The sequence below is a fragment of the Lithobates pipiens genome, unplaced genomic scaffold (genome assembly GCF_037356315.1).
Source record: "Lithobates pipiens isolate NorthernLeopardFrog02 unplaced genomic scaffold, aLitPip1_a1.2 Scaffold_22, whole genome shotgun sequence".
NCBI lineage: Eukaryota > Metazoa > Chordata > Amphibia > Anura > Ranidae > Lithobates > Lithobates pipiens.
The window spans coordinates 52,161,573-52,283,468 of record NW_027507784.1 but is presented as its reverse complement, the minus strand read 5'-3'; the positions used below and the strand labels follow the sequence as shown (position 1 = coordinate 52,283,468).

Genomic DNA, 121,896 nt, shown 5'->3' with positions numbered 1-121,896 from the left:
TTTACACGGCCGAAGGTTGCATTGCAGTGTATAGGACGTAGTTTTTCTAGTCCCGTCGTACGTGCTGTAGACGTCATTGCGCACGCTTTCAGCGGACTGTCTGCTCATCATGTGTGGTCAAGTCCGTTCATGCAAATTTTGAACGGACTGTCTGTCGGATTGTCTGACGAACTTAGTTGGCCAGACAATCCGCCCGTGTGTACGCGAGTTTTCATTCACTTTCTGTTCTGACTGTGGGACAGGAAGTGAAGAGAAATCTCCTCAACAGGATGAGATGGGGAAAAAAAACTTGACAAGAGTTATAAAGTGCCCTTACTCTATTCAAAATGAAAAAAAAAGTTTTGCCTTTCTACTTCTAATACAGAAATAAAGCTGTCACAGCAATATCTCGCAAGAGGCTCCCATTGCTCAGCTCCAGAAAGCCGCACTACTACTGCACAGCACACCCATGCATCATAGTTCACTGGCTTGCCCTGGACTTTATACTGCTTCCTATCACAGGATGGAATTCTTATCTCAAGCCAGAATGACAGGTTTTCTTTAGATATATATCTCTGTAGTAGAAGGCTGTATGGAACTGGTAGCTAACAACCCTGTTCTGTGTGATTAAAATTTACTGACCCGACACCCAAAATTTATTGGCACAGCCAAGTTTTTACTGGCATTTCTAAAAGTTACAAAATTAGTTTTAAGTGCAAATTTCCGGCTACAAACAAGTACAACAAGCAATTAGCAATGTGATTTATCATAGATATTAAGGGAAAAAAAAACATATTTCTTATTTTATTTTTTATATTTTTAGTAAGTAAGTAGCTCAGGGACAGGAGTCAGAAGGTCAAAAAAATTAGAATGGGCGGCACGCACATATATGAAATTGAATCTCAGTGACATTGACAGTGTTGTGCAGCAGCACAGATAATGACACCTCCCCAACACGACACATCCCTTCCTGAGTCACAGTGACCTTCTTTCGTCACGCCAGGTGGTCTCCTCAGGCCACTTCAGTCCAAACAGCACTGACAGTCCCGTTCCCGGCTTGCCGTGCTCCCATCCCACAGACCCGCACTCAGGGCTCCGGCCACTCCGCTCGGCTCTCTTGCACCATAACATCTGCTAGACCCGTCCCCGCTGGTGCTGCCGAACACGTTCTAGCAGAAACTCGAAGGGTCTCGGCCAGCTCCAGACCGGAACTGCCAGCATCACAGCCATATTTTTACTAGCAACCTTTTCCTGTCACTGGAATTTTACTGGTAGGAGAAAGTGGCCATTTTTTACTGGCTGCCTGTAAAAATACCTACGGTTGGCAACACTGGTCTGGAGCCTGCAGCTAATTAATCAAACAGCTGTGACAGAGCAAATTTTGTATTATGTTGTATTTCATAACATTAGTCCAGACATTGGCAGACTCGGGAAGAAACATCCTGCTTCATTTACTTAATGAGGTGCCGTGTGTCCAAGTGCACTTTTCATGGTGACCACATACTCCATTTAACCTTTTACATTTCTGAGCTCTGTCTGTTCACATGTCACAAGATTAATAAGAATACATGCCATGTCCATTTAGATAAGTACCGTATATACTCGAGTATAAGCCGAGATTTTCGGCCCCTTTTTTTAGGCTGAAAGTGCCCCCCTCGGCTTATACTCGAGTCACGGAGATCAGGTAGACAGACGGCGGCCATTCCACTTTTCAAAAGCCGCGCCTCCCTGTCTGTGATAGGCGGAACACTCAATTTCCCAGCAGTCAGTGTTCCGCCTATCACGGACATCCGCTCATTCTCATACTACGGACGAGGATGAGAGGATGCCCGTGATAGGCGGAACACTGACTGCTGGGAAATTGAGTGTTCCGCCTATCACAGACAGAGAGGCGCGGCTTTTGAACAGTGGAATGGCCGCCGTCTGTCAGACGAGGAGGAGAGGTGCGGCATGGCACACAGAGGCTGCAGATTGGCACAGGTAGGCAGGGATGGACGGGACACAGGGATGGACGGGACACAGGGATGGACGGGACACAGCGATGGACGGGACACAGCGATGGACGGGACATAGCGATGGACGGGACATAGCGATGGACGGGACACAGCGATGGACGGGACACAGCGATGGACGGGACACAGCAATGGACGGGACACAGGGATGTCTCACCCTCGGCTTATACACGAGTCAATAAGTTTTCCCAGTTTTTTTTGTGGTAAATTAGGGGCCTCGGCTTATATTCGGATCGACCTATACTCGAGTATATACGGTAGTTAAGGTTATCGAAAAAAAAAAAAATTATTATCAGTTTTGGAGCTCATAACCTATTTATTTTTCATAAGAAATTTCTTTGAAGTGAAAGCAATGTCTATCTTGTTTCAATATTCTTTACAACACTGAAAATTTGTGTCAAGTGTTACTGCTATAGATGCTTCCACCAAAATGACCTCAGAGGTTGAGTATGAGCTTCAGAATCCAACATTCCCAAACAGTTTTCTTAGCTGTTGGGTGGATAGAAATTACTGGTATAACGTCATTGTATTAGAGTGCCTTGAAAAAGTATTCATACCTTTTGAAATTTTCCACATTTTGTCATGTTACAACCAAAAATCATAAATGTATTTTATTGGGATTTCATGTGATAGACCAACACAATGTGGCACATAATTGTGAAGTGGAAGGAAAATGATAAATGGTTTTCAATCTTTTTTACAAATAAATATCTGAAAAATGTGGCGTGCATTTGTATTCAGCTCTCTTTACTTGGATACCCCTAACTAAAATCTAGTGGAACCAATTGCCTTCAGAAGTCACCTAATTAGTAACTAAAGTCTACCTGTGTGTAGTTTAATCTCAGTATAAATACAGCTGTTCTGTGATGCCCTTAGAGGTTTGTTAGAGAACATCAGTGAAAAAACAGCACCACGAAGGCCAAGGAACACACCAGACAGTTTAGGGATAAAGTTGTGGAGCAGTTTAAAGCAGGGTTAGGTTATAAAAAAATATTACAAGCTTTGAACATCTCACGGAGCACTGTTCAATCCATCATCCAAAAATGGAAAGAGTATGGCACAACTGCAAACCTAGCAAGACATGGCCATCCACCTAAAAAGACAGACTGGGCAAGAAGAGCATTCAACAGAGAAGCAGTCAAGAAGTCCATGGTAACTCTGGAGGAGATGCAGAGATCCACAGCTCAGGTGGGAGAATCGGTCCACAGGACAACTATTATTTGTGCACTCCTCAAATCTGGTCTTTATGGAACAGTGGCAAGAAGAAAGCTATTGTTGAAAGAAAGCCATAAGAAGTCCCGTTTGCAGTTTGTGAGAAGCCACTTGAATTCCTTGTTAGGATTTTAATTTTGCATAAAACAGTTGAACAAATTCAGTCTCTAAGTTGGGAATAGAGGGTATCAGGGTAAAGTTTAGCTCAGGTGCTTGGAACTGACTTCCATAAAAGTCTCTCTCTCTGTACACAATCCAGGGAATAGCCACTCGCAACTGGATTCTTTAACTGTTGGATAAATCCTTAAGTTTGGGTTTAGCAGCCAACAGGTAATTCTAGCTTTTCAAAGTCTCTCACATAGACTTGGTTGGAAACTTAGTTATAACTGGAAGGATAGAGGTAGGAACCTTTCTTATTGTACCAGAATCCTTCAGTCGGTCCGGCGATAGTGTAAGAAATGTGGATTCAATCAATGTCCATGGCAGCTCAGCTTCCAGGCTTTTACCGAGCAGCCAGCCTTGTGCGTGGCTCTCTTACTCCTCTTAATCCTCTTAATCCTCCCCTGGTCGCGTGTAGAGTTGCTGGGCCTCTCCAAACCTGAGACGGCACCGGAACACTTTAGAATCCTCCTTCCAGTTACTGCGCTTCAAACTAGCCAGTTCTGAGGCTCGGAAATGGATGGATCCACACCCCAGGCCATGAGGGCCACTGAGAGCTGGTCAGGAGGACCAGGACCATGGAGTCAGCAACAACTTCTGGACCGGAACCTAGAACCACGTGAGTTTGGCACCTTAAGTACCCTTTTCCGCATTACGCAGTGAGACAAACGCGCCCACTGATTGGCTCCGAGATAAAGATTGGTACCCAATGCGTCCAACCAGACTGCGTTCTAAAGCCTCCCACAGGTGTACAACCCCACCTATGACCAGGCAGAACTTCTATACAGCCCAGCCAAACTGATGCCAAAGTACAATTTAGCACAATTAACCACAAAACTTACTATAGTTTTAAACAAAAACTAAATTTAAATACATTCTCGTTAAATACATACTCGTTAGGAGTACCGACGCTACATTTATTTGTAAAACAATTTGAAAACCATTTATCATTTTTCTTCCACTTCACAAGTATGTGCCACTTTGTTTTGGTCTATCACAAGAAATTCCAATAAATACATTTATATTTTTGGTTGTAACATGACAAAATGTGGAAAATTTCAAGGAGTGTGAATACTTTTTCAAGGCACTGTAGTTCTGTCTGGGGATATTATAACGTGTGCTTAAATTATTCTTATTTTAGCTTAGAAATTTTAGGTGAAAATGTATGCATTGTTGTAGCTCTCACCCCCCGAAGGGGCTGCTGGAAACACAGGTTCTCCCTAATAGTACAGAGGACACCAATCACACCAGCACATCAGCAAATAAATCTTAGTCTGGGGTGTCTTTTAAGGATTTATTGCAGCTGAACGTTATCAGGAGGAGGAGATTTGGGGTTTACCGGATACTCCTAAACGTTCAGCACCAGAGGACAAACTTCTCCATAGTCTCTCGATAACTGCTTTCTGGAGGTAGCAGGGGATGGTAGTTATGTCTAGGGTCCCACAGCTGCAGGCCAAATGTAAGCAGATGCAGTTAGCTAATCTGCCCCTAGGCAGCTCTGTTCCAGAATAGTGTTTGGTTGCAGAGAATAGTGCCACCAGGGGCTGGGTCCTGTCTAGCTAGAGCCCTCCTGTAGCAATGTAATGGGTGAGTCAGAGTCCACATATAAGCCAGGTTGGGAGGAGCCTGCAATTTGTGCATGGGAGTCAGAGACCCCTCTATCAGGCAGATGTAGTCAGCTAGTGGAGGCCCTGGACAGGGCAGGAGGACAGGGAGAGGTAGGCCTGCATCCAGAATAGCCGGCTGTAGTTATCATGACTTCAATAGTGAAGGAGGCTAGAGCAGGCGGCAAAGGCAAACTGTTCCCTGGAGTCAGGCTATCCCCTGGAGGACCTGGGAAAAGTGTACCTGAGCCAGAGGTGAATGCAGTGATCCTGCCTCAGGAAGGCTGTTTGTAAAGCCGCGTACACACGATAGGACTATCCGCTGGAATGTCGCCGCCTCCATTGGCGAGATTGGCACCTCGCTAGCCCTGTTGCCTGGTAGGGATTTAAAGGGGAACCCCTACACTGAAAAAAACGGCAAAGTCCATAGCAGACCCTTATCCGAGCATGCAGCCCAGCCGGTCAGGAAAGGGGGTGGGGACGAGCGAGCGCCCCCCCCCCCCCTCCTGAGCCGTACCAGACGGCGTGCCCTCAACATGGGTGCTTTGGGGAAGGGGGGCCCTGCGGCCCCCCCACCCCAAAGCACCTTGTCCCCATGTTGATGAGAACAAGGGCCTCTTCCCAACAACCCTGGCCGTTGGTTGTTGAAGACCGGGCCAACGCTAGTAAAACAGCTATAAGAAGATAGCGGAGGCCCGGCAAGAAGAACCGAAGAGCGGGACAAGACCCCGAAGTTGGAAGAAGACCCCCAGATGGCGGCGGCGATGAAGAAAAAGAAAGCCGTGCTCCTCCGCTATCTTCTGCTAGCTCTTTTACTAGCGGAGGAGTCCGGCGAGAAGACCACTGGAGCTGTCTAATAAATTATTTTAAAAACTTGTGTTGTGTTTTTTTATTTACACTTTTTTCAACAGGTGAATGGGTAGGGGTTCAATGTACCCCATACTCATTCACATAGGGTGGGGGGCCGGTATCTGGGGGCCCCCTTATTAAAGGGGCTCCCGGTTTCCGATAAGCCCACTGCCTGCAGACCCCGACAACCAATGGCCAGGGTTGTCGGGAAGAGGCCCTTGTCCTCATCAACATGGGGACAATGTGCTTTGGGGAGGGGGGCCACAGGGCCCCCCTTCCCAAAAGCACCCCCCCATGTTGAGGGCACATGGCCTGGTACGGCTCAGGAGGGGGCGCTCGCTTGTTCCCACCCCCTTTCCTGGCCGGCCGGGCTGCGTGCTCGGATAAGGGTCTGCTATGGACTTTGGGAGGACCCCGTGCCGTTTTTTCAGTGTAGGGGTTCCCCTTTAAATCCATACCAGGCAACGGGGCTAGCGAGGTGTCAATCTCGCCGATGGAGGCAGCGACATTCACTTCCTTCGCTAGTCCCAGCTACCTGGAGCCATGTTCAAAATGAACAGACTTTTCTCCGTGTGTGGGCAAGTCCGTTCATTTCAAAAGTCCGGCGGATTCCCTAGCCTGCCGGAAAAGTCCGGTCATGTGTGGGCAGGTCCGCTCGTTTCAGAAAGTCCGGCGGACCTCAGCTGCAAAGTCCGGCGGTTTGTCCGCCAGATTAAGTCCGCCGGATAGTCCGATCGTGTGTACGCGGCATAAGGAGCAGTGAATACAGACAGCCTAACAGGAGCCATGCAAATCAGGAACCTCTGAATGAATAATGATGACCCAGGGAAGAGAAAGACAGAGGAGGGAAGATGGCTTACTAAAATGTACTGGGTGCTGCTTTCACATGTGATTACGGCAGCTTGTCTACTATATGTGATTGACAAATTTTGTCAAGTGACCATGGATAGTCTATGTGATGTGACTGTAATGCCATCTTGGTCCACCAATGGTCTACCAGCCCAATGGTACAAACTGTACATGGAAGAAGTTTCCCCGCTTCTTCATAGTCTATATTCATTATACCATGAGAAGGGGTCTCTTCCGGACTCCATGTACAGAGCCCATGTGGCTTTTATTTCCTGGGCGCTTAAAAGGCTTGGCAACGCCTTCTACTGAGGTTCCAGGGCTCCTTATCCTCTCACTCATCTCATGTTTGGGCTCCATTGTGGAATAATCTGACTTTTCCTGAGCTATTCAGGGTTCCAGAGCCGGTCATCTAGGCATGCAGGAGATCAAGTCCCCCCCCCCCCCCCCCCCCCCCCCCAAAAAAAAAAAAATTTAAAGTCAGCAGCTACAAATACTGTAGCTGTTGACTTTTAATATAAGGACACTAACCTATCCAGGGATCCAGTGATGTCATTCTTCAATCAGCTTTGGGTGCAGGCGCTGACATCTTAGGCAAAGGGAAACCTGTGAAGCCAGAATCCACATGCATTTTGTGAATTGTCCCACAGTCTTCTGGGACCTGTGCTGTGTCCCAGAAGGCTGTGAAAAGGAAGGAGGTATCCAGGTACCTACTCCCCCCTCCCCCCAAAAAGTGCCAAATGTGACGGTGAAGGGGGAAGGATGCAAACAAACAGAATTTCCCCTTTTGGGGGAAGTTCTGCTTTATGTAGCTAGGGGTTTGAGTTGTTAATGGTTCTCTCCCCTCATTCTCAGTCCTACAAGATAAATACTCATTACCCACCTGGTATTTTTTTTTGCTACTTATTATTACATCAAGCTTACACTACCCAGTTTGGGTTGTTAGTCATTACAAAACGGAACTGAAGTCACTGCTCTTCACGTATTCCATTCCTAAGACCCACTCAGTATTGTACCATGCCATAAATCAACTCTTCCTGCAACCCTGACTAAATGCAGGGAACAATGGACGTTGGATGTTCCTAACCAAGACAATGATGATTGGGAGGATGTCTGGGAGTATAACTTTCAAACCTTTATCTCCATAAGGGTTAGAGTGATTCCACATTTATTTGGTGCAGAAATTTGGGCCTACTGGTTCCTCAGGTTGCTGGAGCTGTTCCAGCCCACAAGCAGATATTATTTACATCTTTTGGAGTTGTCCCGCAATTACTGGCTTCTGGACGTGAGTCCTCTGATTTATCTCTATGGTGGTAATTTCAGGTCCTCACAAGTTGAGGGTCTGCTTCATAGGTCTGGCGGAGCCCTTGGCCCCCCACAAGGTCACAAGAGTGCTTTGGAATGTTTTGTTATATTATGCTCCAAAATGTACAGTTTTGCACTGGAAATCGTCTAATTCCCCTTCCCTGTTGCAGTGGAAATTTCTGGTTAACTTAGTGCTCCCCCTGTACATGGGTTGTCCCACTAAGTTTGACAAAATCTGGAACCCCCAGACACTATTACGGAACCATTTGTGTCCCCCCAAGGTCCTTTTAATTGTATCTTGAGCCCCTTTTATTATATCCTTCGGGGGTGTTAACTCATAACCGTGTCTCTCTTTGAGAGACAAAACAGATTACAGCGCACACATACAAAAATTACGTTTATCCTGCAAGGCTAGTTAAAAACACCTGAACATATTCAAAAATATGGGGGTTTGGTCACACTATATGGTCATATAGTGCTAAGCCCACTTACTGCAGCAGTGTCTCTTTGTGAGACAGCGTTCCTCATTTATTTTACCAAATTTCACCTATGATTGTGGAAGCTTGGAGATTTGTCTTTATCCACCCTATCATATGGTATTTAATGCATTCATACTTTCTAATTATATCCTAACCCATGTCATTACTAGGGTTGGCGTCAAATGGTGTGGTAAAACATGTTGTCACCCCAACCTCCCCCTCCCCGTTAGCTTTCAAAACATGGTGTCATACACCCCCAAAGCAATGCCACTGATCTGTCATGTGTCTTTTACTGAGGAGTGGCTTCCATCTGGCCACTCTACCATACAGGCCTGATTGGTGTAGTGCTGCAGAGATGGTTGTTCTTCTGGAAGGTTTTCCTCTCTACACAGAGAAATGCTGGAGCTTTGTCAGAGTGACCATCGGGTTCATGGTCACCTCCCCGACTAAGGCCCTTCTTCCCTGATTTCTCAGTTTGGCTGGGCGGCCCGCTCTAGGAAGAGTCCTGGTGGTTCCAAACTTCTTCCATTTACGGATGATGGAGACCACTTTGCTCTTTGGGGCCTTCAATGCTGCATTTTTCTGTACCCTTCCCCAGAGTTGTGCCTCGATGCAATCCTATCTCAGAGGTCTACAGACAATTCCTTGGACTTCATGGCTTGGTTTATGCACTGACAAACACTGATAACTGTGGGACCTTATATAGACAGGTGTGTGCCTTTCCAAATCATATCCAATCAACTGAATTTACCACATGTGGACTCCAATCAAGTTGTAGAAACATCTCAAGGATGATCAGTGGAAACAGGATACACCTTTGTCGTGGCAAAGGCTGTGAATACTTATGTACATGTCATTTTTTCATTTTTTATTTTTAGAAAATTTGAAAAGATTTCAAACAAACTAATTTCATGTTCTCATTATGGGGTATTGTTTGTTTGTATAATTTTTAGGAAAATAATGAAATAAATCCATTTTGGAATAAGGCTGTAACATAACAAAATGTGGAAAAGGTGAAGTACTGTGAATAATGTCTGGATAAACTGTATATACACACGCACACACACACACACTATATTACCAAAAGATTTTGGACACCTTCCTTTACATGCACATGAACTTTAATAGCATCCCAGTCTTAGCCCGTAGGGTTCAATATTGAGTTGGCACACCCTTTGCAGCTATAACAGCTTCAACTCTTCTGGGAAGCCTGTCCACAAGGTTTAGGAGTGTGTCTATGGAAATGTTTGACCATTTTTCCAGAAGCACATTTGTGAGGTCAGGCATTGATGTGGACAAGAAGGCCTGGCTTGCAGTCTCCACTCTAATTGATCACAAAGGTGTTCTGTCGGGTTGAGGTTAGTCAATTTCCTCCACCCCAAAATCACTCATCCATGTCTTTATGGACCTTACTTTGTGCACTGGTGTGCAGTCATGTTGGAACAGGAAGGGGCCATCCCCACCTGTTCCCACAAAGTTGGGAGCATGAAATTGTCCAATATGTCTTGGTATGCGGACACCTCATGAGTTCCCTTTACCGGAACCAAGGGACCAAGCCCAACCCCTGAAAAGCAAGCCCACACCATAATCCCCCTCTACCAAATGATTTGGACCAGTGCACAAAGCAAGGTCCATAAAGACACGGATGAGCAAGTTTGGGGTGCAAGAACTTGACTGAACTGCACAGAGTTATGACCTAAACCCGATAGAACACCTTTGGGATGAATTAGAATGGAGAATGTGAACCAGGGGTTCTTGTCTAACATCAGCGCTTGATCTCACAAACACGCTTCTGGAAGAATGGTCAAACATTTCCATAGACACACTCCTAAACCTTGTGGACAGCCTTCCCAGACGTTATAATTTACTGTTCCTACCTATTCCCTTGTCTATTAGAGAACACTGGGTTTGTTTATAGTGCATTAACAAATTGTTAATTTAACAGCTAAGCTATATTCAATTACTAGCCAGCCCAGCCCATGGCTGGCAGGTTTCGGATTGCGTTTGGCTTTCGGGGTTGGGATGTGCAACAGTTCTCTTCCACTCCTCATCCCTTTAGCTGTGGTGGGGCAGGGATTAACCTCCTGCGCATTGGCTCATGTCTACACGCCCCACTCACAACATCATCTGACTGAATCGGTCTTGTTCCATCTCACGCTGCAGACGGTTAGGCATGGATTCACTGCTGGCGGACTGAATGCAGTAGAATATGTTTTCCTCGCCTCCCCCTTGCTGCTTTGGCCTGCTAGCATGACATTGGGGTAGGGGGATTTGCCCTGGACCAGCAGATCACTTCACTTGTCCTTATCACCCAGAAGGGACTCCACTCACAATTCCTTCCATGCACCATACACCTCAGGTAATAGGGGGATCATTACATAACTCCATTTATATAAACATTGGTTGTGGTTCAGGGTTTTTTTGAGCACACATCAAGGAATGCATTTTAACATTGCTTGATTAGCACCAATTTTGGATTGTGGGTACATTCATACACACCACTTTCACACTCACGGTAGTCCCCTTGAGGGAACACACAGATATTCAATTCATTACACTCACATACATATATGTGTCTTTTATTCATTCATTCACCTAATATTCTTTCCACATTTTTGCAGCACGCCATGTACGTTTAGTGTGCACACTACACACAAGGACTGTGTTGTGGCAACCTGGTCTGTTCTCTGGCTGTTCCCTGTGGTCTGGAGGGGGTTTCCCATCTCAATCCCAGGGCAAACGTTTTATCTGAGACCCCCATCATTTACCATGTAGAAGCTGGGCCAAGTCTGGGAGCTGGTTTGTAAGTAACTAATATGTTGCCATACCTTGACTTCCTTCCCCTAGAGGGCATTATATACTAATTGATATTTATCTACCCATTTCTCTAGTACAATCTTGCATCACACTCCTGATGAGTGGCTGAAATGCCATGAAATGGATAGAGTTTCAAATACAAGGTGCTAAGACAGGCCTGGCTCTAAATATGCATTTCCTTATGTATTTTCTGTACTATTTTATGTATGAGTGATTTATGCCTATATCTCATTAATTATGTTTATATGATGATCTGTATTACTTGTTTTACATTCTACATACCAATCATGTGTATGGATTATTTGTATTCTATGCTATAAGCATTATATGTTATATGTTAAGCCGCGTACACATGGGCGGACTGTCTTGCCAACTAAGTCCGTCAGACAATCCGACGGACAGTCCGTCCTACTTTTGAATGAACGGACTTGACCACACACGATGAACAGACAGTCCGTTGAAAGCTTGCGCGATGACGTGTACGGCACGTACGGCGGGACTAGAAATACGACGTCCAATACACTGCAATGCAACCTTCGGCCGTGTAAATCCTTTCTGAGCATGCGCCATACTTAGTCCGTCCAACTTGCCTACTCACGAGCGGACTGTCCACTGAAACCAAAGTTGGACGGACAATATTACGGAAATTCCGAAAGACTTAGTCCGCCAGACTGTCCGCTGAAAAAGTCCGCTGAAGCCCACACACGAGCGGACTGTCCGCTGAAATGTGTTTCAGCGGACTAAGTTGGACAGACAGTCCGCCCGTGTGTTCGCGGCTTAAGTCTTATTTACTACAAATTGATATAATATGTTATTTAAGATTTTGGTATCCCATAAAAGATTGTGACAATACATTTTTACATTTTTCATATATATATATATATACAGTGCCTTGCGAAAGTATTCGGCCCCCTTGAACTTTTCAACCTTTTGCCACATTTCAGGCTTCAGACATAAAGACATAAAATTGTTATTTTTTGTGAAGAATCACCAACAAGTGGGACACAATTGTGAAGTGGAACGAAATCTATTGGATTTTTGAAACTTTTTTAACTAATAAAAAAATGAAAAGTGGGGCGTGCAAAATTATTCGGCCCCCTTGCGTTAATACTTTGTAGAGCCACCTTTTGCTGCGATTACAGCTGCAATTCGCTTGGGGTATGTCTCTATCAGTTTTGCACATCGAGAGACTGAAATTCTTGCCCATTCTTCCTTGCAAAACAGCTCGAGCTCAGTGAGGTTGGATGGAGAGCGTTTGTGAACAGCAGTTTTCAGCTCTTTCCACAGATTCTCGATTGGATTCAGGTCTGGACTTTGACTTGGCCATTCTAACACCTGGATACGTTTATTTGTGAACCATTCCTTTGTAGATTTTGCTGTATGTTTGGGATCATTGTCTTGTTGGAAGATAAATCTCCGTCCCAGTTTCAGGTCTTTTGCAGACTCCAACAGGTTTTCATCCAGAATGGTCCTGTATTTGGCTGCATCCATCTTCCCCTCAATTTTAACCATCTTCCCGGTCCCTGCTGAAGAAAAGCAGGCCCAAACCATGATGCTGCCACCACCATGTTTGACAGTGGGGATGGTGTGTTGAGGGTGATGAGCTGTGTTGCTTTTACGCCAAACATATCGTTTTGCATTGTGGGCAAAAAGTTTGATTTTGGTTTCATCTGACCAGAGCACCTTCTTCCACATGTTTGGTGTGTCTCCCAGGTGGCTTGTGGCAAACTTTAGACGAGACTTTTTATGGATATCTTTGAGAAATGGCTTTCTTCTTGCCACTCTTCCATAAAGGCCAGATTTGTGCAGTGTACTACTGATTGTTGTCCTATGGACAGACTCTCCCACCTCAGCTGTAGTTCTCTGCAGTTCATCCAGAGTGATCATGGGCCTCTTGGCTGCATCTCTGATCAGTCTTCTCCTTGTCTGATCTGAAAGTTTAGAGGGACGGCCAGGTCTTGGTAGATTTGCAGTGGTCTGATACTCCTTCCATTTCAAAATGATCGCTTGCACAGTGCTCCTTGGGATGTTTAAAGCTTGGGAAATCTTTTTGTATCCAAATCCGGCTTTAAACTTCTTCACAACAGTATTACGGACCTGCCTGGTGTGTTCCTTGGTCTTCATGATGCTCTCTGCGCTTTCAACAGAACCCTGAGGCCGCGTACACACGCGCGGACTGTTCGCCCAACTTTGTCCGTCCAACAGTTTCGGCAAACAGTCCGCTCAAAATTAGCATGGACGGACATGCCCACACACGACGAACGAACAGTTTGCTGAAACCGTGCGCGATGACGTGAACGGCACGTACGACGGGACGAAAAATACGACGTCCTATACACTGCATTATAGCTTTCGGCGTGAAAATCCTTTCTGAGCATGCGCGCAACTTTGTTTGACGAACAAGCCTACACACGGGCGGACTGTTCGCTCAAACAAGGTTTCAGCGGACAGTTTTTCGGAATTTCCGAAAAACCTTGTCCGTCCAACTGTCCGCTGAAACTGTCCGCTGAAAGCCCACACACGAGCGGACTGTCCGCCCAAACACTGTTCAGCGGACAAAGTTGGGCGAACAGTCCGCGCGTGTGTACGCGGCCAGAGACTATCACAGAGCAGGTTCATTTATACAGAGACTTGATTACACACAGGTGGATTCTATTTATCACCATCAGTCATTTAGGACAACATTGGATCATTCAGAGATCCTCACTGAACTTCTGGAGTGAGTTTGCTGCACTGAAAGTAAAGGGGCCGAATAATTTTGCACGCACCACTTTTCAGTTTTTTTTTTTGCTAAAAAAGTTTAAAATATCCAATAGATTTCGTTCCACTTCACAATTGTGTCCCACTTGTTGGTGATTCTTCACAAAAAATTAAAATTTTATATCTTTATGTTTGAAACCTGAAATGTGGCAAAAGGTTGAAAAGTTCAAGGGGGCCGAATACTTTCGCAAGGCACTGTATATATATATATTTATATTGTGTGTGTGTGTGTGTGTGTGTGTGTGTGTGTGTGTGTGTGTGTGTGTGTGTGTGTGTGTGTGTGTGTGTGTATGTATATATATATATATATATATATATATATATATATATATATATTCTCAGGTATCGTATTGTAATGACAAGCCTCATCTAAAGTCCAATTTTACCTTCCTTTTTTCTGTATCATACAATAGTGATGGAGGTCTTCCGTTAGTGGTTGTGTCAGGTCACATTCATTTTTTCTTCCTTTCCAGAAGAGTTGAAGCTGTTATAGCTGCAACGGGTGGGCCATCTCAATATTATACACTATGGACTAAGACTGGGATGCCATTAAAGTTCATGTGCGTGTAAAGGCAGGCGCCCCAATAATTTTGGTAATACACACAAGGACCAGAAAAGAACAAAATAGCTCAATGTGTAAAACTGTCACTCATTTATTTGCATATTTCAGATACATACAATATATATCATCAGCATTTTACATTTCTGTCAAATTCATCAATTTTTTTCAGCCAAAGAAATTTGCGTTCACATGTTTATTAGAATATTTAGAAATCTTTTTCAGCTCTCCCTTTCTTCTTAGCATTCTATTTGTACTTTAGTCTAAGGGCTCCTTGACATGGTTTGGTGCAGTGATGAGAAGTGGATAATTTTGTGGAGTTTCTCTCAAAGTTATGCAGTTATATGTGGTGCTCCTGGACAAAGCTCTTAAACCCCTGCATACACCGGTTGGGGGGTGCTTTACTGTACGATTCTTTCAATACACATTAACTGCCCTTTGAAAACTGTGAGTCCATTTTCTACAATGTTTCACCACTGAAGGGGTCGTACGTGTTTCTTTATTCTCACTTTTATGTTTTTATTGTAAAAATAAGTATATATTGATATAAAAAAAAAAACAGACAACATGCAAAATGACATAATAATACATTTTAAAGATGATAGAAAAACACATTTAAATATATGCATTGTAAGGGGGAAAAAAAAAATTACCCGTATGATAAACATGATATATTCGACAGAATAAGTAAAGAAAGTGTAAAAATTTGCTTTTTTGTTAGCCTGTTTATGTAGTCAAACGGAATGGGCTTTTTTTACAATTCTCACCGCTGAGTCCTATACCATCTCCATAGTGTGCTATACTGTATAAATAACCTTACTTATGTGAGCACTTTACCCATATTGAATGTACTAGTATTGTACCCTTAAAAAAAGCACATTATCCCTATCATCAGTGGACAATCTCAGGTATAAATCTGTTTAAGGCTGGATTCACACCTATGCAGTTTTAGAGCTTTTTGCATTTTGTAGATTTGCACTACAGTCCATTTAACATGGTTTTCTATGGAACACGTTCTGTAGTGCAAATCTGCAAAATGCAAAAAGCACTAAAACTGCATAGGGGATATTTCTATGAGCTCACATGTTTGCAGAAGCTCAGTTACCAACAATGACCAACCTTTCCTCTTACCTGCATATCAGTCCATCAAAGTGTCTTGTGCAGCAGTGATAAAACAAATGAGTCTGAATATTTCTTCAGTCCACCAAACAGCTCCCTCCACTTCAGGGACAATATTAGCATATAGCCATACAGTTAAAAAGATAATAATCCTAATACAATGTGTTCAGGCTTCACAAGAATAGACTGTATTGGAACATGGTGGGGGCCTGCCCAGCCACCAAAATTTTGCTGATATTGGCTGAGGTCTTCACGACTGTTAAACACATTCAGACCTAGACCATCAAGCAGTGCTAGTTACAGATGAAGAAATATATATATATATATATATATATATATATATATATATATATATTACACTATGCAGACTCCTTTCCTTGTGTCACCAGCCGTATGATATGATTATGAGTTGTTGAGTTGTTGGAGGCAGATTACTGTCATAAAGTGCTGCCTTGGACTTTATAGCCTACCTATCAAAAGCAAGTGTTGTTTGCATGTTACATAAGCAGCAGAGAGTCTTGAGACTCGTCTCAGAAGCCTCTGTACTAACTCCCTCCCTCATTCCCACTGGTACCCACAAGGGTCCAAAAGATATCCTGACAATTAAAAGAAAACCACAATTTAAATATTGTTCTTTACTTTAAACTTTAACCCCTACCCTTTCACCTTTAGCATTAGGCTTATGGCAAACATGTCCCTGCAGTTATCCCTTCCCTTTATCAGAGCTGCTGAAAAGGCAGCCCTCCATAAACAGGATCTGATTCAATCGGGTGACCACCTCCCAAATAATCAAGACTGAGCAGTAAAGAAAGCAAGTCCAATATCTGTGTATGTACTCCACTTAGTAATCGTCATCGCTATCTTCAGGCTCCGTGTATTTAAATGCCGGAAACTTAATGGGCAGCTCGCTCCAGATTTCCAAAGTGTCCTTGGTCATTTTCTCATCCTTGTACTTAATGACAAAATTGCATATTTTAAGACAAGGTAGATCCAATCCTTTATGCACCATCATGGTTCCCCACGTCTAAAAAAAAAGTATACACATTTTAATGATTGGAACAATTAAAGAAATTCAACCAACAAATAAAAATGCAGGACGCACACACTCTCTAAAATCTGTAAAATTAAATCTTCTGAAAGGACATACTTATGTAAAACTACAGTTAAAAAATGTGGGGTTGCACACACTGTAATGCCCCCACTTGGATAATCAAAGTGGGCACCCAAGATGCATCAAAGAAATGTAAATTAATGTGTTGAAAAGCATTACTGTTTAAAGTAGAACTAAAGGCAAACTTTTTTTTTCATTATAGAAGAGTGTAAAGCAGACCCCTGTCAGATTCCCATTGGGGAGAGTTTCCTTCGCCTCCTTATTTCATTCTCACCTAGGCAAGAATGGAGGAAGAGAGTGGGTACAAAAAAAAAAGAAGAAAGAATGGTAAATGGGGCAATTTGGGGGAATTCAATTTTTTACCTACAGGTAAGCCTATAATAAGGCTTACCTGTAGGTAATAAGAATATATCCTAAACCTATACGGTTTAGGAGATATTCACTTTGCATGCAGCCACTGATGTCGCATGCACTGTGAAGGTCCGGCTGAAGGTCCGAAAGGACGCTGCTGGATTTTGCCGGAAAGAAGACTCCTGCGCGCATGTGCGGGAGTAACGTCATTGCAGTTCCGGTCACTCACAGCAATAGAGCTGCGAACCCGGAAGACACGCTGAGGGGAAAATGTCAGCTCCCTTGGAGGTGACCGGGATCAGATGCCAACTCCTCGTTCTAAGGTAATTATTTCATAATGAGCTAGTATGCGGTGCATACTAGCTCATTATGCCTTTGCTTTACAGGTTTTTTTGTTGTTGTTTTTTTAGTGCGAGTATACAACCGCTTTTACAAAGAGTTGTGCAAGTACAGGCTTGTACGACTTTTAAAATTAGGGCATGGAGCAGATGCTGCTCCCAATGAACAATTAGGTCCTTTGTTAATTAGGAGCTATCCATTTTATGTTCTGTGGCTGTTATAGACACAGCACAGAGGACAGAGAGCAGCAGTTGCAAGCCTCAATATCTCTGCTCCTCCCTGCACCCCTGATCAGTTCAGAGCAGAGAAAGGAGGGTGTTAACCCTGTCCAGTCTCTGCTTGTGTAGTGTGATCACTACAGGGGCAGAGAGGAGGATGTGAGATGTCTGCTGACAGCTCACATTCCATATGCCAAGGTTGCACCTGGTGGGAACCTGAAACAGTTTTCTATATGGAAAAATGCATAATTACCTCTGTTAAAAGAGAAGTATGTGAATTAAGGGGAAAGGAGGTAGATTGAAAATTGTGAAGGTAGGGGAGATGTGATAAAGAGCTCCCTATACCAATTCCAAATTCAATCATACCAAAAGCATGTTGGACTATACCGGTACTTGATTCAATACATAAAGCTCAGAAAATATATAATAAAATAGTACAAATTTTAATACAAGGAAAGAATTTTTTCACAAGCAAAAAATATATTGATACAGCGAAACATATTATATTTAAAAAGCTAGTGTATCCCAGATTTCTTGTGTACGGTTACTCATAATCGAGTTCCGTTCTAGGAGTACATTTTGGAGATTCCTCCAAAATGTACTCCTAGAACGGAACTCGATTATGAGTAACCGTACACAAGAAATCTGGGATACACTAGCTTTTTAAATATAATATGTTTCGCTGTATCAATATATTTTTTGCTTGTGAAAAAATTCTTTCCTTGTATTAAAATTTGTACTATTTTATTATATATTTTCTGAGTTTTATGTATTGAATCAAGTACCGGTATAGTCCAACATGCTTTTGGTATGATTGAATTTGGAATTGGTATAGGGAGCTCTTTATCACATCTCCCCTACCTTCACAATTTTCAATCTACCTCCTTTCCCCTTGAATTATTACTGGATGATGGTACTTTCTATATGAATAGTTATTATATGGGAGGCTATACTTCATTATTTTTTGGCTAAGTATGTGAATTAACTTTCTTTTAGAATCATACTCACCTAGATGAATGAAGCATTGGTCCAATGCTGCATCTGTTTCCCTTGGCTCTAAGACTGAGAACCAAGCGATAAAACACCACCGATCACACGGTTACCAATAGTGATGGACGAACTTCCGACGGGACGTTTCGCGAACGCGAAATGCGAACGGACCCAAACGTTCGCGAAACCGAACGTTCGCCGCGGGCCCCATTGACTTCAATGGGAGGCGAACTTTGCAAACCTTCATGTCGAATTTGCGGCCACGTGGTAATTATTAGGGGGTAAAACGTAGTCCCACCATCTGGACAATGACATAATACATGTATGAGGTGAATTTGGGATCGATAACTACAAGCATTTTTATTTTATTTGGGAAATTGTTCTAACAATTCAGGACTATGGAGCTAATGAAGGCAATGGAGGAGAGGGAAGGTCAGGGACCAGGGTAGGCAAAGAAGAGGGTGCAGGAGATGATCACCAGCAGCGTGACATACCGGAATGACACATGCACCGTGATAGAGGCATCTGACAGCAGCACCGTAATACAGAGCACTGACAGCAGCACCGTGACATACAGCGCTGACAGCAGCACCGTGACATACAGCGCTGACAGCAGCACCGTGACATACAGCGCTGACAGCAGCACCGTGACATACAGCGCTGACAGCAGCACCGTGACATACAGCGCTGACAGCAGCACCGTGACATACAGCGCTGACAGCAGCACCGTGACATACAGCGCTGACAGCAGCACCGTGACATACAGCGCTGACAGCAGCACCGTAAGCAGCCCCAGGAGGAAGTCAGCACAGCACAGGGATGGTGTGATCCCCTCATAATAAGAACCCCCAGGAGGAAGTCAGCACAGCACAGGGATAGTGTGATCCCTTCATAATAAGAACCCCCAGGAGGAAGTCAGCACAGCACAGGGATATCATAAGCAGCCCCAGTAGAAATATGACACCGCTCAACCTCTTCAAAGAGGAGGGTAGGGGCATATAGTACGGTGTGCTTTTTTGGGTCAAGGAAGTGAGCCAAATGAATTAAGAAGGTCTGTGTGCTTGATTAAAAAAATAGTTTATAGACATATACATGGTCTACTGGTCACATGTGTTGAATTCCTCCGAGATCCATGCCTCATTCATTTTTAGAAATGTGAGGTAGTTAACACTGTCGTGAGCTAGGCGAGTACGCTTATCGGTCACAATCCCCCCTGCTGCGCTGAACGTCCTTTCGGACAGGACACTGGATGAGGGGCAAGCCAACAGTTCGATTGCAAATTGGGCAAGCTCTGGCCAGAGGTCAAGCCTGCCCACCCAGTAGTCTAGGGGTTCATCACTCCTCAGAGCGTCCACATCGGCCGTTAACCCAATGTAGTCGGACACCTGACGGTCTAGGCGTTCCCTGATGCTGGATCCGGATGACACCTGTCGATGGGTCGGCTGAAAGAATGACCTCATATCCGAAGTCACCAACACATCTTCAAACCGGCCTCTTCTTGCAGGCGCTGTTGGATTGGTACCCGCAAATCCTTCTCTGGGAGTGGGAATTGCTCCTCTGCCAGCGCACGCAAAAGCAGAATGCAGCATTTCTCGAAGCAAGGCCTGGAAGTGCTGCATTCTGACAGCCCTCTGCGACGGCGGTAACATTTCCGCCATTTTGTGTTTGTACCGGGGGGTCTAAGTACGTTGCCACCCAGTACTGGTCCTTGACCCTCATGCTTTTTATACGGGGGTCCCTATTAAAACACTGGAGCATGAAGGCCCCCATTTGCACTAAAGTGGAAGCGGTGTGGTGGCCTGGCTCCTGCTCATCATCCAGGATAATGTCGTCCTCTTCATTCTCCTCTCCCCATCCTCGCACAACAGGGATCCCAGAAAGGTTTAAAGCATGCTCTTCTTGCTCCTGCTCATCCGCCCCGGCACCATCCTCCTCTGACTCCTCATCAGACTCCTGTTGTTGACTTGTCTCAGATAGAGTAGCCCCCCCTGGGAATTCATCCAGCATTGCGACTTCCTCATCTTCCCGCTCCTGCTCCTCCACAGCCTGATCAATGACACGACGCAATGCACGCTCCAGAAAGAAGGCATAAGGTACCATGTCACTGATGGCGCCATGGCTGCGACTGACCAGTTTGGTGATCTCCTCAAATGGCCGCAGAAGTCTGCATGTGTCGCGCATGAGCAGCCACTGGCGCGGTGAAAAAAAACCCAGCTCCCCAGAACCGTTTCTTTCGCAGAGTTCATACAGGTAGACGTTAACTGCACGTTTCTGCTGGAGCAGCCTATCAAGCATATAGAAGGTTGAGTTCCATCGCGTCGGGCAATCGCAAATAAGACGTCTGACCGGCAGATGGTGTCGCCGCTGAATGTCAGCAAGGCGAGCCATGGCCGTGTAAGATCTTCTGAAATGGGCCGAGATTTTCCTTGCCTGCCGCAAGATGTCCTGGACCCCAGGGTATTTGACAAGGAATCGCTGCACGACCAAGTTTAAGACGTGTGCCATGCACGGCACGTGCGTGATTTTGCCCTGTTTCAATGCGCTAAGCAGATTGGCACCGTTGTCACACACCACTTTACCAACTGTCAAATTGAGCGGTGTTAGCCACTCATCTGCCTGTGAACGCAAAGCTGAAAGGAGTGCCGGGCCAGTGTGGCTCTTTGCTTCCAGGCACAACAGACGCAGCACGGCATGGCAACGTCTCACCTGGCATGTGGAATAGGTTCTGGGGAGCTTGGGCGGTGCAGTGGAAGAGACGCTAGCAGCGGAAAAGGAGGAGGCAGCTGAGGAGGAGAGGGAGGAGGATGGAGTAGGAGGAGGAGAAGAAGAGTCAGGCCTGCATGCAATCCGTGGCGGTAAAACCAAATCTACACGGGTGCCACGGGTTACATGCTTGACGGCCGTCAGAAGGTTCACCCAGTGGGCAGTAAAACTGATATACCTTCCCTGCCCGTGTTTGCTAGACCACGTGTCTGTGGTCAGATGTATCTTGGCACCGACACTGTGTGCCAGAGATACATTCACTTGCCGCTGAACATGGCCATATAGCTCTGGGATGCCCTTCTCTGAGAAATACTTCCTTCCTGGGACCTTCCATTGTGGTGTTCCAATGGCCACAAATTTGCGAAAGGCCTCCGAGTCCACCAGTTTATATGGCAGTAGTTGGCGGGCTATGAGTTCTGACAAGCCAGCCGCCAACCGTTGGGCAAGAGGGTTATCCGGCGTCATCATTTTTTTACGCTCAAACATTAGGCCCACGGAAGCCTGCCTTTTTGCAGAAAAATGTGAGCTTGGCGTGATGGAAGGTGGAGTGGAGGACAATTGTGAGGAGAGAGGAGAAGGAGAAGTAGAAGACGAGGCTGGACGGTGAGAGCCTGCAGTGTGGCTTTGTGTGTTCCGTTGCTCCCACTGGGCTCGGTGATGGCTGCTCATGTGCCTTCTTAAGGCGGTCGTCCCTAGGTGAGTATTGGGCTTACCGCGACTAACGCGTTGACTGCAAAGATTGCAGATGGCAACGCTATTGTCAGCAGCGGACACGTTAAAAAAAGCCCACACTGCGGAGCCATGTGCCGGTGTCCTGGGAGCGCCAGATGTGACCGTACATGGTCGATGACTCGCTCCTGATACATTTGCAGTCTGCTTTGTCCCTGCTGTGCAATGTAAGTCATTGCTGCTTCTCCTCCCTATCTGCTGGTCCATATCTCCCTCTGAACTCCCCTCCTCTTCCTCTCTTGTGGGCACCCACGTGACATCACTAGACACGTCATCATCAACGTCACCTTCCCCACCGCTATAAGTAGAGATCTCGGAGTAGGCAGCAACACCGGGGACCAACCTCCTCCTTGGGCTGATCTGGGTACTGGCGTCAGACTGCTGAGTAGCGCTTGTTGCTACCTCCTCTTCCTGATCCAATACCAAGAGTGGCTGCGCATCAGAAATGTCCTCTTGATATGGATCGGAAAATAATTCCAGTGACTCAAGCGGAAGGTATGTGGTGGTGGTGGTGGTGGTCGTGTTGTTGGTGGTAGTGTCTTTGGGGGTGCACATAGCAGAGAGTGAAGAAGAGGGTGCAGATCGAGAGGATGAGGAGGGTGCAGAAGAGTAAGGCTGAGCGAGCCACTCAACCAAGTCTGGTGCATCCTTTAAAGTAATTGAACGCACCTTCTGCAACTTCCCACTTTGGCTCAAGCCTGTTGCTCCTGCCCTACCCCTACCACCCCTGCGGAAGGGCCTGCCTCTTCCTCTGCCTGTCATTTTTTAAATGACCCTGTGACAAAACTCTTAGTCCCTATACCGATGAAGGACTGCTGCAGTATAGGGCAGCGGTCAGCAGTGGTGCACGTCAACCCTATCTATTGTGGACCGATAGCGGTCCTTACAGAACAGCAGACTGTACCGCACTCAAGCCTATGTACCGTAGCACCCTATACCAAGTTACCAGTCCTTATAAGAACTTTTGTGGACCAAGCAGGTTGTGTATTAGTGTTTAGCAGACTGTACGTCAGTCCCTATACCGCTGAAGGACTGCTGCAGTATAGGGCAGCGGTCAGCAGTGGTGCACGTCAACCCTATCTATTGTGGACCGATAGCGGTCCTTACAGAACAGCAGACTGTACCGCACTCAAGCCTATGTACCGTAGCACCCTATACCAAGTTACCAGTCCTTATAAGAACTTTTGTGGACCAAGCAGGTTGTGTGTTAGTGTTTAGCAGACTGTACGTCAGTCCCTATACCGCTGAAGGACTGCTGCAGTATAGGGCAGCGGTCAGCAGTGGTGCACGTCAACCCTATCTATTGTGGACCGATAGCGGTCCTTACAGAACAGCAGACTGTACCGCACTCAAGCCTATGTACCGTAGCACCCTATACCAAGTTACCAGTCCTTATAAGAACTTTTGTGGACCAAGCAGGTTGTGTATTAGTGTTTAGCAGACTGTACGTCAGTCCCTATACCGCTGAAGGACTGCTGCAGTATAGGGCAGCGGTCAGCAGTGGTGCACGTCAACCCTATCTATTGTGGACCGATAGCGGTCCTTACAGAACAGCAGACTGTACCGCACTCAAGCCTATGTACCGTAGCACCCTATACCAAGTTACCAGTCCTTATAAGAACTTTTGTGGACCAAGCAGGTTGTGTATTAGTGTTTAGCAGACTGTACGTCAGTCCCTATACCGCTGAAGGACTGCTGCAGTATAGGGCAGCGGTCAGCAGTGGTGCACGTCAACCCTATCTATTGTGGACCGATAGCGGTCCTTACAGAACAGCAGACTGTACCGCACTCAAGCCTATGTACCGTAGCACCCTATACCAAGTTACCAGTCCTTATAAGAACTTTTGTGGACCAAGCAGGTTGTGTATTAGTGTTTAGCAGACTGTACGTCAGTCCCTATACCGCTGAAGGACTGCTGCAGTATAGGGCAGCGGTCAGCAGTGGTGCACGTCAACCCTATCTATTGTGGACCGATAGCGGTCCTTACAGAACAGCAGACTGTACCGCACTCAAGCCTATGTACCGTAGCACCCTATACCAAGTTACCAGTCCTTATAAGAACTTTTGTGGAACAAGCAGGTTGTGTGTTAGTGATTAGCAGACTGTACGTCAGTCCCTATACCGCTGAAGGACTGCTGCAGTATAGGTGAGCGGTCAGCAGTGGTGCACGTCAACCCTATCTATTGTGGACCGATAGCGGTCCTTACAGAACAGCAGACTGTACCGCACTCAAGCCTATGTACCGTAGCACCCTATACCAAGTTACCAGTCCTTATAAGAACTTTTGTGGACCAAGCAGGTTGTGTATTAGTGTTTAGCAGACTGTACGTCAGTCCCTATACCGCTGAAGGACTGCTGCAGTATAGGGCAGCGGTCAGCAGTGGTGCACGTCAACCCTATCTATTGTGGACCGATAGCGGTCCTTACAGAACAGCAGACTGTACCGCACTCAAGCCTATGTACCGTAGCACCCTATACCAAGTTACCAGTCCTTATAAGAACTTTTGTGGAACAAGCAGGTTGTGTGTTAGTGATTAGCAGACTGTACGTCAGTCCCTATACCGCTGAAGGACTGCTGCAGTATAGGTGAGCGGTCAGCAGTGGTGCACGTCAACCCTATCTATTGTGGACCTATAGCGGTCCTTACAGAACAGCAGACTGTACCGCACTCAAGCCTATGTACCGTAGCACCCTATACCAAGTTACCAGTCCTTATAAGAACTTTTGTGGACCAAGCAGGTTGTGTATTAGTGTTTAGCAGACTGTACGTCAGTCCCTATACCGCTGAAGGACTGCTGCAGTATAGGTGAGCGGTCAGCAGTGGTGCACGTCAACCCTATCTATTGTGGACCGATAGCGGTCCTTACAGAACAGCAGACTGTACCGCACTCAAGCCTATGTACCGTAGCACCCTATACCAAGTTACCAGTCCTTATAAGAACTTTTGTGGACCAAGCAGGTTGTGTATTAGTGTTTAGCAGACTGTACGTCAGTCCCTATACCGCTGAAGGACTGCTGCAGTATAGGGCAGCGGTCAGCAGTGGTGCACGTCAACCCTATCTATTGTGGACCGATAGCGGTCCTTACAGAACAGCAGACTGTACCGCACTCAAGCCTATGTACCGTAGCACCCTATACCAAGTTACCAGTCCTTATAAGAACTTTTGTGGACCAAGCAGGTTGTGTATTAGTGTTTAGCAGACTGTACGTCAGTCCCTATACCGCTGAAGGACTGCTGCAGTATAGGGCAGCGGTCAGCAGTGGTGCACGTCAACCCTATCTATTGTGGACCGATAGCGGTCCTTACAGAACAGCAGACTGTACCGCACTCAAGCCTATGTACCGTAGCACCCTATACCAAGTTACCAGTCCTTATAAGAACTTTTGTGGAACAAGCAGGTTGTGTGTTAGTGATTAGCAGACTGTACGTCAGTCCCTATACCGCTGAAGGACTGCTGCAGTATAGGTGAGCGGTCAGCAGTGGTGCACGTCAACCCTATCTATTGTGGACCTATAGCGGTCCTTACAGAACAGCAGACTGTACCGCACTCAAGCCTATGTACCGTAGCACCCTATACCAAGTTACCAGTCCTTATAAGAACTTTTGTGGACCAAGCAGGTTGTGTATTAGTGTTTAGCAGACTGTACGTCAGTCCCTATACCGCTGAAGGACTGCTGCAGTATAGGGCAGCGGTCAGCAGTGGTGCACGTCAACCCTATCTATTGTGGACCGATAGCGGTCCTTACAGAACAGCAGACTGTACCGCACTCAAGCCTATGTACCGTAGCACCCTATACCAAGTTACCAGTCCTTATAAGAACTTTTGTGGAACAAGCAGGTTGTGTGTTAGTGATTAGCAGACTGTACGTCAGTCCCTATACCGCTGAAGGACTGCTGCAGTATAGGTGAGCGGTCAGCAGTGGTGCACGTCAACCCTATCTATTGTGGACCTATAGCGGTCCTTACAGAACAGCAGACTGTACCGCACTCAAGCCTATGTACCGTAGCACCCTATACCAAGTTACCAGTCCTTATAAGAACTTTTGTGGACCAAGCAGGTTGTGTATTAGTGTTTAGCAGACTGTACGTCAGTCCCTATACCGCTGAAGGACTGCTGCAGTATAGGGCAGCGGTCAGCAGTGGTGCACGTCAACCCTATCTATTGTGGACCGATAGCGGTCCTTACAGAACAGCAGACTGTACCGCACTCAAGCCTATGTACCGTAGCACCCTATACCAAGTTACCAGTCCTTATAAGAACTTTTGTGGAACAAGCAGGTTGTGTGTTAGTGATTAGCAGACTGTACGTCAGTCCCTATACCGCTGAAGGACTGCTGCAGTATAGGGCAGCGGTCAGCAGTGGTGCACGTCAACCCTATCTATTGTGGACCGATAGCGGTCCTTACAGAACAGCAGACTGTACCGCACTCAAGCCTATGTACCGTAGCACCCTATACCAAGTTACCAGTCCTTATAAGAACTTTTGTGGAACAAGTGAGTTGTGAATGTTTAGCAGACTGCAGCAGAAGGGCAGCAGTCAAGTATAATATCCTTTCTATATTTGGAAGAAAGAATATTATACATGTACAAGCCTATTACTGTACCACTGATACCAGTCCTGAAAAGAACCTTTGTGGAACTAATAATAACAGCAAGTCTTTAAAATTACCCTCACTGCCTGACAACACTGCTTCCTTCCTGTCCCTATACAAATTGGCAAAAAAAGAGAACGATTAGTGGTTACTGGAACAGCTCTTTTGTGGACCTTGATAGTAACAGCTAATGATGATGATGATGATGATGATGATGAAAGACTAATCTGGCTGTCCCTGTAGCATACACCGTCCTTTCCCTTTCTCTAAACTAACAAAAGACACTCAGGCTGCTGCAAGAATCAGCAGCACAGCAAACCTATCAACACCTAACACCTATACCAGTCCTGAAAAGAACTTTTGTGTACCAAATAGCTAGTGGTTTATCTCTCCCTACTCCACACAGGAACCTGTCCCTATCGTAACAGAAGAAAGAATGTAAAATGGCCACCGGATCGGGTGTATTTATAGGTTAGGGGGAATGTACAAGTGTCCATGTGCTGTCATGTCTCAATTGGCTGTCCTGTATCACATGATAAACGTGTCACCAAAGGTTAAAGTTCTTGTATACATTAAACACGTAAGTCCGCCGCGGCGAACGACGGAAAAAGGCGTTCGAACGTGCGGACCGCGAATGTCGGAAATTCGCCGCGAAACGACCGCCGGGCGAAACGTTCGTCCATCACTAGTTACCAATGCTCTCTAAGCAGAGAGCTGGTGAGTGTCAGTCACTGGCTCTCTGCTCTGCCCTCGCCCCACGCTCATGGGTAAATCAGCACAATGTGTTTTTAGGGTGAAGGCCTGCTTTAAGACACAACTCCTTTCACAAGAACTTACCCGTCCACAGTCTTTGCAGATTATTTCACCATTTGCTTGGTAATCAGCAAATTTTTCTTGAAGTGTTTTATTCTCCCCTTTTTTGAACAGTTTCCTGAAAGACACACATAATTCCAGTTATTAAGTATTAAGGTTTAAAGCCGGAAATAGATGGCTCTTATCTCGGTCGGTTCAGCCAGGGCCATCTTTAAGGCAGGGCAAAAGGGGCAGCTGCCCTGGTCCCCGTCATTGTTGTGGGGACCAAAGCAGCTGCCTCATACTTGCCAACAATCCCGTAGTCCCAGTCTGTGCTGACAATTATTACTTCCAGTTAGCTCTGGGGACTAAAAACAAAACACGCCCCTCTACATTATGGACAATGGAAGGGTGAGTTTTTTGGTCCTGTCTTGTTTCTGTTGTCCTAATACAGAAGGGTAAGTGAGCCATCCTAGGACTGGGAATTTTTACTGACAAAATCACCAGATAAAAATAAAAGAGCTTAATAAAAGAGAATGTATCCATCCATTTCCTCTAAGGTAAGCTTATGTTTGATAGCTCAGAGACTTTATTACATTTCCCCCTACATTGGCATATATCAAGAATATGCCTTATCTATATTAACCACTTTCCGCCTGCCATATAGCAATATGACATCGGCAAAGTGTTTGCGATATCCTGACCAGACGTCACATGACGTTGCAAGGATATCAAGCTGCTGCATGCCCCTGGGGGCACGCATTGCGGCGATCGTTGTTGCGTAGGTAAAGAATCTATGACAGAGACTCTTTACCACGTGATCAGCCATGTCCAATCATGGTCAGATTGGATCTTGCCTGACCGTCCTGTGTGCCCCGCTGGGGGGTCTGTTCTGGTTCAGGCATTTGTCTTAGAGCTTTTGAGAGTTTGATGTGGGTAAGTGGTGGTGCGGCCAACAATGGCGAGCAATGTTTTGATCTTCTTAAGATATGATCATGAATTGGAAATATTATGTTCTAAATATATTTTATTTTATATTTAGTGATCTGCATTGTGTCACTTAATATTATTATCATTATTATACACAATTTCTATATAGCGCCAACAGTTTACGCAACACTTTACAATGTATAGGGAAGACAACACAATTACAGTAAAGCTCAATACAAAAGGTACAGGAGGGCCCCGCTCGTAGAGCTTACATTCTAAAGGGAGGGAGTGGTACAAAAGGTAATAGCTGCAGAGAATGATTTGATGGGGGTGGCTCGGGGACAGTTACGTGGGTGTGGGATAGGCTTCCTTGAATAAATGAGTTTTCAGGAATCTCCTCAAGGTGGGCAGGGTAGGGGCTGATCGGATATACTGGGGCAAGGTGTTCCAGAGGATTGGAGAGAGGAAGCCCATGGTGGCGAAACATGTTGGGATAATTTCATAATTGTCACCATCTACATGATATGAAACTTCCATACAAAGGGCATATTTCCATTTAAGCTGTATTGTTGTCCATTTGTCTAATAACAACTATTTGTGATGTTACTCTGTATGTCTTAATAAAAATATTTTATTTTTAAATTCCATTGTTTTCACTATATCAGAACCCAAAAAATCCAGCCAAAAAATATCTCTTTGTCCATACTGAAATATAGTATATAAAATTTTTGGTTTTGGTCTTAGACAAAATTTAACCGGATTTGCCTTTATACATACTGCACTATGGCCACTACATGACACTATCTTAGGAAATGCGTATGCTCCTCAGCCCCATCTAATGGCCATTATGTGGCATTTCCCATATTAATATATTCAAATTGTATTTGATTTTGCCTCATTGGCATGGAGCAAATTTACATGCACTTTTAAAAGACAAAAGCATTTTTTTTATAGATACATCCCTAAAGTTTTCAAGCATTCTGCTCTTACAATTGAATTCCTTGTATTTTAGTATGGTGGGTCATTAATCAAAGGGTCATGTAGGTGTTGTCTGGAACTAAGCTAAGGTAACACATAAAATGTGTCAAATATTATACTCTTGTAATGCGTGTCTAGGATTTTAAAGTGTTACTAAACCCACAACAGTAAAATCAGTCTGTATATGCAGTAAAGCTTGCTTGTTATACTCACTGTGGAACTTGAGGGTTTAATCATCATCATTGTTCAAAAAAGATGTTTAATCCTGTCTTTTCTTATCCTCTCCTTCTTCCACTGTCCCCAATCAATCTCCTGATAGTACAGAGCCTTTGGAGTCACTCTGCACATGCTCAGTTTGGTGTGTGCTACAGAGTTTTTGTTTTTTTCTTGGGAGGGTGCATGTAATCAGCACAAGACCAATTATCACTGTCTAGACAGAGGGTCAGGGGTCCTGCAGCTTTTTTGGACAGCTGGTGAAAACACCTCCTACAAGATTTAACCAGACAATGATAGAAGTCACAAGACTGCTATATACTGCCAATGAGAAAATATTTATATTTACTAAAACAATTGCATTTCCGCATTCTGTGTACCGTTGGAGACCAGTTATAGTGAATGCAGAGTCCTGGGTTTAGTAACACTTCAAGTTCTCTAAATAATGAACATGGAGTTGTCAAATAAAACTAAATTCCAACTGTCTGCAACAATAAAAGGAAACCTCTGACACTTACCTAAATTTTGGGTCGGGAATGACATGGTGCATGTTTTCTATGACTTGAATCTCATCTCCAGAAAAGACGAACTTCTGGCATTTTCTGCACAGGAAGGTCACCTTGTGGGGGTTCTGCTGGTACACCTTACGCATGTTTTTCTTTTTCTTCACTTTCTTTTCAACAATATTTTGACACTGGAGTTCCTGAATCTGTGGAAAAAATGGCATTTCAGTCAAATGGCCCATTTTATATAAATTTATGGCTCATCAGTTATAAAACACTGTAACCCATGAGGATGGAAATAAGGGAGCCACCAATACATTTGAAGATTTTGGATCTGCTATCATCCTGGTCCTGGCTTCAGTATCTAGTCACTGACCTGATATAGATATGGAGGACAGGAATGCAGCTTATATAGACAGGTCCCAGGCAGGGCTGGTGCTACCACTAGGCACACTAGGAAGCCGTCCGGCCACTGGTGTTTCTACTCTCTTCTCTCTGCAGCAAGCAGCAAAGTCCCAGCATCAGAAGGCAGCCGCCGCTCTGTTCGCACATTGTGTCAGAGGTGTAGTGGTGGCAGTGGGGGCTGGTGAGGCTGAATTGATGGGGGCTGGTGAGGTTGCATTTGATGGGCGCTGGTGAGGCTGCATTGATGGGCTGCATTTGATGGGTGCTTCATTAAAAAGGTGGAGTATACATGGGCAGGGCAAAAGGGGGTGGAGTCAGGGGTGGAGCCAATGGGGGCGCCAAAATTAGGTTTTGCCTAGGGGGTCCCAGGTGTAATGTAGACAGAATCAGGATAATAACCCTGAAAAGTGGCATGAAAACCAGTCAAGTAGTTTTTCAGGAGGCCAGTAATGGAAACCTTATTTCTCTCAGCTCTGTTTTTCAATAAATCAGCCTATATGTGTACAGTAGTAAAGAATAAGAGAAAAGTGAGTAAATTACTTTTTCCGCAAACACTTCAGGGGACATCTCCTGTACTTTCTGGATGGCTTTATACATCATGTCTTCCCTGTGTTCATTGACGGTGTCATGTTCAGCAGCTCCTGACGAACTAGAAGCAACCAGTACAAGCTTGCTGGACTCTGCTCTGGCTCGTCCACGGGCCTAATGGTGACAAAGGAAAGAAAAAGCCACAGCATGATACAACTGTTAAAAAAAAAAAAAAAAAAACACTTCAACGTCTCTTTAAATAGAATAAAGCTAACCAAACTAGTAGAGGATAAGCATCCATACAAACATTCCTACGAAAATTCTGATTAGTACATTGGATGTTGTAACAAATGTTGTCATAAAGTCCTTCAAATTTTTGTTTGCTTTTAACATCAAATTTAGGAATGAATGGGCTTTCCCAAATCAAAAACCGCTGTTAATTTCACTGTTGTGTCGCATACACACGATCTCAGTTTTCATCGGAAAAATCTTGGATGGTTTTTCCGAAGGGAATTCTGCTCAAGCTTGGCTTGCATACACATGGTCACACAAAAGTTCTTTGAACTTCCGATCCTCAAGAACACGGTGAGGTACAACACTACGACGAGCTGAGAAAATTAAGTTCAATGCTTCTGAGCATGCGTCGAATTGTTTCCGAGTATGCGTAGGAATTTTGCGCGTTGGAATTGCTAGAGATGATCAGAACTTTTTCCGTTGGAAAAATAGAGAACCTGCCCTTAATCTTTTTCTGGCGGGAATTCCACCAGCAAAAGTCCGATGGAGCATACATACGGTTGGAAATTCCGACCTAAAGCTCACATTGGACTTTTGCTGGTGGAAATATCCGATCGTGTGTACGGGGCTTTAGAAATGTGTTCTCTTGATTAAAATTCTCCATCCTGCTCCTTCAAATGTACCCATCACTACAGTTGAAAATGCACAACAGCTTGATCCCGCTAATGATTAGAACATTTTATAATGAAATTCTACTAGTGTATGGCCAGCTTAAAGTAGAACTATAGGGATAACTTTTTTTTTGATTTTGGATAGAGTAAGATAGATAGAGTAAGATATAACCCCTGTCATCTTATTTTTTGCCACCTGTGTCCCATTGCAGAGATTTCACTTCCTATAGCCAAAGCAGGAAGTGAGAGGTAATCCCTGCACATTAACCACTTCCCAACCAGCGCACGCCGATGTACGTCGGCAGAATGGCACGGGCAGGCATATTGGCGTACAGGTACGTCCAATCTTAAATGCCGCCCTGCCATCGCGAATGTGCCACCTGCGGCGCACTCGTGTGCTGGTCGGGACCCCCGTGAGTCTGGTCGCGGGTCCCGTGGACTCGATCGCTGCGGGCATACCCGTGATCGTCTCGCGGGGCGGCTGAACTGGGAGATGCCGTTGTAAACAGCATCTACACGTTCTGCCTAGCAACAAGTGACGCTGATCTCTTCTCCATGTGATTGGAGCAGAGATCAGTGTTCACTAAAAGAAAGCCCAGCCCCCAACAGTTAGTAACACACCCCTAGGAACAGTAGGGGGAGTGGGAACTGCACAGGTTAATTAGGGTGTGTGCAGGCACACCTGACATACCCCCTACGCATGCCTATGATTGTAGACAGGCATACCCCACTTTTAAGTACGCAATGGGGTTTATTTACTAAAGCGAAATCAGGCTGACTTCTGCACAGAAACCAATCAGCTTTTGGGTTTAATTGAACCCCATTATGTTCAAACCTGCGTTACATCAGAGGGGGCGGGGTCACCCGTACGTCACTGGGGAAGCCCAGCTTTCCCCTTGCGTCAGAGGTGGGCGGGGTCAGGTGACGGGTGACCCCGCCCTCCTCAGATAAGATGTGTCAGGTTGCTGGGATTCCCGCAGTGTCTCCGGTGGAGACAGAGGATGGATGCGCTGCGCTGGAGGGAGAGATCACCCATCGCTGGATCAGATCAACCATCGCTGGACCCCGGAGAGATGATCATCCGTCGCTGGATAACAAGAGTGGATTACCACCGCTGGAATTTTTATTTTTTTACACTTTCTTTGTGAAATGGTAGGGGTACTTTTGTACCCCCTTACCATTTCAAACAGGTTGGGCCGGGATCTGGGGGTCCCCTTGTTAAAGGGGGCTTCCAGATTCTGATAAGCCCCCCGCCCGCAGACCCCCACAACCACCGGCCAATGTTGAGGGCATGTGGCCTGGTACGGTTCAGGAGGGGGCGCTCTCTCGTCCCCCCCTCTTTTCCTGCAGCCTGCCAGGTTGCGTGCTCGGATAAAGGGTCTGGTATGGATATTTGGGGGAAACCCCATGTCTTTTTTTTTTACCCTTGGCGTGGAGTTCCCCTTAATATCCATACCAGACCTGAAGGGCTTGGTAATTGAATTGAATTTGGGGGAACCCCACGCTTTTTTTTTTTTTTATCAATGACTTTCAATGACTGTTCTATGTATTACGGGAAGCCGATAATTCATTATAGCCGCGAGGGAAAGTTCTAAGCACGGGAAACATGCTCCCCTTCACAGGCATACTATAGACACCCCAGGCATGATATTTAAAGGAATATTACACTTTTATTGTTTCACTTTAAGCATTATTAAAATCACTGCTCCCGAAAAAACGGACGTTTTTAAAACTTTTTTTTGCATAGATACCGGACCTGGGGCAGGACCCGGGTCCCCAGACACTTTTTATGACAATAACTTGCATATTAGCCTTTCAAATTAGCACTTTTAAATTTGAACGAGTCCTATAGACTTTAATAGGGTTCTAAAGTTCCCACAAAATTTATGTTCTGGTGCGAACCGAGCCGGGGGGTGTTTGGCTCATCCTTAGTCACCATATGATATATGAATTTAGAAAAGTATGAATATATTATAAATTGCTAGACCACTAGCCAGATTTAAAGCACCAGTCACTTTATATATTTAAATAAACAAGAAGGTGAATGTAGCTAAACCCATCCAAATAACCATAAAATATCACCTTGTAGCGCTAAATTAGTGTAAAAGTAATCAAATTGAAGTTACCCCTCAAACAACAAATTGTGTGAATCACAACAAAATATCTCTAAAGAAATGGAAAATATATATATATTTGTGAAAAGACTCAATGTGATAGTCTTAAAATAATAATACATAGATGAAATCAATAGTCCATAAAAAAAGTTTAAATCCTTTTCATGTGCAAATCTTATCAGTGTCCATATAATACTGGTATAGCCGTCACCATACACCCTCAGTGACCGTGCCCCCCTCGTTGGAGAACTCACCAGCTGTGGCTCCATTAAAAGCCTTAAAGGAGAATATACATTGATTGCTGGATACCTGCTGTCATCGTTTGAGTGATCTAAACGCACATCTAGCCTGGCACGAGAGTGCTGGGTGCCACAGCTGGTGAGTTCTCCAACGAGGGGGGCACGGTCACTGAGGGTGTATGGTGAAGGCTATACCAGTATTATATGGACATTGATAAGATTTGCACATGAAAAGGATTTAAACTTTTTTTATGGACTATTGATTTCATCTATGTATTATTATTTTAAGACTATCATATTTAGTCTTTTCACAAATATATATATTTTCCATTTCTTTAGAGATATTTTGTTGTGATTCACACAATTTGTTGTTTGAGGGGTAACTTCAATTTGATTACTTTTACACTAATTTAGCGCTACAAGGTGATATTTTATGGTTATTTGGATGGGTTTAGCTACATTCACCTTCTTGTTTATTTATTCATACATTTAAGTAGCAGCTGGGAGAGGGGTTGTTGGCACGGTGGTGATACACTTAGGTGGCAATTTGAGGTGTGTATCAAGTTTTTTACTTTATATAGTTACCAAGGAAGGTTTATTCATTTATTTTACCAGGTTCATAACACTTGGGTTTAAGTCACTGGTTAGAGTGTGATATTGGAGCACTCAGATTCCTGTTTAAGGCTGGATTCACATATGAATCGCATGCGGCTCACAGCAGGGGTCCGGTGCATCCTGGTTCACTTGGTCCGATTTCAGCCCAAATTTTGGGATGAAGTCGGACCTGAAACGGACCAAAAGATGCACCAGACCTGCTGCGGAGATATGCGAAACCGGCTCCATAGAGAGCCGGTCAAAATCTCCTGCTATTGGGAATTGGGTGTGGAGAACCCTCATCCAATTCACAGTGGTGTGAACCCAGCCTAAAGTAGGGGCAGCAGTTCCATTTATAAACCACAGCCATCTGCGCAGGACCACCCATAACATATTTTTCACTGAGGGACTTTTCTCACCTCTGAAACTACTGTGTGCTATTGCTAAGGAGAAGTCTGATAACTGCAAGTACTTCATCAGAGCTTAACCAACAGATCGCTTAGATGTCCTCAACTGTGAATAGTTATATTTCTTGGGGTATCCCAATAAATTTCCTTCCCTATCCAAGTTTTCAAAAAATAAAACCCCTGGACATTGAAGACAGCGAGTGGAAGTGTGTGTGCACCTGGCTGTGTGAGTCTACCTTGTGCCTGGCTGCGGTGCAAAAGTGGGGAAGATCTGGGCAACATACCAGCAGCTCCTGTGGGGGGCAGCGCTACGCATGTACTAATGCCAAAACGCATTGCTTTGCCCTTTTTCAAGTCCAAAAAAAACCCCAAAATTCATGAGTTTGCAGCCTCTCTTTGGTGGGTGCGAGGTTCTGGTCTGATGCAATAAAAGCCAACATGATACCAGCCTGCCAACTTGTCAACCAATCAAGCAGAGTTAATTAATAAACAGCACATACCATATATGGGCACAGTGTAAATAAACATACCTGCATCATAGCAATTTCATTGGTTATCCGACCGTACATGATCACAATGTTGCACTCTGGGATATCGAGACCTTCTTCAGCCACACTGGTCGCGATAAGTAGGTTAAGTTCTCCAGTGCTAAATTTATGGATCACTTTCTTTTGTTCATTCTAAAATGAGGTAATTGTAACAATTTTATTAAAACTGCAGTCTGTCATCCTATTTTTTCAGCCATTTTTAACCACTTGACCTCCGGAAGATTTACCCCCTTTATGACCAGCTCATTTTTTTGCCATACGGCACTGCGTTCCTTTTTTTTTAAACAAACGTTTTTCTTGATAAAATAAAGCATCATTACAACTTATGCATAGTTCCATATACGCAGTTAGCTACACAGATCAACACCATCAATCCTGCCTGTCAAAATGTCACCGAGCATGGGGGGGACAGGGCCATGGGAGTCGGGCAAGTGAAACAGGTAAAGGGCACAGCCTACCAGTTCATAGGATAATGGCACTGCGTTACTTTAACTGACAATTGCGCTGTCATGCGACACTGTACCAAAATAAAATGTATGATCTTTTTTTCCCCCCATAAATAGATTTTTAATTTAGTGGTATTTGATCACCTCTGCGTTGTTTTTTTTCTTCATTTTTTGTGCTATAAACAAAAGAAAATTTACTTTCTGCCCTAAAATGTATCCATTAAATAAAATTGAAAAAAAATCGAATTTCTTTATCAATTTAGGCCAATTTGTATAATGCTGATTATTTTTGGTAAAAAAAAATTCAAATAAGCATATATTGATTGTATTGCGCAAAAGTTAGAGCGTCTGCAAACTTTTGACAGGGAAGCCATTCAGTATGGGACCTGGGAGAAAGTGCAGAGTGATTTCCAGCTTCCAGGAGCATCGGCCAGGTATGATGTACTACATACATAGTTATATTTGACCAAGGTGGACCAATGTAACTATGTAAAAATATACTATGCCTGAAATTATACTTTAAAGCAGAAGTTTAGACATGTGCACTGCTAAAAATGTTTTTGTTTTAGTTTCATTCTTTTTTTTTTTTCTCATTTTTCGGGTCAATCGTTATGATCGCAATTCGTAAATTCGAAAATTTTACTAATTCGTAAATTTGAAAATTCGTAATTTCATAAATTCGAAAATTAGAAATTTCATAAATTCTAAAATTTGTAAATTAGAATATCCAAAAAGAAAGAAAATCTGAAAATTCACAAGAACAAAATCCAAAAATTTGAAATAATAACTAACTAACAATAAATAACTATTAAATTACAGGTATTGGAATTTCCTTTCAAATTTGCCTGTTAGTGAACGTGACGAATATGAATTTATCTGAAATTACAAATTTTATGAAATAACGAATGCTACATCTAAAAAAATGTAAAGAAACAAATTAATAATCAATATTAATAATAAAAAGTTTTTATTATTATTTATGTAGCGCTGGCTCCTGAAGAGTTGTTTTGCAATTGTTTTGCAATTTAATGTTACCCTCAAAACCGCAGTTTGGTTTGGGTCTAATTGTTCTAAATTTTGACCTCAGCATTAGTCTGACTGGACTGCAGGGTGTTCTGCCTGGCCATGGGGGGTGCTGTCACTTTTGGCAGGCATGAAACACAGTCTAGTTGGGTGCATTAAGGTTCCTCTCTTTCGGAACCATCCCAGTGGGAGTGTCCCTCTTGCTGTGCTTTCTGGGAGGGGGTACTTAAGGTGCGGATGCCACGTGTTTCGGGGTTCCGGTCCAGAAGCATGTTCTGACTGCATGGTCCTGGTCCTCCTGACCAGCCCCCAGGACTTTCATAGCCTGGGGTGTGGATCCACCCGACTTTATGTCTCGGGGCTGGCTAGCCTAAGGCAAGGAAACTGAGGGAAGGATTCAGAGGTGGTCCGGTGCTGTCTCGGTTAGTGGAGAGGACCAGCAACTGTGAATTTATCCAGGGGAGGACTCTTCGGGAGAAGGCCACGCAAGGGTTGGCTTCTCAACAAGAGCCTAAAAAAGCTGAAGGACCTAAGCGAATCCAATCTCGTGCGGTATCACCGGACCGGCTGCAATATACTGGTACCACACGAGTGTACTACAAGCTTTCAAGTTTCCCTCACGTGTTTTATAGCAAAGTCTGTGGCAGAGACTTATTCCTGACTCAAACACCCTGTTGGCTGCTAGGCCTGGTGAGAGAAGGACTATCCAATTAGAGTGAGGATCCAGTTGTGAATGATTATTCTCTGGATTTATTCAAAGTGAGAGACTGTTTCCTACTGAATTTAACTTTAAGAGTACCTGGACTTTCCACCCAAACACTCTGATCCTATGTTGAGAGACTGTGTTTTTAACTACTTTTTGCAAATAAAAATCCACTTGTCGTCAGTCTCTGCAGTTCTTGGGCCATCTACCTCGGGAAACCGCTAGACGCATACGAGGTGAAGGAGGTAACGGTAAGCCCAATAAAATCAGCCGCTCCTTCGGGTGTCAGTGCTACATTGTATTGTATTGTAGTATTATTAATGTGTTACATTCCATTAGTTTAGATAGGGCATTGTTATTTCATAATTCATAACTTTGGATAAATTTGTGTTTTATTCATTACGTTCACTAACAGCCAAATTTGAAAGGAAATTCCAATACCTATAATTTAATAGTTATTATTTCTGATTTTAGAATTTTTCGGATTTCCGAATTATCTAATTTAGGAATGTACGAATTTTTCAAATTTAGGAATGTATGAATTTTGGAATTTAGGAATATTCGGAAACATTTTTTAAACGGGTTTTCATTCATTTGGATGTTTCCAAATGAACAAATTTGTTGAAATTCATTAAAAAACGAATTTGGGCCAAAAGTAATTGCACATATCTACTGAAGTTTAGTATACTTTTTTTGGGATACAGCAACATACAAACCTGCAGGTTTCTGCTTCTGCTTATAGTCTTCCCATATGTGCCCCCTCACTGCTCTCGGATACTGTTCTCAGTGGCTATCTTGTAGCACTGTAAAAGTGAACTGCAGCCAGAAAAGTTTCTCTGCCCACCGCCCCCTCTTTTCCTCTCCGCCAATCAGAGAACTCATCTTTCTACAATCCCAAAATGCACCGCGTTCTGTAAGTGGGCAGTCTTTCTGCCCATTTGTGGAACGTTACACAACTTTTTTGTGTAGTCAAGGCTGCAATTAACATTTTTAAAGCACACTGGACAGCCGTTGTGGACAGTATCTGCCAGCTGTAGGGAGGCAAAGATCTGTAGCAGAATCAGACAGTTGGGATACACACATTAGATAACTAATCAGTATGGTGCTGTATCCCCCCAAAAATGATACTAAACTTTAACTTCAACAGACCACAAAGGGAGCAAACAAGAGAAGTTTGTTGCTAGAGTTTACATTCTCATCTTGCCCAACCCCTGTTTTTATATTTCAATATGGCCCGTGAGCGCCTTAATATTAATTACCGTATTTGTGCATCTGTACGACTTAAGCCGCGTACACACGTAGCCGTCTGTCCAACGTACTTAGTCTGGCGCTGTTGCCGCCGCCGCATTCCGTTCTTCTCTTCTTCTTCTTCTTCAGATGTTGCCTCGCCGAGTCCTCCGCTCACAATGACGGGGAGCGGGCACGCGGCGACTTATATAGGGACAAGGGCAGGGTCTTCGGTGGATGTCACATGGGTTCATGTCACATGGTGACCCCGCCCCCTTACGATGTCACAGTCCCGGAGGATGCTGGGACTGTCGCTATTGTGACATGTGACATCCACCGAAGACCCCGCCCCTTGTCCCTATATAAGTCGCCGCGTGCCCGCTCCCCATCATTGTGAGCGGAGGACTCGGTGAGGCAACATCTGAAGAAGAAGAAAAAGAAGAGAAGAGAAGAACAGAAGGCGGCGGCGGCGACAGTGACAGAAGACCGGGCCACCGCCTGTAAAAGAGCTAGAAGAAGGCGCGGTGGCCCGGCAGAAAAACCGAAGAGGGGGACAAGACCCCCGAAGTCGGAAGAAGAGGCCGGCAAAAGAGCTACAAGAAGATAGCGGAGGAGTCCGGCGAGAAGACCCCCGAAGACGGAAGACCCCCGGAGCTGTGCAATAAAATATTTTATCTCGTGTGTTGTGTTTTTTTTGTACTTTTATTTTACAGGTGAATGGGTAGGGGTACATTGTACCCCATACTCATTCACATAGGGCGGAGCCCGCAGACCCCGACAACCAACGGCCAGGGTTGTCAGGAAGAGGCCCTTGTCCTCATCAACATGGGGACAAGGTGCTTTGGGGTGGGGGGGGGCCTGCGGCCCCCCTTCCCCAAGGCACCCCCCATGTTGAGGGCATGCGGCCTGGTACGGCTCAGGAGGGGGGCCGCTCGCTCGTCCCCCCCTTTCCTGGCCGGCCGGGTAGCGTGCTCGGACAAGGGTCTGATGTGAACCTGGGGGGAACCCCACACCGATTTTTTTCGGCGTTGGGCTTCCCCTTTAAGTCCATACCAGGCGGCGGGGCCAGCGACGTCTCCTTCGTGGGCCCCGCCTACCTGGAGACGCGCTCGAAATGAGCGGACTTTTCTCCGGGCGGGAAAAGTCCGCTCATTTCAAAAGTACGGTGGACTGGCATACACACGGCCGGATTGTCCGCCGAAATGCGAGTCCGGTGGGAAGATTGGAGTGTAAAACTACATTCTAAGTCCGCCGTACTTTCGGGTCAAAAAAGTATGCCGGAGGCTACACACGGGGGGATTGTTTTGCGGACTTGAGTTTGCTGGACTTTTCCACCCGCTTGTTTGATCGTGTGTACGCGGCATTAGCATACCATACCTGTGTCATAGATGTGAAATCGCTGTTGCTCCCTGCTCCAATCAGGAAATATGCGCGGATACCCACTTCCTTGAATTTCTCATTTTCAGTAATCCATTGACACAGGGCGGTAGCGCTTTGACGTGTCTTTGTGAAGACGATCCCTCTAGCTTTGTCATTCTTGGTGAATTCCTCCATTATTGCTCTTCTGAGCTTAACAAGTTTCTCATTTTCATATTCTTCAATTTCAGCTAGACTGCTCAGTTTTTTCTTTTCAGCTAAAGATATAACAAGCAAAATAATTATATCAGTTAAAATAATATTAAAATTCATTTATATTGCATTACTCTATAGAATTCTAATGCCACGTACACACAGTCAGATTTTCCGACGAGAAATGTTGGATGTGAGCTTGTTGTCGGAAAGTCCGACCGTGTGTATGCTCCATCAAACATTTGCTGTCGGACTTTCCTCCAATAAATGTTTGATAGCAGGTTCTCAAATTTTCCGCCAACAAAACGTTATTGTCGGAAAGTCTGAGCGTGTGTACACAAGTCTGTCGCACAAAAGTTCACGCATGCTCGGAATCAAGCAGAAGGAGTTGCACTGGCTATTGAACTTCTGTGGAACTCCTTGCTGTAAGAGTTCTCTCACCCCTTTGTACTGGTACATCTGTAATTTTATTATATTTTTGGCAAAAAGCTTCTTTGATATTCACAAGGGGGGGTCTCCGTCAGGTAGGCTGTATGGGGCGTCGTGATTTCTAGCAGCAGTATGTAAAAGAGAATAATATATATGCTTACTGTAAAATAAATCAAGGAGATATTCATCGGTCTTGTCAATCTGCTTAGAAATTTCTTCACCATCGTTCTCCTGCAGGCGCAAGATCTTTTTCTTTTCTTCATCGTAGAATTTCTCCAGATGACTCAGTGCGTCATTCATGCGGATGGTGTCACTGATCTGCAGAGCATCGTTATATTTCTTCAAATGCTCGGCACACACATGTTGGGTGCGATTGCCTTCTTTGGCAGCTATAGATAACATTAACAGGAAAAAACAAATTATGTTTGTATATTTGTTGGTTTATTTAACAAGGGCAATAATGATGAATGACAAGTTTAGAAGCGCAGGCCATTAAGCCAGAAATTAACTCCCAACTGACCTGAGCAGGGTAGAATGAAAGCTGATATTTGGTTGCTTTCAAGCAAAACTTGTTCAGTAATAAATAGTGTAGCAATACATGTCTAGCGGCGACTCCTGAAGAGCATGCGCTATGCATTTTTTCAAGATTAAGGTTATACCTAAACTGCAGTTTGGTTTGGGTACAATTGTCTAAATTTGGACTTCAGCATCAGTCTGACTGGACTATGAGATGTTCCGCCTAGCCACAGGGGGCACTGTCTCTGCTGGCAGGTATGGAACTATGGTCTGGTTGAGTGCTTAAGTTACTCTCTCTGGGAGCCCGCCCAGTGGGAGTGGCGCTCTTGCTGTGCTTTCTGGGAGAGGTTATTTAAGATGTGGACGTCACGTGGTTTGGGGGTTCCGGTCTAAAAGGATGTACTGACTTCATGGCCCTGGTCCTCCTGACCAGCCCCCAGGAAAGCTATGGCCTGGGGTGCGGATCCATCCGATCTTGATGTCTCTGGGCTGGCTAGCCCGAGGCAAATAAACTAAAGGAGGATTCTGAGGTTGTTGGGTGCCGTCTCTAGTTTAGGAGAGGCCCATTAACTTCAGGGGAGGGCTCTTCAGAAGAAGACCACTTATGGGTAGGTTTCTTAGTAAGAGCCTGGAAGGGCTGTAGTACCCAAGAGAATCCAGTCTCGTGGATATCGCCAAGCTGGCTGAAAGATCCAGGTATCCCACGAGTGTTCTTCAAGTTTAGTTTTCCTACGTGTTCTATAACAACGTCTGTGGCAGAGACATATCTTGTATGTTCTACAACAACTACTGTGGCAGAGACCTTGTTGGCTGCTAGGCCTTGTGAGCAGGGCCGCTGATAGGGCAGTACAACCAGCCCCATTGTACGGGGCCCGCCCCCATCAGCTACACAGTGGGGCCCGGGCATCTTACAGTTTGTTACTGCATTTAAAAAAAAAAAAAAGTTTCCTAAATTCCTCTCCCGCTCCTACTTGCTTACAGAGGGGGGGTTATATAATTTTCCAGGAGGGGAGTGCAGGCGCAGCAGAGGGACTATTTCTTTATTTTCGGGCACATGTACATCATGCCGCCCCACTATTTTATTAGTCCCGGCTGGCGGAGTGATACAGTGATACTCCGTTCGTCTCCCGGCTGCATTCCTCATGAGTTATATAGAAGTTGATCGGCTGACAGGGGAGAGGAGGAGGACAGCGTGGCTGCACTGGACACAGTGAGTGGAGAATAGAGGTTAGAATACTCACTGTGTCCTATCATGTATCTCACAGCTCAGCAGGTTATCAGCATTACAATTATCACAGGTAGCACAATAAGCAGGTGCTCTGTCATGGCTCTATCATTGCTCTAGGTCACATTGCTTTTGGGTGCTCACTGTATTATGGCTGTGCTTTGTTACAGTCTGTTACATACAGTACAGCCATAAGTTAACTCAGTGAGCACCCAAAAGCAATGTGACCTAGAGCAATGATAGAGCCATGACAGAGCACCTGCTTATTGTGCTACCTGTGATAATTGTAATGCTGATGATCATAAGAAACAACGAGATGCTACTTGAGGGTCGGTTCACACTGAGGCAGCGCGACTTACAGCGCTACTGCCTCAGGCGACCCAGACGCGACCGCTGCAGCGACTTGCAAAACGACTTCTGTATAGAAGTCAATGCAAGTCGCCCCCAAAGTCGTTCAGGAACCTTTTTCTAAGTTGGAGCGACTTGTGTCACTCCGATTAGAACGGTTTCATTGCAACAGAACGGGACGCTACAAGTCGTCCTAGTGTGAACCGACCCTTAGACTTCATTTGGGGGAGCAGTAAACATGCAGCAGAGCTACATTTTTACGGCTCCCCAAACCAATCCCCTTTAACTGCTTCCCATCCAGCAATGTACCAGTAAATCGCTGGGATAGACGGATGATATCTTGATCATCACTACAGCAATGATCAAGATATCATTTTTTTAGTCCCAGCAATTCTGCACAAAGTAAAGTAATCCTAACGGCTAAGAAGCCACTGGATTACTTTTACAGGCAGTGGAAGGGGGTCCCATCACCACCTTTACTGCTTTTAAGATGTGACCAGTAGCATCCGGTTCCAGGGACACAGTGAGAGGGATGGATATTGTTCTTCCCACTGTGTGATGTCAGAAACCGGAAGTGACAAGGATGTTGTCACTGCCAGTTATGTAAAGAAGCCATCACTGGCTTGAACAAGCATCTAATCAAACTGATCTAAACAAGTCAGATGCTTTGGAGGCCAGAGGAGAGATATGGGGTCTAAAAGACCTCATATCTCTCCATAAAGAGGACCTGTCATGGCCCATGCTATCACAAGTAATGTAAAGATGCAGTGTAAGATTTTTTTTTTTTATTTGTACTAAAATACAATTTTAAATAATTTTAAACTGCCCCCCCTTCGTGCTTATTAATTGCAAAAGTATGCATTGGCTCCACACGCACATGTAAATGGCAACAAACCTGCATTTTGTTTCAAGCCGGGATCAGGGGTGGGGTCGAGGGTGGTTGAAGGGGGCCCCGTCAGGTAGGCTGTACAGGGCCCCATGATTTCTAACAGCTGCCCTGCTTGTGAGAGAAGGACTGTCCAACTTGAACATCATCTTGTGAATGGCTATTCTCTGGATGCAGTCAAAGTAAGCAAGTCCTTCAATATTTGACTTTGACACTAATGCCGCGCACACACGATCAAACTATCCGGCGGAAAAGTCCAGCGGACTCGAGTCGAACCGAAGAGGGGGACAACCCCCCGAAGTCGGAAGAAGACCCCCGGGCGGCAGCGGCGACGGAGAAGAAAGCCGGGCTCCTCTGCTAGTAAAAGAGCTAGCAAAAGAGCAGAAAATAGCGGAGGAGTCCGGCGAGAAGACCCCCCCAAGACGGAAGAAGACCCCCGGAGCTGTGCAATAAATTATTTTTAATCCTTGTGTGTTGTGTTTTATTTAAATTTTTTTCACAGGTGAATGGGTAGGGGTACATTGTACCCCATACTCATTCACATAGGGTGGGGGGGTCGGCATCCAGGGGCCCCCTTATTAAAGGGGGCTCCCGGATTCCAATAAGCCCCCCGCCCGCAAACCCAGACAACCAACAGCCAGGGTTGTCGGGAAGAGGCCCTTGCCCCCATCAACATGGGGACAAGGTGCTTTGGGGTGGGGGGGCCGCGCGGCCCCCCCTTCCCCAAAGCCCCCCCATGTTGAGGGCACGTGGCCTGGTATGGCTCAGGAGGGGGGGGCGCTCTCTCGTCCCCACCCCCTTTTCTGACCGTCCGGGTAGCGTGCTCGGATAAGGGTCTGATATGGACCTAGGGGGGGACCCCCACGTAATTTTTTCGGCGTAGGGCTTCCCCTTTAAGGCCATACCAGGTGACGGGGCCAGCGACGTGTCAATCTCGCCGCCGAACGCGGTGACATTGACTTCCTCCGCTAGTCCCGGCTACCTGGAGCCGCGCTCAAAATGAACAGACTTTCCTCCGTGTGTGGGAAAGTCCGTTCATTTCAAAAGTACGGCGGATAGTCCAGCGGACTATGTCCGCCGGACCTAGTCTGCCAGAAAAGTCCCGTGTGTGGGCAGGTCCGCTCTTCGGACAGTCCGGCGGACTTTACGGCGGTTTATCCGCCAGACTAAGTCCACCGGATAGTCTGATCGTGTGTACGCGGCATTAGAGTACCTGAACTTCCTTTCCAACCCTCTGATCCAAATTTAAGAGACTGTTCATTGTCTACGTTTTGCAAATAAAATCCATTCAAGTGGATCTGTTGTCAGTCTCACGAGTTACTGGGCCATCTACCATGGGACACCCCTAGACGTGAAGTGAGGAGCAAAGAAGGTAACGGTAAGCCCAAATGTATCCAGCAGCTCCTTCGGGGGTTAGTGCTACATATGGTATCCAATGCTTAAGTCATGAAGTTTCAGACTGCCTTAAAGTGAAACAAAACAAATTCAGATAGCAGTATCCAGTAAGAGAACAGCTGTTATACTCACCTCTTTTGTGATACGTGAGTTTTTCCTTTCTCCTCTTCCAGTACTGTAGCCTATGTTGGTGTCTTTGGCATTTGACACTTCAGAGAGTATTGAATGTCTTTGTTCCCCACTGTGCACTATGGCTTCATGGCTTCATCCTCCGACCCCTACAGAACTCAGCAGGCATGTAAGGATGGAACCACAGTACATGGCATCTGACATTCCCAGAAATGTTGAAAGCCAAAGACAAAGACAGAGACTACAGCACTGAAATGGGTGGTGGGGAAAGATGGGATACATGGGCTGCAAGAGAGGTGAGCATAATAGCTCTTCTCTTGCAGGGTACTTCTATTTGGATTCATTTCGGGGCTTGACAGAGTCCATTTATTTAAAGCAGAACTTCAGGCATACCTCCCCAACATTATGAAACTGGAATGATGGACACCTATTAGAAAAAGTATATAGGCATAGAACATACCCCCTTCCATGCCCTCTTGGGTGAAAAGTTTAGCACTGAGAAACACTTTTTCAAAGATAAAAAGTGCATTTTATATACACCTATATAAATCAGACCAAAATGAGGGACAAATGAGGAGGAAAATTGGACAGATGGACTTTAACTTTCCCTGGAGTTAGGCTTTAAGGTTTTATGTCATACTAACACGTTTTCTCTGCAACTCTTATGCCGCATACACATGATCGGTGTTTCCAATGGGGAATGTTGCATGTGAGCTTGTTGGCAGTAAATCCGACCATGTGTATGCTCCACCGGACATTTGTTGTCTGAATTTCCATCAACAAAGCTAGCATGCTCTCAAATTTTCCACCAACAAATGTCTGTTGTCTGACTTTCCGATCGTGTGTACACAAGTCTGTCAGACAAAAGTCCAAAGTACAAACACGCATTCTCGGAATCAAGAATGAGCAGTAAGCGCTAGGTCTAGTAAAACTAGCGTTCGTAATGGAGATATCGCATGATTATTGAACCTCCTTTTTATAGGCTCGCCGTACGTCTTGTACATCACTACATTCATAATTGTTGCCCAACATTTGTGTGACCGTGTGTATTCAAGACAAGTTGGAGCTAACAACCTTCGAACAAAAATCCACAGTTTTGTTGGCGGAGAGTCCGATCGTGTGTACATAGACATAAGACTACAAGTATAGCCTTTCATGTTCTTTTAGACGTGTAAATAAATATTTTTAAGTAAATCATCTTTTCAGTAAAGAGTTCATTATTTGAAACTCTTGTCTACATGTATAATATATTATTAAAAATGTACATGGGGTGACCATACATGTTTATTACTTAAACCAGTTCTGCTCCCTACTTTGCAATGCTCCAGAATGGATGTGCTTTACTGATCCATTTCACAGTGTGCCACTATTCTGAATCAGCCTACTCATCTAAATGAATGCACAGTCTATATGGCTAATATCTATACTGTTGTGTGTATGCAAGACAAGTTGGAGCCAACAACCTTCAAACAAAATTCCAAGGTTTTGTTGTCGGAAAGTCAGATCATGTGTACGGGGCATTAGCTATGCTGATGGGCAAATCTTTGGTTATTTATGTCATATGGCAACGTCCTTGGTGTTCCCTCCATAGGAGACAGTAAGGAGCTCCCAGTGTGTATGTGTGTTAGTGAGAATAATCTAGCACACATATTTATAAAGTTTAGCAACTTGTTCCTAGAATACCACCATACAGGCAACATTAAAGAGCTAGGAAACTCAGAATTTGTGACAGGTACACCAACACAGGATGGTGCTGTGGGTGTACATTAACAAAATACACAATGCCACATCCTAATAATGGCATTATACCTGTATTCTGCGACTACAGACCAGTAACAAAGAATTATTTAGATGTGGTCACTGTGCTTTTTTATGTCCCTGGTGTCCGAATGGGGAAGTGTTTTATCCTCGATTTTGGGCAGATTGTGGTACCCAGGGTGTAGTCTATTTGATGACCTGCCAGTGTGGAGCATTTTATGTTGGCTAAATCATCTGCCAAGTTAGACAGAGACTGAATGACCACATATATCCTACAAATGGCAAAATGCTCACATCTGTGAGCTGACATTTAGATCTGTACCATAGATTTAACTAATCTCTGGTCATCTTTCTGGTCCTGGAGGTGGTCCCACAGGGCCCCAGAGGAGGGCACTGGGATAAAAGGATTTTGCAACAAGATACCAAGTGGATAGAGCATCTTAACACTACCTAACTATCCACCAGGAATCATCGAAATGCAGTCATACAGGTCATTTCCTTGAACTTAAAATGGAGTTCCAGGCTTATTAAAAGTCAACAGCTACAAAAAGTGTAGTTACTGACTTTTAATAAACAGACACTTACCTGTTCCACGATCCAGCAATGCGGCCGAACGGGGTGTCGCTCCTCTCCCCCTCCTCTCCACCGGGGCCACCTTTGCCACTCTGGGCACCCAGCCGTGACAGCTTTCGGCTTCATGGCCGGGTACACACGGCGCATGTGCGAGTCGCGCTGCGCTCCCGGAGTGGACAGGTCATCTCCTGGGACCTGTCACGTGTCCCAGGAAATCGCCTAGAGGTAGGGGCCGCCTAAAGCGAAAGGAGGAGTCGGCTTAGCGGTTCCTGGGCAGAAGGAGGAAGTGGGACAGGAAGCCTCCCTCCTAATGAAGCCCCCACTCCCCCCCCCCAAAAAAATTACATGCCATATGTGGCATGTAAGGGGGCGAGGAGTGCATAAAGCGGAAGTTCCATTTTTGGGTGGAACTCCGCTTTAAGGCTAATACATATTCTGTACCCATAAACATTAGCCAATGTAGGAATGCACATCTAAATATCAACTTATATGATGAACTGGACCACATGGACATTATTCACGTGGCCTAGGGTATAATATCTGCCAGTATTTTAGCAAGATGTTTATTCAGTAGGTTTTTTGTACAGATTGTTGAGCATTTTTGAATAATGTTTTATGTATAATTATATATCATTACATGCTGGTTATCTATACCTATAAAGTTTTATTTTCAGGCATATTATATGTGATTGTGGCAGCTGTTTATCCAACATCCGAATTGCCTGCTGAGCTTTGTGGTCAGATGTGCAGCCAGGTAGCTGCGGTCCTATTTCTTGCATCCAGACCTGGATGCAGGTCAGGCTGCGACATCTGGGGGCCATTGTGTGGGGGTGACTCATTCCTGGCTGTGCCTCTCATTGGAGCAATTCTGGCCATTCTCGCTCCATGGGCTGGTTGCCGTATCCCGGGGTTGCCCTCACCATGGACCTTGTGGAGGCTACGCCAGGGGGAACTCATCCTTGCATCTGTCCCCCATAGGGTGCTAAGCAGGGGCGGCCCATCCATTAAGGGCACACAGGCACCACCCCCTCTATCCAAGCCATCCCCCTATATGGTAAATGGCTAGATTCATGCATAGCATGAATCTATCCACAGCCACCCCCTGTGCATGTTTCCGTGTTTTTTTGAAGCACCTGATCGGAGCAATAGGCTCTAATAGGCTTCAAATTAGGGTGGACTCGGAGCGCAAAGCATTGCTCTCTGAGCCCACCCAAGTCTATTAGAAAAGCAAATTAATATTCGCTTTCTAACACTGAATCGTCTCTCCGCCAATAAGGAAGCATGGGTCTGAGGAGAGAAGAGGACACAAGAGATGCTGCCAGATGCCCACTGCAGCTTGATCCCCTGCCCGATGTGCCCGCCGATCCCCGCCCCTGTGTGCCTGCCGATCCTCAATGTTCCTGCCAATCCCCACTGTATTCACTCCCTACTCCTAAATCGCCTCAAAGATGCTGCTTGCAGGACTTTTTTGATGCCCTGCCACCGCGCCGCCGCTCCAGTTTGAAAGCCCTCAGGCTTTCACATTGGAGTGACAGGAGAGGCGCTTTACAAGCGATTTGCAGGCATTATTTTTAGCGCTATAGCACCTGTAAAGCTCCTTAGTGTGAAAGGGGTCTAAGTAATGGGGTATCATAACATCTGAATGTTACAGATATAAATTATTCCATATGTCACAGTTATTAATATATTAGGGTTACCTGATTTTTCTTGCTGAATTACCCATTGTTCATAAGACTGTGTTCCATGTTCGGATGTTGAAGATAAATCTCCAAAATGTTCAATCTTCGTCATCATCTTTTTAAGTTTATCTCCAAAAGGATTCTGTAAAACAAGGGTCAATGTAAATAATTCTGGAGGCACCAACAGTAACTGCACTCCTACCGCAGCTATACTCTCATTAAACTGTTGAGTGCCCTGGATTTTTTTGGGCTCTTCCTCCTAAGCCCTGAAGAAAGGGGACCTGGCTCACCCAAAAGCTGTGAAAATCAATCACGGCAACATGTGCAGGAAAGAGAAGGGAGGGCTCCAAAATGAGATTTTTCCTATGGGCTCAAGCTAGCCATACTGCATACCTCTCTAGAACCCTGGTTATGGGAACACAATCCAAACACTGAAGATCCTTTTATTCAAGTGTCTATGTCCCCTGAGCACGCATGTTTATTCACTGGGTCTGAGCAAGTAGACATTCCTGCTGCTTGCTGTATTTCTAAGGAAATACTAATCAGTAAAGAAAATTAGATCTGGCCAGTTGACAATCTTCCCATGAAGCACCAGCTCCCTCCCCTCACTGCTTCTACACATCCTGCCCAACCTAGATGAAAAAAGATCTTTATACTTACCTGTTTTCAATCCGCTCCTTTGTGGTCACATGATCCTGCAACTCCGACTCATGGAGCGCTCGCTAACAGCTGTGATGTCACTCATAGGCTCCCAAGGCCCAGCCATTGTTGGCGCTCACTCTTCTCCCCTGCAGCAGCCATTCACTGACACGGAGTATCCAGAGCTGCAGGATCACTTGACCAGAATGGAGTGGATTAAAAATTGGTCATCTTTTACGTTTTTTTCCACAATTTAATAGACAGATATACACCCGTACATAGTTGTATCAAACATTGTTTTGTGCCTACCATGAACTTTTCATTGCAGCATATTAGCTCTGATAGAAATTCTAAGTTCGGTCTCAGTAAGAAAAAAAACATTACTACCTTCTTTTTATCTTCGGCAATATCAACTTTTTTATATGGAAGTTTCACTTGTCTCTGGAGCTGCTGTATGTTTTCTTTAACAGTCATAATCCTGGAATCAAGATTGGCACAAATCTAAAAAAAGAAAGACAATCATTTTGCTTTATTTATCAGGTTTAGAGGAGTAGAATACAAAACAGGTAGAACTTATGTTGCTGTCTATTATCTATAGCAGGATGTTAGGTATGTACTTTTTCACCACGCAATGCTAGGGTCGCCACCTTTTCTTCAAGTCAAACCCAATCTCCACAAAATTCCCCTTTTACATCTGAACTCGCAGAGTTCCCATTCCCTGTAAGGGAGAACTCTGCAGACTTTGATATAAAGGAGAACTCTGCAGACTCTTATATAAGGGATGCTCTGGGAACCCTAATTTAAGGGGGGACACTGAGAACTCTGATGTACGGAGAGGAATCTGATGTAAAGGGGAACACTGTGGCCTCTGCTATGTTAAAAGAAATTTAAACCGGATGGCCACACTCCAACGATAATTTCTTTATTGGTTGAAAACCATACAGCAAGAGATGAAATCAACAGCTAACATGTTTCACCGTTACTACTACTACTATTATTACTACTGGTGCTTACTCATAGCTGTGGCCTCTGGTGTAAAGGGGAACTCTGATGTAAGGGGTGCTCTGAGAACTTTGATTTACCTTAGTGTACTCACTCAGAGGCAGGAGAGAGAAGAGGGGGACTTCAGTCACAGACAGGGATGGATGGTGAGCTCACTCACCTCTGTGCAGTCAGCACCTCTCATCCAGATGTATCTGAGGCTGCTGGACTTCAAATTTCCAGCCCACACTTTCCTTTTCTGAGTCCCAGCCCTGGGGATTGGAGTGTGGGCAGAAACAGAGGGGTAGGGGTGGGAGGAAGAAGTGCAGATCGAGCCCTCTCTCCTCTCAGATTCTGTGTGTGTGTTTGGGGGGGGGGGGGTGTTAGTGTTGGCTTTGGGCAGCATAAAAGAGAGTGTAACAGACACTCTCAGCTTAGACAACTGTAGCCAGCAACTCTGCTGGGAAGCCATAGTCCAGTCTAAATAATGTGCCCGGGTTTCAGGCAGTCTGAAACCCAGGACGCATGATTCCAAACCCAAACTGTCCGGGTGAATCCCGGACAGGTGGCAACCCTACGTTATGCCCCCATTTGTCGTTAGTTTCTTAAAGTGGTATTAAAACCAAAACCAAAAATGCTATATATTGCAGCACATCAATTCTTAGAAGTAGTGGATGTTGATCCTACCAGAAATGCAATGATTTTGTAACTTCCTGTGCACTCTGCTGTGTTACCTAAAGCAGTGTTTTCAGGCCTGCCTGCCCAGGTCACCTCTGTGAACTACAGAATACCCCCCCCAATACACACACTATGTTATAAAGATACTGGGGAGAGGTGTTCTGTAGTACTGACACACTTTCTATTCTAGGTTGACAATGCTGCTCCACCTAAGAAACAGTGCACTAAATTAATAGTTTCCCCTAAGGACTGGAAGTATGATACTGGCACAATCAGAAGATGAAAATAAAGAGTAAACTGCCTAAAAAAAAATTGCAATATATTATTGTTTCCTCATTAGTGCCCTGCAGCTGATTGATAATTATAAAACCACTCCCATTAGACTCACTTCCCACAGGGGCACAGAGAAACACACAGGGATTTTGTCGGACTAACAAAAGGTAGGAATCTGCAACAAAGTTTGTTAAAATGTTTTTTTCTCAACAAAGGTGGAGTTATTTTTTAACCACTTGCCGCCCGCCATATAGCAAAATGACGGTGGCAAAGTGGTTTTAATATCCTGACTGGACGTCATATGATGTGATCAGGATATTAAGCCGCTGCACGCCCCCGGGGGCGCGCATCGCGGCGATCGTTGTTGCGGTGTGTCAGTCTGACACCCCGTAACTACGATCTCGGTAAAGAGTCTCTGACGGAGACTCTTTACCATGTGATCAGCCGTGTCCAATCATGGCTGATCACAGTGGAAATAGGAAGAGCCAGTGATCGGCTTTTCCTCACTCGCGTCTGTCAGAGGTGAGTAGAGCCGAGCCGATCGGCTGCTCCTCTGACAGGGGGGGTCTGTGCTGATCGATTATCAGCACAGCCCCCCCGAGGATGCCCTCACTGGACTGCCAGGGATGCCAGCAGACCACCAGGGATGCCCAGCACCAGGTATGCCCCCCTAGACCACCAGGGATGCCAGTCAGTGCCCACAATGAATGCCAATCAATGCCCATAATGGATCAGTGCCCACAATGGGCATCACTGATTGCCATGCGTTATTGTTTGGCACTGATTGGTATCCATCCCTATACAATACTGTACACTACAATGCCCATCCGTGCTGCCTATCAGTGCCCATCCGTGCTGCCTATCAGTGCCCATCCATGCCACCTATCAGTGCCCATCTATGCCGCCTATCAGTGCCCACCCATGCTGCCTATCAGTGCCCGTCCATGCCCATCCATGCCGCCTATCCATGCCCATCCATCTATGCCAATCCGTGCCACCTATCCATGACAATCCGTGCCACCTATCAGTGTCTATCTGTGTCGCATATCAGTGCCGCCTATCAGTGCCACTTCATTGATGCCACATCATTGGTGCCCATCAGTGCCGCCTTATCAGTGCCAGTCACTGCGGCCCTGTCAGTGCCCATCAGTGAAGGAGAAAACTTACTTATTTACAAAGTTTTGTAACTAAAAAATATGTTTTTTTCAAAATTTTCAGCCTTTTTTTTATTTGTTTAGCAGAAAATAAAAATCCCAGAGATGATCAAATACCACCAAAAGAAAGCTCTATTTGTGGGAACAAAATTATAAAAATTTAGCTTGGCTATGGTGTAGCGTGAGTGTATAATTGTCATTCAAAGTGTGACAGCGCTGAAAGCTCAAAATTCATCTGGGCAGGAAGGTGTATAAGTGCCCGGTATTGAAGTGGTTAAATAAACTTAAAAAAATGTATTTATTTGCTATCTATCCATAAAAAAAATGAAAAGCAAAATGACCGGAGTTAAGGTTTTGAAGTGTTTTTAGTTTTATAACTGGTTGACTGTAATTCGTTTCTGTCATTAGCACTTTGGCCGTTGTTTTTGTTTCCTTATTTAAGCATATTAGTCCTCAGGAGTCAGCTACCTCAATACTAATATTTCAGTTATTGATTGACAATTTGACACCGGTAGGTTCTTAACATTATCTAAGCCAGCCTTTCTCAACCAAGGTTCCTCCAGAAGGGATTATGGGTTCCCTTAGCAAATGGGAAACTTTTGCCTCTCAGATGAGTAACCAGTGACAACAAATTTCTGTAAGAGGGTATTATACCAAGGAACATTTTTTCCCATTGGCCATCACACTAATGTACCGTGAGCTGTAGATACAGTAATCATTAGCAAAGGTTCCTTGACCCCAGGAAGTTTCAGGGCTTTCTCCATGAAAGTTGTGCAAGCTTCTCGTGCCTGTGTTCTTCAAACAGTTTTCTGTATCTGTGAGGCCCATTAGAAGGCAGGGCCAGACTTTATGCTGGTCCTTATAGCGGTTGTTTTTTTTCTTTTTAAATGATAAACATGTCATACTTACCTCCACTGTGCAGTTTGTTTTGCACAGCGTGGCCCCCGATCATCGTCTTCTGGGGTCCCCCCGGTGGCGCTCACAGCTCCTCTCCGGTAAACCCCCTGGGAACAGCGCTCTCCCGGGGGGGGGTAACCTTTCGGGCATGGTCCCGAGTCCAGAATTTGCGTGCATAGACACAGAATGCCAGACTCAGCCCCGCCCCCCAGTGCCCGCATCACTGGATTTGATTGACAGCAGTGGAAGCCAATGAATCCTATGCTATCATTCTATCTAATCAAGAGCCGGAAACCCTCAGGCAGAGAGGTCCAGCGTGTCTCTGCCAAGGGAACAAAGGGCTCAGGTGAGTAAAACGGGGGGGGGGGGGGGGGGTTCAATGAATGACTTGTGATAAAAAGCTGCACTACAAAAAAAGGTTTATGATTAAGCCCCCGGGGGCGGGGTGAAACATGTTGGAGTTGTGGTCTGGATGAATTGAGCTGAGGCTGCTTTTACTTGCTAACTACTCAGGCCAGATGGGATGTGCAGCGGTTGGGCTACCTTTTTCTGTTTTGTCTGGATGGACCTTTCCTCAGCCTTCACCCTCACTGGTCAGCGGCATCCAACTAACCAGACTTTGACAGCCTGAGCGGGGACCCTCAAACGTTTATCATAGGTTTTTTTTATTTATTTTTTATTACTGTTATTTCTGTTAAAGGAGGGGGGGATCATTAAAATAGATCCGATTTGTAAAAGAGACTGAAGGTCTGCTTTAATGTGTTATTGATTATACATTTGCACTTATGTTTCTGTTTGTATTTGTTATATATTAATGCACTTTGTTGATTTCACTTTATATGATTGTTTTAGGAATTTAGCACTGCTTCTGTATATATTCATATAAAAAGACATATTAATAGCAAGTCTCCGTTAAATGACAGAAAAAAAACATACCTTTAAAATATGCTCTTCAGCTTTTTTACTGTCTTTAGCTCCTCCAACTCCTGGTGAAGCTGTAAGCCCTAAAACCTGAGGAAGAGGAACCATTTTTGCGGAGCCTTCAGTCTTGCGAATTTTCTGATTCCTCTTCTTCTGATTTATATAGCGTAGCATAATGTTGTTGTAGACAGCATCCTTGATAGTGTGGTGGCATTCATCAATGATAAGCAGGGAGAAATCTGGAAACGCAAACCACATGGAATGACTATAACTATAGATTTCAGTTTCATTAATATCATTAATTTGTCAAAGGAATGGAAAAGGTACCAATAGGTATTGGCCAACCACCTATTTACGGTTATATCAGGCATTTCACATACAGGCAGTCCATAGGTTTGAGTTACAAACGACTCATACTTACGAATGGAGGCACAGTGACATCACTTCCAGTACCTTGTGCTCCATGTTGGACCCTGGAAACCAGCCATTTTTCTGGCTACAGTAGTGGAATCCCACATCACTGCATAGTCAGATGCACCCAAAACTTGTGGAGCTGGTGAGATTTATTCTAACAATCCCAGCTAGGGAACTTGTGCATTGTGGGCACTGTCTGAGGCCATTACAGTACGTTACTGTACCTTGTGTCCGCTACTGTTGGGAGTATGCCCTGTACTTGTACCTGTAACTTCTATGATAGCAGGACTGTGTTACTGTGTAGTATAACTACCTGTGTTCCAGCACAAGCTCATACCAGCTGCCTATGCAGAGCTCCCATTTAATCATCCATCTGACAGCCACAACTTATCTTGTACTCGTACTTGTTTTTGTAGTTCAGAAAAAGAAGCACAAAGTGGTAAGCAGTAAGTTTGAACAATTTATTAGGCAAAGGATGCATATATACTCTCAAGAGTATGTTAAAAATAGGCATGTCAAGGCCCATACACACAATCAGACTTTTTGACAACAAACATACAAATTAGCTGTTTTGGAGCAACATCCGACCGTGTGTACGCTCCATCCGACAAACTTTTTTGGTTTTCATCGGACTTTTGTTGGCTTTGCGAATGGACAAACTTTCTGGCAACAAAAGTCCGATGGAGCAAAGTCTGATCATGTGTACAGAAAACCATAGGACTTTTGTACAAAGTACAAACACACATGCTCAGAACCAATGCAAAAGATCAGACAACAATACAGAAGTTGACCAAAGGTGGCGGTAAAGAGCAGAAAAACCACGTGATTTGGTGAAAGTTGGCTGAAAAAGTCCTGCTTTGTGTATGCAATACAAGTTCAGGGCCGACACCCTTTGTACAAAAACCCAAGGGAAAGTTTGTACAAAGTCCTATCATGTGTATGAGGCTTCAGTGAGTCTTAAGCCTTATACACGTGATCGGACCTGGTAAAAACTTTCCTGTGGATTTTTGTACAAAGGGTGTCAGCCGAGAACTTGTATTGCATACACATGGCAGGACTTTTTCAGCCAACTTTCACCAAATCATGTGGTTTTTCTGCTCTTTACCGCCACCTTTGGTCAACTTCTGTATTGTTGTCTGATCTTTTGCATTGGTTCTGAGCATGCCTGTTTGTACTTTGTACAAAAGTCCTATGGTTTTCTGTACACTTTGCTCCATCGGACTTTTGTTGCCAGAAAGTTTGTACAGACAACAAAAGTCTGATGAAAACCGAAAAAGTTTGTCCGATGGAGCGTACACACGGTCGGATGTTGCTCCAAAACAGCTAATTTGCATGTTTGTTGTCAAAAAGTCTGATCATGTGTATGGGCCTTTAGGCTGGCCACAATAAAAAGCCACATCCAGCATCTTCACCTCCAAGATTGTCTGAGACCAGTAACACGGACAGCTGCTGCAACAATCGGTTTGCATAACCAAAGAATTTCTGCACAAACTGTCAGAAACCATCTCATGGAAGCTCATCTGCTTGCTTGTCGTCCTCATTGGGGTTTCGACCTGACTGCAGTTCATCGTAACCGACTTGATTGGGCAAATGCTCACATTTGATGGCGTTTGGCACTTTGAAGAGGTGTTCTCTTTACAGATGAATCCCGGTTTTCACTGTACAGGGCAGATGGCAGACAGCGTGTATGGCGTTGTGTGGGTGAACAGTTTGCTGATGTGAGCATGGTGGATCAAGTGCCACATGGTGGTGGTGGGGTTATGGTATGGGCAGGCTTATGCTAAAATCTTTTTTCCTCTAGGTGTAAAGAGTGCCCCCTTGCCCTCTTTGATGACTTTAAAGTGAATAACTCAACACGAAGTTCACTGTATGGACCACTTATGTATTTGTACATGTTGATTATATCCCCCCTTAATCTCCTCTTCTCAAAAGTGAATTAATTCAGTTCCTCTAATCTTTCCTCATAGCTGAGCTCCTCCATGCCTCTTATTAGTTTGGTTGCCCTCCTCTGCACTTTCTCCAGTTCTCGGATATATATATATATTGTTCAATTAAGCTTTGACCAAAAATGGCCCCAATGATTATGTGTTTATTATATTTGAATTGTAGTTGATCACAAAGCTAATAGTGAAGTAGAGAAAACATCACAAATCATTACAGACTTTTATTTAATTATTTTAATTATACATCAATATAATTGTGATATGGTTATTATTTAACATATTTGCTTTTGGAGGTAACAATTTTGGCTTGACATAGACTTTAACAACAAGATGTATGGGTGGCCAAGAACTGCTCTTGAGAGGCCTGCTACCCTTGCCCATGGTCTATTTACGCCAGTGACGGGACAAGGTCATTTAGAGCCCAGGGCGAAGATGCCAAACTGAAATAACCCCCCTCCACAAAAAAATGTGAGCACTAATCTGCATTGCTACCCCCTAAGCATCAATTCCTCCTCTTCCTAGTACAAAGCCCCCCGCTGCTTAAATCCCACCTCTCAAGCAAACATTTTTGCCCCCCTTCACAGAACATATCCTCTCTTTCCCAAAAATCCCCCCCAGCACAAATCTCCTCTCCCCCAAATAAAAATCACTTCTAGCACAAATCCTCTACTCCTCAAATATCCCCTCTGAATACACATACCCCCCCCCACTCCAACCCCCCCCATCCAGCACAAATCCTCTACTCCTCAAATATCCCTTCTGAATACACATACTCCCCCCCACTTCAAATCCCCCCTTCCAGCACAAATCCCTCCCCAATCCCCCTCCTAGCACAAACACCTGTTACTCATCCCTACTAGCACAACTCCCCCCCCCCCCCCCCCCAAAAAAAAATTCTCCTTGCACAGATTCCCTTCCCCTCTACCATATTACCTCTTCCTCCATCCTCTCTCTCGACACAAATACCCCCAAATCACCTTTCCTATCACCCCCCCCCAAATATCCCCACCTAGAAAAATACTTACCACCTGTTGCCCCCCAAATTCCCCCACCTAACACAAATGCCCTGCCCCAATCTCCTCTTGGCCCCCCGCACCTCACATGATACCGCAGTGCCCAGCAGCTGCCCCTTCCTCCCACCCCTTGTCCCAGCCCTGATTTTAGCTATGCAGAAATTTGGCCCTCAAATGAGAAGGCACGTACAATACATCCAAGCAAGGTTCTCATCCTCCAAAATATGTCTTATAGCATTTTCCTTTTTAATATGGGGCAGGATTGGATGAACTGGAGAGGGATTGGGTTTTCATTCAGGTACAAGGCTAACCAGCAACTAAAGCTGGCTTTGGTGGCATACGCATGTGGAACCCTCCCAGTGGAGGTGACACACAATTGATTTTCAGTATAAAATTTTTTACGTACCTGACAAACGGACACCTTCTTCTTTATTTTCAGCTGCCTGGATCAATGAGTTTTCCAGTATCTGAGCCGTGCATATGATGACAGCACTCTCTTTCACCACTTTAGGAAAGGAAATCTTTAGCTGGCAATCTCCACTAATTTTGGTGATTTTATAGGAATCTTTTAGGTATGGTTGAAATTCGCTTTTGAAATGCTGCTCAACCAATGGAACCTGAATAACAGAAAACAGTAAAGATCCTCCTTGTAAGTGGGTTGTGCATTTCATTTTATATTTATGTTGAAATGAATCGTGTTGCACAATTTTTAACACAATTATTTTTTTACCTCCTATTTTTTTCAAAAGATCAGTAGCCACTGTAGGACACACTAATCATGTCAGGCAGTACAATATATAGACTTTCCAAACAGCTCTAAGCACTGTCCTGTTTTTTGCAATACAAAAAGACAGTCAATGTAATTAAATTAAAGATAATTTTTCTTTTCTATACCTTTAATAGCAACAACAATACTGTCGCATTACCCCCCATAGGGGCTGCAAGTGAAAGGATTCCCCACTGCTGCACAGCCAGTCACTCAGCATTTCTTTCTTTCATCCAGACACAGAAATCCGTTTTTGGCTTGTTTTTGTAGTTTTGTTAGGGGATGATAACTGGATGTGGTAAGGAATTATGGGATGCTCTGTATGACCACATCAACTACAGGGATACTTCCTTCCTATTTACAGACTCCTCTTCTTCCTTCTACCTGCACAAACTTTGTTCCTCTTTGCACAGCTTCTGATGGTTCACTCCTGAGGAAACTGACAGTTCAGCAACAGCCCATTACAGGCAGGAACTCTCAGTCCCTTGAAAAGTAGAACATATGGAGTGAAACAGCACTTCACATCATCTTCTGCTTCCCTGTGGACACTGATCCCAGTTCCGCTGCTTTCAGAAAATGCTAGCTCGTCTGGCTGACACCAGCCGCACCTGGCTGCTTCTCTCTTCCCAGTCCTCCTGACTAACAAACACATGGGGATTCCCCAGGGCAAAGCTATATGAAGATGGCACACTGTGGTCTTCAAGAGAACACTGCTACAGCTGACAGCCTCTCCCCCTCTCTGTCCCTGCACCATGCTGAACTACAGTACTCACTGTCTTTTCTTGCTCTCTCAGCTGCCTCTCAGGCTTGAATCCCTCCAACTGCCTCCTGTGGTGGGATTCTTCCAGGCCAGCTTCCCGAGCTCCAGCCCAAGGTAAACCCCCCCACCCCCCGTAAGGGGTCCCTCAAGGGCCACCGACAGCCTCTCTCAGCATTGCTTCTCCATCTTCCACTTCAACCTCCTTTTCTGACATGGCTCATGTCTATTTAAGGTCTTCTTTGGTTCTCTCATAGGACTGGCTTAGGGCCCATAAATATTCAAGGCAGCCCCTCCTAGCGTTTGCCCACTATTTTCTAGGATGTTCTCCAACATTCTAGAAACAGGGGGGCACCAGAGAGCTGCCAGGATGAGTCATCCAGCCCTTGCCTATAATAACCCCGACCCAGTTTCAATGACTCAGGTTTATCCCTGAGCCACACTATGTTTTACCTGTACTACACTTCTAGTAGCACAACCTAGAGGGTGCTACAATACCTTCTTATAAAACATTTGCCTTTGTTGGGTAGTTCAATGTTTCTGTAAGGACCCCATTTTAAAATACCAGTTTTTGACTTGATTCACTCTGCAGTTTATACATACATTACACCATTTTTCCACATGTTAGAATAGACTGCATTGCAGAAAGTAAGAATCACAAATTCTGTACACATTGGGTAGGCTTCAATAGAGGTCAAACGAAGGTGATAACACCATTGCATCCTTTTATCCATCACTAAAGCCTCCTTTGCAACAATCCTTACTTCCCTCAATGTAGATCCACCAACAACAGTCTGCAATGCATATAAAATTTATCTAAAAGCTCTTACTTTGGGGAGTCTGGTTAGAAGTAGCAACAGCCTTGAAGGTTACATATGTGCATGTTTGGTTTAGGTTAAAGACCTAAACATGACCAAATAAACACTAACCAGTATGTAGTACAGTCAGTATGCTACTACTGTAGTTGTAGAAAAATTTAGTTTTTGCCTCCTTGTAACCAGGTAGAGCTGTTACTGTTTGCCAGTGTCTGTTCTGAGTTCTGCTGGTGCAGGCTCAGCTACTTTCCCCTGAATCCCACTGAAACACGGGATATAGTGGCCTGCATATTCATGCCTCTTCAGCCAATCCCTGGTCAGGAGAGTGTGACCAGCAGCAGTCTGAAAGGGGTATACATGGATTGGGGCCTAGAACAGCTTCCTCTTGTTCCTGGGGGAGTAAGACCCAGCCTGAGAGCTGTGGCATTCCAGGAAGGAGGAGATCAGAGTTAGAGTCCTCCATAACCATTTTGTTAGAGGTTTTTGGAGTATCTTTTTAGTTCTTTTTAGCAACATAAACTGCCAAAAACACATACAGCCTGTATTCTGATTCAAATCACTGTGAACTACCGTGTGCCTGACTGCTGTAATGGAACCTAACAGCCAGACCAGTCCAGGATCTGGTCCTTTAGGGACTACTCTATGTCACGTCACTCCCTTCACTCCTTCCTACATATTTTTCCTCTCCCTTGTTGACTCATTCCTCTTCCTTTTCTCTATTCTTTTTAATGCTCTCTCCTTGCAACAGACCCTTGGAAGCTACAGTATAAGGGAGGCCTTCCCACCATCTGCATTCATTAATAAACCTGTTATTGGCTGCTTTTTTATGTTCCTTATACTGTACTTATAGTGTTTCTTATTCTTTTGCCTCCTTCTTATTCTTTTGCCACCTGGATCTGATCCTACAACACTGGTCTGGGACCTTACAGCATATTTCCAAGTTTGCAGCTGAATTTGAGAAAACCTAACTTAATGTTTGCTATGTGTTTTAATTCTCATAGCATACCTAAGAATAATAAAAAAAATACCTACGTTTTTGTTTGGAGTAGGCCTTGGGTAGACTCAGTTTGTAATAAAAGGAAACTCAATCTGTCCCCACTGACAATGAGGGGCACACTAATTTTCCACTCATTAACATGTAAAAGAAGAGGTCCAGCTACTTGATTTTTAAGCCTTTGTTAGAACAGACAGTGCTCAAATCTCAGATATCTGCCAGCACACTACAGATACTACATTATAGACAGGGTTAATTATGGCAAAGAATAACTCCCTGGACACCTCTGCATGCCTCAGTTTTGGCGTTTTCAGAAAAAAAGCAGAAAGTAGAAAGTAAGCAGTAACATAACTTTAAGCTATGGTATGTGAATGAAAACATGTAACAAATATAAATGAGGTGTTATCCTAAGTCAGCTGCAAATGTATATGTGTAGCACCCTTGTCCTAGAATAGGGCTGCAGGTAAATTTAGTTATGCTGGGTGGTAGCCAGCCAGGCTAATTTGTAGTGTTTATTGGTCAAATGACTTCTGTTCTAATTCTATGCACTTGTGTCTTCTCCCTTTTGTCGGTAGATGGCACTGTTGCTGTTGGCATTAGTATGATGAGCTACAGTACATTCAAGTTATGGATAAACATACTTTTCTCAGATTCGCTGCTATGAATGCTGGGAGAAGCTAGTTATTGAACAGAAGTCAGGTGATCTTAGTCTTTCCGCCAAGGGCTGTGGCCTGGGTGGATGTGTGTACAGTTCCTGGCTGCTTGCCCTAAAGCCTATCCAGGTGGCTGCTGGTTGCTAGGCCTGTCCGAGGCCTATCCGGGTGTTCAAGATTCTGTTGAGGAAAGCCTGCTAAAGATCCAGAAATTATTTTTTTCTAGTCTTGTCGTACGTTATAAACTATCGGAATTTGGTGTAACCGTGTGTAGGCAAGACAGCTTGAGCCGAATTCCGTCGGAATTCCGTCGGGAAAACCATCAGAGCTTTTTCCGACGAGAATTCCGATCGTGTGTATGCGGCATGAGAGGGATGGAGTTCTAAGGAAGCACCAGAGAGGACTCTTCATGAGCTGGAGATTATGAAGTGGTTGGGACGACTTCAAGAGAGAACTCATCCAAGGGAATCTTGGTGATTATTGCTGATCATTATTAAGGGTGTCCTGTGCTCTGTCCCCTCTCTCCCACATTTTTTCCTGTTCAAGAAATAAACTTCACTCTGTTTAAAGCATAAAAGTGACTGCCGCCCAATGTTCCTTCTTGTTCATCACCAACCATGCCCACAAACCTACGCCCTGAGAATATATGTCAGCCATCCCTACCCCCAGTAGTCACCATCAGGCTCCCAGAAAATCTGGGTAGGCGCTACATGTGTTGTAATCACTGTTGTCTATTCTCTAACCCTTTAAGACCACCTAAAACATATGTACGGTCAGGGCCATCTTTAAGGCAGGGCAAAAGGGGCAGCTGCCCTGGGTCCTATCATTGTTGTGGGGCCCAAAGCAGCTGCCTCATACTTGCCAACTATCCCAGTTTAAATTCCCTTGTCCTTTGAAATGTTAGTCCTGTGCTGTGTCCCAATATCTCAATGTGAAGTGCTGCTACTAATGCTGCCCAGCTCTGCCTTATTGTTGTGTACAAATGACTCACCTGCAGACCCTGTGCTTACATGTAAATAACCGACATTCATATGTAAATAGCAGCAGCATTCATAAGTAAATAGCTGCGGTCTGTGGCATTGATATGTAAATAAAGGCGGCATTCATATGTATATCACAGTGAAATGAGGAGATGATGTGCTGTAACCTCTAGAAACCAATCAGTGATCAGTAATACTGTACAGTAATCTCAAGCAACCAATTAACAACCAGAAATCATTTGCTGTAACCTCTAGCAACTAATCAGTGAGCCGTAATGTGTGCTGTACCCTCTAGCAACCAGTCAGTAAGCAGTAATGATAGCTGTAACTGCTGGCAACCAATCACAATTGCTGCCTGATCTGATACAATAAATAGCAGCTACCAGTTTGCTGTATGTCTCAGAGCAGATGGGGAGTGAAATTGAATGGGGGGGGGGGGGGGCCCAAGAAAATTTTTGCCCAGGGTCCAATCAATATTAAAGACGGCCCTGCGTACGGTGGCAAAAGTTGGGGCACACCCAGCACATGGATGAAGCTGTCAAAGACAGCTCTCAGTCCAGACTAAAGATTAGTGGTTAGCAGGACTGGCTTCTGATCATGTGCCCACTGTGACGGTGGTCACATGATCGCCAATTCTTCCCAGCCTCCCGGCGTTCAGAACTGTTTTAAGAGACACTAGGGTAATCAGGACGGGGGGGAACCACAAAAATAAAGTTATTAGTGAAAGATGAAAATTACTTTGAAATTGCTGCTGGTTTGTAAGTGATAATAATATATGCATAGTTCTTATAAAAGTTTTTGAAGAATATACCATATACAGTATATTTAGGCTAAAATTGGTTAATTTTTACTGAAAGAGAAATACATAAATTCTTGAATTAGTCATTGAAAATACCACAGTGTCAGGGAGTTTTAAAACTAAAAAACAAAAATTCAATACCTTGTTGACTAAAACAATAGCTTTTGCTGGCAAGCCTTTTGCCCGTCTCTTGTCCAGATGGTCCCTGGTGATGAACACGGCCACTCTAGTTTTCCCACTTCCTGTGGGCAAACATATAATAATAACATTCTCGCCTTCCAAAGCTGGCTTGGCCACTTCCAGCTGGTACTCTCGGAGGGCCATTTTAGGAATGGGAGAATCTCGGTCTGTGCTCTCATTATCTGACACAAAAGAAAAATGAATTTAAACAACTATATTTTTTTATTTCTTATTGTTATAAAGCTTTGTTTTAAATGTAATTGTTTTAAAGCTCGACTCCCAGCAAACCAGCTAAAATACATGGATTAAACATAATATAAGGGATCTGTTTTTCCTGTCGAATAATTTGTATTTGTATCCATCAAGTTACAACATTTACAAAGCTCTGCCATATGGCACAGCCCTGCCTGGCAGGATGGATACCTTATTTGCACCTGCTGCAGTTAAAGCTGAAGTTTAGGTAAGACAATTTTGACATAGCTATATTGGTCAACTTGTAATTACTGTATATGCCATACCTGTGTTATCCCCATGGGAGCTGGAAATCGCTGTAGTAGGCACCTCTACTACAGTGATCCACACTAGAGAAAGAAAAACCACCTCTCCAAGATAGCCCTCCAGAGTAAGAACTGATTCCAGTGCGAAACGCGTCAGAATTATTGCACCCTCCTTTTCTATTTGCTGTGCATTACTTGATGTGATGTGACCTACGATTTTTCAATAAAACACGGGATTTCAAGTCTTTTTCCAGTGTGCGGCTATCCAGAGTTTTGTTCTGCCTACTTGCCTAGTGATCCACACTAGTTTCCAAGTCCCATGCTGAGCAGCTGCCATGGTGCTTACTGAGCACAAGAGGCTACCTGCTCGGCATGGGTGGCATTTAGAGAAAACTCTTTTCATATTGACTACTTATCTTCAGAGGTAACATGAGTGGAACAAAGGACAACAATGGACTTTTTTTGACTACTTGGATAAGAGGTCAAAATATTTATTGGTGTATAACACGCACTATTTCCCCCTGAAAATAGAGGGTAAACAAGGGATTTAACGCTGACAATATGTTTTACCAACAGGGGGCAGGGGTCAGGCTGCCCCCCCGCCTCTCCTAGCCTTGGGACAGCGCTGCCTGCATAGTCTAAGGTTGAGAAAAAAATCACTTGCCAGCCCCTTATCCTACACCACTGCTCCCGTGTCAGTGTCATTGTAAAACAAAGCTTCTAAATATCTCAATAGCTCCATTTTTTTCTGGCTGCTCTCCTCCTCCTCCTCCTCTGAGTGTAGCTTTAGATTGGAGGAGGAGAGTGGTCACATGACCATCTATGTAACGTCAGAGGAGAGCAGTCATGTGACCAGGTCAGTGAAAAAAAATGGAGCTAATGAGGTATATGGAAGCTTTGTTTTTACAATATGAGTGACCCAGGAGTAGCAGTGGAAAGAGGGCTGGCAGTGATTTTTTTCTTAACTGTAGAGTATGCTGGCAGTGCTGTCCCAGGAGAGCCTCCTGAGAGGGCAGGGAGGCTATGTACTGGATGGGGGGCTGTGTACTGTGGGGGGACTGTATACTGTGCAGGGGGAGGGGGGCTGTATACTGGATGGGGGGCTGTGTACTGTGGGGGGACTGTATACTGTGCAGGGGGAGGGGGGCTGTATACTGGATGGGGGGCTGTGTACTGTGGGGGGACTGTATACTGTGCAGGGGGAGGGGGGCTGTATACTGGATGGGGGGCTGTGTACTGTGGGGGGACTGTATACTGTGCAGGGGGAGGGGGGCTGTATACTGGATGGGGGGCTGTGTACTGTGGGGGGGACTGTATATTGTGCAGGGGGAGGGGGACTGTGTACTGTAAAAATATTTTTTTTCCTTAAACTTCCCTCTTAAAATTGTTATGCATGTGCATGTTATACGCCGATAAATGTGGGTACTTAAATAGAGGAGGTTCAGTCTGTAAAAAAAAAAAAAAAAACACATTAAAAGTCAGCAGCTACAAATTTTATAGCTGCTGACTTTTAATAAATGGACACTTACTGTACTTTCTAAGGACCCAACGCCGTCTTCACTAGCCTCTGGGTTCGTGGTGCCAGCATGCTAATTGCGGGCAGCTGGCTGTGCGGCTTTTGGCTTCACAGCTGGCTTGCCTACTGGGAATGCATGAGCCGATCTGCGTTTTGTGAATGGTCCAGCAGTTTTCTGGGACCTGTGATGTGGAGGGAGGGAAGGGAAAAGTAAAACTTCCACTTGGATAGCTTAGGCAATCCGAGCAGAATTGCCCCCCCTCCAAAATTACATGCCAAGTTAGGCAGAAGAGAGGGGGAGAATGTCTTAAAGCGGAACTTCCCTTTTTGGGTGGAGCTCCACTTTACCCTTTTGGGTGGAGTTCCACTTTAATGATGTATCAAAGATGTCATTCTCTCCGGACTTACAAATGGGTGAGGTTCAAAGTGAGACAGAGCCTTGGCATACATGGCTTTTGTAGTGAGAATAAATATGCTGTTCTAGAAAGTAGACTTCTTCCTATCACCTGTGTTTCCCTTACCCTTGTTCCTTTATCTTTTAGTTAGAATTTCTGTATATGCCTATACCTATATAAACCAAACCCTTATTTTAATATTTAGTTATTCTTCCTTAAAATCAAGGAACCCTAAATAGAACACATTCTACAGCCCTCACCTCTAACTGATACTGTATGATTCTTGTTTGCTGCCTACCCTGACCTCTTGCTTGTTTTTGCAATGCAGAGACCCCATAATTGCAATGATACATTTGGAGGTCATCATTTTATAAGGATCTGAGACAGAGTTATAGGAATAATTGTAAATTTTCAGATTTTCGAGAAAGACTATAGTACATTACAAGTAGTTCCAGTAAACTATACTCTAGGTTGAAGTTATGACCGTGCTTAATAGTGTCAGAAGGATCAGAATTGGTGTCATGACCATGCACATTACATGCTAAGATGGTTCTTCTCCACTGTGCATTGACATTATCTTCCATAATGTGCACGTGTCTGGAGATGAAGGGGGAAGACTATCACTCCCACATTGTGTACTGTAGGCTCTACATGAGTCATCCAAACAGGTGAGATGTGGCAATGTTATGCACTGTTAAACAGATTTAGAAAATAACCATTCGTATCTATCACTAAAACTTTTGCGCAACGAGAATTATAGTCACGTTAATTCACATTATTATCTGTCGTTTATTTTCCATTTATCACTTGTTTTAACATTTCTTCCCCCTTCTTTATTTTCTGCACGTTTCCATGTCCTTTTGGTTGTCCATCCCGTTTTTTCAAACACTACTATCTACCATGTTGGATCTAGTTACACATGGATCTAGCCACAGTTATGGTAGCAGGGAAGTACATGAAACTGCTTGGCAGTGCCAGTCATATACAGTAGAGCTCATAAGCATCTCTGGAGAAAATTAAAAATATACAGGGAAAGCGGAATAGTTTTTTTTTAACAAAATGGCTATATTCAAGTTATATTTGAACTGTATAACATTTTAGATGTAGAATTACATAGGGTTGAGGATTCACTCCCAGCACCCATCTCAAGAGCAAGACCAATAATCACCAAGCACCAGCACTATCATGTAGGAAGAGGAGTCATGATTCATATGCCCTCTTTACTTGTAAGTATTGGGTATTTACCTAACGCCAGGGCTTTTTTTTTAGCGGGAATGCAGGGGAATGCATCTCAAACACAGAATGAGTACTGGAAAAGGGGGCTGGGGTGTGTTGGAGGGTCTATTGATGCTGACTGCTGGGTGGTGTCTATTGTTGCTAGAGGGATCTGCCATTGCAGGGGATCTTTTGTTTCTGGTGGGGGATATTTTGCTCTGGGATTCTTATGTTGTTTTGGGGGGATCTGTGCGCTGGAGATCTAATTTTGCCAGCAGGGGTCTTTTTGTTTCTGGGCAGATCTATTGTTGATTATGGTGTGTTATAGCTGCTGGGGTGGTGTATTTTGTTCCTGGCGGGAGGGTCTATTGTTGCTGGGAGATCTATTGTTAATGAGGGGGATTTGTTGTTGCTGGTGGGGTCTAGTATCATTAAACAATTTCATACAAATTATTTAACACCACAAAATGATATCTGGCTTGTATTTGTACTTGTATTCTCTAAAAGGGGCAATACTAGGAGGTGGCGGAGACAAGGGACTCAGAGGTAGGTCAAGGTGGAGAGAATGACTGAACCTATTCTGTGAGAAAAAAGCCCTGCCTAATGGCCTGTCTGATGTTTTAAGTAATCTACTAGCAAAAAAAAAAAAAAAAAAATGCTGATTGTAAAATGTGTGAGAACATTTAAAAAATTGCTTCAGACTTAAAGTAGTTAATGTAGATAAATATGCGTTTCCTGAGTAGGCTTCCTTATTGACGTGTAACAAATTCTGGGGTCAAATAAAACCTCCAGAACCAAAACAGAAGATGCTGAAGTGTATGACATGGCATTTATAGCACTAAGTTAAAAAAAAAAAAAAAAAAAAAAAAGGCTATATATAAATACGATGCTGAATAAGCGACCACATCCACAAGCGAAAACAACATGTTCCTGCAAGACGAGGAAGAATGTGGCAATTAGGAAATCAGTATCTTGCACAAAACAAAAGGGGGCTTATGTAGTTTTAACTGTCCTAGAACTAGAATCACCTCAATAGTTGGGGTATTCTTCTCTTCAAAGTCACATCTAAAAACCGCTCCACATACAATGATATGTACCATGTGCAACAATCTTAATTGTTATGTTCTCTTTGGATAAAATAAAAAATGTATGGATAAAAAATAAAATAAAAATAAAAAACTGCTCCACATGAAACAGATGGTATAATTAGATGTTTTTTCCATTTCTTAAAGAAGGATTCCAGGGATGGACGAAATATAACAAAATGCTTTTAATTCTATATTTTTACCACTTACGGATGGCCCACCGCAGTTTTACGTCGGCTGTTTAAAGCGGGGTTCCACCCTAAAGTGGAACTTCCGCTCATCGGAACCCTCCCCCCCTTTGGTGTCACAGTTGGCACCTTTCAGGGGGGAGGGGGTGCAGATACCTGTCTAAGACAGGTATTTTCACCTACTTCGGAGCATAGACTCCCACGGGAGTCTATGCCTCTTCCTGTCCAGGCGCGCTGTCTGCTGGGACACACACGGGTCCCAGAGACAGCGCGGACCATTCCTATTACGCTGCGCGACTCGCGCATGCGCAGTAGTGAAGCCGCATTGCTTCATTTCCTGATTACCTCACCTAGAATGGCGGCTGCAGCAGCCCAGAGCCGAGCGAACGATCGGTCTCAGCTGCCGACATCGCTGGATCCTGGGACAGGTGAGCGTCCATTCATTAAAAGTCAGCAGCTGCAGTATTTGTAGCTGCTGGCTTTTAATAATTTTTTTTTTTACAGTGAAATCCCTCTTTAACTACTTCCCACCCAGCCAATGTACATAAATGGCCAGGTGGGCGTTCTCTCCTTCTGAGTGGAAGTTCAGGAACGTCCCTCAGCAGGAGGGGGATCGCACGCACGTGTGCCCACGCAGTGGCACAATCCCGATGCGCTCATGTCACCCGGGCACGGCGCATCTCTGATCTACAGGAGGGCTCTGTGATTGGCCCTCCTGATCACATGACGGCCGTGTCCAGTCACAACCGTCATGTGATGTAAACAAAGAGTCGGTTGCCGGTGAGGAGAGGAGAGGGGATCGCTGCAGCCGGCTGGTGATCAGTGTGTATGCGCTGTTTTTTTACAGCTTTTTACTCACTGATCACCAACCTAGTGTCACCACACAATGTAAACACACACATGTCCCCACACAATGTCCCCAAAACACATATCCCCAAATGATAAAAACACCTGTTCCCCACATTTGTCCCACAAAAATCACACATCCCAATGATTATCTGCACACATATGTCCGTGATCACCTGTGCACATCTGTAAATGATCATTTGCGTACATCTGTCCGTGATCACACGACCCAATTATTATACACTTAACTGAATTTTTTTTACCAAAAACATGTAGCAGAATACATTTTGGCTTAAATTTATGCCGAAATTCGATTTTATTGGATTTCTTTTAAAATAGAAAGAAGAAAATAATGTTTTTTTTCCACATTTCTGCTCTTTTTTCGCTTATATCGCAAAAAATAAAAAACAGAGTCATGAATAAATACCACCAAAAGAAAGCTCTATTTGAACAAAATGATAAAATGTTCACTTTGGTACAGCGTAGCATGACCGCGCAATTGTCATTGAAACTGCGAGAGCGCTGAAAGCTGAAAATTGGTCTGGGAAGGAAGGGGGCGAAAGTGCCCAGTGTTGAAGTGGTTAAAGGAGGATATCGTTATGGCAGCAGCTAGCTGCCATAACCCTGGTATCCTTTTCTTCAGTGGGCGGTCCGCTACAAGATAAAAGTGGTCTCTGTGGCGGATTCGGCGCAAGATCACTTTTATGGGCGGCGGGAGAGCGGCCCCCACCCTCCCTCAGCGATCCGGTGCCCTCTGCCGCTTACCAAAGCCGTCGGCAGCGGTGGAGGCGATCGCGTCTTGTGTCCTGTTAGGTATGAAGGCGAGTGAGGGGAAGATGGCACCCATCCGTCTCCATACAATTGCTGGCCAGAAGCGACATCAAAATGTCACTCCTGCCCACAGCTCTTAAAGGGCCTTTTTTTTTTTAAATGATTTTTTTAAATGACAAACGTATTTTTTTTTATTTTATTATTGCATTTTAGTGTAAATATGAGATCTGAGGTCTTTTTGACCCCATATCTCATATTTAAGAGGTCCTGACATGCTTTTTTCTTTACAAGGGATGTTTACATTCCTTATAATAGAAATAAAAGTGCAATTTTTTTTCTTAAAAACAGTGTAAAAATAAAAGGTAAAATAAATAAGGAAAAAACGACAGGCTCGCGCGCAGAAGCAAGCTCATATGTGAGCAGTGCCCGCACATGAAAGCGGTGTTCAAACCACACATATCGCCATGATCGTTAGAGTGAGAGCAATAATTCTAGCCCTAGACCTCCTCTGTAACTCAAAACATGCATCCTGTAGAATTTTTTAAATGTCGCATATGGAGATTTTTAAGGGTAAAAGTTTGTCGCCAATCCATGAGCAGGCGCAATTTTGAAACGTGACATGTTTGGTACCAATTTACTTAGGGTAACATTATCTTTCACAATATAAAAAAAATGTGGCTAACTTTACTGTTCCAAAAAAGTGCGCTTGTAAGACAGCTGCGCAAATACGGTGTGACAGAAAGCATTGCAAAGACCGCCATTTTATTCTCTAGGGTGTTAGAAAAAAAATGTATAATGTTTGGGGGTTCTAAGTAATTTTCTAGCAAAAAAAACTGTTTTTAACTTGTAAATAACAAATCTCAGAAAGAGGCTCAGTCCTTAAGCGGTTAACCGCTTGCCGACCGCCTCTCGCCAATATACGTTGGCAGAAGGGCTCATACAGGCAAACATTGCCCCTTAAGAGGTAGCCTGCACCAGCACCCACGGCAAGCTCCGTGAGTCGGGTCGCAGGTCCCTCAGACTCGATCACCATGGGGATACCCGCAATCATCTCACGGGGAGGAAGAACGGGTATATGCTAATGTAAACAATGTAAACAAGCATCTCCCCGTTCTGCCTAGTGACAGTGTCACTGATCTCTGCTCCCTGTGATTGGGAGCAGAGATCAGTGACGTGTCACACGTAGCCACGCCCCCCACAGTTAGAAACACTCCCCAGGACACACTGCCCCTAGTGGTTAACCCCTTCACTGTCAGTGTCATTTACACAGGAATCAGTGCATTTGTATAGCACTGATTGCTGTATAAATGACAATGGTCCCAAAAATGTGTCAAAAATGTCTGATGTGTCCGCCATAATGTTGCAGTCACGAAAAAAAATTAAAGATCGCTGATCGCCGCCATTACTAATAAAAAAAATATTAATAAAAATACCATAAAACTATAACTTTTGCGCAAACCAATCAATAAACGCTTATTGCATTTTTTTTTTTACCAATATGTAGAAGAATGCGTATTGGCCTAAATTGAGGGAAAAAATTTTTTTTTTTATATATTTTTGGGGGATATTTATTATAGCAAAATGTAAAAAATGATGTGCTTTTTTCAAAATTGTCGCTCTTTTTTTGTTTATAGTGCAAAAAATAAAAACCGCAGAGGTGATCAAATACCACCAAAAGAAAGCTCTATTTGTGGGGAAAAAAGGAAGTCGATTATCAGTTAAAGTGACGCAGTACCGAATCACAAAAAGTGCTCTGGTCAGGAAGGGGGTAAATTCTTCCGGGGCCGAAGTGGTTAAGGATGAATTTCCGCTATGCATATTTTACCCATAGTTACACTGGTAAAGCTTGGAACAATGTAACTATGTATATACCATACCTGGCTGATGCCTGTGGAAGTGGAAATCACACTACTACTCCAGTCATCTCCACTTGCTTCTGTAACCCGCGGCGATTGGCTGCCATACTGTATTCTGAACACAGAAGGTTGGCCACACAGCACCAACACCATTTGAGAGTCCTGTGCATTTTCTGAATAAATGCAAAGCATTGACTGATTGGATGAGGTTGAGAGGCAGGATGCTGCTGTCACGCTCTTCACCTCGTCCAATCAGAGAACACTTTGCATTTTTCTCTCTCTCTGCCTGCTTCCATAGGTACAAGATCATCCCCCATTCCCATAGATTAGCAGATCTTAAATTGAAAAGGATGATCTGCCAATCCCCAAACTGTAGTAAATATATTACCACTGCAACCTTCTTCCCAACACATAAATGAGTTATACTGCATTTGTGTTGAAAGTTTTTTTTTTTCTCCTGCGTCCAGTGCCTCCAACCCCTTAGAAAATATCTTTGGGAATGAAATGTATTCAAATAAATAAATGAAAAAAAAATGGAGAGTTCCATTGCATGTCCAATCCTTCTCCAGTCACAGAATGTTCTTTTTAGCATTATGCTGAGAACACTGCAAAGGACACCGTAGGCTCCATATAGGAGCCTGAATTTTTTAAATGACTCGTAAAATACAGGTGCACCTTGGAGAAAACACTGTGATATCTAAGCTCTGTCATAAATGGGGCCATATTAAACCAGGTGTTAGGCATGTAGTTTTCCATTTCACCATCTTCAGTTACTTAAGGCAGATCTTCACCCTCAACATAACATTCCTTCCTCTCCATCCCCCTCCCCTCCTCTACATGAATAGCACCCATCGCTTTTTTTTTTTTTTTTTAGTAAATTGTGCAACCCCACCCGTCCCCCATGTACATCACTTGCCTAAGCAAATGATGTGGTCAGTACTCGCTATGCACATTACATATCCCAGGGGGCATTTTCCTTCATTCATAAGGTAGAAGGGGAGAGGTCCTAGTGGGTGTTATCAGGAGGCTTGCTGGCTGAACCTGGAAGAGCAGATGAGCCTCTCATTGAAGTCACATACAACATGGCAGTGCAGGACTGAATGGTGGCAGACAACAAGAGGATCTCAGCAGGACAAGGATGGATCTGATTGGGTGGGTGAGTATCTGAACAGTGCAGAAAACATCGCCCAGTAAGCAGGGGTAAAAAAAAATTGGTGGGAGGAGGGTAAATGTTCACTTTATTTGGAATTGTTTTTCTGGGGAAGTGCCTCCTTTTTATTCTAAAGAAGGGATCCAGGCATGGCACCAGTGTGTCTTCTGCCATGAACTCCAGGGGCCATCTTGGAGAACTTGTGTCTGATTAGATACAGTTTTCTTAATTTGGGGGTCCATCTTTGTAACAGAGGGGACAATTATAGCCCATGATGTGCCATTGTGATGTGTCTGCAGTGTGGAAAGTTTCATGTAGGGTCAGATACCTGCTTGTGAAGGAGAGGTTGGCCCAGCATTAGGGCCAGGTTCTTGTTGAGCAGGTATATTTCAGTGACATTCCTGGATATCTGAGGAGTTGGCCTAACATACTAGGACAGGACACTAAAGCTCTGATGGTTTTCCCGATGGAATTCGGCTCAAGCTGTCTTGCCTACACACGGTCACACCAAATTCCGATTGTTTATAATGCGGTGACGTACAACACGTACGATGGCACTAGAAAAGGGAAGTTCAATAGCCAGTAGCCAATAGCTTCTATCTCCTAGTTGAATCTGAGCATGGCGTGTCGGAATTGCATACACACGAACGGAATTTCCGATAGAAAGTTTTTCCATCTGGAAAAATGAGAACATGCTATCAATTTTTGGCTGGCAGAAATTCGGACAGCTAAATTGCGATGGAGCATACACACGGTCGCATTTTCCGATGAAAAGCTCTCATCGGTCTTTTTCTGGCCGGAATTCCGATCGTGTGTGCGCAGCATAAGAGCATTTCCAGTCTTCAGGCCCGGCACAATTCTGCACACCACACCAGCAAGGAAAACATTTTTTAGGATCAATTTTAAGAAACTCCATGTTTAAAGGAAGCTTATCTCAAGCAACCTCCTGTATGTAAACCATGTATTACTGTGCTGCCTTAAAGCAGAACTAAACCCATTGATTTAAAGGTTTTCCAAACCAGTTACATTAAGCGCATGCTGGGAATGACAACTGCTATACTTGCTTGTGTTCTTGAACTGGTTGGGTCTTGTTTCTCACAAAACCTGATTGTTGCTAATAATGGTTTTAGGATTGCTAACCAGCATCAGTAATGAATGTTAGTAGCCCAGCTAAAGTTAAAATAACCTAAAACTGGCTTTAGAAACTATACAAAGGAAGAAAAATGAAATCTCAGTTGCTGTAAGGTTACCTTATTTTACTCAATAAGCATCAAAAAAGATTTACGGCCTCATGAGCTGTAATAGAACATTTCAATACAAATACACACTAATCTGGAACAATTTATGTGTGTTTTCACGAACTGTTCTCTTGCTAAGTTCTGCTTTTATTTTCCTATATTGCGAAATTCTGAAAATGCAGCTTTATGCAGTAACATAGATCATGGACAATTCCAAATGCTAAAAATACTTTTCTCTCACGATTTGTTCTCATTTCTATTTGTGTTAACCAGTCTGTGGCTGCACAACACCCTTTAAAGAGGAACTCTAGTCCGCCCATAAGGTTGGCCCTGTTCCCCCTCCCTGCCGCCACCATCTTTAACAATCCAGCACATGAGCAGGCAATGGAGGTTTCTTGCACGTGCACAGAGACCCTGAGATCCAAGACCTTGTTCTGCATTCTTCATGCATACTTGAGAAAACCCCCTGAACATGCACGATTGTACCCAAAAGTCTCCAGTAGGTCCTGAAGCCCAGCGGCAGATCGGTGCACATTCAGATTCCAGCAGCACCCAAGCATTGTCAGAATGACTGGGGAGTGCAACATCATTCTTGCCTAGGCGATAAAGAAGGAGGTGCTGCGTTGCAGCGCAAAAACTGTTTGATACACTAAAAGGGGAGGAGCCAGGTGCAAATAAGTTGCTTTATTGGCTGAAGGTCTGATTTAATTTCTCACACACAAGACATCTTAGTCTGTAAGAATGTTAATCACCTTGGCACCAGAGAACTAGGATTCCTCTGTCTTTTTAATATTGCGAGGATGAGCATGGGCTCAATCTGAACTTCAACTGAACCCAGAAGCAAGCTCTCAATGATGATCCAATGAGCTGCACTTAGGGCAATCCAGCTGAAAATACACAAATATGTGAGGATGCTTGTGACATCATTGACCTAATATGGCCATATTAGGTCAATGATGTCACAGACATGCAGCTACGGGGCAGGGAATGCCCCAGGCATGGCTGATTGAGCTAGCTCTTACTGCTTTCGTTCAGGTTCAGACCGAACTGAAGCCCATTCATAGTTAGGATATATGGCTGTAGAAAAACAGAGATCATTATTATTCCAACAAACAAAATAAGGGTCATAGTGCACAAGTGCAGTATACCGCAGCAGCCTATCAGAATTCAGTTTTCATCCAATTATAATAGAGAGATTGCTATGGGTTAATACAGTTTGTTCATCGCTCTTTACCAGAGCAAAAAGGCTAAAAAAGGTAGAATATTCATATTAAATATCCTACCTGACTCATGGCTCATCTCCCCATTATCAGGTGATTTATTCAAACTTTCAGGCAAACTCACATCCAGATCTGAAAAGAAAATACAATTTCAGTTGTAATGATATAACTGATATTTCAAGCCAAGTAACTTTGCAGCGTAGTATTTAGTTCATCGTATGACTGATGACCTTTAAATTCCACCAGGCTGTTCATCCATCTATTTACTGTACATCTCTTGCAAGAATGCTTGTTGTGACTAAATCATGATGACAGTACAGTGACACATGGTGCTGCCGCCTCTTTTCTTCAGAGAAAACATATCAGTGAGCAAAGTATGTATATGATGCCCAGGATATCATGGACCACCACGATGGACCACCTAATTGGACTGTTCAGTCCACAGATTGACTACAATTGAGGCTGATGTAAGGAGTTGATAATCTTCACAAAATATGTGAATATTCCCTTCAACTAGCCAATCAGATAAAAAGCAAGGTCCTGTTTACTTTTTTTTATCTGCGTGTGATTGGATACATATATTGCATGAGGATTGTCAACTCTTAAAGTAAATAAGCCTCTTTATGTCAGGTTTCTTTAGTAGATAGAAAGACCTAGTGGAAACGATCCTTTGTTCTAGCAAGTTTTGTATTATGGCCTCATTCACACAGCATACCTAAATGTACATCCATGTAAAGGCCTTGTCTTGCCTGCATAACATGCATAGGGGGTGAGACCCCTTTCACATGAGTGGACCAATCGGGTCCGCCTGTTTTTCAGGCGGACCTTATCGGACCCTCCATTATTCTCTATGGAGCGGCAGGTGTAATGGACATGTGTCCATTTTTACCCGCCGACATCAGATCCAATGACAATTGGGTGTAAGCAGACAGGCGTTCCGTTTACATCTGACCACCCATAGAGGAGAGTGGGCCGTGTCTGTGTCCAGAGTGGGCCGTGTCTGTGTCCAGAGTGGGCCGTGTCTGTGTCCAGAGTGGGCCGTGTCTGTGTCCAGAGTGGGCCGTGTCTGTGTCCAGAGTGGGCCGTGTCTGTGTCCAGAGTGGGCTGTGTCTGCTGGTGCAACTCTTCATAGAAAGCAATCAGCTTCCAGATTTAATTGGCAAAGCTTAATTGAACAAGGTGAAGTTAAAAACTGATTGGCTCGTATGCACAGCTGCACCAAATTCTGTGTGCTCCAGTTTTAGTAAGCCGTTTTTCAGGCGATACAGCGCTAAAAATAGCGCCTGAAAAAATCTGGCCCCTTTCACTCCAGTGTGAAAGCTGGAGGGCTTTCACACTGGAGTGGTGCGCTAGCAGGAAAAAAGTGAAAAAGTGAAAGTGAAAAAAGTCCTGCTAGCCGCATCTTTGGAGAGGTGTATTCACCGCTCCTACCCACTGAAATCAATGGGGCAGTGTGGCTATACCGCCGGCAAAGCGCCGCTTTGCGGGCGGTTTTAACTCTTTTTCAGCCACTAGCGGGGGTTAAAACCGCCGCTAAAATGACGGTAAATCGGTGCTAAAAATAGCGCCGCTTTACCACCGACGCCGCTCCCGCCCCAGTGTGAAAGGGGCCTTAGTTCTCTTAATTGAGACAAGTAAACACTGTAGAACGATATGCTTTCTTCCTATTTCATGGCTGACATTTATTACCACTTCATGGTACCTGGAGGTGAGCATGCATGACCTGGGTTCTGCTTCCCTGCTCTCAAAGTGCCAATCACTTACATACTTACTTAGAAGCAAAGTCTGGAGCTATTATTTTTGCCTGTTCTGGGTACCCTCTGCACTAACCCATGAAGATGTCAAGGATCTGATTGGTTGCTTTAAAGATATCACTTCCGGTCCTCGTGGCTTGCGCTCCACGCTGACATGCATTTCTGGTCTCCGTTTTCCATACGGTCACAGAGAATCATAGCGTGCTGGACATTCTAACCTTCTGATATCCACAGCGGCTTTACTGCCACTCCAGCAGCTTACCATCTGTACTACTGTGACCCAGTCAGCTTCCCATCGTATGGACTGCATCTCGGACCGCTAGGTGACCTTGCATCCTGCACCCTGGACCCCTCACTTATGTGCTTGATACCATTTTCCCCTTGTGAATAGCCATTTGGCTTATTCTGTTGATTAAATGATTACTATAATACTTTCCTTAATGTCAAGGATTCTACTCTGAGGCCGCGTACACACGGGCGGACTGTTCGCCCAACTTTGTCCGCTGAACAGTGTATCAGCGGACAGTCCGCTCGTGTGTGGGCTTCAGCGGACAGTTTCAGCGGACAGTCTGACGAACAAAGTTTTCCGGAATTTCCGTAAGACTGTCCGCTGAAACTTGGTTTGAGCGGACAGTCCGCTCGTGTGTAGGCTTGTTCGGCAAACTAAGTCTCGCGCATGCTCAGAAAGAATTTACACGGCGAAGGTTGCATTGCAGTGTATTGGACTTCGAATTTCTCGTCCCGTCGTACGTGCCGTACACGTCATCGCGCAAGTTTTCAGCGGACTGTTCGTTCGTCGTGTGTGGTCAAGTCCGTTCATGCTAATTTTGAACGGACTGTTTGTCAAACTGTTTGACGAACCTAGTTGGGCGGACAGTCCGCCCGTGTGTACGCGGCCTGAGAGTAACCAGGGGGGGCTACACTGGTAAAATATTTTTGCATGGAGAACAATAGATACCTATGTTGTCATAGTCAGAACTCCATCCTTTTTTTCTCACGATTTTGTATGGAGTACAAAAAGCTACCAACCATGTGCAACAAGCCAGTGTATGCCGTCCATATGTCTATGATGACTACTCGGGTGTTCACGTTTACCCCAGGAATCCAATAATATAGTCCAAAGAGGGCGTAACAGGTACATTAGATGGGATTAATTATGCTAAGTATGAGAATTATGTCTAGTTTATGCAAAATTAAAGTATCTGTTTTTTCCTCCTAAATCTAGAACTGTCTACAGTCGCAATGCCATCCTTTTAAAAACTTTGACAATAGCACCATCTGCTGTTCAATACAGGTAATTCTCTACTACCTTTCTGAATTAATTTACATCATACATATAACATAATGCACACATCTTCACAAGCTGATTTATATTGATGAGCATTTTTAAGTTTATGAAACGTTCATTGAAACTTTTTTTTTTTTTTTGCAGGCTATATGTAGCACAGTGATGATGTCACCACTACTTTTATAATGTAATAACTGGCTTTGCAAATGCATTTGGTAGATCGATATGCTTTGTTGCCATTAAGGAATATATTTAAATTAATTTTTTGTGCTCAGAGTTAAGTTTTAGGGACATATCCAGATTGTATTTTATCACAAGATATTGCTAGAATGTATATCAATGCATTTATTCATGTTTTTTTAACATGGGTTCCTATGGAACATGTTCACATCAATGCATTTATTGTGACTCTGCATTTCTGGAAAGGGTCAGGGACTTTTGAAAATGCAAAACGCTGCTTTTTTGGTTCAATAGACATCAATGGAGACACTGCAGAAAAGCATGTAGTGCGTTTTAGCACGTTTTGCATTATTTAATCTGCCCAACAACAAATAGGCCAACTAAAAAGAAAAAAGCATAAAAGAAACGCAAAACACATCCAAAAAGCATCAAAAATGCATTTCCAAAAACGTGAAAAGCACAGCAAAAAAGCACTGCAGAAATGCTCAAAAGCAACATGCATAGGTGTGAATGGAGCCTAATGCCGCGTACACACGACTGGACTTTCCGGGCAGACTAGGTCCGAAGGGATCAGTCCGTCTGACAATCCGATCGTGTGTGGGCTAGTCCGATCGTTTTTCGAAAACTAAAACCGACGGACCTAGAAATAGAACATGTTTCAAATCTATAGGACGGACTCATTTCCGACGGACTAAAAACGGGAAAACTGTTCATCTGTATGCTGGTCCGACGGACCAAATACGACACAAGGGAAGCTATTGGCTATTGGCTATTGAACTTCCTTATTTAGTACCGTCTTAGGTCATCACGTTCAAAACAAACAGACTTTCGAACGGGCTTAGTCCGTTCATGTGTGGCCAAGACCGTTCGTTCGGAAAGTCCATCAGAACTCCCCCAAAAGTCCGTTGGGAAGACCGTCGGACCTAGTCTGCCGGAAAGGCCGGTCGTGTGTACTCAGCATTAGATGAATATGTGGAAACATGCAACTGTTATACCTTGGAAGAAAAAATTCCCAAAAATAACCATGTACCTGATGTAGCAGAGTTCTCTGTAAATGAAGAATCCAGTAGACTGTTGTCAGCTGTCACATTGTTTCCAGCCTCCTGATCTGTTATATCAGAAGTCACTTTGTCCTCCTGGAGATCCTTTTTGGACTCTTCAGCACCACCCTGAGGTTCACATCCCTCATTGCAGTCAGCTGTTAAAGAGACAATCTGGTTTTAGAGTGATCATGAAACACCAAACATGTTTAGGGGACCCGAGAACTCTAAAAACTCTACCAGTCTTTTTGCTCTAGATTAGGAGAGATACTCCCTAATGGGGCCGTAACTACAAATACAAAAAAAAAAAAAAATGATTTTTTTAGTTCTTTCACACTCTATTCACTTAAAAAAAAGAAAAATGTGATTTAGGCTAAAACTCTCACTTTATTTTTTTCAGTGTTCTGTCCCCTAGAGGCCAGATTACATTTGGTACTTTGTCTCATGTTCCAAGTGCTTTATAAGCCTGCTCATGAGGTTAGGCAGGGCATCCCCATCCCCGGCAGCTGTCTGATAACGTAGCTAGCAAAGAGATAGTGATTGTCTCAACTCCAAACACTTGCCTGAGACAAGCAGTGGAAAAAGGAATGCAAGGGACAGTGTCAGCATTCCTCTTGCTGCTTGTCCCGGGCAAGTTCTTGGAGCGAAGACAATCCTGGTTATACAGTATAGAGAGTATATAAGAGAAGAAAATGTACTAAGAAAATATTTTATTCTATCTTTTCATGCGACAGCACTGAAGAAATGACACTTTGCTACAATATAAAGTAGTGAGTGTACAGCTTGTATAACAGTGTACATTTGCTGTCCCCTCAAAATAACTCAACACACAGCCATTAATGTCTAAACCGCTGGCAACAAAAGTGAGTACACCCCTAAGTGAAAATGTCCAAATTGGGCCCAAAGTGTCAATATTTTGTGTGGCCACCATTATTTTTCATCACTGCCTTAACCCTCTTGAGCATGGAGTTCACCAGAGCTTCACAGGTTGCCACTGGAGTCCTCTTCCACTCCCCCATGATGACATCAAGGAGCTGGGGGATGTTAAAGACCTTGCGCTCCTCCACCTTCCGCTTGAGGATGCCCCACAGATGTTCAATAGGGTTTAGGTCTGGAGACATGCTTGGCCAGTCTATCACCGTTACCCTCAGCTTCTTTAGCAAGGCAGTGGTCATCTTGGAGGTGTGGTTTGGGGTCGTTATCATGTTGGAATACTGCCCTGCGGCCCAGTCTCCCAAGGGAGGGGATCATGCTCTGCTTTAGTATGTCACAGTACATGTTGGCATTCATGGTTCCCTCAATAAACTGTAGCTCCCTAGTGGCGGCAGCACTCATGTAGCCCCAGACCATGACACTCCCACCACCATGCTTGACTGTAGGCAAGACATACTTGTCTTTGTACGCCTCACTTGGTTACCACCACACACGCTTGACACCATCTGAACCAAATAAGTTTATCTTGGTCTCATCAGACCACAGGGCATGGTTCCAGTAATCCATGTCCTTAGTCTGCAAAGCAAACTGTTTGCAGGCTTTCTTGTGCATCATCTTTAGAAGAGGCTTTCTTCTGGGAGGACAGCCATACAGACCAATTTGATGCAGTGTGCAGAGTATGGTCTGAGCACTGACAGGCTGACCCCCCACCCCTTAAACCTCAGCAGCAATGCTGGCAGCACTCATACATCTATTTCCCAAAGACAACCTCTGGATATGACGCTGAGCACATGCATTCAACTTGGTCGACCATGACGGGGCCTGTTCTGAGTGGAATCTGTCCTGTTAAACTGCTGTGTGGTCTTGGCCACTGTACTGCAGCTCAGTTTCAGGGTCTTGGCAATCTTCTTATAACCTAGGCCAGTGATGGCGAACCTTGGCACCCCAGATGTTTTGGAACTACATTTCCCATGATGCTTTGGCACTCTGCAGCATAGTGGAGCATCATGGGAAATGTAGTTCCAAAACATCTGGGGTGCCAAGGTTCGCCATCACTGACCTAGGCCATCTTTATGTAGAGCAACAATTCTTTTTTTTCACATCCTCAGACAGTTCTTTGTCATGAGGTGCCATATTGAACTTCCAGTGACTAAAGCGTGAGAGCAATAACACCAAATTTAACACACCTGCTCCCCATTCACACCTGAGACCTTGTAACACTAATGAGTCCCATGACACCGGGGAGGGAAAATGGCTAATTGGGAAAATTTAGACATTTTCACTTAGGGGTGTACTCACTAGGTGGTGGAATCGAGGCACAGTGCTTGGAGGTGGGTAGGGGGCGGAGACGAGGGTTGACTCAGAAAGGTGGAGTATATATAAACGTGTGTGTGTGTGAGTGAGTGTGTGTGTGTGTCTATATATTCTTTAGTTTTTTTGTTTTGTTTTTTTGTTTTTTGTTTTATGTATATCAGAAAATCCTTTTTTTTTTTTTTAAGGGCCGGTTCACACTGCAGGCGAGGCGAGGCGACACCGACTTGCCTCGCCGCGACCTGCCGTGACCTCAGCGGCAACTTGCAGATGACTTCTGTATAGAAGTCAATGCAAGTCGCCCCGAGGTCGCCCTGAAGTAGTACAGGAACCTTTTTTCTGAGTCGGAGCGACTCGAGTCGCTCCTCTCAGAACGGTTCCATTGTACAGAACGGGGGCGACTTGTCACACTGCGGCGAGGCGAGTCCTGTCGCCTCGCATCGCCCGCAGTGTGAACCGGCCCTAAAGGTGCCTTTATAAGAGGTATATAAAATATAAAGAAATTGAAGTTTTGTGTCTCGGTAGATTGGCAATTTGAGGGACACCTATGAGGTGCACATCAAGCTGTAATGATAACTGATTACCTGACTCCTGAGTGACGCCCTCTGAGTATGCCAGCTCAAGCTGCCTGCTGCCATCTGTCACATCATGAACTTCAGTATTTGGATTTCCATCAGAAACACCTTCCCCATCCTGGCAACTGCTTTTACATTTTGTAGCATCATTATTCGACTCGCTTCCTCCATTGTAACTAGCTATAAAAAAATTTAAAAAATTAGATCCTCGGTGTTCCATTATCTAACTTATGACTCAATCTATTCTGTATTATTAAGAAATATAAACGTATTCTATCATATATCATTTATAATTTAATATATAATTGAACACTTTGTAATGTAAATACTAAGAATTTCAAGATTGTCCTTTATAGGGAAATAATGTTTATATATTTTTTATAGATAGATAGATAGATAGATAGATAGATACACACATACACAGTATATTGTTATTAGCCTTCATAGCATTACCAATATAAACATTTCATATACCGTACATTTCTTATATTTTCTTATATTATAAGATTATACATGATTTCCTTTTCTTTTCCTAATATCTTTTCTCACCAAAGCAAAGGTCAGAGGGATGTAGAAGTGAGAGTGAGATAAGCTGCATCCCTCCCTTTGCTTCTATTTATTATCTTGCACTTAATTAAAATGGACCTCCATGCAAACAGCTAAATGCAAACACCTGAGCCGCTTTATCTGCCACAGATTTGCATTTCTGTCCATCCAATCTTGCGATTTATACAGCTCTGTCTCCACGGCACAGCTCTGCATGGCAGGGGAGGAGACCTCCTCTTTCTCTGCTGCAGTTTCACTTTCACTTACAGGTTTCCTCCCCTCCCTTTCACTGGACAGTGAGAGGAGAAGCAGCACACTGATGAGCTCATCTCTCTGTCTGCTTTCTCCTCCTATCAACATGCAACTTGCACTGCAATACATCTCACTGGCTCCTTGTGCTGATTCTCCCTCCCCCTCTCTGAGCTCTGCTGTACAAACTACGCAGTAGACTACATGCAGTTAATGCCAAGTCGAATTCAGGTACTTAGTGCCGGTTCACACTGGGGCGGCTTCAAAGTCGTGTGACTCGGAAAGCCGCCGCGCACAGCGCGACCTCTAGGGCTAGCTGCCATAACCCCGGTATCCTCTTCTTCAGTGAGCTGTCCGGTTTCAGTTAAAAGTGGTCTCTGCAGTGGATTTGCCGTAAGACCACATTTATTGGTGGTGGGGGGCCCCCCATCGCAATCCGGTGCCCTCCACCACTTACCAGAGCCATCGGTGGAAGTGATCGGGTCCTACTCCATGTGTGGTATGGAGCTCAGTGAGGGGAAGATGGCCCTCACCATGCTCCATACCATTGCAGGGCAGAAGTGACGTCAAAACGTCATTCCTGCCCATAGCTCTAATTTTTTATTTTTTTTAGCAACATTTTTTTTTTTATTATTACATTTTAGTGTAAGTATGAGATCGGAGGTCTTTTTGACCCCAGATCTCATATTTAAGAGGTCCTGTCATGCTTTTTTTTCTATTAGAAGAAATGTTTACATTCCTTGTAATAGGAATAAAAGTGACACAATAATTTTTTTTCTTTAAAGAACAGTGTAAATAAAAATTAATAATAATGATTAAAAAAAATTGACGCGCCCCATCCCGCCGAGCTCGTGTGCAGAAGCAAATGCATATGTGAGTAGCTCCCGCATATGAAAACGCTGTTCAAACCACACAGGTGAGGTATCGCCATGATCGTTAGAGCGAGGACAATAATTCTAGCCCAATACCTCCTCTGCAACTCAAAACATGCAACCTGTAGAATTTTTTTAAACATCGCCTATGGATATTTTCATGGGTAAAAGCGGGCGCAGTTTTTAAACATGACATGTTGGGTATCAATTTACTCGGCGTAACATCATCTTTCACAATATAAAAAAAATTGGCCTAACTTTACTGTTGTCTTATTTTTTAATGCAAAAAAGTGTATTTTTTCCAAAAATTGTGCGGTTGTAAGACCGCTGCGCAAATACGGTGTGACAAAAAGTATTGCAATGACCGCCATTTTATTCTCTAGGGTGTTAGAAAAAAAAAACAATATATAATGTTTGGGGGTTCCAAGTAATTTTCTAGCAAAAAATAAATAAAAAAAGGATTTTAACTTGTAAATACCAAATTTTAGAAATGGTTAACCCCTTCCCGCCGAGCGTACGCAGATGTGCGTACTCGGCTTCCGGGGGGTATACCGGGATGATGCCCGCACCTGCAGGCATCATCCCGGTACTGTTTTTTTCAGCAGGCGATTGGCTATCCAGGCATAACAACCGATGCGGCTAAAAGCCGCTCGGCTGTTATGCCGGAGGAGCGGGAGGGGACGTCCCCCCCTCCTGCCGCCTCTCGCCGCTGTTACCGGTGCTCCCGCTCGATCGGGAGCACCGATTCAAATTCCGCTGCCTCCGGCTGCTGGGCAGGGACTGGAATGAAGCCGTAATCGGCTTCGTTCCAGTCTCCTCATCGTAAACACGGAAGCGACGTCATGACGTCACTTCCCGTTTACTCGGCTGCCAATGGCGCCGGTTTTAAAAAAATATCCGGTATTCAGAATCGCCGTTTTTGGCGATCTGAATACATTGAAGTGTAAAGGGGGGGTGGGGGGTCTTTTAGACCCCCGATCCCTCCATAAAGAGTACCTGTCACCACCTATTACTGTCACAAGGGATGTTTACATTCCTTGTGACAGCAATAAAAGTGATACATTTTATTTATTTTTTAAAACAATTTAGTCATTTGAAAATAAATAAAATAAATAAAAAAATAAAAAACATTTTTTTAGAGCGCCCGCCGTCCCCGCGAGCTCGCGAAGCAAAGAAAACGCATACGGAAGTCGCACCCGCGCATGTAAACGGTGTTCAAATCACACATGTGAGGTATCGCCGCGATCGTCAGAGCGAGAGCAATAATTCTAGCACTAGACCTCCTCTGTAACGCTAACCTGGTAACCGTAAAAAAAATTTAAAGCGTCGCCTATTGAGATTTTTAAGTACCGTACTTTGTCGTCAATCCACAAGTGCGCGCAATTATAAAGTGTGACATGTTTGGTATCTATTTACTCGGCGTAACATTATCTTTCACATTACGCAAAAAAAATTGGGCTAATGTTACTGTTTTTTTTTTTTTTTATTCATGAAAGTGTCCCTTTTCCCAAAAAGTTGCGTTTAAAACACCGCTGCGCAAATACTGTGTGACATAAAATATTGCAACAATCGCCGTTTTATTCTCTAGAGTCTCTGCTAAAAAAATATATATATATAATGTTTGGGGGTTCCAAGTAATTTTCTAGCAAAAAATATGGATTTTAACTTGTAAACACCAAATGCCAAAAATAGGCTTAGTCATGAAAGGGTTAAAATATACATTTAATAATGTACAGAATAAATAATGACAAAGCTGTATCATTTTATGTATTTACAGTTTATCAGCATGGTGTTCAGCTTAAAAATTGCTTTCATCTTTTCCTCACAGTTTATCTTGTAACAAAAATTCTATAGCGAATTGGCACCAAACAAGCTTACCAAGAAATATTAAATCTTTCGTGCCATATGATAGGGTTTCATTATAGGATTTAAAGCTGAAGTTTAATCTGCTTATAATTTTCCTTCCCTGGTCCCTCTTTTCCTTCGTCGTCAGCATCCTTATGACATTTTGAAATAAAGCTTTTCTGTTTTCTTTGGGCTATTTACTGGCACTGTGTCACTTTATATATTGACATTTAGTTGTACTGTGACACTTTATTCACTTAACTAGTATTGCACTATGTTATCTATCTATAAGCCCTTGTACACACGGTCGGAGAATCCATCAGAATGTGTCCTATCGGACCATGTCATCGGATAATCCGACTGTGTGTGGTATGCATCGGACTGATTCCGTCCGAATATCCGTCGGACCCAATTTTCCAACATGTTGGAAATATTTCCCGACCAACTGGTTCGATCGGACATACTCCGATCATGTGTAGAGAATTTTGATCGGACAAAGTGCCACGCATGCTCAGATCAAATTCCTACATCAAAGCTATGGGCTACTAGCCTGAATGTAGTCCCATCGTAACGAAATTACGTCATCACGTTCTGAATGATCGGATTTTTCGACAACTTAGTCCGACCGTGTGTATGCAACAGTTTCGGACAAGATCCGACGGACAAAATTTGACGGATTTGGTTGTCGAAATCTCCGACCATGTGTACAGGGGCTTAGATAGTATTGCACTATATTATCTATTAGTTAGTATTGCACTATATTATCTATCTATTAGTTAGTATTGCACTATATTATCTATCTATTAGATAGTATTGCACTGTATTATCTATCTATTAGTTAGTATTGCACTATATTATCTATCTATTAGATAGTATTGCACTGTATTATCTATCTATTAGTTAGTATTGCACTATATTATCTATCTATTAGATAGTATTGCACTATATTTAAAAAAAAGCACTTGTGGGTTTAACCAATCTTGTTTTTTTGCACAATTCTCCTTTAACCACTTTCAGACCGGACCATTTTGCTGGTAAATGACCAGAGGTCTTTTTACAATTTGGCACTGCGCTGCTTTAACTGGTAATTGCCCGGTCATGCAATGTTGTACCCAAACAAAATTTGCGTCCTTTTCTTCCCACAAATAGAGATTTCTTTTGATGGTATTTGATTGCCTCTGCGATTTTTATTTTTTGCGATATAAACGTAAAAAGACCGCAAATTTTGAAAAAAAATGATATTTTCTACTTTTTGTTATTAGAAAAATCCAACAAACTCAATTTTAGTCATACATTTAGGCCAAAATGTATTCAGCCACATGTCTTTGGTAAAAAAAAAGTCAATAATTGTATATTTATTGGTTTGCGCAAAAGTTGTCACATCTACAAACTAAGGTACGTTTTCTGGAATTTACGCAGCTTTTAGTTTACGACTGCCTATCTCATTTCTTGAGGTGCTAAAGTGGCAGGGCAGTACAAAACCCCCCCAAATGACCCCATTTTGGAAAGTAGACCCCCTAAGGAAATTGATAAGTGGCATGTTGAGCCCATTGAATATTTTATTTTTTTGCCTCAAGCGATTGAATAATGACAAAAAAAAAATTATTTTTTTTTTTTACACAAAGTTGTCACTAAATGATATATTGCTCACGCATGCCATGGGCATATGTGAAATGACACCCCAAAATAAATCCTGCTGCTTCTCCTGAGTACGGGGATACCACATATGTGGGACTTTTTGGGAGCCTAGCCGCGTACGGGGCCCCGAAACCCAAGCACCGCCTTCAGGCTTTCTAAGGGCGTAAATTTTTGATTTCACTTCTCACTACGTATTACAGTTTTGAAGGCCATAAAATGCCAAGATGGCACAAAACCCCCACAAATGACCCCATTTTAGAAAGTAGACACCCCAAGCTATTTGCTGAGAGGCATGTTGAGTCCATGGAATATTTTATATTTTGCCACAAGTTGCGGCAAAATTACAAACTTTAATTTTTTTTTATTTTTTTTTCACAAAGTTGTCACTAAATGATATATTGCTCACACATGCTATGGGCATATGTGAAATGACACCCCAAAATAAATTCTGCTGCTTCTCCTGAGTACGGGGATACCACATATGTGGGACTTTTTGGGAGCCTAGCCGCGTACGGGGCCCCGAAAACCAAGCACCGCCTTCAGGTTTTCTAAGGGCGTAAATATTTGACTTCACTCCTCACTACCTATTACAGTTTTGAAGGCCATAAAATGCCAAGATGGCACAAAACCCCCACAAATGACCCCATTTTAGAAAGTAGACACCCCAAGCTATTTGCTGAGAGGCATGTTGAGTCCATGGAATATTTTATATTTTGCCACAAGTTGCGGGAAAATTACAAACTTCTTTTTTTTTTTCACAAAGTTGTCACTAAATGATATATTGCTCACGCATGCCATGGGCATATGTGAAATGACACCCCAAAATAAATTCTGCCGCTTCTCCTGGGTACGGGGATACCACATGTGTGGGACTTTTTGGGAGCCTAGCCGCGTACGGGGCCCCGAAAACCAAGCACCGCCTTCAGGCTTTTTAAGGGCGTTACAGTTTTGAAGGCCATAAAATGCCAAGATGGCACAAGCCCCCCCCAAATGACCCCATTTTGGAAAGTAGACACCCCTAAATTTAGGGGTACACTAGTGAGACTAGGTAATAAATGGCGGGTGCCCTGAAACTATAAAAAAATAACTAACCAACCAGCGTCACCTGTAACAGTTATATGGTGATCACTGGTGAAAGGGTTAACTAGGGGGCAATCAGGGGGCTTTATGCGGTAGTATATGGGGGTCCCTGGCGCTATAAAAAGCTGCGGCGAACCTAAATACCTACCTGCCTAACTAGCGTCACCTGTGACACTAATACAGCGATCAGAAAAACGATCGCTTATTAGGCTGGGTTCACACTGGAGCGATGCGGGAACGCCACGAATGCGCGGCGGGTTCCCGCATCGCATGCCTCCCGGCGGCAGTTCACACTGCCCTATGCGAACTGCTGGGAGTGTCAGTGAAATGTTAATGACACCCCCAGATCAGTTCGCATATCGCAGTGCGATCTGCAAACTCGGATCGCATGGTGTGAACACCCATGCGATCCGATTCTGCTGCGGGCCAAACAAAGGGTCCCGTGCGAATTTGTGGCGGGTGCGGCGGGTGCGATGCGAATTCAGCCATACTATCTGTATGGCTGAACTCGAATCGCACAGAGATCGGATGTGATTTGCACTGCAGTGCGGTGCGAATCACATCCGTTCTCATAAACCGCTGCAATGTGAACCCAGCCTTAGTGACACTGGCGACGGGGGGTGATCACGGGGTTAAACCTTTTTTGGGGGGGTTAGGGGGGTACCTTAGAACTAAAGGGGGCTAACCCTAACTGCCCTAACAAATATTACAGTCACAAATGACACCCGCCGGGTGATCAGGGGGTTAAACCTTTATTAGGTAATAAATGGCGGGTGCCCTGAAACTATAAAAAAATAACTAACCAACCAGCGTCACCTGTAACAGTTATATGGTGATCACTGGTGAAAGGGTTAACTAGGGGGCAATCAGGGGGCTTTATGCGGTAGTATATGGGGGTCCCTGGCGCTATAAAAAGCTGCGGCGAACCTAAATACCTACCTGCCTAATTAGCGTCACCTGTGACACTAATACAGCGATCAGAAAAATGATCGCTTATTAGGCTGGGTTCACACTGGAGCGATGCGGGAACGCCACGAATCCGCGGCGGGTTCCCGCATCGCATGCCTCCCGGCGGCAGTTCACACTGCCCTATGCGAACTGCTGGGAGTGTCAGTGAAATGTTAATGACACCCCCAGATCAGTTCGCATATCGCAGTGCGATCTGCAAACTCGGATCGCATGGTGTGAACACCCATGCGATCCGATTCTGCTGCGGGCCAAAAAAAGGGTCCCGTGCGAATTTGCGGCGGGTGCGGCGGGTGCGATGCGAATTCAGCCATACTATCTGTATGGCTGAACTCGAATCGCACAGAGATCGGATGTGATTTGCACTGCAGTGCGGTGCGAATCACATCCGTTCTCATAAACCGCTGCAATGTGAACCCAGCCTTAGTGACACTGGCGACGGGGGGTGATCACGGGGTTAAACCTTTATTGGGGGGGTTAGGGGGGTACATTAGAACTAAAGGGGGCTAACCCTAACTGCCCTAACAGTTATTACAGTCACAAATGACACCAATGCAAAAAAAAAATGACATTGGTGTCACTGTGACTGGGGGGCAGGGGTAATTGGGGGGGTGATCGGGGGGGTGTGAGTGTGCCTGGCATGTTCTACTGTGAAGTGTCGTGTTGGTGCAACTCACCGATCCTCTCTCCTCGGTGTCGGAACGAAAAATACCGACACGGAGGAGAGATTACATCACTTCCTCTCCTGTGTTTACATTACAGGAGAGGAAGTGATGTCACGAAGGATTTCTATTCGTCGGGAGCGATCGCGAGGGGGTGGCCATGAATGAATGGCTGCCCCCTCATCCCGGATCGCTCGCGAACGAATACCGACCGCCGCAGGCACTGGGCGGGGGCCCGATCGGGCCCCCGACCCGCGGGAAGGCAGGGACGTACATGTACGCCCATATGCCTGCCCGTGCCATTCTGTCGACGTACATCGTCGTGCGGCGGACGGGAAGTGGTTAAGGGGACGTGACAAGGGGTGTGTCCTATGCCTGCTTACTTTTGCTGATAGGTGTCCCTCATTCCCATCCCAGAAAGTTGGGAGGTATGGCTGTATGAATACCTGGGACATATAATAACATTATTAATATTAATAATAATAATAATAATAATAATAAGGTAACCTTATTATTTAAATCTAAATTTAAAACTAAGAGCAAAACTTTTTTGTGGAGTGGAGAGGGATTAGAACAGCTTCTTATTGTCGATAACCCTGTTAGAGAGATTATCCCTCTGTTTTTGTCATGCTAACTCTCGCTGAAAAAAATAAATAAAAAAATTGCAAATTTTGGGTTGTTCTCAGATTACTTTGAAGGGATTTTTTCCTACTTCCTGTTTTAGTTATTGGACAGGAAGTGAAGGGAAATCTCTACAATGGGACCCGGATGGCAAAAGCAAACCTGGTGCCTTTAGTTCTAATTTAAGGACTGTATCAGTAGAACTTTTAGTCATTAGGAGAGAAGTTCATGTACCTATGTATTCTTGGTATGTGAATCCAGTCAATAATTCGATCAGTTCCTTATTACCCATTTCATGTAGCACAGTCACAAAAGTAGGAAACCAATCTTTCTTTTTAGTTATTCTACTCAAAAGCTCTCTGCTTCCTTCTTCCTGCGAAACACGATCAACACGTCGACTAATCTACAATAAAGAACAACAACACATATCAATGTATAAGTAATGTACTGTTACCACAGATACCATCCCTCAACCCTGCTCCCCTCTCCCCATCTGCGGCAGGGATAGGAACAAGGCAAGCCTGGAGGGGGACTGTCAGTGCTGTTTGGACTGGAGTGGACTGAAGGGACTACTTGGCATGGAGAGAGACTATCACAGTGACTCAGGAGGTGACGTGCCGTGTTGGTAAGTTGTCATCATCATCTGTGCTGTCAGTGTCACTGTGAGAGTCAATTTCATGTGTGTGTGTGTGTGTGTGTGTGTGTGTGTGTGTGCCACCCATTCTAATTTCTTGTCCCTGAGCTACTTACTTACGATATCAAAAATTAAATACAAAATATATTTTTTTGCCTTAATATCTACCTTAAATGACATTGCTAATTGCATATTGTATTTGTTTATGGCCTAAATACTGAAATTTGCTCTTAAACTTGTAACTTCTGAAAACGCCAGTAAAAACGTGGCTGTGCCTGTAAATTTTAGGTGTCGTGTCAGTAAATTTAAATCTGGTAGGTTGGCAACACCGATCTCTGGGTGGTAGGGTGCCCACGTGTCCCGGATGCAATTAGCAGGTCTGTCCCGGGACCCGGGCACCTTCATTCCGGGACAATACAGTGTCCCGCAATGAAACTGATGCAGCCCGTCAGCTATTCTGTATCTGCCGATTACATCATCTGGCCCGGGCAGCCCCAGTGGTGTAGCGTGGGGGCAGTGCTCTCTCCCAAGTGCAACAACATTTCTGTGCTGCCATGATGACTGCTGTCCCAAGAGTGACCCAACTGTGCAAGTGTTTCCTCCAGCCCCACCCACCACCTTACACTTTCATTCAATTAGGCATATCCCGGGCAAGGCCCTGCTCCTCAGCACTCTCCCCCACCAAGGGACTCCTGTGGTACAGCCTGTTCCCCATGATTCCTCAGGTGCAGAACTCAGGCGGCCGGTGTGTGCGTGAGAGGGAGGGGCAGTGCGGTGCTTTGTGCAGATGAGTGTATAGCGTGGGATACAGAGAAACAGCTGGGGGAGTGCACTCATCTGATGGGTGATCATCATGGAGGGAGGTCCTGGAGACAGGTAAGCAAAATCCATTAATCTGCCTGGATTGTACATGTGTGGGGGAGTAGTGCAGGAAGGGGTGTAGTGGGTTTAGGTAGGAAGGTCAGTGTAGTTGACATGTATGTCAGTGTAGTGGTCAGGTAGGTTGGTGTAGTGGACAGGTGGGGCAGTTTAGAAAGGTAGGTAGGGCAGTGTAGTGGACATGTATGTCAGTGTAGGGATCAGGTTGGGCAGTGTAGTGGACCGGTAGGTTAGTGTAGTGGACAGGTGGGGTCAGTTTAGTGGACAGGTGGGTTAGTGTAGTGGACAGGTAGGGCAGTGTAGTGGACAGGTGGGTTAGTGTTGTGGACAGGTGGGTTAGTGTTGTGGACAGGTGGGTTAGTGTAGTGGACTGGTAGGGGCAGTGTAGTGGACAGGTAGGGGCAGTGTAGTGGACAGGTAGGGGCAGTGAAGTGGACAGGTAGGGGCAGTGAAGTGGACAGGTAGGGGCAGTGAAGTGGACAGGTAGGGGCAGTGAAGTGGACAGGTAGGGGCAGTGAAGTGGACAGGTAGGGGCAGTGAAGTGGACAGGTAGGGGCAGTGAAGTGGACAGGTAGGGGCAGTGTAGTGGACAGGTAGGGGCAGTGTAGTGGACAGGTGGGTTGGTGTATGTCCAATATTAACTCCAGATCCCTCAGGTCATTTATATTCCTTTTGTAGTGTAAAGTACAGGGTTTTTTTTATATGCAACTTTATTGCCTTAGAAATAAAGAGCATTTGTTTCATGTTTCTTAGCCTGACATTGAAAGAACAATTGCACTTTTTGAAACGAAGTGGCCGCCTGTAACTGCAATGTTGAGCTCACATACATGAAACAAATGCTTTTTCTATCTAAGGCATTAAGTAGCATATAAACCCTGCTCCACTCTCAGGCACGGTCACCCGCCGACTAAGAGTGACATTTCTTAAATAAGTAAGGGGCGGGGCCACCCGGTGATGTCACCACCCCCTTGTGACATCACCAACTGATGCATGCTGGGAGGGGGAGGTGGGGGGTGTCCCTGAATGGCAGTTTGAAAATGTGGTCACCCTACTGTGTGGAGACCAAACCTGATTTAAGCCATCCAAGCCTGCAGTCTCATGCTTGTGATAGCAATTGTAACACATGCTCCAAGCTCCCTGTATGTCTGCGCTGCCTGCTAGTTAGGATTCTCTTGTTGGCGACCTCAAATCGGATATCGAATACGCTCGGAACTCAGCATGACACTGAACACTGTCTGTCTGCCAAAGTACCTGTTTGCTGTGCTCTCTACAAGTGCCTGTTCACTGTGCTTAGTTCTCGCCTGCCCTGGCGTGGTATAGCAAAAATATGTAGCTGGATTAGCCGCACTCCAGGCATTTACCTTTATTGAAAAAAGTCTTTTAAAATCAAGACATCTAGGCTAAGTACAGACTAACTGCACAGCCGCTGACATGTTTCACACCAAACACGGTGCTTAGTCATAGCTAGATTGCAGAATATACATACAAATCTATATACACACCTGAATAATTAGACAAATACCGTATTTATCGGCGTATAACACGCGGTGGTGTATAACACGCACCCCAAGTTTAGGAGGGAATTTAAAAGAAAAAAAAACTTTTAGGAGGGAAGTTTAAGGAAAAAAACTTGCATTTAAATGCCCATTAATGCAGCCTCATCAGTGTCATTTGCAGCCTTGCATTGCAGCCTTGTCAGTCATTTGCAGCCTTGCATTGCAGCCTTGTCAGTGTCTTTGCTATTTAAAGATGGTGCCGCCGAGATACAGGGCGGATGTCCTGTGTATCTCGGTGGCTTTCGGCTATTTTCGCCCGTTCTCAGCTATTTTCGGCCACACTCGGCCGTTCTCGCCTATTTTCGGCCGCATTCGGCCGTTCTCGGCGGCTTTCGACCACTCTTGGCCATTCTCGGCAGCTTTCAGCTTTCTGTAAGCCGCCGAGAACGGCCGAGTGTGGCCAAAAATATCCAAAAGCCGCCGAGAACGGCAGAGAAGCTTAAAAACGGCGGGGGATCGGCGTATAACATGCAACTAAGATTTCCCCCTGATTTTAAGGGGAAAAAAGTGCGTGTTATACGCCGATAAATACAGTAGATAAAACGCGTGCATTGTGAATAACAATCCAGAAAGCGCCTGTGAACATCCAAAGTCTGAAAATTAACATTTAAATGGATGGAAAGAACCTTCTCCACCTATTCAAAATTAACATGTTGAAAATGCACGTAATGATAATAAAAAAACATGATCGAACTTATGTTTAGGGAGAAAGGCACAGGTGCAACCTAGAAAAAAAGGAAAAACATATGTAAACGTTTTTTTTTCGTATGTAAAAAATTCACACGCATCGGCAAATACACTACCAAAAAAAGAAAGAAAAAAAAAGAATCCATCTCTCTCTGTGTATTTATGCCGCCTGACCACCTATGCTAGGTGTAAGCGTGACACCTCACTTTTTTTTTCATGTGGGAATCTGTTCATTTTTTTTGGGGGGGGGGGTTGGCCACACCCACTGGCTGATCGAAAAAAATTAACCATCTATGGTCAGCCTAAGATCATAAAACAATATTTTCAGCCTTGCCAATTCTCTTCCATGAAGTACAAAACACTTTACCCCTAAATTAGGGAGATTAAGCTAGGGGGAAGTGTTTCTATATAGTAGGAGTGAGCATCATTCTAGGACAGAAGTGTGTTTGCAAAATCAGGTAACATAAAGGGAAAAGGGACAAAAAATGACAATAAAATGAATACAGCCACAACAGGGAATGGTAAACTGTGATATCTAAATTTGGGGTTTTGGGAGTTAGATAAGGCTTTACCTAGGCAATGCATGGTGAACATACATAGCACCTACAGTATCTCACAAAAGTGAGTACACCCCTCACATTTTTGTAAATCTTTTATTATATCTTTTCATGTGACAGCACTGAATGACACTTTGCTACAATGTAAAGTAGTGAGTGTACAGCTTGTATAACAGTGTAAATTTGCTGTCCCCTCAAAATAACTCAACACACAGCCATTAGTGTCTAAACTTCTGGCAGCAAAAGTGAGTACACCCCTATTTGAAAATGTCCCAATTGGGCTTAATTAGCCACTTTCCCTCCCCAGTGGGGCGGATCTGTACTCTATGGGCCCATGATCGTGTCCTTGGGTATGGCAGCATGCATTGGACGCCACCATACATGTTTAATGTTTTATATTATCCTAAATATTTACAGATGTTGTGATTAATCCTTTTTTCTTCTATTAATTTATATAATAATTATGATACTTGCTCTATAACACCTATGTAAAAAGCTTCTGAAGAAGCGGTGATTTATCTGCGAAAGATGTTGAGCGTCTAGTATATAGATGATTTATGTCCAGTTGACAATGGTTTCTTTCAAGTGTCATTTCATCTGTGAAGTTATAAAGCTTAATGTACGGGACACTGTTGTATTCCTTTTTTAAGATGTGTGTTTTAATGTTTCGCTGGAATAAAATAAAATTGTTATACTTACCTCGTGTATGCCTTTGTACAGTACCATGAAAGTCCATTATAGCCTTAACCCCCTATCCTTTCTATAGCACCTATATAGCTTTCTTAGTGATGTTATTGGCCAGCATAATCAATTATTTGATATGGTACAGCACAAATATGCAGCAAAGTAGACCCGTTGAACCATCAGCACTACCTAGCTTGGTAGGTATATACGGATATATATATATATATATATATATATATATATACGGATATACTTCCCTATTTTTGAATCATGGAGTTGTTTCTGAATTCCCACAAGCCTTTCAATTTTTTCCCGACCTGGAGGATGGGGTAAACAGTTCAATCTCTGTATTTGAGGACGATACTAAGCTAAGCAGGGCAATATCTTCTCTGCAGGATGTTGAAACCTTGCAAAAGGATCTGAACAAATTAATGGGGTGGGCAACTACATGGCAAATGAGGTTCAATGTAGAAAAATGTAAAATGTAATAATGCATTTGGGTGGCAAAAATATGAATGCAATCTATACACTAGGGGGAGAACCTCTGGGGGAATCTAGGATGGAAAAGGACCTGGGAGGTCCTAGTAGATGATAGGCTCAGCAATAGCATTCAATGCCAAGCTGCTGCTAATAAAGCAAACAGAGCAAAACAGAATATTGGCATGCAATAAAAAGGGGATTAACTCCAGGGATAAAATGATAATTCTCCCGCTCTACAAGACTCTGGTCCAGCTGCACCTAGAGTATGTTGTCCAGTTCTTGGCACCAGTCCTCAGGGAGGATGTACTGGAAATGGAGCGAGTACAAAGAAGGGCAACAAAGCATGGGCGTCCGCAGCAGGGGGCAAGGGGGGTCAAGTGCCCCCCCCCCCGGAATCCCCAAGGTGTTGCAGCCACTGCCATGCTGCATTTTTTTTACTGAGTCTGCCGGCGGCTGCATCCTCCGCTCTCTCCTCTGGATCACAGAGCGGGCTGCCTCTGTGTTCGGCGGCCTCTCTGTAACATGGCCCCGCCCTCCCCAGACCTGCTTGTGTGATAGTAGAGAGAATCAACGTTCCGCCTATCACACAAGCTGGTCGGGGGGGCGCGGCCATGTTACAGAGCGGCCGCCGTACACAGCCAGCCAGCACTTTTATCCATAGGAGGAGATGCTGCAGGTACATCCCGCCCTGTGTGCCACAGTGCCTGGATAGGAGGATCGGGGGGGCTGCAGGGGGCCCCCCCCTGCAAATTCTCCTATCCAACTTATTTTACTGTTCCCAGTTCACCTTGTGCTCCCTGCCACCCCCCCAGTGCACTCCTCCACCACACTCTCCTGCCCCCCCATGCTCTCCTCCACCACCACACTCTCCTGCCCCCCCCAGTGCTCTCCTCCTCCACCACACTCTCCTGCCCCCCATGCTCTCCTCCACCACCACACTCTTCTGCCCCCCCCAGTGCTCTCCTCCACCACCAAACTCTCCTGCCCCCCCCCCAGTGCTCTCCTCCACCACCAAACTCTCCTGCCCCCCCCCCCAGTGCTCTCCTCCACCACCACACTCTCCTGCCCCCCCCCAGTGCTCTCCTCCACCACCACACTCTCCTGCCCCCCCCAGTGCTCTACTCCACCACCACACTCTCCTGCCCCCCCCAGTGCTCTCCTCCACCACCACACTCTCCTGCCCCCCCCCCAGTGCTCTCCTCCACCACCACACTCTCCTGCCCCTCCCCCGTGCTCTACTCCACCACCACACTCTCCTGCCCCCCCAACAGTTCTCTCCTCCCCTGTTCTTGCTGTCCCCCCTGGTCTCCCCATCCTTCTCTAGCCACCATCCCAGTGCTCTCCACTCCCCCGTTCACCCCCCAGTGCTCCCACCCACAGTGCTCTTCACTCCCCCCAGTGCTCTCCCCCTTGTCCCCCCCAGTGCTCTCCTCCACCACACTCTCCTGCCCCCCCCCCACAGTTTTCTCCTCCCCTGTTCTTGCTGCCCCCCTGGTCTCCAGCTCTCCCCATCCTTATCTAAGCACCATCCCAGTCCTCTCCCCCCCTGCCCCCCGTGCTCTTCCCCCCTGTCCCCCCCCAGTGCTCTCCACTCCGCCCAGTGCCCCCCCATCCCCCCCCACAGTGCTCTCCACTCCCCCCAGTCCTCTCCCCTCAGTGCTCTCCCCCTGTTCTCCTCCCCAGTGCTCTCCCCCCTGTTCTTTCCCCCCAGTGCTCGCCACTCCCTCCAGTGCTCTCCCCCCTGTTCTCCCCCCAGTGCTCTTCCCCCGTCCTTTCTCCCCCCCAGTGCTCTCCTCCCCCCCAGTGCTCTCCTCTCCCCCCCAGTGCTCTCCCCCTGTTCTTCCCCCCCAGTGCTCTCCGCCCAGTGCTCTCCACTCCCCCCAGTGCTCTCCCCCCTGTTCTTCCCCCCAGTGCTCTCCGCCCAGTGCTCTCCACTCCCCCCAGTTCTTTCCCCCCCCCCCCAGTGCTCTTCAGCTCTCCCCGTCACTCTCCAGCCCCCACCCCAGTGCTCTCCAGCCCCCCATTCTCCCCACCCCTGTTCTTTCTGCCCCCCTGGTGTTCTCCAGCCCCCCCCCCAGTGCTCTCTACCCTCCGTGCTCTCCACCCCTGTTCTTTTTGGCTCCCCCCAGCACTCTCCACTCCCCACCTCTGTACTCTCCACTCTCCCTGCATTTTGCCCCCACCCATGTGCTCTCCAACCCTACCAGTGCTCTCCACCCCCCATAGTGCTCTCCAGTCCCCCGTGCTTTCCACCCCTGTTCTTTCTGGCCCCCACTGGTGCTCTCAAGCTCCCCCCCATTGCTCTCCACTCCCCCCTGCTCTTTGTACCCCCCAGTACTCTCCAGCCCCCGTGATCTCCACCCCTGTTTTTCTGCCCCCCCCAGTGCTCTTCACCACCCCACACTCTTAGCCCCCCAGTGCTCTCAGCCTACCGTGCTCTCTACTCCTGTTCTTATTGGCCCCCTCAGTGCTCTCAAGTTTCCCCCCACCGCTCTCTGCTCCCCACCCCTGTGATCTCCACTCCCCCTCGCTCTATGCCCCACCCATGTGTTCTCCAACCCCGCCAGTACTCTTTGCTCCCCCTTCTCTCCAACTCCCACCCAGTGCTCTCCACTTCCCCTGGACCAGAGGACAGGCTGACTCTGGCTGGAAAATGAGGAAGCTAAAGGTCCAGGTGGCCAGGGACCACTCCATCTCACAGCAGACAGATCCTCTGGAAGGAGCACCGTCCCCATCCAAAACGAGAACAGACCCTGCCTGCTGCTGGCCATCATGGATATCCTGCTGGCATGCAAGGTACCGTACCAAGCATCAACAACACACCTTCCCACAGACAAGGACTGCAGACTGGGACATGGGGCACAGGAGGGGCTGCAATGATGGACACAGTGAGGCTGCATTCACGGCACAGTAAAGCTGCATTTGATGGACACAGTAAAGCTGCATTTGATGGACACAGTAAAGCTGCATTTGATGGACACAGTGAGGCTGCATTTAATGGACACAGTGAGGCTGCATTTAATGGACACAGTAAAGCTGCATTTGATGGAAACAGTAAAGCTGCATTTGATGGACACAGTGAGGCTGCATTTGATGGACACAGTGAGGCTGCATTTGATGGACAGTGAGGCTGCATTGGTGGGCACAGTGAGGCTGCATTTGATGGGCACTGGTGAGGCTGCATTGAGCTCTTGCATCAAGTTTGCAGTCTCTGACCATCTCCTGTAGCATGTCTGCAGTCTCTGAGGAAGTCTGGAGAGGAGTCAAGTGTGGGAGCACCGCCAGGATGGGGGTCATGGGAGAAGTCAGACTTGTGTGGACTGTGGACAGGAGACTATACGATAAAACCAGAGCCACCAAGCTGCAGCCGACTGACTGAGCCCTGCACAGTGCACCTGAGAGGAGGTCAGTGAAAGCACCGCCAGGCCAGTCGGGGGGGGGGGGGTCACTGATGTAAGGGGGGGGTGAATACGATAATGTAAGGGGCACTGATATAAAGGGTTTCCTCCTTATATTAGTAACCCACCCCCCTTACCTTCGAGTATTCTTTCTGCAGAAGGTGGTTCCCCCCCCCATGTTCTGAGTTCCTGGGGTCCCCCTTGATGATTGATCACTTACCACTATTAACTGGTAAAATGTATGGTTTTCCCTTTCATGAACAAGAAAATAATGACGTTATGCTGTTGGGCTGGTATAATAATGCTGTGAGGCTTGTATGAAATTTTTTCCAGGGCTGGTTTTTGAAAGCATGGGCGTCCGCAAGGTTACTCAGGTGGCTGTGTACCATGCCCATATAGCCTAGAGAATGTACATCTTTTTACATTGCAATACATCTGTTTTTGCCATATTTTTATCTTGATGAAAACAGCCTATACAGTGACAGTATGAGATCAAAATATGGCCACAACAGATGTATTGCAATGTAAAAAGTACATTCTCTAGGCTATATGGGCATGGAACACAGCCGCCAGAGTAACTTCCAATACAAAGTGAAGATGAATTATCTGTTATATAACACATATGTATTACCAGTGGAAAGATTTTCATGAGATTGTCGAAAAGGGGCGGAGCATGAGCGGCATTAAAATGATGCCCCCCGTTGGAAAAAGTTCTGCGGACGCCCATGCAACAAAGCTAATAAAAGGTCTGGAGGATATTATTTATGAGGAAAGGTTTGTGAGCACTGAACTTATTCTCTCTAGAGAAGAGACGCTTAAAGCGGGAGTCCGCCGGGACTCCGCGTTTTTTTTTTTTTTTAAAGTCAGCAGCTACAAATACTGCAGCTGCTGACTTTTAAAATAGTGACACTTACCTGTCCAGCGCGCCCGCGATGTCGGCACCCGAAGCCGATCTCTAGATCGACACTCGAGTGCTGCCGCCGCCATCTTGGGTATGGGAATCAGGAAATGGAGCCTTTCGGCTTCATTTCCCGGTTCCCTACTGCGCATGCGCGAGCCGCGCTGCGCAATGAGGACGGTCCCCGCTGCCTCTGGGATCTGTGTGTTTCCCAGCAGGCAGCGGGGCACTTGCGGAAGGGGGCGGGCACTTGCGGAAAGGGGCGTAATGTACGCCCCTTTCCGCAGAGAGCTAGCCCGGAAGTGGGTGCAGTTACCTGGATTATCCAGGTAACTGCACCCCCCTCCCCCCTGAAAGGTGCCAATTGTGGCGCCGGAGGGGGGGAGGAATCCGATGAGCGGAAGGTCCATTTTAGGGTGGACCTCCGCTTTAAGAGGGGATAAGATTTAAATTTACAAATACTGTACTGATGACCCCACAATAGGGATAAAACTTTTTCGCAGAAGGGAGTTTAACAAGACTCGCGGCCACTCATTAAAATTAGAAGAAAAGCGGTTTAACCTTAAACTACGTAGAGGGTTCTTTACTGTAAGGGCGGGAAGCATGTGGAATACCCTTGCACAGGTGGTGGTCTGAGTGGGGGGCATGGATAGTTTCAAGAAACTATTAGATAAGCACCTGAATGACCACAACATACAGGGATATACAAGGTAATACTGACATATAATCACACCCATAGGTTGGACTTGATGGACCTGTGTCTATTTTCGACCTCACCTATTATGTAACTATTGTGGAACCTTGCCCAAAAGTAACTGACCTTCTGTATGGTGGTTTCTCTCTCTCCTGTTATTATCTTGTTAATGTCACGTACTATTCATGTTACCTATGTTATACTTACTACTATGTGATTGTTGTGTTTAATAAATCGTATAATCATGTTACTGGTTCATGTTATGTTACTATGTACATGCCATAACACTATGTGGTTGGGTTATCTACCATTAATTATCCACCAGTCATTCCCTGTTCATGTTGTTCATTTTGACCGCATACTTCCTACAAAGTCCCAAACTCCCCTTCCCCTCTGTTTTCGACCTTCTGTATACGCCATGTAAATACTCACAATTTGAATGTCTTCAATGCTGCACAAATCGTTCTTCAAGCATAGAATGGAGATCTCACTAGGTTTCAATGTTTTCACTAGCGTCGGGTAAAGACAGTTAATGAGCTTCTCACAATAGTCTTGTTTGGCTTCTTGCTCTGGGCTTGGGAGATTTTCATTGCTCACGTACATGCCAGCTCCAAAGTTTTCCGATTGTGCTAGTGCGTTGACAAACTCTTGAAACCAGCCAGGCTCACGGGGACCTTCTAGCAGACGATCGATCAGCTTTTCGGCGGCACTTACGTCAGACACTTCAGCTGTACTTCTCAAGATCTCTTTAAACTTCTTATCGAGGCTGTTCATGTGGTCCAACAAAGCGCTCATCTGGATGTTATTGATGAGTCTTTTCTTGAATATTTTAATCATATTGAGGTTTATATCCTCGCTGCTCTCTATCTCAGCCATTGTTACCAGCTAATGAATGAGATGATAATTAGGTAATAAGCGGTGGATTCTCCCTGAATCTTCTTGCTAGGAAAGTAGCCCTTTGCAGGTAGGTCGGTGAAGGGCAGCGTCACTGCTTAGAAGCTCAGTAGAAAGGACTCTCACAGGCTTGTCAGCTTTTATACCAGGAAGAAGTAATGGGGTTGAATTTTCAGTTTCGTTTCTCGGAGACAAGAAGGCTGCATTGGTTGCAGTACTACAGAAGTCCGGCCCCCTTTCGCTCAGCTGCTGTTTGCAGTCAGTTTTCGTCACAAAAAGGAAAATGGAATCTGAAAGCAGATCCGCCTCCAGGCACAGGAATCAGCTGGCAAACAAAGCAATCCTGGCTGGGGAATTTCCATATAATACCATCCAGATACAGATACAGAATAAAAACTGAATAAAGCGAATGAACGATATCATGCATAAGCAAAAGTTAGCAAAACAAAATATAATACAATGAATCTCTGCGACTCTGGAAATAATGTGTAAAATAGAGTGTTATCAGCTGCTGTGCACCTCCTATTTCCAAATGGCAATAGCACCCTCAACAAAAATATGTAGTAAACTCAAATATACCGAATAAAAAAAAAAAAATATTCTTAAACTTGCTACAGATGGTTGCCAGCTATTACCTTGTAAAATTATGAACTATTAACTTCAGTGAAATGCGTGAAGCGAAATCTGAAAAAAAATATAGTGGAAATCTTGTTGGTGTTATTTTTATGATACAGATTTATATATAATATTATATTTGTGGACTATGTGCATTTGGTTTTTACTATTGCCTTTCACTTTTCTTTAAGTTTGTAATATTAATGATTTTTTATTTTTTTTATATAGTGTGGGAAATTAATTTTTTCACGTTAGTAATTCATTATTTTGGTATAATTTTTATTATGTAGCATATGAGTGTATATCACGCACTTTTATGATTTTCAGCGCAGCTTCTTTTTTGATTGGTGTTCTATTGTGTGTATCTCACATTAAAGCGGAGGTCCACCCTAAAGTGGATCTTCCGCTCATTGGAACCCTCCCCCCCCCCCCTCCGGCGCCACAATTGGCACCTTTCAGGGGGGAGGGGGGTGCAGGTACCTGTACAGTACAGGTATCTGCACCCACTTCCGGCATAGCTATCTGCGGAACCTACGCCCCTTTCCGAAAATGTCCCCCGCTGCCTGCTGGGAAACACACGGATCCAAGAGACAGCGGAACCATCCTTATTGCGCAGCGCGACTCGCGCATGTGCAGTAGGGAACCGGGAAATGAAGCCGAAAGGCTCCACTTTCTGATTCCCATACCCAAGATGGCGGCGGCAGCACCCGAGAGACGATCGAGAGATTGGCTTTGGGTGCCGACATCGCGGGCGCGCTGGGCGGGTAAGTGTCCTTATTTTAAAAGTCAGCAGCTGCAGTATTTGTAGCTGCTGGCTTTTAAAAAAAAAAAAAAACGTCGAGACTCCCGGCGGACTCCCGCTTTAAGTTGCAGCAGAAGTTTTTTCTAATTTTATTTTTATTTGTGCACGGAGATTTATTTATTGACAGCGCTGTTTTTTCACCTTTCACAGATTTATATAGCGCTTAATGCCATGTACACATGGTTGGAAATTTCCGACGGAAAAGGTCTGGTCGGATTATATTGTCGGAAAATCCGATCGTGTGTGGGCTCTATCGGACTTTTTCCGTCGGAATTTCCAACGGAAAAAATTTGAGAGCAGGGCCTCAAATTTTCCAACAACAAAATCCGATCAGACTTTTTCCGATCGTTTGTAGAGAATTGCGATCGGACAAAGTGCCACGCATGCTCAGATCAAATTACATGAGCTATTGGCTAATAGCCGCAACGTAGTCCCGTCGTAATGAACGAACGTCATCACGTTCCAATCGGATTTTCCAACAACTTTGTCCGACCATGTGTATGCAACACCAGTTTCGGACAAAATCCGTCGGAAAAAAATACAACGGATTTTGTGTTCGGATATAAAAAATATTATATATATATATAAATAGTGACAGTACAGTTCCCTGTCCTAGTAATTGTCACCCACGTTTCTCAAATGGCCAGGTTGAGGGGCTCCAGGGGTATTTAACCACTTTCAGACCGGACCATTTTGCTGGTAAATGACCAGAGGTCTTTTTACACTTTGGCACTGCGCTGCTTTAACTGGTAATTGCGCGGTCATGCAATGTTGTACCCAAACAAAATTTGCGTCCTTTTCTTCCCACAAATAGAGCTTTCTTTTGATGGTATTTGATTGCCTCTGCGATTTTTATTTTTTGCGATATAAACGTAAAAAGACCGCAAATTTTGAAAAAAAATGATATTTTCTACTTTTTGTTATTAGAAAAATCCAATAAACTCAATTTTAGTCATACATTTAGGCCAAAATGTATTCAGCCACATGTCTTTGGTAAAAAAAAAGTCAATAATTGTATATTTATTGGTTTGCGCAAAAGTTGTCACATCTACAAACTAAGGTACGTTTTCTGGAATTTACGCAGCTTTTAGTTTACGACTGCCTATCTCATTTCTTGAGGTGCTAAAATGGCAGGGCAGTACAAAACCCCCCCAAATGACCCCATTTTGGAAAGTAGACCCCCTAAGGAAATTGATAAGAGGCATGTTGAGCCCATTGAATATTTTATTTTTTTGCCTCAAGCGATTGAATAATGACAAAAAAAATATATATTTTTTTTTTTACACAAAGTTGTCACTAAATGATATATTGCTCACACATGCTATGGGCATATGTGAAATGACACCTCAAAATAAATTCTGCTGCTTCTCCTGAGTACGGGGATACCACATATGTGGGACTTTTTGGGAGCCTAGCCGCGTACGGGGCCCCGAAATCCAAGCACCGCCTTCAGGCTTTCTAAGGGCGTAAATTTTTGAGTTCACTTCTCACTACCTATTACAGTTTTGAAGGCCATAAAATGCCAAGATGGCACAAAACCCCCACAAATGACCCCATTTTAGAAAGTAGACACCCCAAGCTATTTGCTGAGAGGCATGTTGAGTTCATGGAATATTTTATATTTTGCCACAAGTTGCGGGAAAATTACAAACTTTTTTATTTTTTATTTTTTTTTCACAAAGTTGTCACTAAATGATATATTGCTCATGCATGCCATGGGCATATGTGAAATGACACCCCAAAATCAATTCTGCTGCTTCTCCTGAGTACGGGGATACCACATATGTGGGACTTTTTGGGAGCCTAGCCGCGTACGGGGCCCCGAAAACCAAGCACCGCCTTCAGGCTTTCTAAGGGCGTTACAGTTTTGAAGGCCATAAAATGCCAAGATGGCACAAACCCCCCCAAATGACCCCATTTTGGAAAGTAGACACCCCTAAATTTAGGGGTACACTAGTGAGACTAGGTAATAAATGGCGGGTGCCCTGAAACTATAAAAAAATAACTAACCAACCAGCGTCACCTGTAACCGTTATATGGTGATCACTGGTGAAAGGGTTAACTAGGGGGCAATCAGGGGGCTTTATGCGGTAGTATATGGGGGTCCCTGGCGCTATAAAAAGCTGCGGCGAACCTAAATACCTACCTGCCTAACTAGCGTCACCTGTGACACTAATACAGCGATCAGAAAAACGATCGCTTATTAGGCTGGGTTCACACTGGAGCGATGCGGGAACGCCACGAATCCGCGGCGGGTTCCCGCATCGCATGCCTACCGGCGGCAGTTCACACTGCCCTATGCGAACTGCTGGGAGTGTCAGTGAAATGTTAATGACACCCCCAGATCAGTTCGCATATCGCAGTGCGATCTGCAAACTTGGATCGCATGGTGTGAACACCCATGCGATCCGATTCTGCTGCGGACCAAAAAAAGGGTCCCGTGCGAGTTTGCGGCGGGTGCGGCGGGTGCAACACGAATTCAGCCATACTATCTGTATAGCTGAACTCGAATCGCACAGAGATCGGATGTGATTTGCACTGCAGTGCGGTGCGAATCACATCCGTTCTCATAAACCGCTGCAATGTGAACCCAGCCTTAGTGACACTGGCGACGGGGGGTGATCACGGGGTTAAACCTTTATTGGGGGGGTTAGGGGGGTACCTTAGAACTAAAGGGGGCTAACCCTAACTGCCCTAACAGTTATTAGTCACAAATGACACCCGCCGGGTGATCAGGGGGTTAAACCTTTATTAGGTAATAAATGGCGGGTGCCCTGAAACTATAAAAAAATAACTAACCAACCAGCGTCACCTGTAACAGTTATATGGTGATCACTGGTGAAAGGGTTAACTAGGGGGCAATCAGGGGGCTTTATGCGGTAGTATATGGGGGTCCCTGGCGCTATAAAAAGCTGTGGCGAACCTAAATACCTACCTGCCTAACTAGCGTCACCTGTGACACTAATACGGCGATCAGAAAAATGATCGCTTATTAGGCTGGGTTCACACTGGAGCGATGCGGGAACGCCATGAATCCGCGGCGGGTTCCCGCATCGCATGCCTCCCGGCGGCAGTTCACACTGCCCTATGCGAACTGCTGGGAGTGTCAGTGAAATGTTAATGACACCCCCAGATCAGTTCGCATATCGCAGTGCGATCTGCAAACTCGGATCGCATGGTGTGAACACCCATGCGATCCGATTCTGCTGCGGGCCAAAAAAAGGGTCCCGTGCGAATTTGCGGCGGGTGCGGCGAATGGCTGAACTCGAATCGCACAGAGATCGGATGTGATTTGCACTGCAGTGTGGTGCGAATCACATTCGTTCTCATAAACCGCTGCAATGTGAACCCAGCCTTAGTGACACTGGCGACGGGGGGTGATCACGGGGTTAAACCTTTATTGGGGGGGTTAGGGGGGTACATTAGAACTAAAGGGGGCTAACCCTAACTGCCCTAACAGTTATTACAGTCACAAATGACACCAATGCAAAAAAAAAAAAAAAAAAAAAATGACATTGGTGTCACTGTGACTGGGGGGCAGGGGTAATTGGGGGGGTGATCGGGGGGGTGTGAGTGTGCCTGGCATGTTCTACTGTGTAGTGACGTGTTGGTGCAACTCACCGATCCTCTCTCCTCGGTGTCGGAACGAAAAATACCGACACGGAGGAGAGAATACATCACTTCCTCTCCTGTGTTTACATTACAGGAGAGGAAGTGATGTCACGAACGATTCCTATTCGTCGGGAGCGATCGCGAGGGGGTGGCCATGAACGAATGGCCGCCCCCTCGTCCGGGATCGCTCCCGCACGAATACCGACCGCCGCAGGCACCGGGCGGGGGCCCGATCGGGCCCCCGACCCGCGGGAAGGCAGGGACGTACATGTACGCCAATATGCCTGCCCGTGCCATGCTGTCGACGTACATCGTCGTGCGGCGGTCGGGAAGTGGTTAATGTGGAGGAATCTGTTTTATCAGTTTCCTCCAAAGTTTGTAAAATCCAGTTGGGGACCTGGAGCCCGGAGATTCCATAGCGTTATGGATGGGGCGGAATCTCCAATCCCGGGACCGGGTTTTGGGACCAGCCAGGAGTCTGGCTGATTGATTGAGCAGGTGGGTCCTGGGCTTATAGCAGAGTCCGGATTAGCAGGTGGTTCCTGGGCTCCACCCAGAGAGACAGGAGGTTTTCCAGAGAGTCCACTAGTGAAAGCCAGAGACCCAAGTCTGAGGATCAGAGCAGTGAGGGGCTGCTTTGTAGATAGACGCTGTGTGCTTCTAAGGAGACAGAAGTGGAAGGCCTGAGTAGCAAGGAAGCTGAAAAGAGGTACAGTAGTTGTACGGGAACCCTGTTATATGGCCAAGAGGGCTGAAGCATAAAGCCTAAGTGCCAGTACTGCTGAAGAGAGCCAGGTGGCTTGGCTTTTTTTATTTGTTATTGTTTTTGGGAGAAGAACCCCTGTGTGGGCATCCAAGTGCATGTATGAACTTTTGTTTTATTTTGTTCCTTATTAATAAAAGTGGGCTACCATGCCCTTAAACTAAAGTTCCTGTTTGCAGTGAACTTGCCAAAATGCATCCAACCACTGAGCAGAACAATCCCCAATGTCACAAGTGGTGTTTGAATTCGGGCAGAACTGGCGATCCCTGAAAAAAAAAAAGTAAAGTTCATCTGTTATACGAACTGTTTGTGTGCATGAGACAGCACAATCTGTGTGTGCAGCTGAGAAAAGCAACTTGCTTTAAAGAGACAGTGCTTAATTTTTCCTGGACTGTGCAAAGTTGGTATGGGGCAATCAAAGCTCCTAAAAGAAGCAAGGTTTGCTGAAATGAGAGACCGAGCTCTGTGGCTGGAGAGGTTGTTACTGCCTGACCGAGCCCCATACATGCCTGAGTTTACCAAGGAGAAAAAGGGCTGGGGTTGTCCCTAGCAACAGTGGTGCAATGAGTGCACAGGTGACTGGTGGTAGGGAGAGTCCACCAGCATTTGAATCTATGGTGGATTGGTGCAAGCGGCACTTGGCAGGAATGGACCAAGCTAAAGTGGAAGGCAAGCCAACCTTCTATACAAAGAGAGAGCTGCCGGCTATCCATACCTGGGAGAGGGGGTGTTGCTGCCCCTGGCAATGGTGCTGCAGTTAAAACAGCAGCTGTTGCGAAAAGTGTGAAAGTGACACCGCTTGAGCCAGGGTCCAGCGGAGGGTAGCCTGTGATATTTGCCAGAAGAGAGGCTGATCAAATGCTGAGACCGAGAGTGGTTGCCCATAGCAACGCAGAAGAAGCCAGCCGGGCTGTCTCTGTACCATGGGCTATGTCTAATAAGGATCGTGGCTTAACCATTTCCCGACCAGCGCACGACGATGTACGTTGACAGAATGGCACAGGCAGGCATATTGGCGTACAGGTACGTCCAATATTCAAAGCCGCCCTGCCATCGGGAGCGTGGCGGCGCGCTCCTGCGCTGGTCGGGACCCCCATGAGTCCGGTCGCGGGACCCGCGGACTCGATCGCCGCGGGCATCCCCGCGATCATCTCACGGAAATGCTGTGTAAACAACATTTCTCCATTCTGCCTAGCAACTAGTGACGCTGATCTCTGCTCCATGTGATTGGAGCAGAGATCAGTGTTCACTAAATGAAAGCCCAACCCCCCCACAGTTAGTAACACACCCCTAGGAACACTTAACCCCTACACTGCCACCCACTGGTTAACCCTTTCACTGCCAGTGTCATTTACACAGGAATCACTGCATTTATATAGCAGTGATTACTGTATATATGACAATGGTCCCAAAAATGTCCGATGGGTCCCCCACAATGTCGCAGTCACAATAAAAATCGCTGATCGCCGCCATTACTAGTAAAAAAAAAAATAATAAAAAATTATTAATAAAAATGCTATAAAACTATCCCTATTTTGTAAACGATATAACTTTTGCGCAAACCAATCAATAATCGCTTATTGCGATTTTTTTTTTTTTTTTTTTTTTTTTTTTTTTTTACCAAAAATATGTAGAAGAATATGTATCGGCCTAAACTGAGGGAAAAAATGTTTTTTTATATATTTTTGGGGGATATTTATTATAACAAAAAGTAAAAAATAATGCGTTTTTTTCAAAATTGTCGCTCTATTTTTGGTTATAGCGCAAAAAATAAAAACCGCAGGGGTGATCAAATACCACCAAAAGAAAGCTCTATTTGTGGGAAAAAAAGGACGTCAATTTTGTTTGGGAGCCACGTCACACGACCGCGCAATTGTCAGTTAAAGCGACGCAGTGCCGAATCGCAAAAAGGGGTCTGGTCTTTGACCAGCAAATTGGTCCGGTCTGCAAGTGGTTAAGGAGGAGCTGATACAGCAAGTTCGAGAGAGCCAGCAAAGTTCTGCTGGGAGAGTGTAGTCTCCTATGGCAACAGGAGTGAAAGGAGGTGCTGCAGTGGAGATTTGGTTCAGCTTCCCCACAAAGAGGCCTGTGCATTCCGGCCAGCTGGGAATCACCAGGAGAGAATCGCTTTGGGAAAAAAATTGTCCAGTACCATGCCTGGAATGTGGCCAGCTGGCGCATGGCATATTTTCTTGCCCTAGGTTGTGGAATACGGCTGGAGATAATGTTTCTGAGCAAAAGGTTTTGTCTGCAGGCTCAGATTCCTGTGCAAATGTTTGCAGTCACCCCTAGCAACAAGGAGTTTCCTGTTGTGCCTTCAGGGGGGTGCTAAAGAGTGGGAGATGCCTGATGTAGTTTCATCCTATGGCCACCAGGGGGAGTTGGCCAGTAAAAGTGCAGCAGAGGATTGGTTCAGAAGACAACATACTCAAATGAAGATAGTGACCCCAATTACTGCGGTGGGTGAGACTCTCTGTAACGAGATGATGGCTGGAACTGCTGATTTCATGTACAAAAGGACTGGTTATGAGACTGTCAACAACGATGTGAGAGTGACCCCAGTTAGTGGGGCCACTGAATGTGTGCTTGAGAATGACTTTTCAATATGCAGGGGTTAAAGTCCAAACAGAACCTGTGTTGTGTCTAATGACTGTCAGCCTCAAGTTGGCAGTGTGCTAGGACAGCCTGCAAAAGCTAAAAATGCTAAAAGTGTTACTGTTGAAAAGTTTGCTGCTGTTGGGAAAACCCCAGGTTCTTTCAGAGCAAAAGTTATCACAAATGGGCCGTTGCCTGTAGCCAGAACTAGAACCTTCAGGGCCCCGATGCAAGAAACCATGAAGGGCCCCCCTGAACCCCAGCCAGGGCCCTTCCCTCCGAGTCTGGTGGTGGAACTCTAGGGCGTGGTCACAGGTATGACCTTTGTGAGCCCTGTAGTTCCACCACTGGTATCAGTAGTTTTTTTTTAATTTTATTTTTAGGTGCCCCATTGGGGGACTGTCCCTAGGCAGGATGGGGTCCCCGTCCCCAGAAGAGATGAGGACCTTTTCTCCAGGGCAGATGAAGTTACTGCCCCCAGGTGAGAAGGGGTCTCTGTCCCCAGGGGAGGTGGGGGTCCCTGTCCCCACGTGAGAAGGGGTCCCTGTCCCCAGGGAGAGATGGAGGGGGTGTGCAATGGCGCACTCATCCATGTTGGCCTGGGCTCCATCCAGTGTGCTGGATGGGTGATCAGCATATCTCCCAGAAAGACCTTTCATCATCGGTGTATGACAGGGGAGGAGGAGGGCTGGCAGCCAAGCCTGCAGTGTCCTCCGGCAAGCCGGCTCTCATAGGGCTGCACTGCATCTGTGTGCTTAAAGTTTGTTTACCCGGGAGAAGTATGCAGTGCAGAGTGGGCCAGACTAGGGGGGGGGGGGGGGGGGGGGGGGGGGCAGGACTCTTGCTGGGGAGAACAGACATCGGACTGAGCGGCAATGCATGGAACAGGAGAGGGGTACTCTGAGGAGCCGGCCGAGGACACAGGTCATGCGGGAATGCACAACTAAAGAGCAGCCAGTGCGATAGTCGAGCATGGAGCTCTGCTAGTCACCCTCCACCTCCAGCCACCCATATGCATGGTGCACTGGTACCCCTAGCTGCCTATGCTGCTGCCGGCCATATGTAGAGGGGGCTGCATGGGCCCCCTGCATCACAGGGCCCGGTTGCAGTCGCGACTGCTGCACCCCCTATAGTTACGCCTCTGCCTGTAGCAACTGGTGGTAAGACAGCACAGTTGTCCCCAGAAATCTCCAGGGAACTTCATGTATTGGAATCAGAGGTTGCCCTGGACAACTGCGATGTCACTCTGGTGGGACAGAATGGAACTGTACTGTGTAATGGTAATGTGTTAGTGCAAGCTGCTAGTACTAAAAATGTGCAGGTAAATGGTGGGTTAACATAACTTGTGAAAAATGCAAAGGTGTGTGAAGTTTATGAAGTGCCAGCTGAGCAAGGTGGTGAATATGGTGTATTGCAACCTGTGTTAATATCTGTGCTACCACAATTTGACATGATTTCCAATGACTGGTGTAATGAGTCTGCAGCTAAGCCAGTCTGTTCTTATGTGTCTCCTTGGGCAGATGGATCAGTGCTGAGGAGTACCGCTGAAGGGAGCTCACATACAATAGATTTGGATAGTTGGGGTAAAAATCTTATCTCCCTGATAGATAAGGTTTTTATGCACAAAAATAAGGCGGATGTCACGTACCTGGTGGAAGGAGCCCAAAGTGCAGGGAGCGGCCTCTCGTGGACCTCTGGCTCGAGATCCCCTGAGAGTGAGAACAGGGACTCTAGAGGTCAGAGGGCACAAGTGCCAAGTCCGTGATGGTTGGTAGGCCCTGGAGCTGGACTGCAGAGGATGGTAACGGAACAGCTGAGAGGAGGTCAGCGGCTGGCAGCAGGTGCAGGACTGGAGCACAGGAACGGCTGGCTACAGGCAGCGGTGGTCACAGGAAACAACTGGATCAGCAGGCAAACAGAAGGGTCAAACACAGGCCGGGTCGTCAACAGGCAGGCAGCAGAGGTACCGAAGGAGAAGGCAGGAGCGTGGTCAGGAGGTCCGAAGGTCAGGGCTGGCAGCAAGCAGGAGTAAACAGGAACAAACCGGGTAGATCGGAGGCAGGAACAATCAGGTTACACAGAGACAAACTCACGGGAACGCTGTAGACTGGACAGCACCGGGAGACTGCAACAGGTTCCTTAAATAGCCCTTTGGGCGCCAAGAACGGTCGCACGGTCAGTCTGAGCGTGCCCGTGCAAGATCGTGCAGCCGTTCGTGCGCCCGCGCACCCGCGTGCGCCCGTTCGAGCCCTTGCGCACCCGCGTGCGCTCGTTCACCATACCGCGCACCCGCGTGCGCCCGTTCGTACCTAAACGTAAGCGTTCGTCAGCGCCAACGCGCGCCCATGGGTACCTATTGGCTCTAAACGAAGAGACAACGTGGGCAGGCCTACCACGAGTCACTGGGTTCTGGGAACGACCGTTACAGCGGACACGGTTTCTGCTGTGCCAGCAGGAGGGACTGCAGACCAGCTTGTACCTGAGGGTGTGGTGCCTGCTGAAGGGGTTAACCCTCATGAGCAGGATGAACCAAATAAGGGCGAGTACACAGCAGAGACATTGTCTGTGACCCACAAAACTGAGGTTGACATGGAGTGTCAAAGTGACGACGTCACTGGTAATGTTCTGGAGCAGTCCACAGATGCTGAGCCCGAGAAGTTGGGTATGAGTCCAGCACCTGGCAGCGCTCTGGTGGAGCACCAGGCTGTCTTTACCTCCAGCTGGGAGGAGGTTCCGTTAACCGTTGCAATTTTTCAAGTCTCAGCAAGTGAGACTCTTTGCATCCCCAGTGTTATGAAAGTTCCCAGGAAGGACTTGGGTCTGGAGTCAAGGGCCTGGTTTATAACCAAAGCATTAAGAGATGCTTGAACTTTGGGATGTACAGCCAATCTATACTAGTGTGTCTCCTCCACAGTCTGACGGTCTGGACTGCAGAGTACCACTAGGTGGAGCACTGAATGGCAGGCTGCACAGAACAAAGAACAGGACAGGAATGGATTATTCCTGAATTTGTTACTTTTGTTAAAAGTTGCCACTGTGTGCGCTGCTGGATTACATCCATAAGAAATATGAGAGAGACTTTGGAGAAATGGAAAATAAGCCTAAAATGCCTGTGGTTTCACCTCTTAACAGCCAGATGGGAAGAATTTCTGCTGCTATGGTCCAGGGTGGTGCTGGTCAGTTGTTGGTGAAGGGCGCATATACTGCACCAGTGGAAAAACCACATGAGGCAAGGGCCAAGTGTGAACCCAAAAGCGGCAGAGCTCCTGACTGGGGCTCAAACAAAGGTGGTTAAAGAGACTGGGGTCCCCAGTCCAATGTTTGGTTTAGGTGACAAACCTAATAAGGTCCCCAAGACAAGGGAACGGATAAGGTGTGCGGTAAAAATTGTATGTGAATCAGACGAGAGCTTGCCTGTTCAGGTGGATAAAAATACAGATGGCATCAGAACAGGTCAAGTGGTAGAACAGCTGCCTGCAGAGTGGGTGAATCCAAGGGAGGTGACGTCCTGTGAGGTTCCTGTGGGTGATGGCGGCCCTCCGGTATGTGTGCCCTCTGCAGACTCTGCCCTAGCAAATGCTGGGGAAAAAAGGCATGTGCAACATTGAGAGGTCTAATGTTGGTTTGAATATGTCTGTCAATGATGAAGTAAGTAATGTGTTATTGGTACATGATGTGGTGTCCAAAGGTACAGGTAAACCTGGTAAACAATTAGTGATTGCTGAGTCAGGTACCAGAAATAAGAGGGGTCCCATTATAAACCCAATAGAAATGGGGGCCCCCTACAGTCTCAGAACAGTAATGCTGAGAGAGGTTTTGGGAAACCAAGAAACTTGAAGCATGGGGGGAGAAGGGTTGGTAGAAAGACCAGGGGTACTCTGTTAAAATTTCAGGAGAGGAAGTCCTTATGGAAATGCACCCGGAAGAAGAGTCAGGAAGGTCTCAAAGCGCATAGCAGAGTGACAGGGGGGGGCAAAGAGAGAGACAACAATGGAAGTGGTGGGTTGAGTTCCCCTTTAGGAGAAGTGAGGTTGGACAGGGTTTGACTTCCGTAAGCAGTAGTTGGCACATAGGTGCCAAAGGGAAACAATGTGTTTCGCCCTCTGGTTCGAAACGGGGGGGGGGGGAGAGATATGTGCCAGTACAGTTCCCTGTCCTAGTAATTGTCGCCCAGGGTTCTCAAATAGGCAGGTTGAGGGCCTCCAGGGGTATTTAATGTGGAGGAATCTGTTTTATCAGTTTCCTCCAAAAAAATTTAAATCCGGTTGGGGACCTGGAGCCTCAGAGATTCCATAGCGTTATGGGTGGGGTGGAATATCCAATCCTGGGACCGGGTTTTGGGAACAGCCAGGAGTCTGGCTGGCTGATTGAGCAGGTGGGTCCTGGGCTTATAGCAGAGTCAGGATTGGGGTTCTGGGCTCCACCCAGAGAGACAGGAGGTCTCCAGGAGTCCAGAGAGTGCAGCTGTGCACTAGTGAAAGCCAGAGACCCAAGTCTGAGGATCAGAGCAGTGAGGGGTTGCTTTGTAGATAGACACTGTGTGCGTCTAAAGAAACAGATGAGAGTGTGAAGTGGAAGGCCTGAGCAGCAAGGAAGCTGAAAAGAAGTACAGTAGTTGTACGGGAACCCTGTTCTATGGCCAAGAGGGCTGAAGCGTAAAGTCTAAGTGGCAGTACTGCTGAAGAGAGCCAGGTGGCTTGGCATTTTTCATTTGTTATTGTTTTTGGGAGAAGAACCCCTGTGCGGGCATCCAAGTCCATGTATGAACTTTCGTTTTATTTTGTTCCTTTTAATAAAAGTGGGCTACCATGCCCTTAAACTAAAGTTCCTGTTTGCTGTGAACTTGCCAAAACGCATCCAACCACTGAGCAGAACAATCCTCAATGTCACTATCTATGTGCAGTGTTTATGCACCAACTACAAATCCACTTCCACCAGATCAGAATAAGAAGTGCTTGTGCTCTGTAAAACTTCTCAACGTCCAATTATATAACCAGTTCAAATAAAGTACTTCCACTAAGCCTCGGTTCACACTGCTGTGACATGAGATCCAACTTGTGAGACCCCAAGTTGCATATCATGTGAAATCCTATGTTAGTCAATGAAAGCTGTCTTAATTAGCACTACTGAAGTCGCTCTGACTTTAGAAAAGTGTCCTGTACTACTTCAAGATGACTTCTATCTGACTTGTGCCCATAGACTTTAATGGAAGTCACCTCCAAGTCAGATCCTCGTTTATACTGATGTAATTTGGATTCAACATTATAGTAAGATTACCCAGGCATTCCCTGCGATGTAGCCCCTCTCTCATTTCAATGTCACATCAAAGTAGTACTCAAGTCGCCAGTAAATTGTCAGGAATTCGCCTGGAAAAGTTGCACCGTTAGTCGCTGGACTTTCAGGCCTCAGTGAATCGAGCCCAATAGTGCTCTTCCACAATGCCAGAAAGTGCTCTCCAAATCTCCCTTTAGCCATTCACCAGATCCTTTTGACCTGTTATATAAACAGGCCCATAGCGCCTTATTAAAATTGTTCTAAAAGGCAGAAGGTTTCTTACCTTTAATGCATTAAGCAGGGATCTCCAAACTATGACCTTCCAGCTATTGCGGAACTACACATCCCATACAGGGCCGTCTTTAGCGCAGGGCAAACGGGGCACCTGCCCTGGGCCCAATGTTTGTAGGGGGGCCCCCGCTACTACCCGTGAATTGGGGCCCCAATGAAGGTTGCACAGAGAACACGGGAGACTGTATTCCTGTGCTAGCCATCTGAGAGGGGGCGGGGCCGGGAGCTCCATTGATGCTCCCACTCCGATCACTGGCTCTCACTACAGCTGCTCTGTTCCGAGCGTACAGGCTGCAAGGGGGCGGGTCAGAGCATCAGTGGAGCTACCGGTCCCGCCCCCTCTCAGATGGCTAGCACGGGAATACAGCCCCCTGTGTCTTCTGTGCACTCTGCAAAACCTTCATCAGGGCCCCTAATTAATGGGTAATGGGGCCCCCCTACAAAGCATCAGTGGAGCTCCCAAATGTTGTAGATGTTGTAGTGAGAGCAGAGAATGGAAGCCCCGCCCACACACACCTGTAAATGTATGTAGTGAGTTTGGTTGGCCAGGTATGTCCTTACACCCATAAAATGCCTGACTGCTTAAACTCTGAGCTGTGTTATTCAACTGTAAAGCTGTGTGTTGCTGAAAGTTCTCTGACCATCTCCTGTATAATGTCCGCAGTCTCTGATTGTCTCCTGCAGTATGTCCCCAGTCTCGGTCTCCTGCAGTATGTCCCCAGTAGAGATGGCCTTGCAGTTTTCCTAGTGGTTGGTTTGCGGCGAATTTTGCTCGTTCGCGATTCGCCAAACCGGCGGACTTCTGGCGGACATATGCGTTTACATTGTGAAGAACTTTGACCAATGATGACATATCCATTATGGGGTACAGGACAGCTAATTGAGACATTTCAGCACATGGACGATTGGACATACCCCCTACCTTTATAAATAGACCTGATCTGGCGGCCATTTTACATTCTGTCTTTTGTCAGTGTAGGGACAGGACGCTGTGTGGAGCAGGGACAGTCAGTTTAATCACTAGCTATTACTATTAGGTCCACAAAGGTCCTTTTAAGGACTGGTATAGGTGTACAGTATATAGGGTTGTAATACACTTATATCTTTCAAGTACATTATGGTGCACTGCTGACTGCTGTGCTGCTGAGTGCTTGCTGACCGATTCTGCAGCTGTCTTTTATCAGTGTAGGGACTGAGGGACAGTTTGGTGTTTGGAGCAGGGACAGTCTGCAAATCACTAGCTACATAAGGGTCCTTTTTATAGGTGTACAGTATATAGGGTTGTACACATATAATATACTTTCTTTCAAATATAGAAAGTATATTATAGTGCACTGCATGCATTGCTGCTGGCCGATTCTGCAGCTTTCGTTTCTCAGTGTAGGGAGGGACAGTTTGGTTTTTGGAGCAGGGACAGTCTGCAATTCACTAGCTACTAGCTAGCAACTATTAGGTCCACAAAGGTCCTTTTAAGGACTGGTATAGGTGTACTATTTGGTGTGCAGTATATAGGGGTGTAATACACGTATAAAATACTTGAACATATAGAAAGCATAGTATAGTGCATTTCCACTGTGCAGCATTGCGACTGCTGAGCGGTTCTGCCGGGATACTATAAAGAGTGACAAGCGCAATTTAAAAAAAAGTATTATAACTGGTGTGATAGACCAGTGGCCCCCAAAAACAACAGATTGAAGCGGGGTGTTATATACCTTCTTCCACATACATACTGCACTTCTCTAGAGACTTTTGTTACAGGGTCATTTAAAAAAGACAGGCAGAGGAAGCGGCAGGCCCTTCTGCAGGGGTGGTAGGGGTAGGGCAGGAACAACAGGCTTGAGCCAAAGTAGCAAATTGCAGAAGGTGCATGCGATTACCTCAAAGGACGCACCAGACTTGGTTGAGTGGCTCACTCAGCCTTAGGCCGCGTACACACGGGCGAACTGTCTGACGGACTTGGTCCGCTGAAACGTGTTTCAGCGGACAGTCCGCTCGTGTGTGGGCTTCAGCGGACTTTTTCAGCGGACAGTCTGGCGGACTAAGTCTTTCGGAATTTCCGTAATACAGTCCGTCCAACTTTGGTTTCAGCGGACAGTCCACTCGTGAGTAGGCTAGTTGGACGGACTAAGTATGGCGCATGCTCAGAAAGGATTTACACGGCCGAAGGTTGCATTGCAGTGTATTGGACGTCGTATTTCTAGTCCCGTCGTACGTGCTGTACACGTCATCGCGCAAGCTTTCAGCGGACTGTCTGTTCATCGTGTGTGGTCAAGTCCGTTCATTCAAAAGTAGGACGGACTGTCCGTCGGATTGTCTGACGGACTTAGTTGGACGGACAGTCCGCCCGTGTGTACGCGGCCTTACTCTTCTACACCCTCCTAATCCTCTCGATCTGCACCCTCTTCTTCACTCTCTGCTGTGTGCACCCCCAAAGACACTACCACCAACACCACCACCACATATACCCTCCGTTGAGTCACAGGAATTATTTTCTGATCCATCACAAGACATTTCTGATGCGCAGCCACTCTTGGTATTGGATCAGGAAGAGGAGGTAGCAACAACCGCCACTCAGCAGTCTGACGACAGTACCCAGATCAGTCCAAGGAGGAGGTTGGTCCCCGGTGTTGCTGCCTACTCTGAGATCTCTAATTATAGCAGTGGGGAAGGTGACGTCAATGATCATGACGTGTCTAGTGATGTCACGTGGGTGCCCACAAGAGAGCAAGAGGAGGGGAGTTCAGAGGGAGATATGGACCAGCAGATAGGGAGGAGAAGCAGACGGGAACTTAGATTGCACAGGAGGGACAAAGCAGACTGCTAATGTATCAGGAGCGAGTCATCGACCATGTACGGTCACATCCGGTGCTCCCAGGACGCCGGCACATGGCTCCGCAGTGTGGGCACATGATTTCTGCTTGTTCATTGGTTGATAGAGATTAAAGTGGATATAGAGATTATTGTGGACATTACCTCCAGGGGGGCATGATATACATATCAATGCCGCTGGCCGCAGCTATTTACATATGAATGCCGGTAATTTACATGTAAACACAGGGTCTTCTGGTGAGTCAAATGTACACAACAATAGAGCAGAGCTGGGCAGCATTGGTAGCAGCGCTTCACACTGAGATACTGGGACACAACACAGCACAGGACTAAACCCTCAAGGGACGAGGGAATTTAAACCAGGATAGTTGGCAAGTATGGGGCAGCTGCTTTGGGCCCCACAACAATGACAGGGCCCAGGGAAGCTGTCCCTTTTGCCCTGCCTTAAAAACAGCCCTGCACTGTGGATGTTATTTAGTTGAATATTTTTATCCATTCACGTGTGAGACACTTATATACTTAGTCCTTTTTTAGCTATATGCTTTTTCTGGCACTGATGCACTTTATTAATTAATGCGTTTTTTAAGGCGATATCTATGTGATTTAGCCCTTTTCTCACTATTGGGATTCGGTGTGTATTTATTTAGTGTGGCATTTTGCACTTTATAATTTGTTTTTCAGCAAGTAGTCTCTAGCATTTATACCTGTTTATGGCACATATGCACTTTATTTATTGATGTAAACAAATTCATTAATTTATTATAGTTGTGTGGATATACAATATTTAGTACTTTGGAGCGGAACAACACTTATTGATTTCTTTTTCACTTGATCTAAGGTGGGGTTTTGCACCAATGTCAGTGTTTTTGCTGCAACCATTATTTATTTAACTTACTTTATTTATATTTATCTTTCACATTAGTAGCGCAGGAATACTTTATATATCTTTAATTGAAGGGCCATAGTTTGGAGACCCGTGCATTAGGGTAAAAAAAAAACCTTCTGGGTGCAGCCCCTCAGGCTCCCCATATACTCACCTGAGCCCCATCTCAATCCAGCGATGTGCATGAGAGAAGGGGCTCTTCCAGGTCTCCTCTCCTCATTGACTCACACAGCAGCAGAAGCCACTGTCAATCACAGCCAGTAAGCCAATGAGGAGAGTGCAATGTCCATGACAATGTCCATTCACAGGAGTGTGGCTCATTAGTGAGACTGCTCGAGTGCCCTCATACCAAGAGGCTTGCTATTGGGGGCACTCAGCAGAGGGGAGGAGCTAGGACCAGCAGCGGGGGACCAGAAAGGCTGCTCTGTGCAAAACCGTTACACAAAGCAGGTGCAGTGCTTTGAAAAAGTATTCATACCCCTTGAAATTTTCCACAGTTTGGATTTTATTTTATGTTATAGACCATAACAAAATGGCACATAATTGTGAAGTGGAAGGAAAATGATAAATGATTTTCAAATTTTTTTACAAATAAATATCTGAAAAGTGTGGCGTGCATTT

The 121,896-nt window shown here is 45.2% G+C and overlaps 1 protein-coding gene across 1 annotated transcript; it reads right to left on the bottom strand.

Annotated features, from left to right (window-relative positions):
* Positions 1–14,651: 14,651 nt before the first annotated feature.
* Positions 14,652–103,785, bottom strand: IFIH1 (interferon induced with helicase C domain 1). Its single transcript, XM_077447578.1, has 17 exons — positions 103,150–103,785; positions 92,485–92,653; positions 83,781–83,951; positions 80,943–81,110; positions 76,754–76,822; positions 64,675–64,895; positions 59,176–59,386; positions 55,415–55,638; positions 50,883–50,996; positions 49,875–49,998; positions 41,509–41,736; positions 40,727–40,983; positions 35,933–36,082; positions 31,156–31,317; positions 30,226–30,416; positions 27,632–27,725; positions 14,652–16,724 (listed from the first exon to the last, which is right to left on the bottom strand). Exons 1-17 carry the CDS (start codon positions 103,591–103,593, stop codon positions 16,542–16,544), a joined length of 3,180 nt encoding a protein of 1,059 aa, XP_077303704.1. The 5' UTR covers positions 103,594–103,785; the 3' UTR covers positions 14,652–16,541.
* Between the last annotated feature and the right edge of the window lie 18,111 nt (positions 103,786–121,896).

Coding starts and splice junctions, on each gene's coding strand:
- IFIH1 (XM_077447578.1), bottom strand. CDS start 103,593: ATGGCTGAGATAGAGAGCAGCGAGGATATAAACCTCAATATGATTAAA. Junction 31,318..35,932: donor ATGAAATTGCTATGATGCAG/GTATGTTTATTT, acceptor TGTCACCATTAG/GCCCGTGGACGAGCCAGAGC. Junction 27,726..30,225: donor ATTCCCGACCCAAAATTTAG/GTAAGTGTCAGA, acceptor TGTGTCTTTCAG/GAAACTGTTCAAAAAAGGGG.